The sequence below is a fragment of the Strongylocentrotus purpuratus genome, unplaced genomic scaffold (genome assembly GCF_000002235.5).
Source record: "Strongylocentrotus purpuratus isolate Spur 01 unplaced genomic scaffold, Spur_5.0 spur5_scaffold_10, whole genome shotgun sequence".
In the NCBI taxonomy this organism is placed as follows: Eukaryota; Metazoa; Echinodermata; class Echinoidea; order Camarodonta; family Strongylocentrotidae; genus Strongylocentrotus; species Strongylocentrotus purpuratus.
In genome coordinates, this window is record NW_022145595.1 from 14,219,174 (window position 1) to 14,338,493 (window position 119,320).

General features: G+C 37.8%; 3 protein-coding genes across 3 annotated transcripts; 1 reads left to right on the forward strand and 2 right to left on the reverse strand.

Annotated features, from left to right (window-relative positions):
• Positions 1–30,860: 30,860 nt before the first annotated feature.
• LOC100888054 lies at positions 30,861–48,856 on the reverse strand. The gene is made up of 12 exons (XM_003729401.3): positions 48,658–48,856; positions 46,853–47,075; positions 46,292–46,515; positions 42,930–43,027; positions 41,067–41,200; positions 39,764–39,820; positions 38,787–38,861; positions 37,935–38,054; positions 36,871–37,002; positions 36,120–36,158; positions 35,081–35,172; positions 30,861–32,206 (listed from the first exon to the last, which is right to left on the reverse strand). Exons 1-12 carry the CDS (start codon positions 48,756–48,758, stop codon positions 32,098–32,100), a joined length of 1,404 nt encoding a protein of 467 aa, XP_003729449.3. The 5' UTR covers positions 48,759–48,856; the 3' UTR covers positions 30,861–32,097.
• Positions 48,857–50,756: 1,900 nt separating this feature from the next.
• Positions 50,757–58,083, forward strand: LOC764611 (UPF0561 protein C2orf68). Its single transcript, XM_030979574.1, has 4 exons — positions 50,757–50,917; positions 51,715–51,839; positions 53,890–53,981; positions 55,681–58,083. The coding sequence occupies exons 1-4, from the start codon at positions 50,805–50,807 to the stop codon at positions 55,801–55,803; spliced, it is 453 nt and encodes a 150-aa protein (XP_030835434.1). The 5' UTR covers positions 50,757–50,804; the 3' UTR covers positions 55,804–58,083.
• Positions 58,084–62,230: 4,147 nt separating this feature from the next.
• LOC575905 (ubiquitin-conjugating enzyme E2-17 kDa) lies at positions 62,231–76,873 on the reverse strand. The gene is made up of 6 exons (XM_030979575.1): positions 76,715–76,873; positions 70,782–70,848; positions 68,611–68,642; positions 68,087–68,164; positions 64,190–64,295; positions 62,231–63,017 (listed from the first exon to the last, which is right to left on the reverse strand). Exons 1-6 carry the CDS (start codon positions 76,736–76,738, stop codon positions 62,878–62,880), a joined length of 447 nt encoding a protein of 148 aa, XP_030835435.1. The 5' UTR covers positions 76,739–76,873; the 3' UTR covers positions 62,231–62,877.
• Between the last annotated feature and the right edge of the window lie 42,447 nt (positions 76,874–119,320).

Below are 119,320 nucleotides of genomic sequence, written 5' to 3' on the forward strand. Positions count from 1 at the left end.
TTATAGTGTCGTGTTCGCACGTTTCAACGGGTGAGGCACAAAGCTTTCGAAATTGTCATAGGTTGAAATGTTTAATTCTTTGCAACTCAACACCAACCTTCTCTTTGATAACCCAACATGTACTTCTGTGCAAATACCTTTAACTGATTAACGGGCTGATTTTCACGAATAAGAGCGGTATTTGCAAAATGCCCTCAGGAAATTCTGATATATTACAACATAGCAAACTTTCATAACAATAAATTACTCAACAGAAACTTCCGCCGTATTCAATCGCTAGTCACAGGGAACATTGAGGAATATTATTAATGTCTGGCACGGGGATAGGACAACGTCAACGGTTAAAACTCTTCTCTTTTTTAGCTAATAGAAAAAAAGATTAATGGGATTATTATGTACAGAATTACTGTTTGTCTACAGAATCATTTTAATGACTACCCAAGGGGTCGTTCACATCCGGAGTTAGTAAGTATCTGTCAAGATATGCCTTTGGAGGTTTGTATGTATGTTATACGACTATTTGTATGCTATGTAATGGCATTATTATTACTGTAACCACATTTCGTATCTCATAGAGATCATGTAGCTTTATGGTTATTTTGCCATCAAATCAAGGGAGAGACTACACTCGAATTAGGATTCATCAACAAAAAAATCTTGTGATCTTCTTGTCATATCGAGTTGCTTCAACTTCGAAATTTGAACTAAACGAGAATCATTTAAATAATTTTTCCGGCGTCTGCCTTCAAATTATTCTACCAAATTATCTGTTTTACCTTTGAGAAAATGCAAATGTCGACATTCTAACTCCGGAAACCTGTCTGCTCCACTCGGCATCGACAAAAATTAGAACATCGTCATTTCAATTAACTTTTGTCGTTTTCTATATAGGTGATGGGAAGTGTTTGTGCAGTTATTGTCAAATTACATGCACATCTTCAAATTCTGAGTTTCACAAGCTTTAATAATATAGTTTGAAAGTATAATACTTCCTGAACTCACTGCACAAAACTCTCGTTTTCATATTATAATCATAGCACTTGGCTGAAAATACTACTATAGATTTGGCTATGTTAATTTCTATATAGTAATATGTCGCCGATATAAAGTTTACTTTATTTTTATACAGCCGTTGCGTCATTTCCTGTTTTCTTAACAAAGGGAGTAAATCCATAATGCCCCTATTGATATCGAATGGCAAGGTCGATACTACACACACTGACTGTTTATTTAATATAAGGGATGATTACAAGTTGTTTATTTTACTGCTCAGATGCATTTTTTATATAGGTCGCTATGAAAAAACTACGGCTCCAACCAATTAGCATTAAGAACTAAATTTAGTGCCTTAAAGATTAAACAGAAAAACCGTCAACTCTGACATTTCGTCAGATTCTTAACTAGGATAAAACGGTGTAAGGGCGGCGGTTGACAAATAGGTCGCTTTTGAAATTATTGAAGGAGGGCGATGACAAAATATTAACCTAACATCGATTTGCAAGACATCCAGCTCCCTTCCTTTTAATGGTGAAGTTTGTACTGCTAATTTACCCTTCATAATTACATATTTTTAATTCTTGCTCTAAAATACGAAATTTCAAATGTTTCACTTGGTCGCTACGCCCTCTCGCAAATGAATGACTATAGTGTTTCTGATACTCGAAAAAAAACATCGCTGAATTGTCCGAATAATGATAATAATAGTAATAATAATAATAATAATAATAATAGCATAATAGTCCACTCCAAATTTTATTAAACCGAAACGGAAATTCTTTTTGCCCTATTGATCGTGAGCCCGGCAGCCACTGAGCAGCGCCAGATCGACGTTGCTCTATCCCTTTATTGTTGAACGCCAAACAAGGTAGCAACAACTCGCATCTTTTAACGTCTTTTGGTATGACGCGGCCGGGGTTCGAACCCACGACCTCCCAGTTGTGAGGTGGACGCTCTACTGACTGAGCCAACACTCCGGAATGCTTATATCTACAAAAGAAAGGCAGGGCAATTAGTTTTCCCATCCCCTTAGCAAGATAAAGTAATTATATGACATCAATCATAGACATACATCCATGGGAGATAATTTCTAGTGCTCTACAATACTTTGCAGAGTATCAACTTTCATGAATCTAAATTTGCTCACTAGGTCGCTACGCTCCCTCGCATATGAAAAGAGGTATGAAATCGGGTATGTAATGTGGAAATCCAACCTTTGCCATGACCTGAATATTTGGGGTAGTGCTTTCCCTCTCTGCCTCGGCCTTTAACTTCGCAGTATGGATTATCTTTTAGTGCTCTAAAACAATTTGAAATGACGAATATATTTTTCAACTCGGTCGCTATGCTCTATCGGACAACAAATGAAGAGGATATAACGAAATCAATTTCGCAGTCCTTTTTTTAAGAGCATAGACAAAATGCTCCGTCTGTTTAGATAGAAGCTTTGTTTTATTAAGGCTAATGTATTTCAGGCGCAATTTATTGAACTAGACTGTGATATGCCTTGTGTTTAAACTTACACTTTATCAAAATTTTCAATTTCGCTAAGGCAATTGTTGTTATTTCTAATATCTCTTATTTTCCTTGTTGTGTTCTTCTTCTTTTTCTTTTTCTTTTTCTTTTTCTTTTTCTTTTTCTTTTTCTTTTTCTTTTTCTTTTTCTTCTTCTTCTTCTTCTTCTTCTTCTTCTTCTTCTTCTTCTTCTTCTGCTTCTTCCTTTCATTCTTCGTCCTCTCCGCCTTCTTCTTCTCCTAGTCAATCACGAAACATGTTGTCTCCTCCGTCCTGACGGTGATTTTAAATCAAGGCCCTCACAATGAAGAGCTCACGTGTCACGGCTTGCGAGGCACTTCTCCACCTAGAGCACCCAAATCCGTCTCCATCCTTCTGCGTGGAGTGGCGAAGACTTGGTGATGATGCGGACTGCATCCTTAATCGCATTATTGGTGATTAGATGCTCATCGGCTAAGGGATATCAGGTCATTCCTGGTCGGATTACAGAGGCCGTCCGACTTTAAAGAGACGAAGGAAGATTTGTGGAAGTGAAAAACAAATTTGTGAGCTGTGTCCTTAATTGTCAGTTCAGAAGAATATCCCAGTAAAGCTAAGGCTATATGCATCTATCCTTGTGCAGTGCTAGTGACTTTCAGTATTCAATTTATTATCATTTTGATGATCTCAAAACCTCACAGTAGGCCTACACACCTATTCTTATATGCTGAGTAATCAACCTGTCCTAGATGCTTTAAGACGGTTTCCAATTTAATCGCAAGACCAAAGCTCACTTTTATCTTTGAAGGGACACTAACCAAAACGGCCTAAAAATGAAAAAAAAGACATGTTGTATAATTTTTGATGGACATTCCGAACATGAAAATTATTTTCCTTAGAAATAATCAATAATTCTGGAATCTAGCTTTAAAAATGACGACTCAGAACGCTCGGGAAAAAGCCCAGTTTCGGATATGTATTTCGCAACTGTTTATGACGTCACTGCAGGAGCTTCTCCGGTGAAAAGGAGGGTGATTTAGACATAACATGTCTTTTAAAAGGAAAACTATGATATTAATTGCAAGAGAAGACATTTATCCGAAAAATAATATGCACTTGATAATTCCAGTACGTTTCATTTATGAACTACAATGAGACTGTTAGGTCCTTAGTTGTAGGACAAATCGGACATGCCCGCATTTACGTCAAAAGCGTCATCAAGGCCACGTGAGCGTATTACCTTTTCTTTCGAGGGTCGTAGCCCAGTTAGCGTGAGAACTGTGAAAAATGAATGGTTATTATAATTTTTTGGTCAATACAGAGATTTTCTGAAAAATCAGAGGCTGGAATATTAATAAGTAGAGGTGTATTCATGTTTCAAAAGGCTATGCTAGTTGGGTTAGAGTGGCACTTTAAAGAGTCACTGATGTGCTGCCTTAGGGTTTTCAGAACAAACATTCCCGTGAGTACATGATGTGAATAATCAAATAGCATTCAGACTGGCACTTGACCTTGGTTGTCTAAAGGAGACACTACGGCTTAACATTTACAGGATAGTCACACATAGGTATAAGCTGGGGGAGGAGTATATCCGGGGGTGTTTCAAAAAGATACTGAGTTGAACTTATCTCTAAGTTGGACTAAACAGTTATGGAAAACCGTTAGCATCCTTGAAAATATTTTGTAAAAATAATTTTAAAAGGCATGACATGTTGATTCAAATCATTCATATTTTCTATTATCAAGGAGATTTCATTTTCTTGATGCGGAAGTTATGAAAAGTCTAAAAAAAAAAATCAATTTTCGCTTTTGAATATATTCTATTTTAAGACTACAAATGGCTCTCCATAACGTTTAAGTCCAGAGTTAAGTTTGACTTAGGATCTTTGTAAAACACCCTCGGTCATTCAACTGATTCACACGGATTGAAGGTTCGAGTTCCCAAATTCAACGCAATGCATGTAAAGGTTCATCAGGGCAAGCGATTTCCCAAATGACCTTTCGTTTTGAGAGGGCCTTCGGTCCTGAAAAGCGCTATATAAGAACTAGCTATTATTTGTTATTACACCCTCTGAAATATTAAAGAGAAACTGAGTCTTAACCTAAGCTTCTAGTATTAAAAACGTTCATCAATCCAGTTAGCTACGCGCGAAATGAGTATTCGGTCACCTGCCTCATGGCCCCTGGAAATATTTAAAAGAGATAACGATAGAGGGAGAGAGATGAAAAGGGAGAGAAAGTGGAGACTCAGACTCCGGAGGATAAAGTCCGTCCCGTCAATGCCCACTGGTAATTGAGTATCCGGTCACCAACTTGAATACTTGGCATGTTACAGGTCATTCCTGCATCAGATTTCCATGATGATCATGCTAAACAGAGGGAGACGCTGCCTATGAGGGAGAATTTTTTGGGTCGTCACTTGACTTTTACACCCAGATTTTGTTTAAAGGGAAAGTTGCATTGGTGCACCAAAGAGAAATTTTCGTATAAAATAGGCTTAATAAAACTTAAGACGATGATGAACATTTCTTCAAACTTACTCTTGTTGAATGGCCGTATCTTTGTAGTAATCATTAGGCTCCTTGCGTTTAACATTCCTTGTTTTTTTGCAAACGTCCTTAACCTTTTCGTAATTAGGGCGAAGATTTGTTTTCAAAATCAAAATATTGATTCTGTACTCAGAATAGTGCTTCATAATAATCAACAATACGTCGATTAACTATAAACACACACAAAAACACTGGAACTGTAGACTATAGCAATCGTTAAGGGATATGGACTTGGAAAAATTTCATCCCGAAAAAAAAAATCGATTGACCCAAAAGTTTTGTTTGCTTTCATTAAAGTGGAGCTTCCATTGATCTCTCTCGCGTATTTAAATAATAATAATAAAAATAATAGCCTAATAGTCCACTCCAAATTTTATTAAACCGAAACGGAAATTTCTTTTTGCCCAATTGATCGTGAGCCCGGCAGCCACTGAGCAGCGCCAGATCTTCTTCTTCTTCTTCTTCTTCTTCTTCTTCTTCTTCTTCAGCGTGTTACTAACACGACACCCTGGCACAGTCATAACTGCTCTTTGATCCTGCCATAAACGATACCCGAGGGAATTTCTTCTGAAATCGGAGATTTCACAGCAAATTTGAAGAATCTTCAAATTTGCTGTGAAATCTCCGATTTCAGAAGAAATTCCCTCGGGTATCGTTTATGGCAGGATCAAAGAGCAGTTATGACTGTGCCAGGGTGTCGTGTTAGTAACACGCTGTATCTTGATTCAATAAAATTATCTCATTTCATGACTTTAACATCAACCGGTTAATGACGGAAAATATTATAGCCCAAGAGAATAGAATGTTGAATGATAAAAAGAATTCCTCCCAAAGTGATTATTTTTGGTAGTTGAGGGACTGGGTAGCACAACATAACCAACAAATGCATTACGTGCTTTAACATGAATAGTGTATCTGGGATTCTGTCACGTTTTTGCTATTGCAATTCACTCCTCTTCTACCATGTCAAAGTTATCTTTTTATTTTGTGTTCAAACTCGTGAGACGAATTCACTTTTAGATCATTTTCTTTTTGGTTCAATCGTAGGCGGTTAGCAATAACAGATGGGGTATCATTTGTCAGGCGGATAACAAAACTTTCAAGATTGAAAGAAAAGCTTGCATCTATTATTTGAGTCAGGATGAGAACCAGCTTTGGACCGGCTTTACTCAACAACAACCCCCCCCCCCCCTCCTCCCCCTCCTTGAGCAAAAAAAAAAAGGTAAATTGTGGTTTCCATCTTCGTTATAACTTTTTTTTGCATCTCCCTCCCCCCCCCCCCCCTCCCCTGGATCCGCCACTGCTATACAGTGTAATAGTGTAATTGCATGACCAGAACACAACTTTATCTTCGATACAATGCACGAACCAAAACCAATTCACAAGGGTAAGGACGATTGCATCTTTACTGCCGATGGGACTGCGATCGATCATATTAAAGACGCCTCTACAAGCTTCCCTTTGTGTAGAATAGATGATCATCATTTTGTCTGTTACGTGGGTATCTATCGGTATTTGACACGTAATTGGATAAGTGCGAGATGTAGGGCTAGATTTGCCCTCTTGATCGGCCAACTAGTAAATAATTGATATTTAGAATGGTTAGTGGAGGCACGTGGGCGTGCTAAGGCTATAATAAAATCAGAATCTGTAAAGAGTAGTTAATCGCCTCGGAATGCACTATGCCCCATATAATAGGAAACAGGAGCATAAATCTGTAAAAATCATATAATCGAATAACATGCAAAATGATTTTAAATTTTGGTATCGAGATGTTGGCATGCGCAGCCGAATATAACAGATAATGGATATTTCGACCCCCCCCCCCCCCCTCTCCACACACACACTTTTCATCAATTCCAATTTCGCAGCTGTGTGGGAATGCCCTTTAAACCTCCAAATATCGTAATGGCACATTGCTCCTCCCTAAATATTTCTAAAAATAATCTCGAGATCAGTTTAGATTTCATGTAGTTAAACCATTTTTTTCCTTCAATACTTCGTCTAGAAATTCCATTGCTGGGAATTCATCAACGTAATGCATCAGTAGGCGTAATGAAGAGTAGGTTTGTTATACTTTCGTCGGAATTGATATGTTTTACTGTTTTTGTATGTACACACCCAACAAACCATTAAACAAAACTAATGTCTAAATACATGTACACAATTTTTCAACTCTCCAATGATTTTCAAGCTAAATGAGGGTTTTTTAAGGTAAAGATCCTGCCCCACGAAAGTTGCTTTGACAGCACCATGATGCAAAAGTTAAAGCAGGTATGCTAGGTTTATGAAATCAGTATTAATTTTATAATTCATATCGAAACATAGCCCATCTTATACTTTTATCAACCAAAAGACTCACACCCATGATTTTTTTTATTTTTGCCATTTACTGGTTTTGGGTCAATGTGTCAGAGCCGTCGCCATGGAAATAGATCAATTTGATTTTAGTTTTTTTTAATTCTTGAATAGGATAATAATATATAATAATAATATTTGTAATTTAAAATTTAAAAGCATAACACAAATGTCTTTGGTATTCATATAATTCAAGCCGTATTTTGATAGTTTTAAAAATACTAGTTTTTCAAAGGCAGGTTGCTATGACAACGACATGATAATAATGAAAATTTGAAAGATTTCTGAGCAGATGCCAATAATGCCTATGAAATCCTTGTCCAAAAGGCCAGGATTTAACCTCCCTCATACACAGTGGACAGCCTTTAACGTGATTATGGCCCTTCATGCCCGAGCAACTGAATCATCATCATCATAATCATCATCATCATCATCATTCTTATCCTCAGCATCATCCTCAGCATCATCCTCATCTGCATTTTCAATATATCATCATCCTTATAATTTGTATTTTCAATTACTTATCCATTCTGCTTAATAAATATGTTAATCTATTTCATGAGTTTTATCTGGGGCTGTCATATTTTCAAGCAATCTGCTTACAATGACAGTCATCAAATAATTGTATAATGTTTGATGAAATTTTGTATTTATGACAGTTTATCAATTTGTTTTGAAAATAACAATTGTTAGGTATATTAGTTTATTTATGATTCACTGTAAGCAAATGCTGAGCACTTATATGAATGCAGAAGAAAATCAAATCAACTCACCATCTGTTGAACATATCAAACAGCCCTGCATACAATAATTTGTACCCTGATCTTGCAAGACTGCATCTCTCAGATGCTCATCTGGAGATATGGAAGCAATCGATAAAGACTAAGATTCAGTTTATACCTATCTGCATGTATGCACTAGGATCTAGGACCGGTCAGGGTGTGCATCTTAAAGCCTATCTGTACTAGTTTGGCCAGGAGGGATTAGACCTCCCTACATGGTCACTGACAGGCGGTTATCTCATCAAATCAGTTCTCAATTAATATAAGAAAAAGGGGACCATGGGGGATCAAAGGTTACCGCTTAGGGCATTGTTGGCTGTATAGAGGGCGCAAGTAGCTACAAGTAGTGCGGTTCCGCTTTAAAGATAAGGTTGAGTTCTAGTCATGCGATTGCATTGTGAAAGAAACGTTGTGGAATCGCTTAGAAAAGGTTGATAATCTAGTATATAAGTATTAGTGTGTACTGCAAGGTTTGTAGAATCATCAAAATGATAAGATAAAAAATAAGAGGTCACTTTTTTTTTTTTTTTTTTGGTCTCGAAATTTGAAAATTTGACATTTTGCTCCGTTGGGGGGGGTAAGGTCAGCTTTTTTAGGTCAACCATGGGAATTTTTTTTTTTTTTTTTTTTTTTTTTTTAATAAAAAAATAAAATAAAATAAAAAAAAAAAAATCCAAAAGGGGGGGGGGGGGGGAGGGGGGAGGGGGGGGGGGGGGGTTAGAGAAATTTAGGGGGGGGTTTACACACAAAAAATTACCAAAGGGGGGGTTTAACCCCCCCAAACACCCCCCCCCCCCCCCCCTGTGTACGCGCCTGCTAGGAGTCCACTGGGCCAGCGCCAGTTGGTGCCAGTTTGCGCCAATGCAATTTACTGTGGCGCCTAGTGTCGCCAATAAGGTGCCTAGTGGCGTGTAGTGGCTCAAACTGCCTCCCAACTGGCTCGTGGTGGCCCGTAACGGCACCAAATTTGAATGTGGCGGCAAGAAAATTTTAAAATGTTTGAAATTTTCGTCGCGCCACTTGCATCGAGCAATCAGCGCCAAGTGTCCGCCAAGTGGCACCAAATGGCGCGAACATATCACCCTTTGGCGCAAACAATCCGCCTATTGGAATCCACTGGAATGTAATGGCGCGCCAAGTGGCACCTTGTTTGCGCCACTACGCGCCAAATGTGCAGCTCTTCCATCAAAGTGTGATACTGTCCACGTTCGGCCCTCAACTGTGGGTGCAGCATGGGTTTAAACCACCAGTTGTGCTTCCTTTTCTTTTTAGGAGGCTCTTAATTGTTCTTCAGGATTGGCCAGCATAAGTTGATAGGCAGTGGCCACCTCAGCATCTCTCCTCATCTTCTGATGGAGCAGCATCATCACTCCAACATTATCAAAAGCCTCAGACATATCAAAATTGTAAATATTTAGTAGAGATGTTGTTCATACAGCAGCTGAGGAGGGTCTGAACTAGGTAGCCGATGGCCGGTATTTATATAGTCGGCGGCTAGCGCTAAGCGGCGGCAAGTTTAAACCAATTTGGCGACCTTTGGCACAAACTAATCACCAAGTGGCGCAAAGTAGCCGTCTATTGGCCCGAATGGCGCCAACAGGGTGAATTTTGGAATCAAATGGCCGTGTAATGGCGCGAACTGGCGCAAACTGGCGGAACATTTTGGAGCAAGCCGGGTGGCATTTGGCGCACGCCATATGGCACCCAGTTTATTCCACTTGGCGACACATGCCGAGCGGACATTAATTCGGCGCCAAAGCGAGCCACTACGCGCCAATCACATAATCTTTGGCGAGAACTGGCACCAACTGGCGCTGGCCCAGTGGACTCCTAGCATTACATGGCAGTATATCATTATGTGTCCTTCAGTATGAAGAAGAACCCAGTCGTAAATTTGGAAAGGCTTTAGCAGTTTTGGATATGAAAACCTTGCTGGTTATAAATACCTGGTACAGATACCCTGGTAGTTGGAACATGCCTCATCATTTACGCTAGGCCACGTAATGAATCTGCAGGAATGGATCTGCTTTTAGAGACTAAACATTCTCATATAAATTATCAGATGATTGCACTACTCATGTTTCAATGTACATGTATTGTGACGTGTGATATGACAGATGCCCAAGACCCAAGAAAGGAGACCATGCACCGATTTATATTGGTTACACCGAAGTAAGCAAGCAGGGTTCAATCAGGGAGGTGATAGGAAGAAGTGGAAACTCTTGTAATTTATTCAAACGCATGCGTGAGTTCTAGAGCGTAACAATGGGATGTGTAACATTCCACTTGGCTTTGAAGTTCCATGCTCCGAGCCGCTCTTCCACTGCGGGGAATTTCGGAGGCCAGGCACCAGTTTCACAATGATTACAAAATATTAAATTACCGGCAAAATTTTAGTGTAAATTATAAACTTTATATGGGGATTGTGTTGGGAATAGTGCACCAAACAATTTTTCAAATTTAGTACTCCACCCTTCCTATAATTTGTGTGCCAGAATAAGAAAAATTAGATCCTGACAAAAACTCAATATTTTTAGGATAATGCGCTTAGTTTCGCATGTTTTGATGTCCCGTCATTTAACCCTTATTTACAATCTTCGATAAATCTAAGTTTGCTAATGCGTGTTTTCGCGTGTTTTTTGGTACTTTGCAGTTGGAAATAAAAGGATGAAATTACACAAGTTTGTGTTCGCTTGTTTTACTCATTACACATTCAACAATTAATGGGAAATCATTAAAAGGAACAGCGAACATTTGCTAGGATACCATTTTCTGATGTAGGAATTCTAAATCATGATATTGCATGCGCTCTTTTATTTCACCACCTGGTCAACAGTTGCAGATTAGCGCATAACTTTTTGACGGCTTGGAGCATGGGGTCAAAGGAGGGCGGCTTGGGTCCACTCCTTCCTATCACCTCCCTGTTTCAATCTGCACTAAGCGAGTTCGTAATTAGGATTTGCGCATGGGCAGATAAAGGTCATTCGTACCCGAATTGTAAAACCATTGAGACGAATACTCGGATCGTGCTCATGAAAGTTATGTAATCAGTATTCATTTATGAACCAACAGTACATTTATCTGATACACAGGTGGAAGTATTCTTCTCAAGAGGCAAACAAAAGGTATTCACGAAGCACCTCCATCACTTCGGCAGTGATTATTCTAAAATGCACACGTGGGAAGTATCCATCGTGTCAAAGATCTGTGGATATTTTTGGGTCATGTGGTCCAGAGCTATTTACGAACTCGCTTATTCAATACAGAACAAACAATCCAAAGCCATCTATCATCAATCTTACTAAAGAAACAAAAAAAGCCTTCTTCACTATGAATCTGCCTAAATACATGCAACAACGACAATGAATTTGACATTCCCCAAGGTCATATCAATTACACTAGGTCATGCTCTGTGCCCTCATTTCATCTTTTTTGTAATGGTGCTCGAATGCCTCATTTATGTTTAATACTACATTATCACGCACGACCATGCACTACAATTACGTAACATGCACTGTACACGTGTGCAATCTTTCACGTGGACAACTCATTCAATGATTCATGTCATTCACCTCATTTTAGTTTCATAAACTTCATATTTCATCGAACTATCGAGTTATAACATCGAGTTATAAAGACAATATAACTCATAAACTTTAAGATAACACAATAATTGCTACTTACATCATTAGAATCCAACCTTCTGCTGCGCACATGTTTTGCTTTTCACCGGAATGTGAGAAAAAATGACGATTTTTGGTTGGAGAGTAAATGCAGCTAAGGCCTTTTTTAAAGTGTGCGCAAAGCGGCGTGAACCGGAAACTCTTTCTGCAAGTGCCCGTTCGGATCTTGTATCTCCTAGAAAGGCCTACTCTATAAAAAAAAAATGAGTTCATATGACAACATAGTTACCACAGCCAGCCTAATTTTCTCCACGTGCCGTGTAAGCAATATGGACCATTACTACCCTAACCCAGCCCACTTTCCACGGTGCCTGCGGAAGGCTTGACACATTTATTGGTTAATCAAAAGTGCAAACGATTCAGGTGAGCACTCCATCATACCAATGTATGGGTTTTCTTGTCTCAGGTTGTCAAATAATTATTGTTATTCGACTCGTTAGGAGGATATCATTTTCCTCTTGAGACTAATTTGATATCTCTGACGGAATGCGAAGTCCTTTTAGCAAACTGTAGTGGCTTGATATTACCGACGAAAATGTGGTATCATTGGAAATGTATTCTACTATTTGCAGGTGACAAAGAATTGGGTCGTTTATTATAATGACATTTATCATAAAAAATATTTTTGTAAATTCATCATCAATTTTTTCCAATTTAGAGCGCCATCTAGCGACACCAGTGTTTAGTCGATTTCACGTGATACATTATGGGGAAAAGTCGACAAAATATCAGCTGTGGCATGTGGTGGGGACTGGGGAAGGTTTGAACAGCTTATCTGGTGTACAATATTGCGCTGCTTCCAAAAAGACTTATTGACCCTTCTGACGATGTTTTGGTCATTTAGGCCACTCTGTTGCCCCAAAATGACCATTACGCTCCCTTTCGGTCAGGGGTAATTTTTCCAATTGTTGTTACATGTATCGGCAAAGGAGATTTGATGCAAAAACGTGTCCTGATGCTACAAAAAGTGTTCAAAATTACCCTCATCAACAACACTGTTTATTTCAGTCACTTTCTGGCCAAAATATGACAATCTCTATTGATTTATGTGCAAAATCAGACCAAACTTTTAGTTAGAATCATTTATTGATGGGTAGGTTTTTACTTCCAAACTCAATATTAATTAAAAAGTGCACTGTTATCAAAACAATCAATCTCCTTGAAATTGAGATCGGTGGTAAGTGTTTTGCTGCATTGGTTGATAGATGTCGACCCGCGAGCTGAAAATTAGCCTGTCGCGGCTTGTGGGGGCGCTGTTAATTGTGAATCCACCATATTCTAATAAGAGAGAAAGGGAAAGTTTTTTGTTGCTGTATAACACCCCCCCCCCCCCCCCCCCCCTGTAGACAATAATATTTGATATTATTAGAGTTCGGCAAATCTCTATTTTGTATAGGAGGTTCTTTTGAACAATTTTAAATGAAAACCGTCATGATCTAGTAGTGACGCCCCAAAGGAGTTTAGCACCGAGGTCACTGCTTCTCTTCTTGCAACCAAAAAATTCAATTGTCATTTGGTCCAAAGGTATTTCTTTTTCCAATTGTCATAATCATAGCCCAATAATATTTGGTCTAGCATCATACCGTCCATCAACATTTCGCTCGATGACCAATTAGTCTATAACCATTATATCCAATTACGATTGTGTAACCTATGTAACCTGCTGCTAAAGTGCAAGTGTAACCCGCCGCTAAAGTGTATTACCCTCTGCTGAGCCTGCTTTACAGCTCAATTTTCCAGCACCATTACCAAATGTTTCCAAATCAATCTTCCTCAAGACGCTTTATCATCCACAGATTTACATCTTCCAAGCACCCTCTCGGTCTACTAATAATATCCTCTGTTTTAATCTTTAAATAGGCCTATTAAATGAGGCGATGGTATAATTCAACTTTACATGTTTTTAGTTTAAAGTCTTTGTTTATCAAAAACCCAGAACAATCACTACGAACAATATGTAAACAAAATATCAGGTGGCAATTATAAATGGAGAAGTAAACATGTAAACAAACATAATTAAAATGCTAAAAGACCATGGGAGTGTTTAACAAAGACTAAGATCGACTTTAAGTTGGACTTAAATATGGCAGGCCGTTCATGCCACTGTTTGCTCTCACCATTATGATCTTTAGACAATATTTCCATCGATTAATGAATTATCAAAAATAATAAATTTTGTCCATTTGTGACTATAATTTGTGCGTCCCTTAAGATACAAATGCAAGTGAAATAGTGAGAGCAAGCAGTGGCATGAACGGCCTGCCATATTCAAGTCCAACTTTAAGTCGATCTTAGTCTTTATGAAACCCTCCCATGTCTTCCGATTGTTTATACATCATGTGAACATCAGTTAATGCCTATATCCTCTTCTTTCGAAAGTAAAGATCAAGTCTACTCCTATTCTTCGCTACCACTGCTAATACCACTACCACCACCACCACCACAACTACCACGACCACCACCCCCTCCACCACCACAGTTCAATATCCATTTTTGTATATGTGTCCGCGGCTGCATAAACTGTAATGAAATGTTCTTCTTGTTGTTTTTTTTTCTCTTGTCTTTTTCCCCAAAATCTTCTTCTCATTTTCCACTACTTCTTCTTATTTGTATTTTTTTCTCTTCCCCGTGGAAGACCAGCTTCTTTCCAGCCGTCTGTTTCTCTGAGTTTGTTTATTTCATTGTATATTGTTTAGTTCTTAATGTTGTTGTTTTTGTTGTGTGTTTTTTCTCAGTGTAATGCCATGTGATTCTCTTGCTTATGTAGACATTTATTATGTATAAGGTTGAAAAGGTTGTTATTTTCGTGTTAATGTATATTCTTTTTATATGGCGGAAATGAACAAGTAGTTTTGTCTAATTGGAGTCTGTTTACAATAATACAATAATACACCATACAATACCAGCAAAGTAGTTATTACGTCAGACCTGCTGTAGCTTCATCAGGAAAAGAAAGATAATGTGGAGGTAAAGCATACGAAAGAGTGCAATTTTTTTGAGCATGTGCTGAGCTTGGGGAAGGTACATACCACTGTCTCTCGTCAGCTCACTAATGATTGACAGATGATGTCAGAAGATGAATGAGATCTGGAGCATTTTTCTTTTGGTGGAGCTCAGCAGGTCTGAGAAATTATTTTAAAAATATTTAAAAATCTATGAAATATATGTTTGAATAACAAAATATGAGTTGTATGCAGCCCTGCACATCAACAGGAATCAACTTATACAGTCAAACCTGTCTATAGCGACCACCCAAGGAAAACACAAAAAGTGGTCTTTGTAGACAGTCGGTCTTTGTGACAGGTTCCTTTAGTGCATGTTTCAATGAGAAACCATTTTCAAGGGAAACAAACAAATGTGGTCTTTATAGACAGGTGGTCTTTGTAGAAAGGTGGTCAATAAAGCAGGTTTGACTATATTTAGATTTCACCGACCTTTAAAGTAGTCACCTGAAGAAAATTCATGACAACTGATAATTATTGGGAAATTTTATATGGATGGAAAGATTTCTCTTGAAAAACACAAATGATTTGCTGAAAATCATATAGATATCATGAAAAGGCGTAACATGCAATTTTGCGGCTGACTGTGTCTCGTATGTGACGTCACGAATCTTGACGCTCTACGGAGGACCGCTGAAGGCAGACAAACTGGATCACTCAAAATTAACATTTTTGAGAGAAGATTACTGCGGGCCCCAAAAAATACTTTGAAGAGGGAAGTTGTAATATATGATCAGTAAGGCTTCCCCTTCGCAATAATATGAATTTTACATCAGATCAAAACACTTTTTATTCTTCGGGTGACTACTTTAATCTACGCGAAAAGTTACGATTTAGCAGCTCAACATACGTCACTGTGTATCACAAGTTACGGGCTAGAAATCCCTGCTATAGGATAATAATGTTAGCAAGATATTTCTGCACATCCCACCCATCACGCACAGTTGTGAGGTCATGAAAATAGCATTCCTTGAAATGCTTAGAACTTTGCGGGCGATGAAGCTTGGGAGTAATTCCTAAACTTGTTTGGAAATGAAAACATGGCAAAGGGATGCCGAATCAAAATGTGGGTTATGATATAAAAGAACGGAATATTCCCTTTTTTATAATTTTGTCACGAGAATTAGGGATATGTTATCACCGACGTGCGTACACCCATACCCGCACACGTGCACACACTCACATATGCCCAAATTAACCATTAACATTTATGTATGAAGATCCATCGCTCAGTGCTGTGGGCAAAATGTCCCATTTTTCGCTCCTTTTTAAATCCCTTGTCTGAAAATTAACAAGATCTAAATCTCCGTGTCTTTTTAAGGCATGTTCGATCCCAAGATCTTCAGGAGCTTTGCGGCAAAATCCAATCATGGCATCCTGGACCACCCCCCCCCCCCCCTCCACCCTCGCCCTCTCCCTCTCCCTCTCCCTCAAACAGAAGACGCATATCAACCAAACATCACAGCACCCGAACTGAAGGTAGTAGTGACATTCAGAAGCATATTGATCCTGATCATTCATAGATTCATTTATATTTGGCCACGCTCTCTGACAAATGGCATGATAACATTTGATATGTTTTCGACGGCGCTCTAGTTCACGCGAAGAAACGGTCGACGAAGCTGATAAATGACTTCATTCAGTTCCTGACACCAAGTGTAATAAAGAAAGTATAATCTACCAATGAATAATGGCACGAAGATGAGCATTCCAAATTTATCTTGTTTTACAAATTGGTCATGAAACGTGAATTGGTTCATGGACAGTGATCGACGCTCAGCTTTCAGACGAATTTCATGACTATAATGCAATTGACATTACACATGTAATAACGACCTGCAAATTGAAAGATTTCAGATTTGAAGTCTGTCATAAAATAAAGACGGTTACAAATGACAATCGTAGGTCTCTGTTTGAAATGTAAGGGAAAGCATTATTCAGCAGCACTGAATTTATATGCAGCCTATATCATGACAGATATAAAGAATATCGAGTAACGTTGCTACGAGGGCATAGAGTCTTCTACCCCCCCCCCCTCATTCAAATAGCAAAAAGGGGGAAATGAGATAAAATATAATATGAAAAGGGGAAGAACGAAAGGGGGGAGATGATAAGACTCTTTCTCACCTCCTCACCCTTAATCGGTGGCCTAGTTTGCTCAGTGATTTGCATCTAACTTTATCTAATCTTGCTTTGCTTAAGATTCCGAACTGCCTTTTTCTTCGAGAGGTTTACAAGAGTTTTAAGGGTCAATAGTTTCTTCAGAATGGCTCACGTATTGCACGTTGAGTGCACTCTCGGTACATTATTGGCACCACTTGTCCATGTTTTCGATCGAATAATTTCTCAGTGGGTTGAGACAGTTGTTAACATGTTTATAGATCAAGAGATCACAACCCATTTGTTTTTCTTCTACCACCATATTCGCGGGAGCAGAGCCCCTCGCCCTCTCCCTCGCCCTTTTTTTTGTGAACGTGCGGTATTTCCTTTGCCAATTATATGCTTCTAGCATCTCCGTCACTTTGTCCTACTTGCCTCAAAGCTAGATACGCCGACACAAAAGTCATGGCGATTTCCCTCTTCTCTCTCTCTCTCTCTCTCTCTCTCTCTCTCTCTCTCTCTCTCTCTCTCTCCTTGTCTCCTTCCATTATTTCTCTCTCTCTCCCTCCCTCTATATCTCCCACTTCTTTCTCACACCGAAAATAACCCATCCAAAGCCGTTCGTCCCTGTCAACCCTGCAATGTATCAACTCTAGCTTTCCAACATGATTCCTCACACCCTCTAATGAAGTTTTAAAAATACATTTTTGTTCACATTTTTGTTGTTATTGTCTGTTTGTTTGTTTGTTTGCAGTAAATATTCCCTCATAGTTTCAATCTTTAAAAGGTTGAAATTCCGAAAGGGTTTCTGTAACAAGCTTCGACAAGTAAAAGGGGTTCTGAAGTAGTTTTCCCCCAAATCATTACTTTCTAATTTTAATCGTTTTTCCCAAACTTTTCCTATTTACTTTCACTCTTTTTGTACTGCTTTTATTAAAACCAACTGAATACCAGGGTGAACTAGCCCTCTAAGGAAAGGATGAAGAAATGGTTGTCGGCAAGAAATGCAATATGTCTATATTTAGTAATTGAGGGTTAATGTTCCGAAACCCCCTCCCCCCCCCCCTTCCCATCTAATAAAAATATCTAGCGACGCCCCTGCAAACGATAGGCGAGTACTGTGACACTTTATTAGCAGAGGCAGGTGGAAATCTGTGTCCAAAACCACAAAGGCAAAAAGCAATATAGGCGCCTGAGAGATTATTGAGCGCTTATTTATGGATGTTGGATTGGCCGAGGAATTATCGCGTTCAGTGTAGAGATACATAGAAGTATAGAACCACAATTCGAGATCATATGACTTTACCCAAATATGAAAACGATTATATTTAACGGTTATTATGTCAAAAAATAAATAGAACTCTAAGTCTGGCAAAACAAGATGTTGCACGGTGCTTATGGTTATGCTTAATGGCTTACTTTGTTAAAGAAAAAGTCCATCCTTATGTTGAGTTGAAATAAAGGCGGAAAACGAGAGAGGAAACAGGTTGATTACAGACGGAGGAAAACTCAACAAAACGAGAAAATTATGAGTTTTAAAAATTGTTATCTCTCAAAGACAAATTAGCGACTCTGTGACGTATCTATCAAGGCCCTCTCCCATTTGCTTTCTTCAGCAACACCAACAAACAAATCACAACATTCACATTTTTTAAGTTCGTGATGACGGAAAAAATCAATTTCTTAAATAGGTTTTGTGGAAATTTGTGCAATAATAAATTAAGGCTACGTGTATGATTGACTATATTTTCCTTTTTTATTAGAATTTCACTATATTTCGTTATTTTTGTTATTTTTTAAATATAACTATCGGATATTCCTTTATGATCTGCTACCAGATAACCGTCATTTTTCTCTTTTGTTAAAACCATATTAATAGCAAGTTGAAATTCCCCCTTTAAGATCTGACTCTGTCAAACACAAAGAAAGGTTGTCCTGGATGTAAAGCTCTAAGATTAATCCAGGACCCAATGTTTACAATGAGACAACAATCTTAGTAAGATGTGAAAGAACTCTCTTCATCTTTAACCTAGCCATTTTCTCATTATCACTCCATCCCATTCTCTCGTTCTCTCTCTCTCTCTCTCTTTCTCTCTCTCTCTCTCTCTCTCTCACGTTCTCTTGCCTTCTCTATTTTGTTCTTCTATCTCTCTCTTATGTTCTGTCACATCCTCTCTCTCTCTCTCTCGCACACTCACTCTCTCTCTATCCCTCCCTCCTATATCTGTTTATCTTTCTCTCTCTCCCTCTCTGAGATGTGTCTCTGTCGCCCTCTCTCGCACTCTCTCCCTTTCTATCTCTCTCGTTCTCTCTCTCTCTCTCTCTCTCTCTCTCTCATTTTCTCTCACATACTCACATAATCTTAGTAAGATGTGAAAGAACTCTCTTCCTATATAGCCTAGCCATTTTCTCATTATCACTCCCTTCCCTTCTCTCTCTCTCTCTCTTTCTCTCTCCCTCTCTCTCTCTCTCTCTCTCTTATTTTCTGTCACATCCTCTCTATCTCTCTCTCTTTTTCTCTCTCTATCTCTCTCATTTTCCCTCACAAACTCACATAATCTTAGTAAGATGTGAAAGAACTCTCTTCCTATATAGCCTAGCCATTTTCTCATTATCACTCCCTCCCCCTTCTCTCTCACTCTTTCTCTCCTGCTTTTTTCTCCTCTCTCTCTGTCTCTCTCTCTCTCTCTCTGTCTCTGTCTCTCTCTGTCTGTCTGTCTCTCTCTCTCTGTCTCTCTCTCTCTATGTTTTATTCTTTTATTTCACTCTCTTGCGCCCCCCCCCCCCCCCCCCCCCACCAACACGCAGACTTCCCACCCGTTAATCCCCTATGAACCCAGTGCATAAATGTCTTTTTCAGGCTACGTGCACCTAAATGCCTTCCGATTTCCGCAATAATGCTATCAAAACATAGGCCCAAAGTCACTTATATTATTGAAGAATAGAATATCAGTTGTCACAACACATGCTTTATGTTAGAAGCCTTCTGAACTTAATTGCATACTTCATATTTCAAACTTGCAACGACTATCTATGGGCAACGCATGAAATTGTATCAAGCAATTGGAAATTTGACAATGGAGGTCTAATCATTCCAGCGATAATAGTTTTATATTACTTACAGCGGAAATAAAGTATACTTGTTTAATTAATTGAACATGAGGGATATATAAAGACTATACTGTGTCATATTGAATGTCGTCGGTTTGGATCTATAATGGTGATAGACGTATATCTATTGCGTGACTTGAATAGCAGAAGCACGTGACAAGTGTTTGAATTTAATCAAAACCTCGTGGGGATGATCCCGGGGGAGTAATGGATACAATCCTTAGAGAGGCATGCCAGCTTACAATGGTTACAATCAGGGGTGTTGAATTGCTTCCACCTGAGTTACCGAACCTACCCCTTATGAGGCGTAGCCTTGAGAGGGTCTAACAAGAGTCGTTATTCAATCCGGGGAAGGGGAGGTGGAGGGGGTAAAACCAGACAGAAATAGAAATTCGAACGCAATTCCTTTGATTAATCTGTATTACGTTATTGAACGTTACGCGGAAATGAAATTCAATAAAGCAAAGAAATAAAAATTAGTTTCTGTATACGACATTACTTTATAGGAGGTTGTGTTCTAGTTTGTCTTCGCTTCTACCGTTGTACAATGATTCGTTAAACGTATACAGTTTCTATATTATGAGCAGGCTTAATCTGTATTACATTATTGAACGTAGAAATGAAATTCAATCAAGCAACAACAAAAAATAGTTTCTGTATACGACATTTCTTCAAAGAAGGTGAAGTTCTAGTCTGTATACGCTCCTTCCGTTATACGATGATTCTTTAAACGTATACAGTTTCTATATTATGAACAGACTATGAATGAGTATTACGTTATTGAATGAAGAAATGAAATTTAAGCAACTAAAGAAACAACATTAGTTTCTGTATACAACATTTCTTCAAAGGAGGTTATGTTTTAGTCTGTACGCTCCTTCCGTTATACGATGATTCTTTAAACGTATACAGTTTCTTTATTATGAACAGGCCGTGAATGAGGCAGATGTGGTGCGTGTTGTTTTTTCAGAGGCGATCAACTCGTGTTACAAAAACAGAGAGATCAAATTTTTCCGATTTTCTTGTATTGCCATTGATAACTTTAAGAAACGTTTGAGGCAAAATATGTGGTAGATATTTACGTCATCAAGCCGCATGAACTTTGGTTACAATAAGATGAAAGGTACGTCTGATCAAAGAAACTTTGTATATTTACAGGGCGTATAACCAGGAATTTCTTTTTATTTTACAGGGACCCCTCAACACGCATACTGTTGTACAGTGGGGTTACAATAGAATTTAAAAACTAAAGCAATTGTTTTTGCTCCTTAGTCGTCTCTCTCTCTCTCTCTCTCTCTCTCTCTCTCCCCCCCCCCCCCCCCTCTCGCCCTACTTTATATTGTCGCGGCCATCCCCCCACTCCTATAAAAGTTAATGTTTAATGTCGGCGTCTCAGACATTCCTGCTCCCCCCCCCCCCTTCCTGCACCCCAGTGGATATAACAACATCAAAGCTTTGTATACAAATAGAGAATTGAATAACAGGGAATTCGTACACTGTCTTATATGATTAAAATGTATTAAGTTCATTATTTCATTCTGCAAATCATGGAACACACTTGTTTTCCTCGGCGGATAAAATGAAATAAAATATCAATCATGAAATAATAAGAATTATATTTTTTTATCCCAACAACTGTATTTCCTTATTTACACTGAGGGTATTTACAATAAAATGCACGGTCACTGTGGATAAGTGTCACATTAGTTCACCGCATCTGGGTTATACTTTTCACATCTCTGGCTAAGGTACACAGCGTATAAACGTTATTTATCGTTCACCCTACAATGAACATGCTGAAGATTAATGGAAAATGGCACATGTTTCTTCAACCTTTCATTCATAAACAGATACGAAGACGCGTCTCAAAACGATGTTATTGACCTATTACCAGTCTTGGAAAGGTCACGTACCGCAAGATACCGAAATCCAATAGGTTCTTTTAATCTGTGTCTTATATTGTTCAGATTACACTACGAAATGGCATATAAGCATGTATAAGCAAATGATAAGCACTATATGATCTTTCCAGTGGTAATGGGGGCAGGATGTTTTAACAAATGTTTCTTTTATCGGTTTATAAAGAAAAAAATGATACACAGTCACAGTGTTGATCAGTGGTCAATGGTCATGGATGTTGAAAAAATAGGGGAATGAGGTTACTGTCTCCAATATCAGGGACAGCTCCAGAGTTCTGTAACAAAAAAAGGCAACATTCTGCTTAATATTGACAAGCTAAAAAAAAGAACAAAATAGGTTATTGTCGATTTAATGGACCTGTTGGGTTTAAAATATAAATGGTGTACAGGAAGACAACTAGCTAGAGGGGCTTACTTTATTTTGCGCAGCTATAGCCATCGGGATTTTAAAGGGACATGGGGTGGTTTACCGCCCCCCCCCCCCAGTATGTGTTTTATTTTTCATGTTAGTGGTGGTGGCGGTTATTTTTACCTGACTGCTAAGAAAGCATAAATGCTTGTAAGTAAACAACGGCAGACGACCGACGGCTTTGGGGTCCTTTTAAATGTTTTAAATGTGAAATATCTATTATCTGACGAGATGAAATACTATAGATATCCTGGTGAGAAAAGTTGCAGAAGGCCGAGACCAAATACGGTCGTAATGGTAGATCATGCATTGACAGAGTTAGGGGCACACGCTCCCGACCCCCTCAGCTCCCTTTCGGGCTTTCAAAATCAAGTGGACGGTACACAACCAATAAATGCCCTGTTCGATATTTCGAATTGTTGACCCTACATGCCCCTCAACATAATTTAAGAAAAAAATGAAAAATTCGCTTCGTCGGATAATTTCGGAAAGACCGCCCCTTTAATTAAGATTCCCCGATGTCCATCTTCGCTAAGAGGACCGTCTGCTTCTCTGTGTATGGTTCAATGAATGGACTTCCGGTGTGGCGCCACAGAATCAACACAAATAATAAAAACCTTCTACTGCCTGGGAGACCCTAAACGTTTATGAATGACAACGCCGTAATTAATCAAATCCCTCCAAGTTACTCCCTCACGTTCAGTTATGAAGTTATAACCCCTGACGATGTGTTTGTCCCCTTTTTGTAACATGTGTATTGTTATTGCGATTTTAATTCTAATTTATTTATTCATTGATTTATTTATATATCACTCTTTTTTTTTTACTTCGAACATACGTATTCATGTGCATTAGTGTTACATTTAAATTCGACACATTTTTTTTGTCGATACAGTACATGACACTACAGTAAGCATGCCCCTTGTAAAAAAATGAATTAAAACAAATTGTAACTCAAGAATAAATGGTGAACTGGTTGAATTAGGGCCTTTGTTGAATACTTTTAGATGTAAGCTTTAATATGTCACATTCTCAAGAAAGATTAATCGGGGCAAATTAATCTTTCATAATTATAAATAACTAAAAAAAAGTGGTAATGGTATGACGAATTTAGTTGTTACACGCTTAATGCATAATCAATGTGAATTAGATCAACATTATTATAGGAAGGCTACTACTAAAATGTAAACATAGAGCTTGAAGTGCTAGCAGCCCTCGGTTTAACTAGAATAACAAAATAATGAATGGCAATTGCGCGCAACAAATTAGGTCCTACACGTATTCACCATGCTCTGTAATCAATATTATTATACATATTACTTCCTGCATTTGGAATCCAAGCTTCTCAATCATTTCGACTGAGCATCCTCTTTTTGTCGAGATTTTATATGAAATAGGCCTACTCAATGTGCTAAAGGCAGGATATTTTATTCACATCACTTCCACTACCGTCATGTATTTTCAATTGCGCCATCTTTCGGTGAAAGCGTACATAAAGCAATTTCCGGTTCCTGTACCACTGAATATTCCAGTTCAGTGTACAGTGAACCCAAGCTTCATCAGTTGGTGATGCATTGTGGTACATGGCTGCAAAAGACCTCAGAGCCCAACTTCTTTAACCATATAAAAGGATATAAAACTATTTGAAATTATGCATAAATATATATGATATGAAACTAAGTTACTATCTCGGTAGCCCCCTTTCGTCTGGTAAAGCCAAAGCACAACAGAAAGGGTTTCTAAAACACCAACAATGATTGGGTTCACATCAAAAGTGATCAGATGTCGAGTTTACGACATTATAACGTTTACCCTACATCGGGTTATGCTCTTCATGATTCCCAGGCACTAATCTTTAATTAATAAGGCGCCTATTCAAGTTTCAGATTTCATTTACTTCAAAATTTGCCAAGGAGTTTAATTTGATGCTTCACTTTCCGTCCATTACCCGACGGATTATTTATTCATTTTTTCGTATCTTATTAGCTTCACAATCATTCATTTGCCATGGTAGTTAAAGTACGTCAATTAGTGTATTTGGGGAAATATTCATCACTAAATCTTAAGCTTCATGTTTTATTACTTTAAATGCCTATTGAATGCTCCAAACTAGTTTCGTGATTTCTGAACTTTACAAAATAAAAGATGTTTAATTAAATGTCGGTGTCTGCTAAAGACTCTAGAAGCGGACGCCTAAGTTTGTATCAGAAAATTGAAACTAATGTGGAGGTGAAATATATGAACGGGTAAAATAAATAAAAACTACTTTCTCAATCTTACATTTCGCGTAGTAATTAGGGTAAATTCACGTCGAAGCGCCTGCGTTTCACAATTAGTAAGGGGTAAATAACCTCCTCGCTTAATTTTTAGCTTTTTTTCTAGTCTTGTTTGTATTTTGTTGTTGCTTGTTTGTCTGTAGTTTTTAAATTTACTTTGTTAATGAAAGTGAATTATTATCACTGTATAGCTAAACTTAATCTGTGTTCAAAAAGGAAAATATTACCTTACAATACTGAGATAAAACGATACGAAAATGGTATGTTCATTGTAACAAACTACTTCAATGCTTTGGGCTTATGTATATTTGACAGGTTAAGACTTTTAATTGCTTCTCCGAATTACCAATCTATCCCGCTGTATATTGCATCGATAAATTGGAATTATTTAATTTTAGTCAGAAATTATTGCTTTTGACGATGAAAAACGTATAGTAAACTTAAGCCATTTATTAAGATAGACGTTGTATCTTTCAGCTTGGATTTTCTCTGTCATCAATTACAATAAATCTACCTATTAAAATCCAAAGTGAACCAAAATCCTAATTCATGGAATACAGATTTTTACATTATTCATTTTCGTCTAAATATCGTCTCCCATGAATCATGTTAGAAAAAAAAAGATTTTGATAAAAACGCTCATAATAAAGAAGACGATATTCCCGCAAAGAGCTATATTGGTTGTCTCTTGCAATTTATATTTAATGCATCTCTTTATCATATATTTCCGCAATAGTTTCTTCAACCTGATTAATTTGTTATCTGCCGAGAGCCAGAATGCGTTATCCTTATGTAAAAAATATATATATTTGGTAACTTTGTCTCAGATTCTGATACAAAATCCTGAATTTCGATCATGCTGCAATGATAATTATAAACCTTTAGGTCAGTCAGGAACCCCATGACTTTTACAAGCCGATCATCTATCTGATTATCAAGATATCTATGATTGGAAATCGAAACCAAATTTTGCGTTTTCCTAATGGTTTTCATAACACTACGGTCTATCGGGGAAAACGAGTATGGTAAAAACTGGTCACTCAAAGATTTTTACTTTTTTGAGGCACTTCTTGATTATTTTGAAGCGCAGTTTTTGTTTAGGGCTTCAATATTACACCATATCACAGACACCGATAACACGTATAGGGCCATGCATCTCAGATTTAACATTGTTAAACGATGCCTTGAAAGGAAAAATGAAAAAATTAGCTGATAACCTAATTCAAATTGGTCAGTTAGTTTTTAAAAATCTTGTAACCATCTCCTATTTGATTACTTATCGAGGAAAGCAATCTCTCCAAAGATTGCAGTTTCGTTTCTGGCCATTCTCCCATGGGAGTAGCCATCTTGATTAAAATAGTGATATAAGAGTAGTACGATACCCATTGACCTGTGTATAATGGATATTGTGTTGCTCAGTGACTGGCTATTTTGCAACCTGAGCCATCGATGCAAAACTGTCTACAGCCATCGTATTACCAATGCATGCCAAATACCTGTAGGTTATTTGTTTGAGCAGTCCTACTCGTCACTCTTTTGAGTCTGACCAATAAACGAATGCATCCCAAATGTAGCTTAAAGGTAAAGACCGGTTTTGGGTGCAAAATATCCATTCAATGTTTAAATACTGCCTTCAGAAGTTTAGATGGCAATACTTCAACCTAAATTCGCAAAAAAGCGGAAATATATGCCCAAATGTTCAATGTTGAAGTGCATTCGCGATATCTATTCAGACCGGATCGATAAAATAATTTACCAAATATATCAACTATAGTAGGCGGTTTCCCGGCAAAATTGGTATCCCCACGTATTAGTCAAAACCTATTCTTTCACATGATTGGTAATAAGAGCTTCCATTTCATTTTTTGAGAGGGGGGTGTTTCCAAAACTGGTCTATACCTTTAACAAAAGAGACTGCTCAACATTACTGTTCTAAGCAACAGAATGAAATGTTTTGTCACAATATGTGACGGATACAAATATTCCTTCATCTGAATTACCAAAATGGTCTTAGGGAAACCATTGATATGGCTGCATTTCACAGGTGAGTGTAGTTCAATATAGCTAAAATGCAGGTCAGTATGTATCTCACGAGTTGTACTACTATATACTCTGACATCACTTTTTCAATCATCACAAGGGCTGCTACCATGAATAATATCTAGCAAGTAAATTGCAATCTTTGGTTATATTGTTTTCCTCCATAAATAATCAAATACAAGTAATTTCAAGATTGTTTGCACTGGCTGACAATTTTGAATACGATTGTTGTGTTTCATTGTCCTTTATCAACGCCCTCCAGGTTGTCACCGAATTTGAGCAGGGTCGTAAAGTTACTCTATTGATACCTTAGTATATAAGAGAATACGTAAATGATTCCTGGTGTTCTTGTTTTTATTAACTCCTTTCTTATGTTTAGTACAAAGAGGAGTTTATTTTAACCGCGGTGCGATTAACTCGTCATTATAATTGTAATCGGAGGAGAAACTATGGCTACAGGCTACACCAATAATTGTCAGTATAATTTTATATTCATACTAGTTTCACTATCTTGCTTTCCATAACTTTCTAACTGATTTTTTTTTTCTCGAATTTTAATATAACGGGTCAATACAAATATTTAGTATTAGTGTATCAGGCCATTTGAAAGCCGTTTCATGGTCATGATCGGACAGCGCCTTGTGGAAGGAGGGGTGAGAGGCAGCAGAGAGAAGTGGAGAATGAAAGCGAAAGAATAAGAGAGATTTTAACATTATAAACGTACTATATTCATATTTGCTGAAATGTCGTCGTTATATTTTGCTCTTAGATTGCTCTTTGACACGCTCCTAGTCTCCTATTCCATACAGCTGTCGCTGAATACACGCCTTAGCGGTGCCTCAACACTTCAAAATATAGACGAAGATCTCCCTCAAACCACTCCAACTACTTAGATCAACTAATCTTTGTTTTAAAGCTTAACCTTTTTTGATAAAAACTATTGGGTTTTGTTCATTTAAACTCACTCAAACCGACGAGAACGTCAATCTAATTAAAGGGAAATCCAGCCTTAATACAATGGTTAAGTTCTCTATAAAAAACACTAAAAGTAGAATCATGCGTGCTCATATGTGCTATATCAATATCAATATTTTAGTTTAAATTACTATAAAGATTTTCAAGTTACCATGGTAGCGAGTAATTTCAGGTAATTTGCAACTTTTTGATCCTGTGACCTCAGACCCCTAACTTCTTCTACCAAACATAATTATAATCAGTTCATCCTTGCAAGAAATAATGGGATCATCATGAATTCGTAGTGCACCAAATTAGGCAAGGAAGAAAATTATCGTTAAGCTTTTTGTGTTTTTAAGTTTTTATGTTTTTTAATTGTTTTATTGAAAGTATTAGTATGGTAACCATGAACCAGACCATTCTAATAGATACTCAAGAACAACATTAACTATTGAACTATGGCACCAAAGGTTAGAGCTACATTTTGTATTTTGTTTTCAACAGGCACATGTGACATGTGTAATGATGGTGATGATAATGATAAAGATGTTGATGATGATGATGATGATGATGATGATGATGATGATGATGGTGGTGATGATGATGATGATGATGATGATGATGATGATGATGATGGTGATGATGATGATGATGATGATGATGATGATATGGTGTTTGGGATGGCACAAAAAGCAATTACCCTAATTCTGACAATGGTAGTCAAAGAAGTGATTCTGAAAATGTCTTCAGTGTATCAACCAAATACCTGGTTTAATTTTTAATAAATTTCCATAATGAAATAGTTCAAGTACATATATTTAAAAAAATATTAACAAGCATATATTATGCATCACACAACTCATTATGATTGGCAATAATGCTTCATAAAATTGAGATGTATGAAAGTGAAAAAATATATATATTTTTGTTAACATTTCAGATTTTCACACTTGTTTACAATAGTACAATGATCAAGTACATGTACATGGAATGTACATAGAAGATAACATTAATTGTAAAAGTACATCATTTTCTTCATTAAATCTACTGGTTAAAAGGAAAGTTGGACGTGAAGTTATAGTACTTGAAAAACATAGAAACATATACAAATATGGCACATTTATTATATTTCCAAAAGATTCATATAAAAATAGGATTTTTGTACAAAATCAGGGATGATGAGATACTCACATATGTTTTTGAAATACATTATATTAAAATGTGTTTTTTTATATAATAAAATAAGCAAAGAGAGAGGTTATTTTGAACTTCTACTTAGAATGTTCAAACATTATTTACAAATAATGATATCCATAATTTATAAGTATTTAGTTAGTTTTAGCTTTGAATAAAAACTAACAATATATTTGCATTGCGAGTCTGCGCTTTATAAATGTTTATTATTTTTATATCCCTCAGTAGTTTTCGCAATACTCATATGATAAAGAATTGTTAAAATGAAAAACAAAGATGAAAAGTCAAATAATATGGGTTAACTTGGAGAAATTTTACAAGCAAGTCAATGTCTGCATGTGCAAAGAGGGAATGCTCAAAATCATCTCAAATTTTATTTTGCACACGTTTCAGGCCATTTAAGTATTTTTACCAAAATATTTGTGTTGTGTGCCTGTAGGCCTAATTTTGTCTAAAAACTGTCATTTTGTCATTAAAATGCAAAGGTTAATAGTTCAGGATGGCTTCTCAATAATTGATGAGACCTCCAGACCTAATATAATGTGTTTACCCAAATAAAAAATGCATTTAGAAATAGTTCTTGGTCAAATATGAACATGTGCATATCTTGCAAACGGCACAATGACTCTTCTTCAAATTTGGCACGATAACCGTTCATAGGAACCTTTAATGTATTGAGCTGAGTGATATCATATATACGTTCAGATGTTATGTCTATATCTCCTAAATACATGAAGTCCTAATCAGCTCTCTAAATATCAATGACATCACATCGATGTCGCATTGGTAGAGCATACATGCCAACATTTGAAAATCAGAAATCTGTACAAATTATGCTATTTTTAAAAAAAAGAGGAACAATCCTAACTCTCCTATTCAATACTACGGACAAATTTGTGCAGGAAGAGGAACACCTGCATTAAAATGATAATTATCTTCTCCCAAAAAGAGGAAAGTTCCTCTTTAATCTGAACAGTTGGCATGTATGGTAGAGTATCAAAACGTTGTTCTGACATTATGATTATATCTCTAAAGCGGCAGAGTGAATAAAGTTAAACATTAAACAATTGTAGTCTTAAATACCGGTAGTCATAATCAGCCTTATGAATATGAATGATGGCACATGCATATTGCGTCAGCAGAGCCTGCGTCAAAACATTGTTCCCAGGTTGTATCTATATCTCCAAAACAGCACCGTTGATCATGTTGACACATAGTACAGAGTATTAAACTTATTTTAATGAAATTATATTCAATATTATTATTTATAATCATCATCATAGTCATCATCACTACAATTACTGTTATCATTATCATGTTCATGTTCATCTTCTTCATCGTGATCCTCATTTTCATGAAAGAATTTGTAGACAGAGCTCCTCATACTTCTTCAAAAGTATATTTAAACGCAATTTCATTTAAAATACTAGTGGATTCTTGTATACCGCTTATGCTTATGTCTGTCAGATTTGACACTCCTGGCACTCTACAATTATTACCCAGGCTTTAGCATGGCTGCCATTATAGCCTTCTGGCATTTTTAGGTATTAACCCCTCTGAGGTACTACCTGTTTACTTCACCTGGGTCGAGTGCGGCAAATGTAGATAAATGTCTCCCCAAAGGACATAAGTGTCGCAGTGGGACTTGAGCCACGAACCATGTAATCCAGTCCGCTGACATATCCCCTAGACCACAACACCTCCACATACCCATATTGGGAAAGAATCCAATCTATCTCTCTTTGGTCATAAGCCATTTTCTATGATCTATATATGCTTCAGGGGTTAGTTACTTTTACGTTTCAGCTATGATCAGGGTAATAATGTAGAGGTGTCGTAGTCCAGTGGTTTAAGCACTTGAATTGAAATGCAAAGGTCGAGAGTTTGATCCCCCACAAGGCACTAACTTCCTTTGGCAAGACTAGGATTTACATTCGCCACTCCATACCCAGGAGAAAAATGGGGACCTGCATGGTAGGATGATGAAAGCCTTTGAGTTGGTAATTGCCATATACCCTCACAGTGACCATATGGTAGGAACACGCCCCAGGGAGTGGAGATGGTGCACATTGTGCATGAATGAATCCAATGACCGGGTAATGACATCTGTAAAGCACTTAGACATGGTATTTCATAAAAGCTCTATAAATCCAGATTGTATTAATGTCAAAGCGCCAAGAGTTTCAGCGATATGAGTGCTATATACTTGTAGATGTGCAAGAATCTATTAATATGTTTTTAACTGAGAGTCAAAAGGATGTTAACTAATCTAAGGTGTGAAAATTTGTCTCACTCATAGCAGAAAAAAAATATAAGTATTATATCTACTTGCATGTTTATTTACATGAATAGAATATATGCAGATGTGCTTTATGGCCATAGACAAACATGATATTCAAGTAACAAAGAAATCACTACTCTGATAGTTCAACTAACACTTTGAAATAACCATTGGCTGATACATGGTTAACCACAAGATCCATTAAAACTTTTGGCAATGAAATGGAGTTAAAAAAGAGAAAATTATGCAGCAAAATATAATGATATGCATGCTTGTGTCACGTATTTGTAAATATCAGCATTGTGACCTAAGGATGCCACATTTTTTTGTTCCTGTACAGTGTTGGCCCTTGTCATTCATTGTACACGTTAAACTATTTTCCTATTGCCAAAGCTCTTTTCATTGGCATCTTTTACTGAGACTGTTCACAACGTAGTGTGAGAGCAAGGATGTTCTACAAAGGCACCGTTTGAATATAAAACATTTCTTTCATAGACATAGCATTTCAAGTCAATATATGGGCAAGTCCACAGTATTTTCTCAACTAAGTTATTGACATCATAATCAGGTTTCGGTTCACCTGATGATGCTATCAAGTTTAACAGCTCTACTGTAAAGCTTGAATCTCACCAAATAACTGGGAAAACTGCAATTGCGATTTTCAGTTTTTCTTTCTTTTTAATTATTCTTGATAGCATAAAAGACAACGAAATATTAAATACCTTGGACTTGCCCATACATTGATAAGACAGGCAATAGTTGAACTGTCAGTTAAAGGCAGTCTGTACTAGTTTGGCCAGGAGGGATTAGACCACACAGCGTGGTCACTGACAGGTGGCTATCTCATCAACTTAGCTCTCAATTAACATAACAGCAAGTACTACAATAAGTACAGTGGGTCTTTAACCTCCAGAGAATAGACAAAAATATAGATCACTCTTAACCTGAACTCAAGAGGGCGCTTCTCTCTCAGCAGCTTGTAGGAGGAGGGAGCTCTGCATAGCATCAACCATCCCTGGTGCTTTAGAGATGACTTTAAGGAGGTCTGTGACTCCATCTCTGTAACAATCAATCAATCAATACATCAGCCTATTAATCAATATATAAATCAATCAATTAATAAATATATGTAAATAAATCAATCAATCAATATATATCAATCAATTAATCTATATATCAGTATATCAATCAATGTATATATATATATCAACCAATCAATCAATCAATCATTATATTAATATATCGATCAATCAATCAATCAATTGGTTAATCAATGACTTTCAGTAAAGTTTATGATAGTAAATATGTCATGAGCAAATTTTCGATGGGTTTAAGAAGTTTTGACACTTGAATGAATCCTCTGAACTTCCATCTCTTCAGAGAACCAGTTCAAAATAGATTGTAGCCTTCTTTTCATTTTGTTGATATTCAATATAATACTTGTGGTTTAAACAATTTCTTTACTTCCTGTGAGTGTACAGAGCAAATGTTCAATTAATATTCTATTTAAATAAGATACAGTATATGATGTTATATGATTTGAATAACCAAATCCAATCAGTAAATTGCTCAGAGTCAACATGGCATAATTTTTCAATTTTGTTGTCATAAGAATCATAAATTAGTAAAGAATTTAAGTAGACAGTCAGAACATTACATAAGAAATATAACTTTATATTAAATAAGGGCAATCTTTATCTGATCTGATACAATGACGACGCTGATGGTTATGATGAGGATGGTGGTGATGAAGATAAAGGTGATGATGGAAAGAAAGCTCGGTTGTCAATTATAACCTAAAATGCTGTTCCTAGACTTTGACAATGTTTGTCAGGTTTTCAGGTATTTATGTATGTTTTGGTCGTTTGTTAGCTTTATCTTTCTTTCTTTCTTTTCGATAATCTGACATGCCTTTGTAGCGAATGGCCGTTTCCGTGGCGATCCCGCAAATCTAAAATCTGTAATGTGAAATACACTCGCTAACTGTACACTACTCACGAGTCATGAGTAATCACCCTTCGACAGGGAGATTGTCTATAGTGTCCGAAATCAACGCGTCAACAAAAATAAAAGCAAAATAACTGCAAAACCAGTCAAAATGACTGCAACTAGCTCAGTAAACCCACTGTGATTCGCTCGACGAGTGATTTGGCTTCAACGCTCGACCTAAGCGACGCCAGCGAGACCCCGTTGTCAGCAGACGCGGGGTCAGAGCTGGTTCTTAGTTGCTTTGCTGACATTAAAAACATGCTCTCCGGCAAACTCGATAATGTTCTCAGTGAACTGGGCGCGATTAAAAGCGACCTCGCGCAGACAAAGAAATCTGTTTCTGAGCTGGAAAAAAACATCAACTTTGCCCAGGATAGAATAACCCCTTTAGAGAAAGATGAAATTCCAGTCTTGAAAGAGAAGCTAAAGCAACAGGAAGAGGAGGTAGAGGGAAGACTGATATTATGGAGATACATCATCGTAAGCACAATCTACTTGTCTATGGGATACCTGACAAACAAAGCAGATTACGCTGGGGAACGCCCATCGTTTGCCAAAACCTAAACACGCCAAGCAGCTTGTCGGCCAACCGGAGCCCGGACCCAAGCCCATGATTATTCACCTCTCGTCAATGTTTGATCGCGACCGCCTACACCGCGCCTTTGAATCCCAACCACGCCAAGGGTACAGCAGCGCCGCTTCGGCCTGAGTGCAAAAAGGAACTCGGGATCCCACATACTCTTGTGTCACCATTCGTAGTGACCTACCCCAGAAGCTAAAAACGGAGCTAGGACGTCTTGCAGCGGAAGCGGGAGGAGAGGGTCTCTACGAGGATCAGGCTTGTTGGATCTAAGATCGTTCTTCAAACTCGTACATACTCCATCGGTGGATCGCAAAACTCCGCTTGGGCTACCTGGTCTGAATAACAGTTCACCACCGTACAGTGTACGTTGAAAGTTTACATTCACACACAATTTTATTTACTAATTTTACTGCACTATGCTGAAAGCAACTTGTAAAATGTTTAACATTGAACCTTTTAACTTTTCTTTGTCTGATCGTTTTAAAAAATATTATGAACGCGGAAGTACTGTACTATGCTCAGTATGCTGAGACTGAAAGCAATTTGTAAGAATAAGTAACTTTTTGATGTCCAATGGTGGCAAAAATTTATTTCATAATTACCCAACTAGACGGTCTAACGAGTTTCACCTACCACTCTTTAGAACTTTATTAGCAAAGAAGTCTTTTATGTATGATGGTCCTAGATTTTTTGAGTTTTCTAAGTAAAGGTATTAAAAATAGTACATCCCTAAAATCTTTCAAGAAAAAAATATTTTTGCTCAAATCTTATAGTAATATACAATAATAATCTGATAACAGGTGGTAATCATCTTAAATTTTTAATTTAGGTCTTCATCATCTGCTTGATTAATTTAATATTTATTTGGTCTTATGATCATACCTTCCCAGAATCACCAATATAACTGCCTCTTCTCCGGTCATGATTTACCCTTCTTCCCCCTTTTTTTCCCTGTTCCTTCTTCTTTAATTTGTTTTACTTCTCCTTGTCGTTTTGTGGTTGTTTGTTGTTTTGTAATATTGCCTTGTGTTTTCCAAGTCTTCGTACGCACAATGTGAAACGATTATATTTTTTTCTGGGGGGATCCACAAACTACAAGCACTGCTTTTTAGTGGATTCCCCCCCCCCCCCCCATTTCTTCAAAAATTAAGAATTTCTTGTAATAATATTATTATGTGCAAAGTGTATTTGTATACTTACCAAGAAAAAATGAATTATGTATGAAAAAAATGTAATACCTTTGTTTATCTTTGTTGTTGTTGTTGAGTTGTTGAGTTAATTGGTTTCACATTTCACATACATTTCACAAATGGAAATGAAATAAATATGAATTGAATTGAATTGAATTGAATTGAACTTACGTGAGGAGACAGTTGATAGTAGAATCTGCTGAATGTTGCAGTAGATGAAGAATGATCCTTGTGCCTTGTTGTACTACTTCATCAGCACTTGACTATGAACAGAAGAAGAAAAAAATTAAGAATTTGGGCAATACTAGCTTTCAGACGCAGCACTAGGGTACAATCAACTTCTCGAAAGCTTTCATCCTTGAAGCCTTATTTGAATGAAGTAAGCAACTTGTTTACACTAAACTGCTACAGAAGGGTCTCAGCTAAACACTGTAAAATATCACACTAGAAACCACCAAATGAAATAAATAAATCATCAAATTGAAGGAAAAGATTTGCTCTATTTCATTAACATTACAGTCAGCAGTGCCAGTTATTAGTCAAATCGTGCCAAATTTTATCTGAAAATATTGCAGTATTTTTCATATTTTCTGTCATTATGCAACATCAAAACTCTGTTTTTGATAAATCAAAGTACATGTATATCAAAGCTCGGCTATATCATGGTTTTGAAAACCCGACTCGTTCGTCCGCACTGCATTGAATTTATGTTCAATTCAATGCCATTACTTCTAGCAAGTTTTTCCACTGAGTAAAGTAAACACACAGCTATTTTCCAAATAATGGAGGAAAAAAATAACAATGTCAGTTTTGAAGGAAAATTAGTTTCCAACTACATGTTTAATGAGAGCTTTATCTTCACCCTTCATCACACAGTGTATGTCCATTTATATAGCATGGCTGCAATAGAAATATGCTTTACTGCGCTGAGCTGCCATGATAAGGCCCTAAACCTTTCAAGAAATTGTTTTCCTACCAGGTAACCTGTTTACTTCACCTGGGTGGAGTGTGGCAAACAATAGATTGATGTCTTGCCAAAGGAAATTAGTGCCACAACAGAACCCAGAAAAACAGTATGTGATTCACACCTGTGACATATCTCCTAGGACAATACCACTTTGTAGTGGTAAAGGTATGTAGACGATGCCGAATGAAACCTTGGCACATTTTGTGGCCTTTTCAATTTGAGCCGTATTCATTATATCCTTACCTTTAAACAAATTGTGATAATTACTGGCAATCGTTCCACCTGGAAAATAAACAAGAGAAAGTGATTGATCATGGGGGACAATTTTTTTGAAGATTTTGAAACAAGTTTTACATATTATTCAATAACTATGAATCAAAAGTGTTTTGACTTTATAATACAAAATATTACTAATAAGTATCTATCATGAAATTAAGTTGAACAACAAATGGTCATGTTACATTTCATTTCATTTCATTTATTTATTTAAACACGGAGGCCTACCTCAGCCCACGGACTGTTCTTCTGTAGGGCCGTGCATACATAAATACATACAATATAAAAATAACATATATACAACATAATTCAACATAATGTAACAGTTGATACATCACTGATCTCCATTTACTTTGGCAACATCTGTTCCACCCTTTATCTCTTCAAAGATGTAGTGATACGGTTTGGGTGGGATTACATGTTCATCTTAAAGCCTGTCTGTACTAGTTTGGCCAGAGGGATTAGACCTCTCTGCAAGGTCACTGATAGGTGGTTATCTCATCAAATCAGCTCTCAATTAACATAAGAAAAAGGGGATCATGGGGGACCAACAGGCACTGATTAGGCATTGTTTGCTATATAGAGGGTGTAAGTAGCTATAAGTAGTGCAGAGGGGCTTTAAGTTAAGGTTGGGGGTCAGTTCCATTTAGGGTTAAAGGTGGCAATTAGGCATGTTTGAATATTCAGAATGGTTGAAAAAATGGATACCGGTACTTACAAGTCTGAAAGCATTATGACGATACTTGGCAAAGTTGGCAAGGGCCCTGGCGACATGCATGAGAAGCTCCTTCTGATAGCGAAACTCTGTCAGGAGGGTACATAAGGAGTCAACGCACTCTGATAATGACCCCTAGGAAGAACAAGATGGAGATTTAATGATTAACCCATTGCGTACAGGGACCTGGGTGGTCCCTGTGTTAAGTCTATGGGAATGAGAACATTCAGTAGTCATTGGGTTAAAGAGTAGTCAAAGAGGCAGGGAGTAAAGTCCAAGATTTCATCCTGGGTTAAATCTGAACAAATAACCCATTTTCACCTGAAAGACAAAATAAAATATCTACATTGCTCCGATTCTTTCTCCTGTAGCCATGTTCGCCACAAGACATGCTGCATTACACAAGACTTGCTTGTTCTTTGGCCTTGATCTCAACCCTCTCTGGGTCATAGCAGGATGTAACGTCCCCTTGAGCCTTTAGTAACAACAACGATGCTTCTCATAGAGGTGAATATATCTATATTATTTACCTCTCGTTAGAAATCTAGCCATCTGATTGGTGGAAATTGGAGTTTTGAATTTAGCCATTCCCATAAAGAAACGAGCAATGCCAGTACCGGTTAATAGTTCATGAGTGAGATTCCCGCAAGATTCCAGGTACCGAGAAAATATTTAAATTTTGCTGTGATCCCCATTGGTTTACGTGTTAAAAATTAGTTTGTTCAAGCGTGGATACCATACAGTGCTTTTTGTCTGCGATTCCCAATGATTATAACATTCAGTCATTTTTCCAGCGAAGATTAACAGACAGTGTCTCAGATTTTCTGTGATGTTTTCACCAATCTTTGCTCGAGAAAATGATAAGATAAGAATTTTTGGTACATTTTTGTGTCAATTCGGTATATAAAAGATATATCGACTGCTTTAATATTCGAGGCCTTGCTGTTTTTATAGGCTCAAAGGGACATTGCATCCTACCATGACCCCAAGGCGCGCCTTTCTGAGATCCAGTATTGAAACAGCCAGGCCTCTCATAGCAGTCGATATATCTATACTAGTGTCTTTACCTGGTCTTGTTCTGATGTAGCCAGGTTGGCTACCAGACATGCTGCATTACACAAGACTTGCTTGTTCTTTGGCCTTGATCTCAAAACCCTTGAAAGATTTCTCCCAGATGAAAAGTCCTCCTGTCACATGAACAAAATTTAAAAAGTACATCGTTGGATGGTTGATGAAGCTTTTTTCTTCTTTTCTCTCTTTTCCCATTCATATTTTTCTCATGCTTAATGTTGTTCATATTTCTACTACTCACTTAAGGCCCCACTGCACTTCTTACAACTAATTGTGCCCTCTATACAGCCAACAATGCCTACGCGGTACCTGTTGATCCCCCATGATTCTTACGTTAATTGAGAGCTGATTTGATGAGATAACCACCTGCTAGTGACCTCCCAGGAAGGTCTAATCCCTCCATGCCAAACTAGTGCAGAGGGGCTTTAAATCATTCAAGAAAACTGATTGTGGTGAGCTGAATATAAATACATATATTACATATATCCATAATAAAAAAAAAACTTCTGTACATGGTTATTAGTCAATATTTTCAAGTTACACTGGAAACATCGAATTATCTTTTGTCCAATAACATATTGTATCTCTAATAAAACAGTATTATCAATCAAGCATCACATAGTGCATCAAAAAAAATTGCCTCTGATAAAGAAATGTAAAATTATTCAAAAACATATATGGTGTCAAATTTCAATAGATTATGTAGTGAAATTATAAATATTTTCAATTATTCTGGCCTGAGATTTGGGGTATTACCAGGGGTATCGTACCAGGAAGAACAAATGTACTCAAATGTGTTGTTTTTTTTACTGAGTAATCCAATTTTCTTCTTTACTCTCCATACATACCTGCACTATTCTATGTCTATGCCAGTCTGTTCCCATTGACAGACCTCCTAACGTCTTCAGAGTTATCTCTTGCATCTGAAAGAGGAAATTAAATCGTTTGAAGAATATTTCAACCTTTCTGAATATGTAGTCTAACCTGCACAATTCAGCAACCAGAAGAATGACCTTGGGGCAGGGGGTTTTCAGGTACAGGGCCCCCGTTTCATTAAACTTGTAATCAATAACAAGTTACAATATCTGTAACAAGCTACTGGAATCGTGGCATTTGATTGGCTGATGGCAAATTAGCCATAGAAATTTAGCCTATGTTTTTTATAAGAAGTTTAATGAAACAGGGACCTGATTCATTCCGTGATCTGTATAGGACACAATGCTTAATAACAGAGCAACACAGCTGCCATTATAGAAAGATTCCCTAACTTCACAGGTCTGAGGTGATATTCCTCAACATTCAAGAATGTTGTTATGTCTCCAAGTATGTTGTTATGTCTCCAAGAATGTTGTTACAGTATGTCTCAGGCTTAGTATTCAACAGGTTGATGGAATGAAAAGGAAAATGTTATAGAACTAGCTAAGATTATTACCGCTTATAAATATTATACAGTATGCTTGCGGTTGCACCATGTGAGAGAGGGGGAGGATTGGGGAACCTGAAAAGGATTCTCGGTAATTTTTCATTCTTGAGTGTGTGCAGTCCTGAAAGGACTGTTGGTAGTCTTGAAAAATACTGTTTGTTATCTTTCTTAGCTTATATTTCTAAGGAGAACCATAGCGCAATTTGGGGAGGATATGTGGGTGTATATCTACATCACTGTGCAAGCCGATACTTATTAGCAGCATCTAAATATTGGTTGTCAAAAATTGTCTTTCTAATAGTTTCTCATAGGATGGTTGTCAGAGATATGTTCAGTCATGACCCCATGGCTATTTATCTCTTTGTTTTGCTATTTACATTTATAGAATTCCAGTTTGCTTACCTGTTCATCACTGGATGTGGTGAGGGAAAGAAGATGTGGCAAGGCATTTCTGTCGTTCTACAAAAAAAAAAATCACAAAGTTTCTTTCATCAAAGAGCAAAGCAGATGATTTTTCCTTTAAAATGGTTAGGAAAAATGTTTAAGAATCACTAAGAGCTGCTTAATGTGTGTACCGAGGTGACATGGGACAATTACATGAACTCCAATTAAGCAAATAGTGTCATGTTATGACTGTGCCATGCTTGTTACATTTGAACAGGTATGTAACCCAATTCTTTTCTTTATAGACCAGCTTTAAAACATAAATTATTCATTTTTGTTAATGCTGATAAAAGTCAGCTAGGTTTCCTTGCTTAATATACCATTTCCCAACTGCAAAACGTAGGCGGTTTCCATTTTGTATGATTTCAATACTTGCGTTTTCCAGTTTTTTGGCTTCCTAATCTTTTTTCATGAGATCATCCGTGATATAGTAATTTTCCTTCATAAGCTGATAGGGCAGCATAAAAATGATATATTGCTTATCTAAAAGTGAGAGCATTTTCACAAGCATATGCAGTGACGTTCCAGGCATTGCCCGCCCGTCAAGATGTGCCTTTTCGATGCATGGTGATTTCATACAGAATTTTTGTTGCAGAATTTCTGTGACATTTATTATGAAGTTTTAGTTTCCCTCCTCATCCAACCAAAGTTTCCTAACAATTCCAAATTTATTCTTCCTAGAGAACTTTTCTAGCTTGTTCTCTGTTTCCTCTCTTATCCCGATTCTCACTTCTTGATATTCTATTTCCTTCTCAAGTATAATCCCCTTTTCTTTGATCTGCGTAAGGAGACATTCAAGGCATGCCGTGCATAATCACTGATGCACTCATGAGCATACAGCATAGTACAGCTGGGGGTGTTTCACAAAAATCCAAGTTGAACTTAACTCTAAGTTGGACTTAAATATTATGGAGAGCCATTTGTAGCCTCAAAATGAAATATATTCAAAAGCAAAAAATCAAGTATTTTAGACTTTTCATAAATTCCTCATCAAGAACATGAAATTTCCTTGATAATAGAAAATATGAATGATTTGAATTTCCAACATTTTATGCCTTTTGAAATAAATTTTACATAATATTTTCAAAGATGCTAACAGCTTTCCATAATTTTTAAGTCCAACTTAAGATCTTTGTGACAACCCCCCCCCCCCCCCCTGCATATATCATTTTCCACATGAAATAGTTAATATCTCACTTTATCTCACTCATAAACATTGCATAATAGATTATTGATACATGTAATGCAGATGACTGCTAACCTCAATGATTGCTGCATGGTTCCCTGCATGTTCTGTGATGAGATTCAACGTGCGGACGGCTAGGAGAGCAATAGCCTCAGAAGCTTGCATTCCACAAAGCTTCAATACAGGCTGTAAGGCACCATCAGATAATGCTAGGGTAAAAATAACAGCAGATAACAACAGGAATCTGTCAAATTACTTCAACTTGGTCTCTAAATTAATCATTTATACCACAAATAGAGGATTATGTTATATTTTTATCTTAATTAAGGGTATCTTATTTTATCTTATTTGTTTACGGACCATGATCGTTGTTGAAGTCTACTGATCGACTGACACAAATAGACATTGAAAGTGTAAGCATGTAATATTTCGAACTGAAATTGGTAGTATAAAATTAGAGCATGAATCAGTGTATTAAAGGTAGTATGTCCCATTTGTAGGCCAACAAAATGAAAAGGTTATATTCAAATGGCATTTGAAAGATAATATAATTTAGACCTTCCTCAAAACAGAAGGGCTTGAAAATGTCTTTTTGTAGGAAAATAACAACCGTTAGTTGTCGAATTGAATTTAGCGAGTGCGCTTGTTAATTAATCAAATCGTTTGATTTTCAGACCCTTGTCAGTACCGAACGGTCGTACGTTTTGTGTTGCACAAAGATTCAATCAGCATAATTTTGGCCATTACAAGTAGTGGGTTATTGACGTGGCCAAATGCTCATGTACCTGTTACAGCTCATTTTATGTATGTTATTACCACCAACAACAAAAGGTCAGTCAGTCACTTAATAGTGTCTGACAGTGAAGTGCAGAAGTAAACAGGTTTCCTTGCATAATTTGAATACTAGGACACTGCTAATAAACGTTTACATTTCACAGATAGGACATGTGCGTGACATATTCATGATTCCTGCCAAGTTCTACAGAATTTGATGTTGGCTGCAAAAGGGATAAACTACCTTTAAAGGCATCGTTTAAAAATTTTAATCTGAGATGCAAGGCCCTATGTGTCATCAGTGTCTGTGATATGGTGTAATATTGAAGCCATGAAAAAATTGGGCTTCAAAATGATCATGAAGTGCCTTCAAAAAAGGAAAAATCTTTGAGTGACCGGTTTTACCATATTCGTTTCCCCCAATAGAGTGTAGAGTTATGAAAACCGTTAGGAAAACGCAAAATTTGATTTCGATTTCCAATCATAAATATCTTGATAATTAGACAAGCGATCGGCTTGTAAAAGTCATGGGATTCCTGACTGACCTAAAGGTTTATAATTATCATTGCAGCATGAGCTAAATCCAGGATTTTTTTTCAGAATCTGAGACAAAGTTGATACCTGATCCCTTTAATAGCTTCAAGCACATTACAAAGTTGAAGTTTACCGGTAATTGAGATTGGTGTATTGAAAGTGGTACTTCACTGCTTCTGTTTCACTCAGTTTCTTCTATCTGCAACATTGAATTTTGTTTTCCTGTCCAAAAGGGTATCATATCCTGTAGTTCTCATTTAAGGAAGTCATGTATCAACCTTTCATTTCAAATTTGATAGAATTATTTTGTCTTTTCAGGAATTTACTTGTTAGACTCATCTATTTTACTTCATTTTACAGAGACACAACAACTTCAAATACAGAACTAGCTGAAACCGGTTTAACTTCAAAAGACTGCTCCAAGGGAAGAGAGAAAAACAGTAATATTTTCAAGGAAATGGAGAAATTGATCTTTAGAGGAAGAAGATACTAGAAGCAGGTAGTCATTGAGTTTGTTTGATAGTGCTTACCGTACTGGTACATAAAATGAGTATGAACAGAGGTAATAATAAGGATTTTTATTACTTTTTTTTTACTGAAGTCAAAGCAAATATGTAAATAGGTGTTTACCTTTTGTTTTGAGATGTGGTGATTTGACAAAGATCATAAGGGCACTTATTGCATCAATGATGAGTGTTTCCTGACTTTCATCTGCTGTGGAAAGTATACTGTGGATGTCGAAAGAGAAGGAACACAGTGCGCTTTTAAATTACTGGTCTCCAAATATGCAATGCTCTACCTAATGAATTAGAAGGAAATCTTGAAAAGTGTGATTATATGACCTTCCAATATGGTATGGTGTCAATAAAAACAAATGAGATGCAAGACTGATTTGACATTGGACCTACTAAATATTGGAATAACAGGATGTAGAACAAATAGGCAGAGCTGTCAACCTTGTGCGACCAAATAAAGGAATTCATTAAAATGAAACTTACAACCAAGCGTGACACACTTTTAATGCAGAAATGTCCATTCCTCATGCTGTTTTTCTCCATATTTGGACCAATAGTTTATTTACAGTAGGTATTTTTTTTGTATGTATCATCAGCATTTGATTCTTTATGAGAATATTTTTCTCTTCAAGTTCATTAAACTTTAATTTTCTATTGAATTTGTATTCAAATCAACATTTTAGGGCAGTTATTTGATGTGCGGTATTAATAAAAAATGTAAAAATATAATTTTAAAAAACATACTACCGTAATTTGGAGGAAAAAAAAGAATAATTCCGGGAAAAGGGTAATGGTTGGCAGCTCTGAATAGGGCATAAAAGCTGTTGGGTACACAGGAATAATGGAACAAAGGATCAGAGGGACATACTTGTAGGAATAATACAATGGTTCTGGGTAATAGGAGCTAGAAACCAAGGGGTGGGAACCAATAGACTCAGATTCAGATTCAAATTTTATTGTCCACGTTAAAAAACACAGAAATTTGGCCTCCACTGGCAGGAGATAACAATGAATAACATAAGAATACATAAATGTGCACAAAACAAAAAAATCAATTAGATTTACAAACAGTTGAATACATTCTGACAAAAGTAAAGACCTACGCTCTGGAAGAGGAGATATAGCAGAGTAGGATGAGAAAGTAATGAACGAAGCTGAGCAAGAAAGGACAAGAATGAAGGTGAGGGGAAGAGAGAATAAAAACCGCTTGCATAACACGTTATTATGACTCCAAACATCTGCTTTACTTAAGGTAAAAAGGTAAAAAGGCAGAAAAAGGCAGAAAAAGGCGGCAGAAAAAACTAGATGGAACTTTTGACCGCGCGCAGTCGAAAATAATGCCCGGGGGGGGGGGGGGGGGGGGGGGGGTACTCACGTATATTGGGTATACGGGGATGTGCCGCTCGGAAGGGTGACTTTTTCAGGAAAGATCCTTAGACATGGGTCCCCTTTTCATTAAAAAAATCCTTAGACATGGGTCCCTTTTTTCATTTATTCCTTTCCCCTCTTTTCTCCCTCATTTTCTCCTGGATTTTGGGATTTGCTCCTACATTGAAAATGCCTAAATCTCTCCCATCTCTAAATAAATGGACCCTTCGGTGATTGCATTTCCAGTGTACGAGGTGTACGCACTGACCTCTAAGTCAGTGGGTGTACGTACGTAGCTCGTAAACTCAACTAGATCCCGGGGTACCACATATATCAGGACCCCATGGGCTCTATACCGGGTACTCATATGGCATAATGCGCGCTAGGTATGGTATCCGCCCGTATAGGGGTTGTACCCCGGAAACTTGTAGCGCTTCGCACGCTGAAAGATCGGCAGCTATACCCTGCGTACCCTCTGCCCAGCAGCCGGGCAGCAGCGGGGCTCAAGCAGGTAGCTATATAGCCAATGCTTGAGAGCTCGTGTACGGGTACGTTAACAGGAAAAGTCCTTCAATTAAAACAGATGCTAGAGGTGCTAGCACAGTATTATTATGTTGCATGGTGTTTTCATCTTTATGTGTGTAAACTACTTGTAAACTACATGTAGTATGGTACAGTTTACTAATAAAGAACTTTATCGAGAAACTGCAAAATTATTGGCCATTGTATTATTACACACATACATGTAGGTGCATTACTATCCTGGCTGTGTATTAAAAGCTGTGCTATTAGTTTTGATTCTCAACATTTCAAACACCACTGTGTAAAACTCAACCAATTTCACTAAAAATCGATACTTTAGTGACAATCAATAAGATCTAAATAGCAGTAATATATATTTTTTAACTTTCCGATGTTAGAAAGAATAATTAAAAAATCAAATTGTGAGTCCACTGTCGAACTTGCCGATCAGCCGCATCGGCATGATTGTGTGCATCTCTGTGTTATGAGTGTATTGACTATTCATGTATTTAAATGCTGCATATTAACGCGTAATGCAGTGTTAGAGGTCAATATGCATTAGCGTTGACTCTCCATATGCTTTGCTGGAGTGTATTATTATTACAGCTTAAAAAATGTAATATTTGAAGTTTGAAATCCTTAGACATGGGTCCATTTTTGACAAAAAATCCTTAGACATGGGTACCTATTTCAGCAAAAGGACCCTTGGATGTGGGTATGGGTTCGGAGGTCTCAGCCGCACACCCCCGTCCGACTATAATCTGAGAACCCCCCCCCCCTCCCCAGGAAATGATGCCTCCGTCATAGAGCAATTTTACAAACCAAAACAGAAGAAATTTTTCAAATTCAAGTTCAATTGTAATCCATTAACAGGTTCTCAGAATATCGTGATTACAAGCAATTTCTCATATACATATATGACCCTTTGATCTTTGACCTCATGACCCTAAAATCTACTCAGTTCATTGGCTCTGCAAGATGTCCTGAGTTAAATAGTAATCCATCTGTCAGTTCTTATGAGAATGCGTTCAAAAGCTATTTTTGCATACATAATGAGCCCATGACCTTTGACCTTATGAACCAAGAATCTACTAATTTCATTGGCACTGCAAGATACATAAATGATCTAAGTTTGGCAGGAATCCATCAATCTGTTCTAATGATAATACGATCACAAGCTATTTTTGCATACATAATGAGCCGCATGACATTTGACCTTGACCTCATGACCCCAAAATGTAATCAGTTCATCAGCTCTGCAAGATACATACATGACCAAAGTGTGGCAGGAATCCATCAATCGGTTCTTCAGATAACGCGATCACGAACTGTTTTTGCATACATAATGAGCCCTGTGACCTTTGACCTCATGACCTCAAAATCTAATCAGTTCATCGGCTCTGCAAGATACATACATGACCAAAGTTTGGCAAGAATCCATCAATCGGTTCTTCAGATAACGCGATCACGAGAACGGGACGTACGTACGTACAGACGTACGTACAGACCTACGGACGGACGGACAACCCGAAAACATAATGCTTCCGGCTACTTCGTAACGGAGGCATAAAAAGGCCTAGGACCTACCCACAGATTGCCTTGATAGCACCCGCATCAGCAAGCAAATGTTGCAATGGCTGATGGGTAGACATCGTGTGAATTCCTGAAGCACAGGCCCTCTTGACTGGCTGGGCGTTGACCCTTGACAGATAGATCAAGGTCTGCAGGCCGCCTAGTTCAACGACCTTTCGAAGTCCATTGGGGTCACAGACATTCTCTAAGAGACCTGTCGATGCTTCAATTTGAAATGCCTGGAAAGAAAATGCAGTGCAGAGAAGTGATAAAAGTATAAAGTATTGGTATTTGTTCAAGAAAAACAAACACAAATTGCAATTCTAGTTCATCAAAAGCCTTTAAAAGACTTGCATTTCTACATTCTCTTCTACAAACATTCATTAAACAATACTGCCTTACAAAAAATGAATCAAAAGATACAGCTCACTTTGGTAATTACTTCTTCTTTATTTTTTGAGAGGGGGGGGGGGACACATTTTCAATTTGATGAACAGATGTAAAACAAAATGTGTATGCTAACACTTAGTTAGAAAATTCTTCAACAAAATAATTTATGAACTATCCATAACTCACAGTTGAGCCGGACCGAGCCTTGGTGACTAGTTCAGTCACGGGCAGACAGATATCGCAGACCCTCTCCGGGTCATGGAGGCTGAGCTGAGGGAGGGGGACCTTCTCCTTGCAGCACTTGCTACAGAGGACCCGGCCGCACATCCTGCAGTGGTGCTTGCGTCTTAGCTGGTTGAACTTCTGGTTGCAGGCAATGCATATCAACGCCTCATCATCTGACACCCATCTGAAGTTTCAAAATAAATTTTACATTAATTGTTTTTATATCGCCTTTTGTATACACTATGAACATGACGGACAAAGAAAGAGAACAAAATATACAGTTCCTCAGGTAGACAAGAACAGGTGATATGCATGTGACACCTGTTCTACACATTTTACATAATAGCAGTGAAGGGATGTTCCTTTGTCTACCTGAGGAACTGTATATTTTGTACTCTTTCTTGTCCGTCATGTACAAAAGTACTTTGCTTAATTACTGTAGGTCGACATTAGACTTCATTAAAGTTATCTATCCGTATCTTTTTTTTTACTATTACATATTTTTTTTACAGTTGTATGAATATAAGGCCAAATAAAGAAAACAATGTGTTTCTCGTCCATACTTTTTTTTAAAGGAGGAGGCAGGGCATTTCTATTTTAATACCATTTTGCAATGTTTTGCAATTTTTTTTCTCCAAGGTGGCTGCCATGCTAATTTTAACTGGATGAGCCTATATTCACAGATATTGTGCTATGTGAGTATACTGATGCAATATATGACAAAACAAATGATTTGTATCACTTTAGCAGCTATTTTAATTAAACAAAATTTATATCACAAGATTTTTTTTTTTTTTTTTTTTTTTTTTTTTTTTGGGGGGGGGGGGGGGCAATTTTTTTGCTTGTTTTTTCTTTGTTTTTTTCCTGAAAAGTAAATTCATGTAGGTCTAGTTTAAAAAATGGAGGCGGCGGCCAAAAAGGAGGTGGGCGGGGACCAGCTAGGGGACGAGAAACACTTCATTTTGGTTATTTGGCCTAAATTGGTTTTGATGTAAATGTAGAACAATAAACTTTAAACAAGCACCTAAAAATTCTACCAGTGTCTAAAACATCTTTTAGATTAAATAAATGTTATACTCTGAAAAGCTACATATATTTAATTGAACTCTGAATAAATATTTAACATACCTGTACATTATACATGTGATTTTTATATGTTTTATACTCTGAAAAACAATTGCAAATACATTGCGCCCTGCAAAAATGCCAGAGGTAAACATGACAGATGTAAATTATACTGCCAGAGATAAAAATGCCAGAGGGAAAATTTCAGGTAAAAATGTCATAGGCAAAACATTTTTTTTTAAACACCGCAACAGGCGCAAGTCTTTGCATTTCAGCCGAAACCAACAATGCAAACATTTGTTAGAGGTCAGCATTTTTGTAGTGTAAATCGCACCTTAACTAACTACATTGATTATCATTAGGAACACATAGAGAAAGTAATCAAATTGCTATCACTCCAGCATCAAAATCTCACATTTTAATTTGGGTTAAATTCTTGACCGATTTCAAACTCAAAATGCTTTCTAATTGTATGGGAAGAAAGAAAAGTCCACTAGCTAACTCTGAAGCTAGGGTGCAATTTCTAGTGGTCGATAATTATAAACATTTCGACCTTTAGTTTTTATCTGTTGTGGCTCTTCCTTCCAGTCACTGCCCCCGCCCCTTAACTTCCCTATCTTGTATTAATTTAGCGTCCAAGACACATTTATATCAACGTACGGGACTAAAGATTAAAAATTGAATATGTCGACTCAACTTACTTCGCTTTAGCAAGGCGAAATGGACTTTCTGAATACACATCTGGGCTGCCCTCTGTCTGAGCAGGATAAATCTCGACGCCTTCTAGTTTGATCGTCCCCATTTTCGCTCAAGATTCGTGCAATATATTCCCCTGTTCACGAATGTTCACGAATCACAACTGACGATAGCCTACACCTGTTTGTACACAAACAAATCAATACACAGTAAATGGGATACACCCCCACCAATTAGCGCGCGCTGCACGCTGTGAATTGTAAACCCAGGCCAGAGCAAATTGATTTCAGATAGTCATATCTCATTCTCAGCCATTATTTGTGATGCTCTTTCGGGAAATGAAGTTCAAGTTGAGAAAAAAATGTGTATGATGTCACAGCTCCGGTCACCATAGGCGCCAGAAGAGTGTATGTGTGTGTGGGGGGGGGGGGGGGGCAGGGGGCACTGAGTTCCCCCCCCCCCCGTAAACAATACCCCAAAAAAGCAGTACACGAGTAAAGATGGTTTGTATCGTTTAAACAAAATAACATACAAATAATAAAACCTGAATTAAATCATTATATTTCATTCAAAGAAAAGGAAAGTTAACAGGATTTAAATTTCCTATACATTCCGCATGCCCCTAATAGCGATATGTGCATACCGTAGAAATATTGTGAGATGATGGGAATTAAAGAGTGCGTGTGTTTAAAAAATCTAATTTGATACCAGTGATTTACAAATGTTTCTGAAACGACATGATTTTCCGGTATTTTTTTCTCAGCTTCTCCAATCTAGGCCTACATTATTACAGACATAATTGGTATAATTTATTGTTTGGTTTATATTAAAAATGTTATTTTATATCTTCTTCTATAATGAAATGATAAATGAAGTTATACTGTATCTGTAACATAACAGTCCAATATTGGTCACCATGAGTTCATGATCAAATCTCATATGTTGTTGTTTTATATTTCCTCCTTGAAGGTCTATACAAATTCACAAACAAAACATTGATGCATATATATCGGCATATACTATCCTATTAGGATATAATTGAAACCATATACTGAGATCCAGAGGGGTAGAGCATATGGAGCAATCATATTCTTTGCACTTTTACCAAGGCACGTAGCCACAGGGGGGGGGGGCACGGACGGCACGTGCCCCCCCCTAAAATTTCCAAGATCGGTTGAACTTTTTTAGACCACCTTTTTTTTACCTTGATCGATTACATGTATGTGCCCCCCCCCCCCCCCAACATCGAACTCTGGCTACGTGCCTGCTTTTACCTAATTGACAAGTGCCCCTTTTTCTTTCTAATTAGTTCCCATTCTCATTTTATTAAGTGACCCTTTTCATCGCTGATGAGTGCCCCCTCCACCTCCGGACAAGTGCTCCTTATTATTATACCAGTTCCTTTTTTCATAAGTGCCCTTGATATTTCCTTCTGATAAATACACCTTTTATTTTTAAAGAAGAGCCCCTTCGATCCCTCAGGCTCATATGAATAAATTAAAAAGACGAACATAGTGATAAGATAAATATACGATGATAAATATAAAAAGATTAACAAATTTCAAGATGAATTATTAAAAATATGAATATTAAAAAAACGAGCATATTGAAGAGTTGAATAAATTAAAAGGACAAAATATTGAAAAAGATGAATATATTAAAAAGATGAATAAATCAAAAAGACAAAAAAGGATAAAAAAAATATTTCAAAAATATGAATATTCAAAAGACGAGCATATTGAAGAGTTGAATAAATTAAAAGGACAAAATATTGAAAAAGATGGATAGGTCTAGACTATATTTTAAAAAATGAATAAATCAAAAGAACGAAACAAATTAGTTAGATAAATAAATTGAATAGATGAATATATTGAAAAGATGAATAAATATTTTTTGAAAGTGCTGAAAATAGTGATAGGATGAACAAATAAAATGATGAATATATTAAAAATACGAACATGTTGAAGTGATGAATATATTAGAATACAAACATAATGAGAAGATGAATATATATTTTGAAGGATGAATATGTTTATTCAGAGATGAATAGAAATACAAGAAATAAATGTACTCCTTTTGGCTTGCCATACACGCTCTAGCTCTGCATATCGCATGCACTGATCATCATCTTGAAGACTTTATCATCATCATCATGGAAGACAAGGACTTGGCTCCAGAGCTAGGCGCCAGCGACCACGGTTGTGTTTCTCGCTTAGATCTTACTTCTGGATTCATGAAACATATCATTCGCAACCAACAAAGGAGGTACCAGACAATGTATTTCGATTTTCGTTTGCCCAGTTTGGGGATAACCTCCAGGAAGCTCCGAGGCCGAAGGCGTCGGCGTCGGAGCTTCCTGGAGTTAGGGATAACCCTAGACTACACCCATGTTGATCCGCGCGCTGAGTTGAGGATGAGGCAGAGGCTGACTCTGACTCTGACATGGAAAGTCTCGAGCTCGAGCTCTCTTGTATCTAACTCCAGGGCGGTGTGTTACGAAACTGTCATAAGTACAAGTTCACCGACATCTCATGATCTCATTGAAATGTGTGCATGGTGTGTATTATTAAGTTTAACACGCGTTTCAGTGGGATGTCTGTGAACTTTGTAACTGTCTTATGACTTCATGAAACGCTGCCCAGGGAGCTACCTGGACTCTGGAGCATACTGCATACCATGCCTATTTAACTAACAGTAACAACACATCTCGTCTGAATGAGGGGGGGGGGGGGACGTTCAATCGACCATATAAAAAGTTCATTTGAATTAATGAAAGCAGAAAAATCTGAGAAACTGAATGGATCAATGGTGGAAGTTTGAAATGTAAACGGGACTAATATTTATGAAGATGAATGATTATGATGAGAAAGTTATGTAGATCTACATGTATACAAATATGAGATCACTACATTACATTTCATACATGTGAATGATACAGCTGTGCGGATCTTGGTCAAAGTGGCAAATTAAGTGTCAAGCAAGGGTTATTAATCGGAAGATAAAGGACGAAAACAAAAATTAATGATTCTCTTGTTACCAAAGGATTGTTGTTGTTTTTTCAGGGATGATTATGACAAAGAAGTGAGAGTAATGCAAGAGCAACAGAAAACTACAGCAAAGGAAAACAAGAACCATGCAAGGAAACCCGGACAAAGTATCTACGTTCCACCTGCAAAAGCAAGTAAAGGTAAATACAGTCAAGCCTGCTTTAGTGACCACCTGTCTACAAAGACCACATTTCTTGTCTCCCTTGTGTGGTCTTTATAGACAGGTTCCACTGTACAATACATCCAGCATGCTACATCTTTATTCTGTGAAAAGTATATATTTTTAACAAACCAGCAAATCAAGAAAAGTTTGAAGAAAATGGGACAAATAATAGAAGAATTAATTAATTTATAGTGACATACAAAGCTATGGATAACTATGAAAATCCCTTTCTTGATTTGGAATGTCGGTGATGTAAGTAAATACTAAATAGTAAGGTAATGCCTCACTATTTTATGAATTGATACATCTTTATCATCAGTTTCTCTAAATAAATTTATACCCACAAAATTAATTCCCCAATGCCTTTACCTACAGGTGTAACTTATGTTGATGAAGACATTGTTTCATGCTGGTTCCTTAAAGGGAAAGTCCACCCCAAAATAAGTTTGTTTCGATAGAGGCAGAATAATAAGAAAATCAGGTGAGTGAAAGTTTGAGCAAATTCTGAATGAAAATAAGAAAGTTATGAATTATTGAAGTTGTGATCAATCAAATACAAATTGGCAACTCTGTGACTTATTATACGAGCTCTCCTTCATTTGCTTTGTGCATAATATTCCATAAAATCATGTTTTCTTCGTTATTGATGACGGAATATATATTTGTTCCTTGCAGGGGGAGTATAGAAACATATTTGCAATTATTATATTTAGGGTGCATGTATGGTTGAAATTTTTCTTGAGGAAAAATGAAAATTTTAGATTTTTTTAGTACTGAGCAAATGGAAGTTGAGCTCGCATGATACGTCATAGAGTTGCCAATTTGTGTTTGATTGATCACAACTTCAAAAATCCTAACTTCCTTATTTTTAATCGGAATTTGCTCAAACTTTCACTGACTTGTTTCTCTCATTTTTCTACTCCTATTAAAACTAACTTAATTTCAGGGTGGACTTCCCCTTTAAAAATATATCTTTCATGAATTAACAAAATATGAAAGAAAATGAGAATAGATATAAACATGTAATATATTTATATGGCCATTTAAAAAAATATACATGTTTAGCGTCCCCGCCCGCTTCCTTTTTGGGGGCCGCCTCCTATTTTTTTTTTTTTTTGAATTTTTTTTGATTTTTTTTTTTTTGAATTTTTTTGAATTTTTTTTTTTTGAAAGAAAAAAAAACATGAAAAACACTGCTAAAATGGCTCTATTTCTGATTTTAAAAAAAAAAAAATTGTCGGCGGCCATCTTGAAAAAAAATAGCCTCGACTGTCAGGGAAAATGTACCGAGTGGCCATTTTGAAATAAAAAATAAAAAATAAAAAGGGCCTCCTCCTTCCTATTTTTCAAAAAAACAGGACGCTAAACATGTTGTTTTTTTTATTTGGCCTATTAGTAATTTATAAATATTTTATTAGAAATTACTTTGTCATAATTTTGAAAAAAAGACATTTGTCAATTTTGGTTTAAAGTTTAGTAAGATTAATGTGGACATTGTGGTAAATAGTAATGAAATGAGATCACAAACTCATAATCAATTCCTAGCTCATCTAGTGATTTGCATAGTTTTCTATACTTCAAGTCATTAAAATATCATATCTTGGCCATTTTTTTTTGTGGGGGGGGGGGGGGGGGGTAAGGGAATGATTTTGTTAATCCATTTGTTTATTTTGTTTGTGGAATGTAAATAATAATATTGGAAGCAAGTTATTCCTGGACTGATCTTCCCTTCTAACTATGTATTGTCACGGCACAAATTTGTAGAATGGAACACTCAATCCATTTAATTTAGTGAGCTGAAATTATCCATTTCTCTAACACTTATGCAGAATGGAATCTTAATTACTTGTGAGATATTATAACCACATAATATCATTATCATTGTACTTATTGAAAGAATGTTAAATATGAAACTTGCATGGATTCCACTTCCTAATATATATTTTTAAAAATCTGTATCATGTACTATACTGAAAATATTAGACAATTATTTGATATTGTTGTCATACATGTATTTTATTTTGAAGGTAATGGACGTATCAATGACTATGACAAAAACGTCTTCAAGCTTCAATATGAGGCCCCGGATAGAGAGGTTTCAGAATGGCTAGTCCACAAGGTATGTAGGCTGTAACCTATTTTTCTTCCAGTCTAATTCTATGGAAAAATTGCAAAGCACCAAACTATAGGACAGAGTATTCTAGGGCCTGAATTCACAAAGGAGGTTTAAATTTAACCCATGGTTTAAACCCCTATTTATATAACCCACAGTTGTATGATTTAAAATTAACGCAAATTAAGAGTACCTTGCCTCGTGTGTGTACAATATTGGACCTCTGACTGTGTTGCACTTATTTGGGGCCATTGGATATGTAAATGAAGATTTAAACCATTGGGTAAAATCTAAACCTCCTTTGTGAATTCGTGCCTACCGTAGATCTTTAACCTGGATACCTAGCTTTGCATACCTCCTGTGCCAATCAAGAAATTGATAAAGGAGAGGGGCAGAATCGTCCCAAGACAATACATAAAAACGGGGGTTCAATAAATGTATCTTGGAAGCCCCGTTCTTGTGCGCCATAGTAAGTTTAACTAACTTTTTGCTGGCCCTTGAAGAATAGGCGACACTGGCTTTGAAATTGTATTTGCTCAATACGACATTGCTCTGTCATAACCGACACCTCCATCATTGCAGGTGATGTCTTTCCAGCGCGGTTCATCTGCATCAGTACCCATTTTTTGTGTGGATAGTGTTCAACTTGGATTGGTTGAATGCAGAGACAGGGAGAGATCCTAACATTTACATGTTTTCTTCTTTAAATTGACAATTAATCTTAAAAGTCGCAAGAACTATTAAGTAAAAAGGTGTTGCATGTTGAATTAAAAATTTAGGAAAGGGAACAATATCTAATGCTCTACAATCAGACGCAAGGTTTTGTAGATTTTCTCTAGGTTTTTTGAAAGTATCGAGTAAACTAGACCCAACACTTGGCGATAAGAAGGGTGTATCTCACAAACGTTATACCGATCCTTTGGGAATTAGGGATTGATTATTCTCGTAAGTTTGTGTAACCCAAAGACACAAACACCTGATGGAACAAAGTAAGCCAGTTAGTTGTATAGATTTTATCGACAAAATTTTACTTAATTTTAGATATAGACATACTCATATAGTCAACCTGAAATGCAGTGCCTGACTACTTTCCCATTTGTTCCGACACACAAAGTAACATAATTTTTGTCTTCAAAATATGTGACTTGGGAGAGTCTTCTTCTTCTGCTACTATTCTAGAGGACCTATAATAATAATTGCTATCCATGATAGAGTACCTAGTGTTCCAAGGGAGAATGTACTTTGAAGAAAAAAAAGAAAACCTCTACAGCCGCTTCCTTCATTAGGGTAGGGTCCACATCTGTGAGACCAGATTTTACTCTCCAAGTTGTACCATAATGTAACAATTTCAACCAGTTATTGAAAGTGCTTCCATATCCGATATTGATCAGTATGGTTACTTTAAAAATGTGCAAAATCTGGTGGTTTGAGACAAAAGTGCACAACATTTTGTTTTTTCTACGGTATGCTACCATACTACTACTGTAACTTGAAGCCTAACCTTATCAAACTAAACTGTACCGGTAACTCAGTTCATGAGTTGAAATGCCTCCCCCAAAGTATTGGCAAAAGCCCTAATCCTCGTAGTAAATATTGCAGGAGCAGATTTCGAATAATCATTTTTCAAATTGTGGAAGGTAATCTTACACAAGGTTCGACTGTAGAATGAGCTCTGGTAAGAATCGTTATTGTTCTCTTTTTACAGGGTGATGATCCACATGGCATAGCAGAGCGTTTTGGTAGACAGTGCAGACTCAGCTCACCTCTCATCAAGGCTCTAGGATCTTTCATTGAGGAAGAAATGGACAAGAGAGGACTCCACACATGAAGTCAGGTCAAAGTTGAGGTCACAGGTCAAGATGAGATCAAAGGCTAAGATGATACCTACCAAGTTGGATATATGAAAAAATAGATCAAACTGAATTCTTTTTTTGTGTGTATGTTTGCCATGAAATGCCTCGTTGATTCTAGAATATTGATGCAGTGCATGTCATTTCGTAATCCAGGTGATAGGGCATGGTTTTACAGTGCTGCCATGTGTTCCCGACACGGCACTAATGTCGTTTTGCGAGGCATTAATCTACATTTGCCAGTATATACCCATGGGAAGAAATGGGGACCTGGTAGGATGACGAAAGCCTTTGTGGCAGTAATTGCTACAATGACCATATGATAGGAATACTCCCCAGGGAGTGTAGATCATGGTGCAAAACTGTACATTGTGCGTGACTGGATCCGAAGACAGGGTTATACATGTACATGTACATGTAATATCTGTAAAGTGCTTAGAGATAGCATTTTGTATTAAGCGCTGATATAAATCCAGATTATTATTACCAGAAGTTCAGACTACATGATCAAAAATCTTGCAGTACATTATTTTATGTGTAATGTACATGATCGCATTATTCATGTGGAAAGGCACTCAAGATGAAACAAAAAAGGCCTTGGAGATGTCCAGGAAAATTCTAATAGTGTGTGATGAATTATCAATCGCTTTGGCCACAGACGTTCTTCAGTTCAAGGTGGCCCAAACTGCCCGACCAACACGGATGATTGGACAGATATAGCTGGACCATCCATGGTCATCCGTAGGGTGATCCGTGACTATGTGATTGGGGCTAAGCCACTTCTATACAAAGCCTAAATCATCTGTAACATTGTATGTTTATTATGTTTTCAGGTGTTTTCTGTTGCGCAATTCAAACCAAATTTGGACGAAGTATGTACATGTAGGTGCATGGAAGGATGAACGGATTAGATTTTGGGTGTAAGAGCTTGCAGGTCAACAGTTGGAGTGTCCTAAAGTTGTTAAAACTTAAGAGATAACTTAAAAATATCTCATTATCATGATAACTTGAAAAGCATTGAATCAATTGAAATGAGACGTGGACCAAGTATGTGTGAGCATGCAAGAATTAATTGATAAGCTTTTGGTTTGCATGCAAGAGGTCAAAGGTGAAAGTTCACAGGTCATAAATGTTTTTAAATTCCCAGTAAATGTATAATTACTGTGATAACTAATACCAAATTAGAACCGATGCCTTATGGGGTTTAATACAGATGATGCATTCTTAACGTACATTTTTTCTATGTTCAGCAGAGGTTTTTTTAGCTGCATAGCCACACTCGTCTTGTTACGATGTGTGATTCTGTTTGTAGGCTTTTTTATTTATTTTTTTATTTGATTTTTTTTTTCATTGCTCATCGGCCAGGATGGCATAACATTTGTTAAAATGCATTTTCAAGCATGTTACTTGCTGAATAAATTTGTGCTATTTCTCTCATTTGGTGGCATTCATCCTACAGGGTAAATGGATTTTCATGCTCAAGTGAATGATAGATTGGAGGAATATTGTATTCATCAAAGTTTTGACTATCATAGCTTTGCTATATGTTTGTTTGTGCTTGCAAGTTAGGAATAGATTATCAGGGACAAGTTTGTATAATTTGAATAGTAATCATGTTGCAGAAGATTTTTGTTATGATTAGTGACCAGCTGAAAGCTGCCTTAATATCAGCTATATGTATTTATTTATTTATTAAGTATCAGAACCTTCAGGGTGATTAAATGTTTCATATTACATGGGTTCTTTCGAAATATGAGAGAAATAATGTAAAATACATAGCCCTATAGTTATTTAATATTGTGATAACAATGCTGTTTACATGTACCGGTACCGGTAATTGCTGATTGCAATGCACGAGTAGGAACTCTACTCATGCCCTTATTTTTTTTTAATGCAAACCAAAGTTGGATTTTTGTTCTTGTCAATTGCTCCCCCCCCCCCCCCACCCCCTCCTGACCATATTTGTAGCTAGGTTAAGTTTGTGTGAGCTTGCCTATTATTCTTGGCTTCATATTTAAGAAAATATGATTTACTTTTTATTTTGTTTTGTTTTGTTTTAATTAATATACATTGATGTTCAAATTGCTATTTGAATTATTTCTAACAATCACAGTCATTGACATCTAGGTCTGCTCTCTAAATTGAGAATAAACAAACAATGTCTTCATCTACTTGGTGCATTATGTAAGTAACTTGATGATGCCTTCCAGTAGCTAAATAAAGGTGTGACAGTGTCGCACAATCAAAGATACAGAAAAGCTTTGGATTGATTTAGGAATTGTGTATCATTATTGTTGTGTGTAATTAGTTATTTTCATGTATCAGGCATAAATGTTCATTTCTATTCTGCCCTTTTCCTTCTTTTCTAAGCGCATAGGGACTTTCTTTGTGTTAGTGATATGCGCTATACAAATAACGTTATTATTATTATTATTATTTGCTGGACTTGAGTGTTATTAGCGAGAAGGATTGATGGTGAATGATTGAAAAAACAGGTGCTTCATTTGTGGATGGATGACCGATAACCGGTACATGTTTTTTTTTTAAAGACTAGAAAATTGCTCATACACTGTGGGAACAATTTATCTGTAAAAATGACTGTACTATATATAGGTACTATGAAACTTGTTGACCTTGCTGAAAATCCCGACAATGTCCAAAGGGCACCTTTTGGCTTGTTGATGGTTAATAAAGAGCATCCTGAGAGGTTACCTGTGTTGGTTGGGAAGGTCAATGAATTTCGGAGTACCTATATATATATACAGTAGGCTTGCGGGTGCACCATGTGAGAGAGAGGGAGGATTGAGGAGTCCTGAAAAGGATTCTCAGTAATATTTCTTGAGGGTTTGTAGTCCTGAAGAGGACTGTTGGTCATCTTTCTTAGCTTATAGCTTGTAGTACCTATATAGTACAGTCATTTTAATTCATTGATGGTTGAAATATCTTTAATGAGTGACTGTTTTTTTAAACATAGAACAGGGTCCTATCTTACAAAGAGTTGCAATTGATCCAAATCATATAGCAAGTCCTCTGATCAATCGCAAGTTTAAAGCCACCCATCTCTCACGTACATTGTTGCGATTGATATCAGTCGCAAATAGGTTGCGTTGTTGTTGCGATTAATATCAACTCTTTATAAGACAGGCCCCTGATGTGTCAAGCAAAATCACTATCTGAGCAAAATATGTTTCACACAATACCTCATAGTTATACCTGTTCTAACTTTAATAAAAATCTCTGTCAGCAGCAGACGACATCATATTCACTTCCTTCTACATCAGCTCCTTCCCTTCTCATTTCCATATTACGAAAACAGACTGGATTTAAGTCCTGTCAAACTATCCCCCCCCCCCCCCCCCCCCCCCGCATTTCTTAGAATACATGACAAAGATACTTCAACCATCAATGAATCAATTTTTATATTTACATTTCAATGATACCAAATGCCATCCTTTTTTTCACTACAACCTACAAAGCTCAGGAAAACGAGAGGCGGAGACATGTGTGTGCAAGAGCAATTTAGTAAGATGCCGCAAACTTCTTCTTTTTTTTTAATCTAAAAAAAAAAGTTTTTAAAGAAAGTATATTACTGTACCTGTATGTAAGGCAAGGGGGAGGGGGAGGGGGGCTGCAGTCTCAATGGAATTTTGAGAAATGACCAATACATGTATGGGCAGCCACCCCCTTTAATATGTGCAGGTAGTATTAACAGGGTCTATTTCATATATGATTTTCTATATTTTGATGGTTCAATTACACTTCATTAAAAAAACAGAGAAACATGCGAGAGAAACTGAGAAGCAAATTCACACAAAAATAAACTTATTTGTTGAAATTCAAAATTCAAAAGTAGGAGCAGGAAAACTGACAATTCTATCATGAGTGATGCCACACTACGAAGAAAATGCTCTGTGTAATGACTTAAATTCATAAAAATATAAATGTTCTTGGTTTTTATGACGGAATGTACACAATTTTCAACTAACACAACACAATTACCCCTAAATCATTAATGACTCGCTTCCAAAAACTGAACTTTCTCATTCTATGTCTGAGTCTTCTCTGATTTTCTGCTGTCGTGATGACTAACCTTCTACAAAAAGGTCCTTTTAAAGTATCATAAATCCTTGAGTATATTTCAACTGTAGAAAGTTAGCAATGACATATATTTGTGTACTTTTCTTCCATAGATACCATATACCTGGCTCATTGACAGCAAAATAATTATTGAGAGTAATCACTTTCAAACAAGCATCAAAATCGTATAAAGCATATACCAACACCAATGCACTACACTATGAAACAATACTTGAGGGGCAAACGATTTTCAAGATAAATCTGAACAGATAATTAAATTTTGTTCATATTTTTATTTTTTCGAAAACAAATTAAACAATATTAAACAAAAGTCGTTCATGTTAAAAAGAAAATTAGCAATATTTAAATTCCATTCCTAGTAACCCAGAGCCCGTTTCACAAAGCCTTTTTTCTATGACAAATGACAAAAATCAGTGACGAATCAGCTGATAGCCATTCAGAAGCAAGGATTTCAGTAGCTTTTAACAAAAACTGGCATTTGTCACTGATAACAAGTTTTGTGAAATGCCCCCTGCAGTGGCTGCAGTCTTATAGTTGCCCTTGCTGGGCGTGATTGAGCATTCAAGTTAGAGGATAATTATGATCAAGGGTTTCATCATTTACACCTCTATACACTTTATTCATTCTCTTGAGATCAGATGTTTTTTGTTGCCGACTATTGGCTCTGTGACATGAGAAACGAGCGAAACCCAATCTACAGTGTGCCCCAGAAAAAATGAAAACAGATTTCATGGCAAAATTTTTCTATTGAAATGAATCATTTCCTTAATGAAATATACTGTACATTTATGGAAATTTCTGCTTCTCTACTTTCATTTGATGCACAGCTTATCAATAGTAATGCTGAGGATTCACATCTCAGACTGCCATCTAGCGACTCCAGTCGATTTCATGTGATGCATTATGGGGAAAATTTGACCAAAATATCAGTTGTGGCAATGTTATAAACATTAGATGAGTAGATTTAATCAGAATTATTGATGGGGAATCGTGAATAATAAGCTGTGCTTCAAGTGACAGAAAAGAAACAGAGCTTTTCATCCATGTATACCTCATCAAGGAAATTATTTGTTATGATAGAAAAATTTTGCCATAAAATCAATTTCAATCTTTTATGGGACACACTTTTCAATATACATGTAATTCAAAAAAAGAATAGAAATGACACATAATTTACATTAGTAACTTAGTTCTCACCTTATCACTAAAACCTCCATGTATATATGGAATACTTAAAACGAGAATATGTAACATGCATGTACTTGAAGAAATATAGGAAGGGAGGTTTGCAAACAAATATAAACCATTTGCACTGTTGCATTACTTCTCACACTGTGCTGCCAGTTAAAGGTAATACAAAGTTTTGGTATGGGGTCATGAATGTGGTTCAAATGAACATATTGGACGCATATGCGGTCCTACAATATTCAGTGATCGTTGTCGCGGTTGAAATCGAGTCTAAAGTTATGAAATTGTAAACAATAAACTCTTTATGTTGTATAGCTCCCTCTCAAGGTCAAGATATAAATTAAGCTATAAAACAATGTTTCTTGACTAATATCTACCGATTAGTTGTTCCCGTTCGGAAATTATATACCACAACTACATATTCTGATATTTTCATGGTCGCAGCTACCATTGTACAGCCGTAGGCGCTATATGAAATTTATCAAAATTTACCGGGAGCACCGGTAAATTTGTATATTCAATTTTTCTCGAAAGCAGATGTAGTTAAGAGGCTAAATTTTCTAGTGCTTCTAGTAATACATCCACAGGGGCATCCAAATATATCAAAATTGTAAAGAATCACTATCCACCCAATTTTCAAAATTTCCCAAAACTTTGTATTACCTTTAATGGTTGAGATTTATTCACAGAATATCTTGGACAATCTGATGTTTCTTGGGAGACAGGTAAAATCAACTCATGAAACTTTTACATCTTTAAGAATAGCATTTTCTATCGATACAATGAGAATATCAAAATTTGAAATAATATGGTGACACAGAAACTCAGATGAGATCATCCAGCCTGGAATAGACACATTAGAGAGACTATGGAGGGTGACAGAAGCGAGACTATGTAGGGTGACAGAAGAAATACTTATTGCCCAATGATACTTAACCTGGATCCAATCCACTTCAAGTTTACATGAACTTATAATTTCACATGAATGTCTACGTGTGGATACAAAGCAGCAGTAGAAACACAGCATGGATTACAAAGATTACGGTAGAGAAAAATACTTACAAACAAGGTCATTATTAAAATCTATGGTTCAAATTTTGATACAAACAATTGTTTATATATACACACATACTCCACAGTTCTAATTACTTTTAAAAAAATTACTTTTTACCCTCCCCCTTGTGCCAACTTTTCTCACTTTCAGTACCGAATGGAATGAAGTCTGACATATACTATAACTACAGTGTACTATATCCAGATTTTTTTTTTTTTAATCCAACTCTAATCCATGGTGCTTTATTCCCTTATAATCTGTACTATATCCAGATATTTTTTTTTTTAATCCAACTCTAAATCCATGGTGCTTTGTACCTTTATAATCTGATAAAGCTTACGGTATCTACAATTCTTACAAATATTGGTCGTAATAAGTCACAGTTTGAATGAGAATCATGTCTGCATTTATAATGGTCTAACCGAAAAATTCAAACCATATGATCGGTAAACAACAGAGCACATGTTATAAAGTACATGAGGATTCACTCCGTCTCTTTAATATCTCTTTCATGAAAGCTCTATGATTTTTGTTTACTATTGACAACAGAAAAATCTTGCTCTATGCCGACTGTACAGGTAGACACTGATCTCCAATTGATTAGTCTACTCTGTATGGCATGTAATAAGGAGATGGAGTCAATATCGGGAGGTCACATGAGAGGTCACATGAGAGGTCACATGAGAGGTCACATGAGAGGTCACATGGGAGGTCACATGGCATGTTTGGAAGTATATTTTTTAGCTTCTGCTTCGTACAGTGCTCTGTCCCTCTTGTATAATTGTGCGATTTCAGGTACCAGGGGGTCATCAGGGTTAGGGTCGCATAGCAGCGAGCAGATCGACAGGAGTACTGAAACAGAAAACAAAAAAAATAGATCAAAATTATTCGTTCAAAACTTCATATTCTGTGCTTGCATATATCCAAATGATATAAATACATCTATATTTGCATCTAATAAGAGCATTGATGTCTATACTTTGCATAGTACATGCAGGACCTCTAAATGGAAGGTATCTCCAGTGACAGTTGAACTGTCAACTACAAACCTAAAAGGCAGCGCAATCGTAGGCACCCATCTTCTCTCCTGATAATTGGATTGTGATAGAAACATCAGAAGATGTTAATGTTATATTTCATAAATATTGGTGCATTCCAGAAAACTCTACTGAAGTTTTGAATTGTTCAAATTTCCATGGAGGTGCTACAGGTTCGTGTTGACGTACAACATCCCAGACACTGCCTTAGCACAGTCTTCCTTTTCTCTATTAAATGCTACCCAGAGTGCATCGATGATGTTCTACGGATGTCCAAAGAATATCTGTTGTTGAATATGCATTGCAGCCCGCGCCGGTCGTCATAGGGTGGAATTACGATAACCATAATTCAACCTTTGTAAGACCCTAATATCATCCATATCGATTCCAAGGAATTATTTAATGCCCACAATCGGGATGGAAGCGGATGGGATTTTAATAGAGAAAAGGAAGACTGTGCTGGGCAGTGTCTGGGATATTGTACGTCAACACGTACCCGTAGCACCTCCATGGAAGTTTTGAACAGTTCAAAACTTCAGTAGAGTTTGCTGGAACGCCAGTGGCATCCTTCAAGGTGGCCGGATCTACATTGATAAAATGACGGATGTAGCCGGACCTGCGTGGAACTACCGTTTTCCTTGTTCATTCCTGATGTGATGTGGGACTTTGTGAGTGGGCCTTATGCCTCACTCACACCTTTGCGTATTTGGCTTGCGTATTGCTGCGCAGTTATGGCAAGCCGTTTTAACATTTATTTCTATTTCTTGATATCAAGAATTGAATTCTTGATATGAAGAAATTAATTGCTTTACAACAGAAAATAATTTCTTGATATCAAGAAAAAGGAATAAATGTTAAAACGGCTTGCCATAAATACACAGTGCTCAATACACAAGCCAAATATGCAAAGGTGTGCCTGAGGCATTGTAAAAAGAATCAACAAAAATACATATAGTAACAAAATGGCCCTCAGAAATGCCTAAATACCTTTTGAGATGGTGAGCGCTGGCGACCACTGTGATCTGAGGATGTCTAAGCAGATGCTGCCATTGCTGTTGATATTTGGATGGTAGATTTTTGTGGTGAAAGCAACCTGTATATAAAATGGAAAAAGTAACGTTAGATTAAGACACTGAACACTTTTGAGTGACATCAAAAGGAAAACCTGGTCTGATCTCACAGTCCGTGATATACGAATAATTTCAACATGATTTATGCCCACGTGTAGTGGTTCTTGAGATATTGCGATACCAAGGCTATTGTTTTGTGCGCTTGCTATCTGATTTGTATGTGCTTGAGTGCTGCGTGTGCGGTTTGTGTCTTCGTCATTGGGGGTGTGTTAGTGGGTCCTTGAGTGTGTTTTTTGTTTTTTTGTTTTTTGTGTTTTGCGAAGTTTGCATAATCCCCTTTTTGTATAGTTTTCAGCAATCGGATCTAGTTATAGTTATAGGGTGGAGGGGGTCATTTGATGAATTATTTTTTTTTGAAGGGGAAGGGGCCCACCTCCTGCCCATCACCACGAGAATGTCCACTGCCACTCATCACTTTTTAACTTTTAACATTTACTATTGGTTTGTAACGTACACTTTGCAATTTTGTTCGTATATATCTATTTTCAATGATTTATTTTGTATATCTTTAAATGTAACATATGTGCAATTCAGCATTTGGCTGCTAATCATTTGACGAATAAACTCTTGTTTGAAAATTGAATAAAACATGTACATGTGTTTTCAGAAATTTACCTCTACGACCTTTAACCTACTTTCCCAAAATCTATCAGATCATCGCCAGCTTTGCACTTGAAGCCCATACCTGTAGTAGTTCTTGAGATCTTGTGATGAGTCTAATACCTATAATTTTCATAAATTTACCTCTATGACCTTTGACTTTTGACCTACTTACCCAAAAGTTGAATCATATCGTCTTCCTATATCATCCATTGAGAAGCTCATACCTCTAATAGCCATTGAGATATTGCAATAGCAATAGTAATGCTAAAACCTGCTGTCACTACAGCAGTGTGTAGTGAGGATTGTTACAAGATTTCGTTAAATAAGGTCTAGTATTGAAGACTAGTTAATTCAGTCTGAATTCATAGACTACCAATGTCAATGTATTAGGCCTGTACTGCTCTTATCTAATGTCAACAGAAGCCCCTTGTCTTATATGAGGCCTAAAATAAAAACTTGTTGCATTGCCCTTTGGGTGCCAAAACATGGGTCGGTCGGTCGGAAAAGATTTTTTTTTTTTTTTAAACTTTTTTTTTGTCGCCCTCTTTGGGCCAAAATTTTTCAGTTTTTAATGTTTTGTTGTTATTTCCGCCCTCTTTTGGCTGATATTTCTCAGTTTTTAATGCTTTAAAGCATGTGTTTCAGAGTTATCATTCCATTCATATCTTTTTCACCTCATAATAATCCATGGTTTGGAATGTTTTGTTGAGACAACACTCTGTGCTTTCCTGCTGACGAAGTTGGTTTTCAACTACCTGTACAACTTGCTAGCAATGTGAAGATTGTTTGGAATAATTTGATTTTATGCATTTATATCCTAAGTCAAACAAAATACATATTTTTTTATTCATTAATACAATAAAACAATAAAAACGGTTTTAAAAAAAAACTTTTTTAAAATGCCGACCGTAGATTTTCAGATTTTTAGATTTTTAGATTTTTAAATTTTTTAGATTTTCAGATTTTTAGGTCGGTCGCAAAGGGCAATGCAACAAGTTTTTATTTTAACAGAAGCCCCCTTGTATTATAGTGCTAAATGAAAGTACTTTGCATACAATGTATGTGCATGCATTCTGTGTGTATGCACTTGAGTTGTAGATGTAACGCATATTATGTGTAGAGGCAGTATATCGTCATTGTTCAAGTGAATGTTTCAACAGTAAAGTTGCAAGTTGCAACCGTCTTCAAAGTTTGCTTTCCAGTGATTGTGGAGCATTTTACAGACCCGAATTGGTAAGAACTCACTTAATATAATAGTGGTAGTTAATGTTGAATTGTTTTATGAAGTAATGTAAGCCTAGGAGAGAATATTAGTTATCTTTCTTGTTTGTTATATATAGTTTGGAACTTGGAAGGCAAGGAAGTGCATTGTACTAGATAACTCTCTCTCTCTCTCTTCTCTGCATCGCTATCCACCCCTCTCTGATCTCACCCTTTCTCTCTCTTTCTCTCTCTTTCTCTCTCTCCCCCTCTCTATCCCTTTCTTCAGCTCTCTATGTATGTTTGCTACAGTGTCACTGTGATGGTGATGACTGTATTATAATGTATTTTAAGACAGGTACTTTCTTATCTAGTAGGATATTATTCTTTATACTTGTAGTTGTTTTTGTTGCAGCATATATATGTAAATAGACTGTGTAATTAGTTAATTACATGTACATACATGCAAGTTGACTTATATTTTCATTGTCTAGCCAAGGTTTATAACTTGTTGCTTATGAAACAAAGAGAGAGTTTTGGAGTACATGTAGTCAGTTTATTTTGACATGATATATATGCATGTATTGTTGTAGTGTCTCATAAGTATGAACATTATGTAGTTTGTTTCTCTTTCTGTTGTGTTACAGATTGTTATCTGAAGGTTGGTGACCATGACCAGTGAATAAACGACAGTTCGTGAACTTTAACTGAATCTTCGTACCTCGTCATTTGAATCTTGTGAATAACAACTTTAGGGTGTTCGTGTAATTGTCGAAACTCCTCGGTTTGCTAGTTGTAAACGGAGGCAGCCACACTTGCTCTTTAGATATTTACCTCTATGAAACTACTTTCCCCAAAATCTAATCAGATCATCTTCCTATGGTCATAACACTTTCATCAGGTTTGAACTTGAAACCTATACCTGAAGTGGTTCTTGAGATAATGCGATTGTAACGAAAACGTGGAACAAACTGATGGACGGACAGACAACCCAAAAGCATTATGTCTCTGACACCACCTTTGGTGGACGGAGGCATACAAATAACGATGTATTACAAAAACAATCACAACTTCTTTATTCTTTTATAAATTTATGTGAAGTTTTTAGCAATGCTAGACTATTCTCCAATAAGAAGACTTACAAACTTTTGATGACATTTACTGAGAGGTTGTCATTGAAAATTTTGCTACATTATTTTAAAACACAAAATAAAATACAATAAGGATTTGAGAGCTTTTGAGGCCATTTTCATCATGACAGAGTGGACAAAAGCACCGAATTTGGCATGAACACTCATTACAACCTACTCAGTATAGGAGGAGCCCTCCCAATTTTTCAAAGCTGCTCATTTTAATCGCAAAAAATCAAAAATGGCCTCCACAGTTTTTCAGGCTATATATTAAAATGTATTTACATGTACATGTATGAACATTGGGAGGTTTTGCTCTTAGCATATCGAGGAACACACAGGGAAAAAAATATTTAAACAATTTTGGGGGCTACTTTTCAAGCTTGCTTGCATGAAAATAACACTGAACTCTATGCAAATTTTGGGGGCTCTTTTATGACTTTCGGGGGCTCTTTTTGGCATTTCGGGGGCTCCTTCGCCCCGAGCCCCTGTGTATTTTTTCCCCTGGGAACACATGATTTCAAATTAAACCTTTCCTTCACCACATGCATGCCGCACATACATGTACATGTACTTGTCAATGCAATGTCTAAAGAACAGTGATATGTTATTTCTCTAAATCATTTTTTGGTAACAGACCAAAAGTTGGGGGGAAAAAAGAATGATCAACACTCAAGCCTTTCTAACAAAAAAATAAATGTGTACGAAAATTTTGAGGGTGGATACCATTCAGATTATAAACATTTAAAATATAAACTAATCTACTAAATCTTGGTCATTTAATATTCAAGCTACTGAGCTTGGACTAGTTTTAGACTCACCTTGGGAGGTTTGAAGGGATAATCTGTTGGGAACTGAATCGTGAGGAAAAATACACCATTTTGGTATGGACTGTTTCCCTGTGAGTAAAAAAAATATGACAAAAAATGATCAGTTTAGACAGGGTTAATGCAAGGTCAGAATAATAGTGGGCATTACGCATGCTTACAAACTAGTAAACAAGCTACACAAAAATATTAGACAAAATATGAACAAAATTACTATAAAAATGCTATGCACAGGTACTTGTATTTACCTTTTTTTTTGGAGGGGGGAGACATACTGTAATACATGTGCATAATGCAACATTAACTGTTTTCTTTTTCTTTTCTGCTAAAATAGATAACCTAACCAGATTTCTTTGGAACCAGCAATCACTCAATACCTTCAGAAATTATCTCAAAAACTCACCTCCACTGTTAATAACATACATGTAATTGTAAAACACATTTGAACATGTACACGGAAAATGCACTACATATAGGGCGTACATTGTTAATGATTTTTATTTTATTTTAATACTTACCGGACCCATTATTGTTGCTTGCCAATGATAATCTGTTGGTAAAAAATAAGAAAATGATTCAAGTTCAACATGAATGCACATAAATCTACTCTTGAATTTAGTTTTGATTGGTACCAAATCTCAAGATTATCTATAATCTCATGCAAAGTTTTTTTGCAGCATAACTGACCTAAGGCTTAAGTGACCTTTGACATGACTTTTGCAGAGCTGCCAACCTCCAGCACAGAAAATCAGTAATCACAAGGCTCAAAATCAGTAGTTTGTGGAATAAATTAGTAATTTCCTAGGCGGCGCTATGAATTTAAAAAAAAATGGCATGCCAACACTGCACGGATGCATTTTTGGGCGATTTGCTCACACACATTTGCTTAATTGATTTTCAGGTCATCACAATTAACACATCAGTTTTCCGCCTTTATCAGCCTTTATGAACCATAGAAATCAATGCTCAAACTTGAATTGCAGAATTAATTTGAGGACTTTAGTTGTCCCTCGTCAACAGCCTCAACAGAAAAAATTGACAGGCTTTGTAGGGGTTTTAAAAGGCAACAGCATAGTTGTAGGTTGGATATCGGAGGGTAAAAGATCATCCTGGCGAATCGCACCATTATCTAGCAACAAATTGCAAATTGTTATTCTTATATTTACTAAGGAAACTTAAAGAGAAGGTTGAGTTCTGGGAAGAGGTGAAAAATAATTTGTGTGCGTTATCATTCTTATTATGCAAGTGTGGAAGAACATCAGATGAGACATGTTCCCTGAAAAGCATGGCTCTTCAAATGCCTTCATATTCTAAATATGTCATGTAACATCGTAAAACTTGGGGATAGGATTTTTACGCCACGTGTTTGTGTAGTCCCATATACATCTTTCTGTGTACAGTGTTTGTAACTTTACCAAGACTTGGCCAAATTTCTTATAATTTTGATGATTCCAGAACCTTGCAAGACACACAAATTGTGATATGCTAGATGATCAACCTTTTCTGTTCGATTCCACACCGTTTCTTTCACAATGCAATCCAAGACCAGAACTCAACTTCATCTTTAATATCATTCCTGAGGATATATACCGTACATGTATATGTTTTTTGAGGCTGTTCTGATGAACATTCAAACCAGTGGATTAAGTGATGAATGCGATAAGAGCATAAAATCAAGCTTTTTATTGACACAGGTATGTTGACATGATGACAGTATCCACAACGTCAGGTGAGAGTTGTACTCATTAGGCCTGTCCTCATCAGCTCGAGATTGCCAAATAGCCCGCTATTTCTGATTTGCGAAATAATCCTGAAGTTACAAATCGCGTCTTCATCAGCTCGAGATTCGACCTTGAAACTTGAAGCTTGATATTGCTCAGTTTGCACATAGTGCGAGTCTTCGGGCTGGCGAGGACGCCCTGGACAAATAGCGGGATATTTGCCAAATAGCCCAAGATATCTTGGGATGATTATCTCGACCAAATATCCCGCTAATTGCAACTTCGGGCTGATGAAGACGCAAATTGGCTGGACATAGTTCAAATAGCGGGATATTTGGCAATCTCGAGCTGATGAGGGCAGGTCTATTTGATATAGACAGAGAAAGAAATTTCTGATTGAAAAGAGAAGGAATAAGGATGAGACCCTTAAAGATAATACAAAGTTTTGGGAAATTTTGAAAATTGGGTGGATAGTGATTCTTTACAATTTTGATATATTTGGATGCCCCTGTAGATGTTTTATAGGCAATAAAAAATGTAACACCTAAAACACTTTTGTTTTAGAGAAAAATTGAATATAAAAATTTACCGGTGCTCCCTGTAAATTTTGATTAATTTCAAATAGCGTCTACGGCCGTATAATGTTAGCTGCGACCATGAAATTCTCAGGATATGTAGTTGTGATATATAATTTCCAAACGGTAATAGCTAATCGGTCGATTTTAGTCAAGAAACATTGTTTTATAGATTAAATAATATCTTGACCTTGAGAGGGAGCTATTCAACATAAAGTGTTTATTATTACAATTTCATAACTTTAGAGTCAATTTCGACCGCGACAACGATCACTGAATATTGTAGGATCGTATATGCTTCCAATATGTTCATTTGAACCAAATTCATGACACCATACCAAAAATTTGTATTACCGGTACCTTTAAGGAGGTTTCTTGAGTAAATGTACTTACAATTATCCTCACAAACAGGGCCTGCTGAACATTGTTGTGGGGGATCTCTTTTTATATCCTGGTACTCCTGTGACAGAAGAAGAACAAGGAAATACACCGGTGAAATGACAAACTAAAATCCAGTCATGAATACATGAAAAACATCATAATATATAATAATAATGGTGGCTTGGCTTCTTGTATGTAAAGCGCACCTGGGGAGTGTTTCACAAAGACTATAAAGAGGCTGTTCACATCGGCAAAGATAGTGCGGTCTAGCGCGCGCTATCTCGCGCTATCTCTGCGGTGTGGAAGGTACAACGTCGTTTCGGTCCGCCCAACAGCGAGCCACGGCGAGCCAAAACGGCGTGCCACTGGAGCACCTCTTGGAGGTGGTCCACGAGAGATAGCGTGGTGTAGCACGTGCTAGACCGCGCTATATCTGCCGGGGTCAACCCGAGCTACGATAGCACGCCGGAAGTCAACGTTTTACACGCGGGGAATTTTATACTCATTCTATTTTGGTGCGATCTGAATCTGAATCGGTACAACTCAACACTCCGGTTCGTAATAGCGCGCAAAATCTTTGACCGCTCTGACCTCATGACGTCATGCGTCATGGCAACAGGACCTCTCAACAAAGGTGTGGATCCGACGAATGCCAATGGGCAGACCGTGGGTCGCGCTATGATAGCGCGATCCACGGTCCGTCCACGGTCCCCCCTTGCGGTGTGAACACGCCCTAAGATCGACTTTGAGTTGGACTTAACTATGGCAAGCCATTCATGCCACTTGTTGCTCTCTGTCTCAGCATTGGTCTCTCAATTATGGTCTTTAGATAATATTTTCTCCTCCTAATAATAAATCATCAAAATATGTAAATTTTGTAGATTTGTGCCCATGATTTGCACGTCCCTTGAGAGACCGATGCCAGTAAATAGTGATAGCTAACAGGGGCATGAACGGCCTTGCCATACTGTAGTTACATGTACCAAATCCAACATAAAGTCGGTCTTACTTTAGTCTTTGTGAAACATTTTCTTTTGAACTAAAATATCATAAGTGTGGTTATATTATAAGAGCAGCTCCACAGTAAATTGATGCCTCCCAATAAGTTGAACCAGTAAGAAAAAAATGTAATACTCGAGTATTCGCTTGTAAGCATGGGAGTGTACTCGGGTACCTCATTACACTGTTGTGCACAGCCTTATTTTCCACGCTCCATTACTCTCTTTGAAAAATCTACCCAACCATTGCAGTCGGAAGCTGAACAATTGCCTTTTTCTACAGTATGTCAAGTATTTTTATACCACCTTTACTGTAGTCTTCCATAAGAGAAACTCTTTTGATTTTTTCTGTTTTCCCACTCCAAATAAATTTGAATATAATGCCTTCTATCATCTTCAAAAAGTTTGGAGGGATGGAATCAACCATGATCAAGTGAGTAACTTGGCTAAGTGCTAGACTTTTCAGTACCGTGACTCTTCCAAAAATGGTTAGGTAAGCTTCTTTTTGTCCAGCTATCAAGAATTTTCCTCAATTTAATCAACTTCTGCTCCCAGTCCATCTTTAGAGCTTCATTATTATTAAAATATATGTACAGCGTAGTGACCTAAATATTTTTTAGGCTTGTGAGTCCATTTCAAATCATGTTTCTCTAAATTCCAACTTCTATCAATGGCTCCTAACCATAACATGGCTGTCTAAATTCTAGAACATGCTACTTCGCCAAACTGATTCAGTTCATGTAAAATTCCCTTTAATGAAGTTTCATCCGGAACAAAAAATAATGTATCATCGGCATATCGCAACAACTTTAGTTTAAGGTCATATCCGACCATTACTATTGGTTTAATAATTTTATTTTTTTTTCACCTGTACAGAACAAATTTCAAATAAAATGATTGAAATCACAGAGTGATTACTGAACATGTACATGTATCTCAGGTAAACTACAAATGAAAGGAAACTGAAAACATATTGTACATACATGTACAGGGTAAGGACAAAAGAGCAACTTTCAGTTCAATGAAACAAATTTACTGTACAAAGAATACTCAGAACTTACTCCTCATGTTAAAGGCAGTTTAGTTATGGTATTATACAAATAACTCATGTTTACAAACTGGGCATTGTTCAATACGCACTGCACCACTGCAAGCACGGAAAGTCATAACAATCCGATGATGAATGAGGAAGTACAAAGTTGGTGAAATGCGACACTAATATCTAGTCATGAATACATTAACAAATCATACTCAGAATTTACTCCTCAGCCTCAGGTATTAGGCAGTTTAGTCATGTAACATGTACAATGTACAGTCAAACCTGCTTTAGTGACCACCTGTCTACAACAAGCACATTTTTGGTTTCCCTTGAAAATGGTTTCTCATTTAAACATGTACTAAAGGAACCTGTCTACAAAGACCACCTGTCTAGTGTCTACAAAGACCACTTTTTGTGTTTCCCTTTAATAGGCAGTCGCTGTAGACAGGTTTGACTGTATTATAAATAACTCATGATTACATGACTGTGCATTTGTCAATATGCACTGCATGCAGGTACTATGTACATGTACATGTAAAGTCACAATCAGATAATTAATGAGACTTGTTGAGTTCATTATTTGGCTACCAGTACATGTACCGGTAATTGTATACATGTACATGTATTTTATGGAAAATCATCATACAGTGCAGACAAGTACATGTACTCACCCGAAAAATTATATGTTACACACATGAACTAAAAATGGGACTAATACCAGGAAGTACAGGTGCGCTATTTGACTACCAATTTGAATATGAAACGGCAACAAACTTTGAATTATTTTTCTTTTTTAACATCAATAAATTTACACAATATACACAATATACATGTACAGTAACTACAGTAACTACCGTAAGTTTAACAAAACTTAAAGAGAAGGTTGAGTGATGTGAAGAGGGGGAAAAATAATTTTTGCATGATCCATGGTTAGTGATTACGTATACATGTAGCTAGAGAGAGAGAGAGAGAGAGAGATAGAGATCCACTTACACATGCGTACGTTGCATGCATGCAGTATACTCTGAGATTCTGGATTGTCTTGCGCTGTAAGCTTGATTTTGGATGTCGTTCTAGTTGATTGTACAGTTAGTAGACTGAAATCATTACTCATGAGGAAATCAAGTTATTGGAATATTGGAATACAACTCTAATCTACAGTAATTATTAATAAATTAGATCGAGTTCTTTCCTGCCAACTTTTATATTTATTCAACGTTGGCTCGTAGTAGGCTCGATTTCAGCCTGGATTGCAGCTTGTCTGTGTCAGTGTGTGCGACCAATTCGAGTCTAACGGCTGACGAGTGACTGTGCTTTCGCGCTAAGTTAAAAAGTAATTTTTTACTTTTTCCCGGCAATGACATTCCGTCCGGCCTGTCTAATTATGAACGTAAATTATTGACCATGAAATTAATTTTTCAAGGCTATTGGTCCTAGAGACGGATTAGCGTAGAAGGAATCTCCAACTTTGCCTTGGAGCTCAGTGAAAAAAATACAAGGGGGGGTCAGGGCGAAATACCCCCCGAAATGCCCAAAAGAGCCCCCGAAAATCAGAAAAGAGCCCCCTTAAATTTGCATTGAGTTCAATGCAAAACAAATTTTAGAATGTTATTTTCATGCAGGCAAGGTTGAATAGGTAGCCCCCCAAAAATAAATATTAACTTTTTCCCTGTTGGAGCTAGATATCTCCTATTTTATGACACTTCTGGAGTCAGCAGATGGGTGAGTTGTAATACATGTACTTAGTTAAGAAAATTGCTTTCTTTTAAAACTAGTTAAACTTCTAACAATCATTGAGAAATGTGTAATCAAAATGTTAGATTTTGATATTGATATTGATTTAGTATTAGTATTACTATTAGGGAGGCATATACCAAAATCTAACATTTTAATTATTCATTCCTCAATGTTAGACCTAGTTTTGAAAGAAAGCAATTATCTTAGTCGGTCCTGTGTGCGCGTCATATTCAGAGATACCATGCACAAATGGCGCGACCGAATTCTGGGCAGAAAACTGCTCCTTGTTCTTTCGGAAATATTTTGCTTATCATCATTCTATATTTCAAGTGACGCGCTACCCTACTTAAAAGTACTAGGCTACTGGAGTCTAGCACTGTAGCACTAGCAGTCGATTGCGAATGGTGTTGCGAGATGGATGTTAATTGGATCTCGTAACTTCTCGTTGATTGAGTCGGCAAATGGGTGAGTTACATGTACATGTAATGGCTTAGTTAACAGTAGGGGCGCTGGTCCGAGAATAAGGATCATAAAGTCTTTGTAAACGCGGACCAATGCGTCCTCAAAAACAAGGATCGTCTGCAAAAAAGCAGATGTTCCATATTTTTGATCGGCACATTGGCGATGCAAAAAACGGATTCCAGGATGATTTTCTTGATGCATTTTACATTGACTTTGTACAGAGACCTTCACATTATGAGCAATAAATCCTTGGGAAGACGGACAACCCATAAAAGTAGACGGTCAACTACATGTAGCTCTACGGTTATGTTCCCCTGGGGAATCCAAATTTGGCATTGCCAGCGGGCGGTTCGGTAACCCGAAACCCGCAGAGCCCCGATGAAAAAAAATGTCCGCGAAAATGCAGAGGATCCTTGTTTAAGGGGACGCATTTTATCCGCGTTTATGAGGATATCCTCGTTTATGAGGACGATCCTCATTCTCGGACCAGCGCCCCTACTGCCAAACTGGTTTAGATATTTACTTTCGTTTAAACTTTGTTTTATTATAGGGTAGCACGCCCAGTATTCGGTCCATTCCCATTATTCGGTCAGACAGCCGTTTCAACAGCTTTAACAATTTACAAAATAATTTATGAGCCACGAAACTTGCACAAATCAGGCAGCTGAACAACTTTTCTTAACTCTCAAAATTAAATCAGATTTAGGGCCCCAGAAAGATCTCCAACTTAGCTCAAAATTGGTCAGTGTCGCAAGACTTTCTGCACTTCTGCGTTCTCTTAGCACATGCGCTAACATGCATAGCCATATGTAGAAGTCTATTGCGAAACAACTGCGTGTGCTATCGCAATGAATTTAGTATGTGTGTGAAGAGAATCACTTCCGTGTTCACTCCATCGCAGTGAATTTGCAAATGACGCATTTGCCGATGTGCGAGAGGTATTTATACGATACCCTTGCCATGCGGTATCGCTCGGCCAGTATTCGGTCAACGCATTGACATTCAGTGCTTTATCGCGCAATTGTGTGAAAATAGTGCGCAAATACGCTTCGCTATTTGGCAACGGAGATACCACGCACAAATCGCGTGACCGAATTCTAATCGGCGCGACCGAATTCTGGGCAGAAAAATGCTCCGTCTTCTTTCGGAAGTATTTTGCTTATCATTATTCTATATTTTAAGTGACTATAAAATCCTGTTAGAGGAATAAATTTCTTTTCTTTTGATGGGTAGATTGCCAAATAAAAGAGGAGAGAATTCAAAATATTAGTGATTTCCCCTTAAGTGACCGAATACTGGGCGCTCTACCCTAAGCTGTTATTGTTAAGTAACCGAATACTGGGCACTCTACCCTAAATGAGTATTTAAAATGTTAGATTTGGGTATTGGCCTCCCTACCTGTACTGTACCTGTAGACTCTAGAGGTCAATAGACCTCTACCCATTTTTGCACTTACATGTAGCATCGACTCTCAAAACAAATTACAATCACTCCAGCAAAGCATAGCGAGTCAATCAATGCTAATGTAATGAGTAGACCTAGATCTATAGTAATGGCATGCGTATGAAGTGTCCGAATAGAGTCTAGATTAATTATAGACTAGATAGTTAGAGTCTAGACCAACGAAATAAATAGACTGACTTTTTGGTCTAGCACTAACACAAAGATCTTCAACTGCTCATGATAATGTTCCAATTTCATGGGCTTACCTTGTTTATTCTTTTTAATGCCATGTTGTGCTAGCGTTTTCGACTTTGCTGATGGTGATACCGTACCGATAATGGTGTACTATTTTGGAATCCTAGACAAGGCCGACCCACAGACAGCCCGACCCTGAGAACCCGACCTAATATCCTGGACAACTCGAGCATACTCCAACAGATGGCGCTGCAACAATTTCTGAGGGCAGGGAATTTTAACTCCTTACTGTTCTCGGAAAGAATGAATGCCGATGCGATTCAGTTGTTATTATGTTTTGGCATGTTGGTGATTAGTCAGTTGGTGTCTATTGTTGCCAAAATACTTAACGTCACGTGTTATATCTCTCTTTTTTTCTTTTTTTTTAATGTTTATTTTTTTTTATAAATATTTATCTATCGAAAAATAATATCGTAAGCAAAACATTCATGGGCTTTGTTAGTGTTTCTTAACAGTGCAGATTATTTGTTATATCACATACACACCATACATACGTAGACCTATGTATATAAGATAGTACCTACACAAGCCTCTAGAAAGTCTATATTCAATAATCTATTCTATTCTTGTCCAAAATAAAGTTTTGTTTTAAAGAGTATTTTGTTAAAATACAGCTTCCGATGTTCACTTCTTTATTAAACCATTCATGTTGGGTTTGTTACATTACTCATGTTTATATATTTTATTTATTATTATTATTATTATTATTGTTATAATCGTCATTACTATCATTATCATTATTATTTATCATTGTTGTTGCTTTTTCTTATTTTCCTTTCTTATTACATCATGTTATTATATTTCTAATGTACTGAGTGTAATTTAGCATATTTATAATAGTTTTACTGTTTATTGTTCTCTATACAAGGGAGCATGGGTGTCGATCCCGGGGGGATGGGGGGATATATCCCCCCCCCCCCAATATTTCAGGTGGGGGGGGGTGGCCTGTACAATCATCCCCCCAATAATTCACCATAAAAAATTTAAAAAAAAATGAAGAGAAAAATTAATGATGAGAGTCCGATGAGAGTAGTTAATGGTTATTACTCGCAAGATGACCATCAATATGACCATCAATATACACATTTTGCTATCTCATTTTCATAATACATACATACATCATCATCATCATCATCATCATCTGGTACAGGAAGAAGGCGTTGGCCTGTAATTCCCGGTCACTGCTTCTAGGTTTAGCCTGTTAGATTTATTACTGAGTGTATGCGCATGCACAGGAGTGGAGTCATGGGAGATCAAAACAATACTCCCACCAATGCTTATCTATGTGTCTTTTGAATTTGTCCGTTGTTGCCAAGTAAATAAGACAACCGTATATGAGACAACAATAAATTGAATTCTCGCTCATACGGCTTCATCAGGAATTGATGAATTTATTTGTTCAATCAACAGCATCATAGAAATGCAGTGCGCCAAATGCAAAGACGCAGCATCAAAAGCAACGAGCTAAATGTTAAGCGCGAAGCACAAAAGTAGCAATCTGCAATGCACACCAGACAATCCTGGACAGTGTAAACATAGATGAACTCTGTGATGATTTCGTGATGAGATCGGAGACAAGGAGAAAGATTTTCGGACATTAGTATGACTTATAAAATAGTTCACTAGTTGTTATGTTGTTTCCGTTCACCCTTTTTAAAATTCACGTCATTGTATCTTTATTTTTATTTTTTTCACTCATTTTATTTCCTGATATTTCCTAAAACATTTTTAATTTTTGGAGAAAGATTATTATGTCACAACTTATTTGTGACACAACTTATTTTCAGTGGGGAAACTGAATTCAGACAAGGATTAATATAGAGAACAGTACAACGAATCGTCTTCTTTCTCTAATAATTTAGCGAACAGGGTAAAGCTGTTAAGGGGGGAACTGAATTCAGACGTGGATTAAGGGTAATAATCAAATGAAACGTCAAAGTAAACGATACAACTAATCGTCTTCTTTTGCTAATAATTTAATGAAACGTGAAAGCTTCCGCGCTACGCGCGGAATGGGCGAAAATGAATACAGACAAGGATTAAGAGTAATAATTTATTGAAACATTAAAGCTTAAAGTAGGGGGGAAACCGAATTCATGAAGGACACGATACAACAAATCGTCTTCTTTATCTAATAATGTTGTAAAATGTGAAAGCTTCCGCGCTTCGCGCAGGAATGGGCAAAAATGAATTCAGACAAGGATTAAGAGTCGAGAATGGTACATAGAATCGTCTTCTTTCTTTAATTATCTAATGAAACGTCAGAGCTTCCGCGTTACGCGCGGGGAAGGGGAACTTGATTCAAACATTGATGATTAAGAGTCGAGAATGGTACATCGAATCGTCTTCTTTCTCTAATAATTTAGCGAACTGTAAAGCTGTTAAGGGGGCAACTGAATTCAGACGTGGATTAAGGGTAATAATCAAATGAAACGTCAAAGTAAACGATACAACTAATCGTCTTCTTTTGCTAATAATGTAATGAAACGTGAAGCTTAAAGTAGGGGGAAACCGAATTCATGAAGGACACGATACAACAAATCGTCTTCTTTATCTAATAATGTAATAAAATGTGGAAGCTTCCGCGCTTCGCGCAGGAATGGGCAAAAATGAATTCAGACAAGGATTAAGAGTAATAATTTATTGAAACATTAAAGCTTCCGCGCTTCGCGCGGTAGGGGGGAAACCGAATTCATGAAGGACACGATACAACAAATCGTCTTCTTTCTCTAATAATGTAATAAAATGTGAAAGCTTCCGCGCTTCGCGCAGGAATGGGCAAAAATGAATTCAGACAAGGATTAAGAGTCGAGAATGGTACATAGAATCGTCTTCTTTCTTTAATTATCTAATGAAACGTCAGAGCTTCCGCGCTACGCGCGGGGAAGGGGAACTTGATTCAAACATTGATGATTAAGAGTCGAGAATGGTACATCGAATCGTCTTCTTTCTTTAATAATCTAATGAAACGTCAGAGCTTCCGCGCTACGCGCGGGGAAGGGGAACTTGATTCAAACAAGGATTAAGAGTCGAGAATGGTACATCGAATCGTCTTTCTTTAATAATTTAATGAAACGACAGAGCTTCCGCGCTACGCGCGGGGGAAGGGGAACTTGATTCAAACACAGATTAAGAGTCGAGAATGGTACATCGAATCGTCTTCTTTCTTTAATAATCTAATGAAACGTCAGAGCTACCGCGCTACGCGTGGAGGAAGGGGAATTTGATTCAAACAAGGATTAAGAGTCGAGAACGGTTCAACGAATCGTCTTCTTTCTCTAATAATTTAGTGAAACGTCAAAGCTTCCGCGCTTTGCGCGGGGGGCGGGGGGACTCCCCCTCCCTGCACCCAACCCCCTAGGAACCGCGCTTCGCGTGCTCACTACCGCCCCCCTGAAATTAAATCCTGGCTACGCGCTTGGGAGGGGTACAACTTTCCACACGCTTCTACCACTTTGGTTGCTTTGATCCAGTGCCGAAAATATTTTGGCACCTATCATCCCCCCAACCACGGATACAAATCGACACCCTTGCACCGGGGAGGTATTACTTCCAGATAGGATACCGTTTCGTTCGGTTTCGTTCTGAGAACGAACCGTACATTAAACCATGGACCTACTACAAATGGACTTTCGACGAAGCAGTCCCTTTGATCATGGTGATTAAACAGCTTTTTGTATACTGGACTCACTCTTTTTAAAGTATTATTTCTGTTAAAAACATAGCCCTTTCTATAACATAGTTAGGGCAATATACTAAAAAGTGTTTTACTGTCTCTATTTCATGGCATCTATTACAAAAACAAGTAGCATGAATTCTCAAAGCTTTTTGAAAAAGTATATTACAGAGAAAAAGAAAGAAAGAGAGAGAGAAAAAAAGTGACCTGCCAATGTCACAAATGATGTATCAAAATATGCTCATCTGACCGTAATTAAATACCTAAAACCCCCGAGCTTCCGGTGGCTCTGCCCCCCTGGACCCCACCAAGGGCCCTAATTAGGCGGGGCTTTGGACAGGGGCGTCGCTAGACCTTTTTCAGTGGGGGGTGTAGAGACCACCGATTGCCGACAAAACTAGCCACCAATTACCGAACAAAATTAATGTCCCAATGTCTACAAATTTAACCCTGGCCAGTGGATGCTCATCTGACCGTAATTGAATACCTAAAACCCCTGAGCTTCCGGGGGCTCTGCTCCCGGAATCTCCGCCAATTAGCGCCAATATGCTTATCTGACCGTAATTTAATGCCTAAAAAACCCTGAGCTTCTGGGGGCTCAGCCCCTTGACCCCCTGCCTGGGCTCAGGCCCTGGACCACAAGCCAATAATTTACGCTCTACCTGATCGTTAATACTCCACTTTGCATGTAACGTGTAAGAGTGGTGGTGATGCAGATTTTTCTTCTGCCCCTCCACCCTTCCAAACGTTTTTGCTCATTACGTCACTGTCCCTGGAAGGTGAGCCCCCTGGAATGTTTGCCCCCCGCCCCCCCCCCCCCCCCAATCCCAAACTGCTCTCGGCGCGCCTGTCATCATGTTATATAAAAGAGGACTTAAAACAGTTCTTGAGTATTGGATCCGATAGGAATGCATGGGAATGTGGTTGGGTGGCTCTCGTCGACTGGGTGAGCCGGAAGATGAGCGTGATTGTTAGTCTGTCATTTTCTCTACGCTCTTGAAGAGTGGTCCAATCAAGTTCTTTCAACATACTGCTGACACTTGATGTATTATCAGGGACGGATTTTCGGGAGCACACTAACATGTGGTTATCTCATCAAATCAGCTCTCAATTGGCATAAGAAAAAGGGGACCACGGGAGACCAATGGTCACCGATTAGGCATTATTTGCTGGTCGAGTTGTCCAGGGTATTGGGTCGGGTTTTTTAGGGTCGGGCTGTCTTTGGGTCTTGGGTCGGGTTGTCCGGACCCTATTGCATATGCAATAGGGTCCGGACAACCCGACCCAAGAAATAATACTTTAAAAAGAGTGAGTCCAGTATGGTGGCCCTGAAGGGACATCGCGAATAGACTAAATCGTGAAAAATTGGCGATAAAATTCACGATATCGTCAATTTTATCGTGAATAATTGACGATAAAATTCACGAAATTGACGATATCGTCAATTTCGTCGTGAAAAATTGGCGATAAAATTCACGATATCGTGAACTTTATCGTGAAAAGTTCACAATAAAGTTCACGATTAAATATATATTATATATATATATAATATATATTATATATATATAAAATATATATTATATATATATAAAATATATATTATATATCATATTATATAATGTATATTTTATCGTGAACTTTATTGTGAACTTTTTTCTCCTGGCTGGGGCAGTACTCTGACACGTGACTGAAGAATAGTACAAGTTGCCGATTAAACAGGCGCGTAGCCAGGGGGCGGTGGGGGCGGTCGCCCCCCCCCCCCCCCCCAAAAAAAAAAAAAAAAAAACGCCGACCAAAAAAAAAAAGAGAGAAAAAAAAGAAGAAAGGAAGAGGACGTAGGAAGAAAAAGTATTAAGAGTCGAGAACGGTGCAACGAATCGTCTTCTTTCTCTAACAATTTAATGAAACGTCTAAGCTTCCGCGCTTCGCGCGGGAGGGGAGGGGGAACTGAATTCAGATAAGGATTGAGAGTCGAGAACGGTACAACAAATCGTCTTCTTTCTCTAATAATTTATGAAACGTCAAAGCTTCCGCGGGAGGGGAGAGGGGGGGGGGGACCGAATTCAGACAAGGATTAAGAGTCGATCGAGATTGGTACAACGAATCTTCTTCTTTCTTTAGTAATCTAATAAAACTTCAGAGCTTCCGCGCTACAGCTTCCGCGGAGGAAGGGGAACTTATTACAAAAAAAGGATTAAGAGTCGAGGACGGTACAACGAATCGTCTTCTTTCTCTAATGAAACGTCAAAAGAAACTGAATTTAGACAAGGATTAAGAGTCGAGAATGGTACAACGAATCGGCTTTTTTCTTTAATAATCTAATAAAACTTCAGAGCTTCCGCGCTACGCGCGGAGGCAGTGGAACTTGATTCAAACAAAGATTAAGAGTCGAGAACGGTCCAACGAATCGTCTTTTTTCTCTTATAATTTGATGAAACCTCAAAGCTTTCGCGCTTCGCGCGGGAGGGGGGAAACTCCCCCCTCCCCCCTAGGGAGCGCGCTACGCGCGCTCTGTAAACGTACAATAACGTACAATAATAGTGTTTCAATACACAGAATCCTAACTGCATACATTAGTTGTTGCCACGTTGGACAAACATTATGGCTTAACCTACCTAGCAACACTTAATATATGCAGTTGCATTCTGACTATTGAAATACTACTATTCCTATCAGGTGAATGAAATAATTTGTATTGAGGCACTTCACAAAGACCTATGCATTAAATTTGGTTACATTAAGAAAATGGCCTATTGTTGAGGGTAGAATGAGGAACTGTATATTTTGTCCTCTTTCTTTGTCTGTCATGTAATTCATAGTGTTACTTCCTGCATGCATGTATATCGTCGAGTGCAATCTAAAAGATTCCTAATTGTAGTCAACATGGGAAGTTGAGTACGTTGACACGCATGATCAGTCGGCGTACGTCGTGTTCTCGTCTACTCATTCTAAAAGTCCCTAATAACTATCGGCAACTTGTACTATTCTTCAGTCACGTGTCAGAGTACTGCCCCAGCCAGGAGAAAAAAGTTCACGATAAAGTTCACGATAAAATATACATTATATAATATAATATATAATATATATATAATATATATTTTATATATATATAATATATATTTTATATATATATAATATATATTTTATCGTGAACTTTATTGTGAACTTTTCACGATAAAGTTCACGATATCGTGAATTTTATCGCCAATTTTTCACGACGAAATTGACGATATCGTCAATTTCGTGAATTTTATCGTCAATTATTCACGATAAAATTGACGATATCGTGAATTTTATCGCCAATTTTTCACGATTTAGTCTATTCGCGATGTCCCTTCAGTATGGTGGCCCTGAAGGGACATCGCGAATAGACTAAATCGTGAAAAATTGGCGATAAAATTCACGATATCGTCAATTTTATCGTGAATAATTGACGATAAAATTCACGATATCTATATTACGATAAATATATATTATATATATATATAAAATATATGTTATATATATATAAAATATATATTATATATATATAAAATATATATTATATATATAAAATATATATTATATATATATAAAATATATTATATATATATAAAATATATATTATATATATATTATATATTATATTATATAATGTATATTTTATCGTGAACTTTATCGTGAACTTTTTTCTCCTGGCTGGGGCAGTACTCTGACACGTGACTGAAGAATAGTACAAGTTGCCGATAGTCATTAGGGACTTTTAGAATGAGTAGACGAGAACACGACGTACGCCGACTGATCATGCGTGTCAACGTACTCAACTTCCCATGTTGACTACAATTAGGAATCTTTTAGATTGCACTCGACGATATACATGCATGCAGGAAGTAACACTATGAATTACATGACAGACAAAGAAAGAGGACAAAATATACAGTTCCTCATTCTACCCTCAACAATAGGCCATTTTCTTAATGTAACCAAATTTAATGCATAGGTCTTTGTGAAGTGCCTCAATACAAACTATTTCATTCACCTGATAAGAATAATAGTATTTCATTAGACAGAATCCTAACTGCATACATTAGTTGTTGCCACGTTGGACAAACATTATGGCTTAACCTACCTACCAGGGTTAGTTCCCCCATCTCCTGATTCCGTCGACGAGAAATTAATTTACCGGACCAAGCAGCGGCGTTACACGGCTCTATAATCGTATTGAGACACATTGACATCATGGGGAGCCTGAAATATGAATGAGCAAGGCAAACTGATTACAGAAAGTATGGGAGACCGAGAGGGACATTTAACCTCTTCTTTTTACGCTCTCGTTTCCCCTTCGAACTCTTCCCCCACGAACTCTTCCCCCACCCCTTGCCATTCGACTCGGAAGGGGGAGGGTGCACATTTCATTCGTATTTACGCTACTGGGAGACAGCTTTAAAAATGTTTTCATATTTTTTGTTGTTGTTCATTATGGGGGCAGGGATAGGCAACTGCCACGCCCATGCCTTTCTCAGAAATCGATGCAAAATATAATGTCTTATAACATGACTTGTAATGAATATAACTGTGTTTTGTTTCTTTTCGTTTTCATACAGCGAATTTGATGGGAGGGCCCACGATAAGGACTGGATTACGCACGAAACAGAATTGGGAGACGTCCTGGAATAGCCTTCGAGGAATCGATGTACTATACCGCCGGATACGACAGTCCTTTCAAACTATGGCACCGGCACAATGAGGTCTGGCTTCTCCCAAAAAAGTCAGAAGATTCACCAGATACAAATGCAATTGAGTCTTAAGTATTTATTTTGAAGATGATATTGAAACAATAAGCCTAGAACTTACCGATTCAACACGATGCGTCATTTTCCTAACGTAGAACTGCGTCATTTTTCTAAAACGTAGGATTGCGTCATTTTCCGAACGTAGGCTTGCGTCAGCGACATAATGCCCCATGTTTGATCGACAAAAAAAGGATTGCAGAACAATGCACACGTTGAATGGTATAACTGCTGGCGTATGGGCCAATAGCGTTCAAATGCTTAATCAGCACAAGTAATAACGTAGTCGCCTTGTTTGGCAACGGACTTTGCGCTCAGGCGCGTACGCAGGGGGGGGGGGGGGGGGGGGGGTAAACCCCCCCCCCCCCTTTTTTGTGGATTTTTTTTTTTTATAATAATAAAAAAAAATTAAAAAATTATGCCAATGGCTGACCTAAAAAAAAAGGTGACCTTACCCTTCCCCCCCCCCACCCCTTACGGAGCAAAATGTCAAATTTTCAAATTTCGAGACCAAAAAAAAAGAAAGAAAAAGTGTCCTCTTACCCCCCCCCCCCTCCCCCCCCCCCTCCGTTTATTCAGCGGCGAAATTTTTGGCCCGATTTCAAAATGTTAAACCCCCCGCCCCCCCTTGAAAAAAATCCTGCGTACGCCACTGTTTGCGCTATTGAACATGATGAACATACCCGAAATGCCATAATAATTTTATTAGACAAGGAGCCTTCAACATAAAAAAAATGTGTTTAAAAACAAATCCAAACCATGTGAAGATATTAATTTTAAAGAATTTTCAGGTTTCCTTAACCAAATATTCTTTTTCCAAAATAATTTTTGAATTGATGTGCTGCGATTATTATGCGTACCGTTGTGTTATGTTGCTCACCTTCGCCAAGATCTAGATAATCAAGTTGGCTCTTAAAATTCAGTGTCAAAATTGATATTCTTTATGTAAATCATTTAGGCTCCAAACACGTAGCTGTAAAGACCAAATACATTCATTTACCGGTATCTTTTTTGTTTGTATTTAATGGATATTTTCAGTTGGAATTACGACATCAATGTGCCTTGTAATAAATCTTTTTGTAATTGATATTGTGATGTTAGCCGGTTAGTATTTTATGTTGTGTGTATTTGGTTATTATGAACTTGCTAACATAAAGATGCCAAAAAAGGAATGTTTCTTTGCTGAGCTTCAGCATGATTGGAAAAAACTAATTATATAAAGGTCACCAACAGGGAAAGAAAATAGATGAGCACTTTAGAGACTGATGTCCTTTCTATTGAGAGGTGGCTACTATAGTGCACTGATGAGGCACGAGAAAATGAAAACAAATGGGGAAAGAGGGTTGGGTGTGCGTATGTGAGTGGAGTGAAAGGCTTGAGGGAGAGAAAGAATTAGGAAATCTATAATAAATAGCTGGACCTGAAGGAGTAAGGACAAGAAGGGGATAGAGGGTGGATATATTAAAGACAGAGAGAGAGAGAGAGACAGAGAAGGGGAAGGAAAGAGAGAGAAAGAGAAGGGGGCGAAAGAGAGAGAAAAGTCGGGTGAAAAGGGGGGAAAGACAAGGAAATGGCGCTAAGTGACAGTCACGACGAATAAGGGAAAAACTGTAATCGGGAGATTTGGGGTCATTCCAGAAGGCTTGGGAAACTTTATTGAATAGAGGGGGCCGGGCTGGCCACATAAAATCTCGAGCCGCGGATTCAAAGTTAAACGTTAAAAACAGCCCCTGCGCTACAAAGGTCATCACTCTTTAGTGAAAAGGGCACAACCTTTTGGATGTCTTTTAAATAGAAGCTATAGACTCAACAGTAAAATTTTAAATTAACGGTAGGGCCGCTTCACAACTCTTATTTTGCCCTTCATTTGGATTCAGCTCATACCAACTCGCTTGTGCTTGTATTTGAACTCAATGCATGTTGTTAGTAATCCTGGACAGGGGCGGCGATCCTGGGCCCGATAGGGGGACACGTCCCCTGGAAAATTAGAAATATAGCTAAAAAGGAATATAGCGGAAAGAACCTACATATTGGGCTTAGGGATTTTCTAGAATGCATAATTTCAGCATTCAACATTGCAAAATCTCGCTTGATCGCTACGCCCCGGCCCTCGACCGATAAAACAAAACTATGATATGACGCTCCCGGCCGTAATTTATCCATGGTTGGTGTGATAGATCTTTTTTTTCCCCTTTCAATTTCTGCTAACCTAATTGTGTGCAATTACAATCATGATTGTTTCATTTTCTTTCTCTAATAATTTAAGAAGCGTCAAAGCTTACGCGCTATGCGCGGGCGGGGAAAAACTGAATTCAGACAAGGATTAAGACTAGTCGACAATGGCCCCAAAGAATCGTCTTCTTTCCCTAATAATTTAATGAAACGTCAAAGCTTCCGCGCTTCGCGCGGGAGGGGGGGGGGGAACTCAATTCAGACAAGGATTAAGAGTCGAGAACAGTACAACGAATCGTCTTCTTTCTCTAATAATTTAATGAAACGTCAAAGCTTCCGCGCTTCGCGGGGGGGGGGGGGAACTCAATTCAGACAAGGATAAAGAGTCGAGAACGGTACAACGAATCGTCTTCTTTCTCTAATAATTAATGAAAGGTCAAAGCTTCTGCGCTTTGCGCGGGCGGGAGGAAACTGAATTCAGACAAGGATTAAGAGTCGAGAATGGTACAACGAATCGTCTTCTTTCTCTAATAATTTAATGAAATGTCAAAGCTTTCTCCGCGCTTCGCGCTTAATGGGGGGAGGGGGAGGGGGGGGGGGCAGCGAGCTGCCCGAATACGAATTGATATCTTTTTTCTCGTTTTGGTGATATGAACTTTCAGTATGAACTCATTTGCATACAGTCAATCAGAGCACGCATGGTGTGCGTGCATAGGCATAGGCTTGCAAATGTTTCATTTTAGTTGTAACATCTCTACCTTTAGCAAATTTATTACAGCTTAGACGTTTCCTTAAATCATTAGAGAAAGTAGACGATTCGTTGTACCGTTTACAACTTTTAATCCTGGTCTGAATTCAGTTTCCCCCTTCCTGACTGTATAACTTAAGTGGAGAGTCTTTCTTATTTAACTTCATACCAAATATTAATGTTATAAGGTTCTTTTTATATCTGCTTAAGTTAAAAATAGACTAAATTTTTAAGTTAGAGAGTAAAGTAGACTCTAGGCCTAGACCTCTAAAGTTTTACTTTTATTTTTTCATTAATTTACTATTTAGCTAATTGTAAATTTGATTTAGAGTCTAGAACTCTAGTTACTCTAGATCATCATTTCAAAATTATCAATTTATGTCAGCGACTACTCATTAATCTAGAATCTAGAGGTGAGTAGATCAGGAGCTAGACCAGACTGAAACCTTTCTTGTAATGCGTGCCTGGGGTTTAAGAAACTTCAGGGCTCCAAGCCCAAGGCCAACATCAACATGGCCAAGGGCAAAGGGAGTTATGAAAATTATCATCATGCTCAGCTGAGATGACCTGGGATGTAGCCCCTCCTGATTAACTGTTAGAGAATTCAATGATTTGCCTTTCAAGCAAAGAAGGACATGAATGAACATTTAATTAAAAATTGAAAATTAGATACGGTCCTGCCCTGAAAATGAATAGATGGCACCATCCGAAAAAAGGAATACTTTTGTTTTGAGACTAAAGTAATCATGAGTAGTCTACCTTTTTGGAAACAATGTCCACATGTTAGCTTATTTTCTCTCATTATCTGTACTCTGTGTCTATTATAATAAAGGCAGCACTTTAGTACCCTTGGTCCCTCACCCTATACGCAAATTATTTTAAACAATTGTTCTTGATACCAGCAAATGTTGCCCAACTCCACTTCGTATTTTAAAGAATTTTCCAAGCAAGGACCATACCAGATGATGTACATGTCTCACTACCTACACTTCAGTGGTAATGAAATTATGATGATGTTTTTGCTTTCACTTAGTTTCAGATGCAGTAGATACAGGTAATGGAGGTAATGGAGGTGCGCGCTTGACAGGCGACTCTCTCTACCTCTCTCTCTTACTTTAAGTTACTTGTGTTCTATGTTACTGTTAGCCAATAATTTTGTTAATATATGTATCTGTATATGGCATGGAAGCTGCTAGACAACTGCTGAGTGATATAGATTTGTAATGTTCTCAGAATTTGTATTTTTACCTGTGCTTCACACTTTACAAAAACTGTAGGTGAGTTTTTACATGATGCCATACTGTGTGACCTGAGTATGTTGCTGTACAGTGTAGTTGACTATTCAAAGTCACCTATCCATGTCATTGTTTTCTTTTGATATTCATGAATGAGCTCTAGTATAACAATGGAGATAGTTTATGTCACCTTTGTTCTGATTGCTGCATTGACCAGTACATATGTTGCAAATTGCCATGTAGTGGTAAAGTATAGAAATTGTAGTCTAATGTCACCATCTAAGGTGAAAGTCATTGGATCGTGTATCTTGTATTATTCCAATACTGATGCAACTTTTAGATTACAACTACTTATGTCGGGTGATGTCAGTCCCAATCCTGGACCCGTTACATCTGAGGAGTATAGACAAACACTCCCAGCTGGAAGAACTTTAGTACATAATGTAAATGATAAATCTTACACTAGACTTGATCTTTTGCAATTAAATGCTTTGCCCATTAACCAACAATGGCATTTCCTTCATCCCGATGTTATGAGAAAAATCATTAGCCTAGGAATAAGTCGTAACCCCAAACTCAGAAAGAGAGCCCATAGGTGTAAACGGGGAGGCCGAAAAAAACAACATAAAATCCATGTGCTTGTTTCTCAGTTTGGTCTAAACGACAAAACTTGTGTTAGAGGAATCAATCACAATAACTTAATTGTTATTAATACCAATACCGAAAAGATATATGGGTCTTGTTTAAAGATGTGTTTGTGGAATGCTCACTCTATATGTAACAAGACCTTCCTACTCCATGATTACATTTCTGAACATGATATTGATGTTTATAACTGAGACGTGGCTTAGAGCAGAAGATCCAGTCGTCATCGCCGAATGCTCTCCACCTGGGTACACGTTTATGAATGTTCCAAGGCCGACCGATCATCATGGAGGCATTGCAGTCATTTTCAAGTCTCCACTTCAACTACATCTGAAGGTTTGTGAATCTGTGACTTTCTCCACTTTTGAACTCGCACACGTTGTTAGTAATGCAGGTTCGATTCATTTCCTGGTAGTTTATCGACCCCCACCTTTCTTCACGAAATCGGTTTCGTACTGCAGACTTTCTTCAAGAACTTGATGATCTTACCGCTGAGATATCACGGCTATCTGGACGAGTTCTTCTCCTAGGAGACTTTAACATCCATGTCGATATGCCTTCAAAGTCTGAGGTAGCCCAGTTCCTTTCCATCATAGAATCAGCAAACCTGTCTCAACACGTCCATGATGCTACCCAGCATAACATAACCCAGGTCACACTTTGGACCTTGTCATGACCAGGAATGAGGGTAATCTACAGGGACAATCCTCTACAGACATTAATTCTATCCATGACTGCGTCATAGAGGACATTGTCATACAACCCAACCTTATGTCTGATCATCATTGTATACGCTTTAATTGTACTGAAGTGTCCCAAGCCAGTGATGTGCAAAGTAAAGCAGATTTTTCGGAACTTCAAAGAGATGGACGTCGAAGGCTTCAAAGAAGCTCTGGTTGTTACATCCTAAAATTACAGATCTTGGTGTATGCATCGATAATATGTTAAAATTGACCTCTCATGTAAACCAAGTAGTCCGTAATAGTAATTTTCATCTCCGCAATTTATGGAGGATTTGCAGATTTATTGATTTAAAGACATGTCACCATGCTGTCCGAGCTCTTATTCTTTCTAGATTGGATTACTGCAATAGTCTTTATACTGTTTTATCTGCTAAAGATAGAAGGAAACTTGAAACTGTCCAGAATCGTGCCGCTAGATTAATCTTTGGCCTTGGGTCAAGAACTCATACTTCACCTTTACTTAAGGAGCTCCACTGGTTACCTCTCCACCAACGTGTTCTGTTTAAATTCTGTTTGTATGCTTTTAAAATACTCAATCATCTGGCACCTGAATATTCTAATGACACCCTCCAAATATATACACCAACTCGTAATCTTCGTTCAGCAACCGACACATGTAAACTTAACATTCCCAAATCTAGACTCTCAGCAGCTGAAAAACGCTTTGCAGTAGCTGCATCAAAGACATGGAACAGCATCCCTCTTTCCATAAGGAAAATTACCTGTCTTGCCACCTTCAAAAGATCCCTCAAAACTCACCTTTTCCCCCAATGATCTATGTGATATACTTCCTGTACTGTACTTTCTTGTCCTCTTTACATGTATTTGTATTTGTAAGCGCTATGGTACTTGTTGTTTTTAGCGCTCCTAAATATTCGATATTATTATTATATTATTATACAATTTGCACTTATATGAAGGAAGCACTGGGAAAGTACATCTACTTTTCAAGAATGCCACAGGCCAGAAACAAATCCAGGTGAGAATAGTTTCATGATCTGTTCAAGAAATCACACTTTAGCAGCAAAGTACTAATCACACTCACTGCGTGCATTGGGGTGGTTGTTGTTTGGTAGGGGCAATTGGAAATTCTATTTTGGGGTAATAGGGGCAATTGAAAACTTCTGTCTGGGGTCAGTTATGCCTCGTAATTAATTTGATGTACGAAAGATAATATTGGATTCATTTCCTTACCTCTGCTTGCAAAAAAATGAAAGAAAATAACTTGTAATTATTTCTTTCATTCTACAAAATTAGATTGGATACAGGGACCGACATGCTGGTTAGATGGGTCCTTGATGATTCAATGAACACAGAGCTGGAGTTGTGACTTGGCATCAGGCGCGGATCGATGGGCCGATTCTACCGGCCCACCCCCCCCCCCCCAGCCTCTCATCAAACCGGTAAAAATAGGATAGTAACGTAAATTTTACCTTTAATTTTTTTTTAAAACATGTATATATTGCTCTACACAACAAATCTGCCATATGTGAGAGGAAGAGATAATACGGTACTCGCTAGTATTATACTTTAAACAGATTTTTTTTTTCACCTATAAAATGTACTTATGAAAATAAATGGTCAACATTAAATTTGTTAGTCTTTAGCAAGTGTCTCATTTGAAATAAATATTGCTTCAGACCGTGATTTACGTCATTCAACAAAAATATTGTGACCTGCCAGTGACACAAATGCGGCATCAAAATATGTGTGCTTCTCTGACCGTAATTAAATGCCTAAAATCCCAACACCAAGATCACGCTCCGCTCGCTATGCTCGCTACCCCCTACCTGATCGTAAATAATTAGCCCCCCCCCCCCACTTTGATAAACGTTCCGTGGGGCCCGTGTATATGATATATACACTCAAAACACTGATCTTTATGATGTTTTAACGTGACATAGCTTCTTCTCCTCTTGCACACGAGAAATAAAACAAGGTCATTAAAAGGGATTAAGCGACAAATAATGATTGTGATTCAAATTGATGCAAATATTTGTTTGAATAAGCACTGCTGTTCACCAGAATCTTCTTTGTAAAAACAACTTGTACAAATCTCAGCCATGCTTACTGAGTTGAGACGTTCCATTCAATTTAAAATACGTATTAAAGAATCTCCTAATCTGAGAGTGATCTTACAGAACATTGGCAGAATTGCATGGCTGAGATTTGTAAAAGTTGGTTTTTACAAAGAAGATTCTAGTGAAAAGCATTGCTTTTTCAAAAAAATCTTTGCACAATTTGAATCACAATGATTATTTGTCGCATGATCCTTTTATTAAATAACATTGTTTTCTTTTTTGTTTGCAGGGGAGAAGAAGCTATGTCACGTTCAGAAATCATAGAGATCAGTAGTATTATGCGTATATACATAATTATGAATACAGAAGAAAATGTTGATTATCAGAATGTCATTTTGGAATACCTCTATAAAAATACCCGATCTTACTGTGCCGATACCACATTGTCTTTAGCCCGTATCAGTATTAGTATGAGCCAATATAGAATTATTATTCTTTATTTAGTTCAATATAATGCTTTTCCTCAAAAATAGTTTCGCTATTTATTTAGGGTTGAGACGCTAAGAAATGATTTCAAAACATTACACAAACTCTGAGCCATTGCATAATGATGAAAGTGTGAGTCTCTCCCCCCTCCCCCCCAAAAAAAAAAAATTAAAAAAAATAAAAATAAATAAATAAATAAATAAAATAAAATAGTGATCCTCCTCTCCAGAATCCCCCCGCTTATTCGCCGGCCGGCTGAGTCGGCGCCAAAATTTTCCCCCAAAACTGGACCCCGCCAAAAAAAAAAAAAATATGTGCTCTTACCCCCCCCCCCCCCCCCCCTTCCCCCGCTGATTCGTTCGCCGGCTGACTGATTCGCCGCTAAATATGTTCTCAAGATTTGCTCCCCCCCCCCCCTCTTGCCGCCGGCTGGATCCGCCCCTGCTTGGCATAGAGACCTAAGAGTGATGAGAGCGGTATGGATCGAACTGTTGAAGCAATTCACTGAACACTGTTGAAGCAATTCACCGAACACAGTCAGAGCTACATGTGACTTGGCATGGTGACCCTTAAAGTCTCCTAACGGCTCCGATTGCGATTCTGATGATGACCCATTGTTTATGCTTGTGAGCGAGTCAAAAGGTATCTTCTTTTCTTCTTGATTATTTCCCAATAGTTGAATTTAAGATATTCTTAATTGTTTTTAATGCTTTAAGGGAATGAGTGGTCCTATCGAGGTCAGCAATTGCCAATACTAAGGTGATACCAAATAAAGTATTTAATTTATTAAGAGACTCTCTAAAAGTGGGTACCAAAACTACACAAAATAATTTCGCCCAATCATAATGTACTGTAAAGTTTCCCTTTCATAATTGAAATTTTGATAATGGTTTTCTATTTTGACTTGGACTTTTTTTATTATGATTTTTCTTTCTCTTATTTCCTTTTGCTCTCAAGCAGTCTAGATCAAGAATCTTTCCTGCTTCAACCACTATCGCTTGGATGACATATGTGTGAAGCAACTTGAAGAACTTGTGTTGAAGAGCATGCTTGAGAAACTAGAATCAATTACATTGATCGTTTTGGCAATGCTTCAATGTTTCAATACCTCAATCCCTCTTTTATACTGTTTGATTTTAAACATTTTGAATATCATAAATAAAGCAAACTCCACTCATAATTGTAATTGTGTGTAGTAATCGCAATGAAATGGATTGATTATAAAATCAATGAATTGATTTAAAGGTAATACAAAGTTTAGGTATGAGGTCATGAATTTGGTTTAAATGAACATATTGTAAGCATATGCGATCCTATAATATTCAGTGATCGTTGTCGCGGTTGAAATCGAGTCTAAAGTTATGAAATTGTAAATAATAAACTCTTTTTGTTGTGTAGCTCCCTCCCAAGGTCAAGAAATTAATTGAGATATAAAACGATGTTTCTTGACCAAAATCGACCAATTAACTATTCCCGTTAATAAATCATAAATCACAACTACATATTTTGAGATTTTCATGGTCGCAGCTACCATTGTACGGCCGTAGGCCCTATTTGAAATTTATATAAATTTACCGGGAGCATCGGTAAATTTTAATATTCAATTTTTCTCGAAAGCAGAAGTGTTTTAGGGGTTAATTTTTCCAGTCCTTATAATACATCCACAAAGGCATCCAAATATAAATTGTCAAGAATCACTATCCACCCAATTTTCAAAAATTCCCAAAACTTTGTAATACCTTTAAAGCAAACTGGTAACATTGTCCATGATTTCTGAAACAATTAAGTGAATGGTCGTACAGGTGTCAGTTTTCTGTTACAGTATTGTAATGAACTCCTGCAAACATAAATCTTTAATCTTCAAATGTATAGCTCAGAACAGCTATTTATCAGTTATAGCTACCTCAATCAGTAATGCATTATTAGAGTTTTCGATTCCAGTTCCATGAATCCTCATATCGTATCTCTGTATTGAAGAATTTGTTTATCTATTTTCTTTAAATGTTTGTATTCACAGGGTTGATGCCTTCATTAGAACATGAATTTAAGTAACATTTCCATAATTGGTTTTTCTGTCAAAACACAATGTTTCTAGTTCACATTTAATTTTGTTTTAATTTTGTTTTAACTTTTTTTTTTTTTTTTTTTTTTTTTTACTTCTATAGTCATTCTCATCATAATTGTATTTGGTACTTCAAACTATCCTATAATCATACAATATAATTTTGCTGTTTTGAATTTTATCTTTTTGATGAGAAATTAAATTGTTTAGTCAAATTGAAATTTCCATGTTTATCATACATTGTACAGCTGATAATTGTTTAGTCAGAGATTACGTGTTTGCCTGGGGGAAGACAACCTTTTAGCATTGGTAAACTTTGAAGCGTTTGAGACTGTGTACTAAACTTTATTGAAATACCCTAGAAAGAGATTGTGTAAACTGATTTGGTTCTGATACTCTACTCACAAGATATTAAAATATAAAAACAGTGATGAACAAAATAGTAACGATGATGATTATATTGGTCATTTTCCCCATTGAAAAACTTCATGATTCATGTAGTACATGTATGTCGAGCATTTTGTATGTCACATGTGGCATTTACTCGCTACGTTTGCTGAATAAACATGATAACCAAGGCATGTATAAAGAATTATAAAAAGACATTTTAGCATATTTACAAGTACTGTATAATGCATGAAATAACCTTCGTCTTCCGTGGATGTATACCTGGTGAGTCTTTTCCACAAAACCCTAAATGTACATTTCAAAATGCAATACAGTATTGATGATAATTGATGATGATATGTTTGGTATGAATTATTTAATATTTTTGAATTCATGCTCCATTTGCCACTTGCTGTTCGGGTTCCAAATATTTGAATTAGATCGAAATTCATTTTCCGTGTTTATATTGCAGAGTTGAGTAGTTAACTACAGATTATGGTCAATGATCAATACTGAATCTTTTTCCTTCATTCAAAATTTTTTCTTAACATATTTGCTTTATTTCCTATGTTTAAGACACCGCCATCTTTTGCCACAACCGCGCCATGTGATTACTTGCCGCAGCTTAAGAAACTCCGATCATTTGTCCCTGCCTAGCCTCTTGTCGATGCCCTCGCGCTGTTGGAGTCTCTAAATTCTGACGAGCGAAGCGAGTCAGAGAAACCGAGACTGTTATCAATTATAACTCCCAAACATTTATATGTATATACACATTCCAATTGGCATCTATTTAATTCAATCGACAGCATACTGTTACAGGCGCGGATCCAGGATTTTCCAATAGGGGGGGGGGGGGGGGGGGGGGGGGGGGGGGGGGGGGGGGGGGGGGGGGGGGGGGGGGGGGGGGGGGGGGGGGGGGGGGGGGGGGGGGGGGGGGGGGGGGGGCCGAAATTCGAAATTCGCGCAGACCGTTATATAAACCTACCAATACTGACAAGGTCATATTAGAAGCACTGTACTTTAATAGTGTATTGGTACCTACAAACGGGCACAATTATTTTGGAAAGGGGACATGCTCACGTCACATCTCTTGTCCGATATCAACATTCCCCGTTTTCAAGTTATGCTCGCGCGCAATTTTTTTTGACATTTCCATCAGTGGGGGCTGAAGCCTCTTGCCCCAATATCTATTTCCTGGTTTAATAATTTGGCGAGTGAGCGAAGCGAGTGAGCGGAAATTTGAGCTTATGTATGTTGTGAAAAGTGTTAATTGTCACCAAAATATACGAGATAAGATATAACAAATGCATATTGGTAATTTTTAAATTTTCGGGGAAAGAGAGGCTGCAACACCATCACGCATTAACTGCAGGTGTTTTGAAATCAAATCAGACTCCCCAAAAAATTGTTAACCAAAACGCACGAATCCAGTTTCAAAAATCCAAAAAAATGTCAGCTTCAGAGGGGGGCACATCACCCATCAGACTCCCTCTAAAAGTATTAACCGAATCGCACGAATCTAGGTATAAAAAAAAAAATCAGCTTCAGAGCTAGAGAGGAACCCCCCCCCACACACACACACACACACACCCTGTGCGCGCCAGCGTGAAATTAATGCTGGCGCTAATGCGTAAGCAGGGGCGGAGGAGCTATTTCCAAAGTGGAAAGCACCAAAAAAAAGGGCACCTACAAAGCGAAATCTCAAAGCGAAAATATACATTTTTTTAGACATTGGTATATACCCTTTCATTGTGATCCCATTATCAGGGACGATTTCAATATTTGTTTTTCTTTATATATCATACAAGCTATTGCTTAAGCATCACACTTTCGGCTAAGTGTGATTGTCTGAATATTCATTTGCGAGCGAGCAAAGCGAGCGAGAAAAAATGTAAGATCTGTGAGGTCGTAGAGTAAAAAATTACATCTTATAAAGAGGGGGGGGGGAATCATGATGGGGTTATAAGCATTACGGAAGACTAAAAAAACATTTGTTTTAAAGTGACATATAATTGTATCATCTATAAATGCGAGCGAGCGAGCGAGCTTTAGGGGAAATTACTCTTAGTCGCTTTAAATTTGGTGCAAGACTAATGATGAGCAGGTTATGGGGGCACGTGCCCCCCCCCCCGATGATGAGAGGTTAAGGGGACACATATCGAAAGGGATAAAGACACTTATTAGAAAAGAAAAGGAGCATGTGTCAAGGTAAAAAGAGTAATTATCAAAGGTTCAAACTGGGCACTTCTTACACCTGAAAGGAGGCACTCACCAGAAATGAGATAGGGCACTTATGAGTATGGGAAATGGGCATTTGTCGACGGAAAAGAGGCATCCATCAGAAATTGATTTATCAGAGGTGAAAAGGGGCATTTATGAAAAGGGGATAGGTCCCTATATAGAAAGGAAAAGGGGCACGATTCAAAATTAAAGGGCAGTTAGCAAAGGTGAAAATGGGCACCCATCATAGATGAAAAGAGTACTTATCAGGAGGGGAAGGGGTACTTTTCAAGGTAAAATGAGCATCTCTCAGATTCGAATAGGGGCAATTATCGGAGGTGAAGAGCGCACTGAAGTGAAACGAATTAACTTCATATATATGAAAATGGTCATTTACCAGAGATGAAAAGGGACACTTTTTATTTATGAAGGGCCTCATTTTTCTAAATAGCCCTTATCAGATAGGAAAGGGGGCACATGTGTTGATGAAATGTGCGCTTATCCGAGTTAAAAAGGGGAAGGGGCACTTCTTTACAAAGTAAAAGTGGCCCTTTTGGGGGGGGGGGGTACTTGAAGAGTGGGGCGAACTTTGCCCCCTACCCCTGCCACCCGCCCCATCATCTGAAAATCCAAAATGATGTTGTAGGGGCCGGGCGCGGCTTTATCATGAGTGCTTTTATGTGAACCTCTTTTTTTATAAATATATTATGCTGGATTCTGACCCAGATTGCACACTCTAAAATGATAGTATGATCATCCCCAATACGCTTGTAGTTCACGTATGCACCCCTTCCTCCTAATTCGTCGTTACCGTCACTGCCATTTACGTATGGCCGGTGTGACCGCGTAGAATGTAACCCGCACCGATCGTCCGACTATTAGAGATCGATCGAGAGCGGACGATCGGTGCGGATTTTATCCGCGCAGAATGTCCGTGTCGGACATTCCGTGTGCGCCTCAAATGTCTGACGGACAATCCATGCGGAAGAGGTCTCGCACCAATAGTCCGCCTGCCGCACCGAATGTCCGTACTCTAGTCCACACATATACATAGTCAATATAGTGGAGGCTGTTAGGGCTAAATAGGGGTTGTTTGGTGCAGATTCTTCTAAAAGCACCAAATTTGCCCCAGAGGTAGATTATACCATACTTTTACGATTTCTTCCGGACGCCAAGAAGGGTACCCTCTGGGTATGCCATATTGGGCAAATTCAAAATGGCCGCCATCTGAGTTAAAGGTCAAGCGTAGTTCGGAAAAGCGGTTGTATGATAATAGTTTATATATTTATGGGGTTTTGGGGGTCAGAGAATCTGATTATGATATTCTTTCATCAATTTAAGATCTCCTTGGGGCTGCCATACTGGTCATATTGGTCAAATCCAAAATGGCCGCCATCTGATAGTTACAGGTCAAGTGTAGTTACGAAAGAAAATGGGCTAGTATGATAAAAGTTTATATATTTATGGGGTTTTCGGGGTCAGAGAATCTGATTATGATATTCTTTCATCGATTTGAGATCTCCTCGGGTCATACTGGTAATATTGGTCAAATCCAAAATGGCCGCCATTTGATAGTTCCAGATCAATAGTAGTTCCAAAAGGAAAAGAGCTAAAATGATAAAAAAAATTATATAGTAAGGGGGTTTTCTGGGTCAGAGAATCTGATTATGATGTTGCTTGTATCAATATTGCAGGTCTCCTTGGGGCTGTCATGCTGGCCATATTGGCCAAATAAAAAATGGCCGCCATCCGAGTTAAAGGTAAAGCGTAGTTTCAAAAGGAAAAGGACCAGTATGATAAAAGTTGATGAATTCATGGGGTTTCCGGGGTCGGATAATCTGATTATGATGTTCTTTTATCAATTTTATTTCACCATCCTGTCCTAAGGCTACAATGAAGTCCATTTCCTAGTTGAAGAAGATGAGTGAAGATGCGCCAAATTCACACTTGAGTGGGTTTAAATCTTGGCCTGCGCCCATATGTTTCATCAATATGCAAACTTTCCTCTGTGAAATGCATAATACATTCGTTTTCGAGGATTGGCAAGGAAAAAAGATAAACAGTAAAAACAGACCATGAATAAAGAAATGAACAGCTTGTTCGATTTGTTTTGAAGCATTATATTCAAAGACCCGGACAGCTTTATCTTTATTATCCATATAAATAACGTCTCTAATCACTGTCAGACGGGAGATAATACCAATACGAAATGCATTAAGCAACGTCTAGACATAACGGTCGAATCTCAACTTTAGTTTTCTCATTCTTCTTTACATTTCGAAGCGTTACATGGGATCTTAATCCTTAATCTTAATTTAAGCATGCTTTGAATCTGGTCACGCTTTCGAAAAGTTCGTGGCCTAGCATTTTGCTTCTGTTGATGATCAAATAGAGAAAGCACCCTTTATAGATCAAGGAGAGTTTGAACAAAGCACGAAGTAGGAGCAGTGCAATTTAAATATCAAGGGATGGATTAGAGTTTATTTCTAAAATGAAATGAAAGGGCTATTTTATTTTCATGAGTCCTTTCACTTCATTGAAGAAATAACCTCTCTTTATATCTTAGAGACACTTTCTCTTGAAAGTCAAATAAACTCGAGAGCATCCTAGGGCTCCGCCCTGGAACCCCTGGTAGGGGCTCTTCCAGGCCCCTAAAGCTGTGCCATAGTGTACGGATCCATTAGAAAGCAAAATAAGCCCAATAAATAATTTTTATATATATATATATATATATATATATATATATATATATATGTATGTATGTATGTATGTATGTATATATATATATATATATATATATATATATATATATATATATATAGTTCTCCTATGCAAACTTCCTCTGTGAAATGCATACTAAATTCGTTTTCGAGGGTTGGCAATGAAAATAGATAAACAGTAGAAACAGACCATGAATAAAGAAATAAACAGCTTGTTCGATTTGTTTTGACGCATTATCTTTAAAAACCCGGACAGCTTTATCTTTATTATCCTTAAAAAATAACTTCTATAATCACTCTGAGATGGAATAAAATACCAAAACGAATTGCCATATGCAACGTCTAGACATAAAGGTTGAATCTCAACTTTATTTTTTCTTATTCTTCTTTTAAATTTCGAAGCGTTGCATGGGATCTTAATCCTGTTTTTTTTTTTCTACATACATTAATGCCCCCATTTAAGCATACTTGGAATCTGGTCACGCTTCGAAAAGTTCGTGGCCTAGCCTTTCGCTTCTGTTGATGATCAAATAAAGAAAGCAGTCTTTATAGATCAGGGAGAGTGTGAAAAAGCACACAGTAGGAGTAGTGCAGTTTAAATATCAAAGGATGGATTAGAGTTTATTTCTAAAATGAAATAATAATAATAATAATAATATGACAAATTTATATAGCGCTTGTGACAAAAGTTTCAAAGCGCTGTACATGTACACAAATCAAAATTACTTCAAACAAAATCGATATTACTAATGGAATTAACATTACTCAAATTACCAAGAAAACAAAATACTACCTACATAACAACTAATTATCATTACTTATATTAACAAGAAAATCAAATATTTCTATCATAACTTAACAAATTGACATTACTCAAATTACCAAGAAGATCAAACATTACTAATATTACTAAAGAAATTAACAAAACATGTAAATTCCTTGGAAATTAACACATTATATCAGTAATAGTAATAATTTGAAAAGACATAATGAAGGCATGGTAATATTTATTCGAACTTATTTTAGAGTTATTTGGGTTGCTTTTGGAATAGATGAGTTTTTAGATTCTTTTTGAAAATGTCAATGGTGGGTGAGTCCTGGATATGGGCGGGGAGAATGTTCCAAAGAGTGGGGGCACAGACTGAGAAAGCCCTGTTACCATAGCGGTTGTGGGTGCGAGGACCAAGTGCGAGCTGGGGTCTGGATGATGATCTAAGGTTCATGCCGGTAGTCTGTTTGGGTGAGATCAGTTCAATCAGGTATGATGGTGCGTGTTGATGGATGATGTGGAACGTGAGAAGAAGAATCTTGAATTGGATACGTTGGGGAATTAAGAGCCAATGTAGGGTGCGGATGACTGAGTGATGTGATCGTGCTTTCTGGTGCGAAATGAAACTGAAAGGGCTATTTTATTTTCAAGAGTCCTTTCACTTCATTTAAGAAATAATCACTCTGAAATGGAATTAAAATACCAAAACGAATTGCATTGTGCAACGTCTAGACATAAAGGTGAAATCTCAACTTTATTTTTCTTATTCTTCTTTTAAATTTCGAAGCGTTGCATGGGATATTAATCCTGTTTTTTCTACATACATCAATACCCCCATTTAAGCATACTTATAATCTGGTCACGCTTCGAAAAGTTCGTGGCCTAGCATTTTGCTTCTGTTGATGATCAAATAGAGAAAACACCCTTTATAGAACAGGGAGAGTGTGAACAAAGCACGACGTAGGAGCAGTGCAATTTAAATATCAATTTAAAAACCCAGACAGCTTTATCTTTATTATCCTTAAAAAATAACGTCTATAATCACTCTGAGATGGAATAAAATACCAATACGAATTGCATTATGCAACGTCTAGACACAAAGGTCGAGTCCCTGGGGACTTGGATCACGATAATGCCGATAATACTTTACCGATGACCAGATTTCAAGTAAAGTTTACTATAAAGAACCAATTCCGACATTCAGAAATGATTTTCGGTGACTGATGTGTCAGATGTGATCATTCACAAAGGAAAGGCCAGCACACAAAAACAAATTACATTTCCTCTCTCAGCTCTCTTTATGTTCATGTAATCTTTGTAAAAGTTCGTTCCCGATTTTGGCGCATGCGGAGTGTGCAATTACGAACTCGCTAATGGATAAAAGAACATCATAATCAGATTATCCGACCCCGAAAACCCAATGAATTCATCAACTTTTATCATACTAGCCCATTTCCTTTCATAACTATACTTGACCTGTAACTCAGATGGCGGCCATTTTGGATTTGACCAATATGACGAGTAAGGCAGCCCAAGGAGACCTCAAATCAATGAAAGAACATCAAAATCAGATTCTCTGACCCCCAAAACCCTATAAATATATAAACTATAATCATACAAGCGCTTTTCCTTTTGGAACTACGCTTGACCTTTAACTCAGATAGTGGCCATTTTGGATTTGCCCAAGATGGCAGTCCCAGATAGCGCCCTTCTTGGCGTCCGGCAGAAATCGTAATAGTATGGTATAATCTACCTCTGGGGCAAATTTGGTGCTTTTAGAAGAATCTGCACCAAAATATCCCTAACAGCCCCCACTAATACAAGTATAATTATACTTAATGAATGAAACGACTGGATAACCCATATTCAGCTTTGCCAGCTAGCTAGGGACTACACTACAGGTCTTCCCGGCGCGGGTCCATGGGGGAGGGGGGGGGGCGGGGCGAGAGGGTCTTGACCCCAAACCGCCAACAACAAAAAAGAAGAGATAGAGGGAGAGAGAGTCAGAGAGAGAGAGAAGGTAAAGCGGAGAGTAAGGGAAAGGAAGAAGAGGAAGAAGAAAAGAAAAGGGGGAAAAGAAGGAGATCGGGGGCGAAAGGCCTTTGCCACCCCCTCCCCCCTCCCCTCAGCAAAAGAGAGAGAGAGAGAGAGAGAGAGAGAGAGAGAGAGAGAGAGAGAAAGAGAGAGAAAGAAGGAAGGAAAAATAAAGGAAAGGGAAAGAAGAGACAAGGGAAAGGAAGAAGAAAAGAAAAGGGGAAGAAGGAGATCGGGGAGCCGCCGAAAGGGCTTTGCTTCCCAGGTTGTTGCCCCCCCCCCCCCCAAGCAAAAAGAAAGAGAGAAGGAAGAGAAGGAAAAGAAAAAAGGGAAAAGAGGAGATAAAGGGAAAGAAAGAAAAGAAGGGGATATCAGTTGCAGTTTTCCCGCCAAGAAGTTGGGGATCGGGGGGAGGGCAAATGGCCCTTGTCCCCCCCCCCCCCCCCTACAGCAAACTTAAAAGAGAGAGCAAGGAAGAGAAGGGAAAGGGAAAGAAAAGAAGGTACGGGAGATCAATTGTGATTTTTCCCATCACGCGGTGTGGATCGGGGGCGAAAGGCCTCATATGGAAACGTTTGCTTGTATTTGTCTCATAAAAGAATTTGAGCACGAACTGACTCCCACACGGTGTTGAGTGCTCAGGGGTCACAGGCCACTGGGTTCATCGGGCAGGTAGTTCCATTATGTGAATGGGTAAATTAACTATTACAAAATCAGGGGACACATTACATATTGTACACTAGGGACACACATTGTTTTTTATTGTGCAGACATACTCTTTTATTGACTTACTAAATTGCATGAAACTATAAAACCAAAATGCATTTTGTATTCTAACAATTGGATTACAAAGAATAATAACAGGTGAATGAAATGCATAAACACCACAAACACCTGGGGAGAAGCATTCATAAATTTGAATACATAATATGATAAACGACTCTGATGAAACTATAAAACCAAAATTAAATTTGCGTTCTGGAAATTGGAGTACAAAGAATGATAGCAGGTGAATGAAATGCTTCAACAACAACACAAACACCTGGGAAGCTAGGAAGCATCCATAAATTTTAATAATTTAGTTGATAAACGACTCCGCATGTGGACGTTTGTTGGAGCAGAAAGCAGTGGATTCTTAACAACACGACCCATTTAACAGAATGTCGGAACGTAAATTAAATTTGGCGCGGTTGGAAAATGCATCTTTCTACCCTGCAACTTTAATGGTACGATCCAGTAAATTAAAACAATAAAATGGCTCTTTTTTAAATTACTCATTAAATAAACCCAAAACTTCAGTGATATCAGAAAAAATATGTTATATCTTACTAATAAAAAAAAAAAGATGTATAAACATTGTGAAAGTGTCGCATTTTACGATAAAAGACACCGATTTATCAAAGATCACGTCATTAATGCGCTTGCATCAGGGAATTCAAGTCAAAAGGTCAATTCAGACGCTGATGAGTTGTTGGTCGAGCATTTTTGTTTCCTTTATTCCGACAAATTATACAATCAATCAAAATAAGTTTGATACCAGAAGAAGCTAACGATTAGTATTTTCATTAACCGCTTGCCCCAAGTCTCTTGACCACAGTGAAACGAGTGAGAGCTTGCGAGAGCGGCCAAAGTGTGATTGAAACTCGCTATTTGCTCTTCTCCAACGCAAAAAGAGACGACATTGTGCTGGATATATGTATTTTTTTCCGACAAAAGTACAGAAAATTTGTATATGGTCTTTTTATATTATACTTTATGAAATGTTACCCGAGTGACTTCCGGGCGCCCCAATGCTGGAAAGAAACGCACATTTTAGAAAACTTCACTTTTTCACGGAAAAATGCTTATTTGTTCTATGCCGCAAGTCAGATTGAGCGGATGATACAACGTTTCCATATGCGCCTGCCCTCCCCTGGCAAACAAAGAGAGAGAGAGAGAAGGAAGGAAAAGAAGGGAAAGGAAAGAAGAGAAGAGGAAAGGAAGAAGAAAAGAAAAAGGGGAAAAGAAGGAGATCGGGGGCGGAAGGGCTTTGCCGCCCATGCTGTTGCCTCACCCCCCCCCCGCAAAACAAGAGAGAAGGAAGGAAAGGGTAAGAAACAAAAAGAAAAAGAAAGAAGGGATATCATTATCAGTTGGGAAAGAGGAGAACTAAAATGGAACACAAAAGAGGAAGAAGAAAAGAAAAGGGTGAAAAGAAGCAAAGATCATTTGCGATTAATCCCACCAAATTCGTGTGGATCGGGGGGAGGGGGCGAAAGGCCCCTGCCTCCCTCAGCAAACTTAAATGTGTGAGAGAGAGAGAGAGAGAGAGAGAAGTAAGGGAAGGGAAAGGGGAAAAAAGAGGAAGAAGAAAGGTAGGGAGATCAGTTGCAATTTGTCCCGATTTATACCCCTCCCCCCCCCCCCCCTTAGCAAAGAGAGAGAGAGAAGGAAGGAAAAGAAGGGAAAGGGAAATAAGAGAAAAAGAAGAAGAAAGAAAAAAGCAAAAAGAAGGAGATTGGGGGCCGGAAGGGCCTTGCCGCCCATGCTGTTGTCTCCCCCCCCCCCCCCCGCGCCAAACAAGAGAGAAGGAAGGAAAGGGAAAGAAACAAAAGAGGAAAAGAAAAGAAGGAATATCAGTTGCAATTTTTCTGCAAACAAGATGTGGATCGCGGAGAAAGGCCTTTGTCTCTGCCCCTCCCCTCCCCGACCACCCCACCCCCTCCCCGCCAAAAAAAGAGAGAAAGAAGGGAAAGGGAAAGAGGAGAGCTAAAATGAAACACAAAAGAGGAAGAAGAAAAGAAAAGGGTGAAAAGAAGCAGAGATCAGTTGCGATTAATCCCACCAAAATCGCGTGGATCGGGGGAGGGGGCGAAGGGCCCCTGCCACCCTCAGCAAACTTAAATGAGAGAGAGAGAGAGAGAGAGAGAGAGAGAGAGAGAGAGAGAGAGAGAGAGAAGTAAGGGAAGTGAAAGGGAAAGAGGAGAGAAAGGGACAGAAAACAAAGAGGAAGAAAAGAAAAGTAATTAGGGAAGATCAGTTTGCGATTTTCATTGGTTCTTCTATCATCAATTTGCAATTATCATTGTACAAATGTATTTATATATTCATTTATTCATTCTTGTTTGATAACAAAAATATGAATATAAACTCATAAACTCATAACAGCAACAAAATTAAATGTAGAAGGAAACTATCTTGCTGGGAGCAAGAAGCGGAAAAATTATCATGCATTTGCATGTACATGTCAGTGTATCATTAATATAATTCATATTGTTTAATTACATCTTGTGAAATAGTATGCATTCAAGCTTTGGGGATTTTTTGTTGGTGTATTTGTTTGAAAGAAAGCGTTTGGAGCTTATAATGCACATGTTGCAATTTCAGGTGCAACTTAGTGTTCAAATATGGAACACGCACGGCCAGGCACTAGTGTAGGAAATCTTCAAATGTTAATCAGGTATATGACTAAATTACTTGTCTGTTGCCTTACGAAAAAGTTTATATTTAGTCAGGCCTGAATTGAGTCGCAAAACAATTATTATGTTAAAAGGAAAAAAAACATATGTGATGACATTCGAAATTCCCTAATAACCAATACGATTGGAGAGCGAGTACTCGTTTTTGTTTTTCTTCAAAACTTACTCAACTATAAATAGCTGGCCCGGATACTTGAGCCTCTCACAAAACGCAAGTATAGGCCTGATGTGTCGTCAGTGGCGTCGCTAGTCCTTTTTCAGTGGGGGGGGGGGGGGGGGGGGGATAGAGGTCAACGATTCCCGACAAAACAAGCCACCAATTAAATACCGACAAAATCAAATGTTCCAATATCTACAAATTTAACCCTATAAACCCGGGGCAAAGGCTAAATTGTTATGCGCAAATGGTCATTGTCGTCGACGACATCAATATACAAATTATTTCGTCAACTTAGTAAGCATCATGGCTATATATTTTAATGCAGGCGCGTAGCTAGGATCTTATTTCAGGGATGGGCGGTATTGAGCAAGCGAATCACTTAAAGAGTGCGCAAAGCGCTCCCTAGGTGGGGGAGGGGACGGGTGAAAGGCATCCCGCGCGAAGCGCAGTAGCTTAGACGTTCCATTAAATTATTATGAAAAGAAGACGATTTGTTGTACCGTTCTCGACTCTTAATCCTTGTCTGAATTCAGTTTCCCCATCCCACACGAAGCGCGGAGGCTTAGACGTTTCATTAAAATTATTATAGAAAGAAAACAATTTGTTGTATACCGTTCTCTACTCTTAAGCCTAATTGTCTGAATTCAGTTTCTCCCCCTCTCGAGCGAAGCCCGGGAGCTTCGACGTTTCATAAATTATTAGAAAAAGAAGACGATTCATTGAACCGACTCTAAATCATTGTCTGAAGTTTCAAAATGTTTCTTTGTCCGATAAAAAGTCACAGCTTAAGGGAACAAATTGCTGGCGACCGACATAAAAAATACCACCGACTTCAACCCCACACCCCCCCCCCCCCCTTTAGCGACGCCCCTGAATGTAGAGTGGCCTGAGCGGGTAGGCACAGGGCGTGGTTCTAAACTTACAGAGACACTTCGATGAAGACACCTTTATTTCATGATTGCGTGTGTTGAACTGCCATGGGCTTTACAACTTTAAACCTCCAGGGTTTATTTTGCATATATAGGGATTTACATGATCATTTATATAATAAAAGGAAATAATGAATATTCAAATATCATAGGTAGCAAATAAAGGATGACTAACAGAGGAATGAAAAACAAACAGATAGGAGAGGATGATCAAGCATAATGATGTGCACCAATCTATACATGTGAATTACTAAGTAGCCTGTTCACACTACAGCTCTACAATAACAAAGCATTTGTAGCCTTACTTTTAAGCAGTTGAAGAAATTAATAAAAGTAGGCCTACTTGAAGAAATCGTTGAATTATAAGATATTCAGTTTATTTTATTAAGTATGACAAAACACACATTTAACACCTTTGGAAAAAATAATACCCCAGGAACGTGAAAAACAAAACTTTTATTGTCACACATGCCTATAATCGGACATATTTAAAAACGGAAATGTGGTACTTTGTCTTTGTCTTTAATTTGCACCTGAAAATAAATTCTTTGTTCCTCGTCTATGTCATCGCGGCGAAAATTTCAGACTTTTCTTCTTTTCATGCAGCCTCAGACAAATGTGCCAAAGAAGTTCTGTCTTCTTGTATTCCTAAAAACAAAGTTTGGGCAATAGTTTTCAAGTTCAGTTTATCTTTACGAGATTTCGTGTAATATTAAGCTTTGGTTGAGATTTCTTTGGGTCATTGTACTTATCGGAGAAGTTTTGATCCGTTTCAAGACAGAGAATGTTCTCTCGCAAGTTGCCGTTGTAACCGGGATTGTAAGGTAAATGAGAAGAAGGATGTGCACCTCTGAGAATGATCTCTGATAGATTGGACTGTTGTTGAAAATCTCACAGATTGTTTTAATGTATATTTGATAGGTTTACTCTCATCGTCGCACACGTCTTGGAGGCTTGTTAGCTGCCGAGTTAATGCTACAAAGTCAATATCTCCGGCATACACTTCCCTCAACTCATCAGCACGAACAAAATATTGGGGAGGGGGCTCATGATAACCGAGCCCGGCTATATATATATATATATATATTTTTTTTTTTTTTTTTTTTTTTTTTTTTTGGGGGGGGGGGTGGTTCAATGATATCCGGGCCCCTCAAAAATATCGGGGGGCTCCGTGATGTTATCCGAGCCCCCCACAAATATCGGGGGGCTCCGTGATTTTATCCGAGCCCCACCAAAAATACTTGAGGGGGGGGGGGGCTTATGATATCTGAGCCCCACCAACATATGGGGGGGGGGCTCAATGATATCAGAGTCCCTCCAAAATATTTGGGGGTTTAAATGATATCCGAGATCTACCAAATATATTTTTGGGGTCAATGATAAGCGAGATCCGATGTCTGAGCCCCCCTCTCTCCTCCCTAAATAAATATTTATAAAATGTTTATATTTGAATGGTACGTCTGTAGATTATAGGTATACATGAGTTTCATGCCTAGAATATAATCATTGGGGAGGAGGGGGTTCATGATATCCGAGCCCCGCAATAAGTCTCGGGGGCGGCTCAATGATATCTGAGCCCCACTTAAAATATTGGGGGCTCAATGGTATCTTAGCCCCTAAGGACTCAATGATATCTAAGCCCCACCAAAAGATTGGGGGCTCCATTAATGATATCTATATGCCCCGCCAAAAATATTGGGGGGGGGGGGGGCTCAATGATCTCTGAGCCCCCCCCCCCCAATATTTTTTTTCTGCGCCCCCAATCCCCCCCCCCCGATTCCTAAGCCTAATTACAGTTCAATGAAGTCTATTTTTTAAACTTAAAGGGATTGGGTAACTTTGTTTTAGGTTCTGAATCAAAAAATCCTGGAATGATAGTTAGGGCTAGTTCTGATCGGAAAACGACCCAAATATCGGAGTATGGCAAGCTGCCCCAGGGCCTTTTCCTATATACGGATCAGAGAAAAAATACTTTAAACATTTTGGGGGTTACTTTTATGACTTTCGGGGGCTCTTTTTGGCATTTCGGGGGCTAATTCACCCGAGCCCCCGTGTATTTTTCCTCCTGATACGGATAAGTGAGTGCCCTGATGGGTCTACTTCTAACTCGTGTTTTTAGCCCTTCTTTCTTCACTTTTTCCTTTCCTTTCTTTTTTCTTTCCTTTCATTTCTTATTTTTTCAAAGAGGGGGGGGGGGGCGGGTCCATCGCCCCCCGTATATCCGCGCCTGAGTGACACCCACACAACTAACCTTATTTATTACCGAATAAAAAAATGAAGAAAGAGCCCCTCGACACCATAGGTGTAAGTATTCAGCCAGTTCCTACCCCCCCCCCCCACCAATATAAACTTTAAAAGTGATTATTTTTTTCTAATTTGATACCAGTGATATACAGATGTTGCTGAATACTTTTTATGCGTTTGTTGGAGAATGACATATATCACAATTTACAGTCAGGCAAAAAATGTGCTTATTTACTATTTAGAGGCCGACATGTCAGGTCCCGCGGAACGGCGGGCTTGGGGGTTCAAGCCCCCCCCCCTCCCACCCCCACACTTTTGAAAAAGTATATTAAAGAGAATTAAATAGAAAGAAATAGAAAAGAAAGTATGCTCATGTAACCGTAATTAAATGCCCATACCCCTGAGCTAATTCCGGAGGCTCTGCCCCCTGGACCCCATCTTGGGCCCTAAGGCTGGCCCTGGATGCTAATCTGACCTTAATTGTAATGTCTAAAACCCCTGCGCTTCCGGGGGCTCCGCCCCTTGGACCATCCGCCAATTAGTGACCTGCCAGTGTCATGAATATGGTATTAAAATATGCTCATCTGACCGTAAGTACGAAGCCACGTACAATCGATTACAACAGTAATTGTGGGGCCAATATCACGAGTATGCCTTCATAGAATCAATGTTTTAAAGAAAATATTCACTTCTACTTTCAAAAGGACTGGCCCATTTGCTTAAAAAATTGTAAAGAGTTATTATTATGTAATTTCTAGAAAAAATGCCAACCACATGATTTACAATGAGTCTAAATACATTGATTTGCCAAATTTCTTCCTTTTTATCAAATATACACGTAAAGCAATGTGGGGGGACAGACTGCGCGTATAGCAATCCGCACGGATCGTCCCTCGGACGATCCGTGCGAGCAGAAAACCCGCATATTATGTCCGACGGACAAACGAAACTGGTAGGACAAACGGCGCGGTCACACCGGCCGGCGTATTTTTTATTTACACGCTAGCGAGGGGAATTTCTCGATTAATTCCAATGAAACCGCTTAAAATTCCAATTTACATCCAGGAGAAAGTTTGCTTAACTTTTTCTTGAAACACTTGAACGGTTATGGAAACTGTTTGTGTTTCTAATCTTCAAATATTAATATTATTCTGCATCAAATATAAAACATTGATTTCTACTGTGATATGTAAAGACACGAACTTACGTTAATACATACACATATTTTTTTTGTAACCAAGAAGGTGCACCATGGTAATACATTTAACAAACACATCAACATGTTACCTAGACAACTCATCACCATAGCCATTGTAAAACCATATATTAATGATACATGTAAAATATAGATTGAAGCAATTCTCGTCGATTGGCTGTATCCTGAGTGTGATTTATATAATGGATTTTGAGTAACATTTGCATCTACCTGTAGTTGAAGAAAAGATACAGTGTAACATCAATTAAGTTGGAGTTCAATTAGAAGGAAGTAACGAGGAATATTGAAGCAAGGGAGACTGGGAGATGAGGAAAGCAGGAAGTTAGAAATTGAGAGATTACTCGCGTGATAGCCTTGCATTAATGAATCCTTTATATAATGTTGTCTTGAGAGAAAGTAGACGATTTTTTTTTTTAAATTGGAGATTAGTGCAAGTATTAGATATATTGGAAATAGAATTAATGAGAAAGTTATTTTTTTATCGAGATCAATACATGGGGGGGGGGGGCACCATCAAAATAGGGCACTTTCTGGAATATAAGGTGCACCTACAAAGGGAAACATCAAAATGTAAATCTACCATATTAAGACATTGATAGACGTACGCGTAACGCATGTCACACACAGAAAAATGAGAAGAAAAGAAAGAATAATTTTTTTAAAGAAGATAGAGGAAAAGGAGAGAGACAGAGAGAGGGAGAGAAAGAAAGAAGAACATGAAACTTCACTTTACACTTAGGCCTACATATTATTACATTTCCGACTGAGTTGGCTCGACATGTGCTTAAGTAGTCTGCGGACGAAAGTACAACAATACGAAAACAGAAGTTATATTCTAAAATGAAATGAAAGGGGTTATGTGACTTTCAAGGAGGAAATTACAATTTCTATCGCTCATGACGACTATTTGGAATTTCCTAATTTTTTTTAAAGTTCAAGAACTTCCTGGGGCTCCGCCCCATGCAAGACTCTCGGCAACAGCAAATTATTTACACAATTTCTTGCTGTCTGCTGCCTCGAGATCACTGGAGCGAAGAAAGGTAACATATAGCAAGAATCCCTATTCAGTGAAGGATTTATCCCTTTATTATTAAAGACTCCCGACAAAGGCTCTCCCCCTGCAAAATTGGAGAGAGTTTTATGTAGTTTAAGCTTCTAACAACCACGCCCGTGGACCTTTTATTAGTTACACAAAGGTAAAAGTGTATAGCAAGAATCCCTATTTAGTGAAGGATTCATCCTTTTTATGCAGATGCTTCTTCTACCATTCTTGACCAGAAGTGCGTTTCAAACTCAATGATATGGGCATCATCCCATTGAATGTTGTGTCCAGTGTTACGGGTTTGTTTTGCTACTTGCTGCCTAATCTGAGGGCTCTGTTGTGCTCTTTAAAAAAGATGACACAATAGGGGCGGCGCAATTTAAATATCAAGGAATGTATTAGAGTTTATTTCTAAAATGAAATGAAAGGGCTATTTGACTCTCAATAAAAAACTCTAATCCATCCCTTGAAATTTAAATTGCACTGCCCCCATTCAGTGTGCCATTTTCAAAGAGCACAAAAAGTCTTCAGATTGAAGATTCCATCTCATAAAATCGTCTATAAGAGAGAAAGAGGGTTTATTTCGAGAGAAAAAATGAAATGAAAGGGCTATTTGACAAGAGCCCTTTCATTTCATTTTAGAAATAACCTCTCTTCCTCTCTTATGCTATGGTCACATTACCCAAAAGTAGCCTGCTCGGCGGCCGAGCGGCGAGTTTTTAACCAATTCTGCCCGGCGGCTGCCCGGCCACCGAGCGGGGACCGGCCAGTCACCGCTCGTTGTTAGGGCATCGCTCGGTCGCCGCTGAAGTTTTAGCGCGGAGTTAAAATTTGGGCGGCGCCTGCCCACTTTTCACCCGCCGCCCAAAATACGCTCGGTGCCTGGGCGCCTGGGCACCGAATCAGAGAAAAAATACTTTAAACATTTTGGGGGTTACTTTTATGACTTTCGGGGGCTCTTTTTGGCATTTCGGGGGCTAATTCACCCCGAGCCCCCGTGTATTTTTCCTCCTGATACGGATAAGTGAGTGCCCTGATGGGTCTACTTCTAACTCGTGTTTTTAGCCCTTCTTTCTTCACTTTTTCCTTTCCTTTCTTTTTTCTTTCCTTTCATTTCTTATTTTTTCAAAGAGGGGGGGGGCGGGTCCATCGCCCCCCGTATATCCGCGCCTGAGTGACACCCACACAACTAACCTTATTTATTACCGAATAAAAAAATGAAGAAAGAGCCCCTCGACACCATAGGTGTAAGTATTCAGCCAGTTCCTACCCCCCCCCCCCCACCAATATAAACTTTAAAAGTGATTATTTTTTTCTAATTTGATACCAGTGATATACAGATGTTGCTGAATACTTTTTATGCGTTTGTTGGAGAATGACATATATCACAATTTACAGTCAGGCAAAAAATGTGCTTATTTACTATTTAGAGGCCGACATGTCAGGTCCCGCGGAACGGTTGGCTTGGGGGGTTCAAGCCCCCCCCCCTCCCACCCCCACACTTTTGAAAAAGTATATTAAAGAGAATTAAATAGAAAGAAATAGAAAAGAAAGTATGCTCATGTAACCGTAATTAAATGCCCATACCCCTGAGCTAATTCCGGAGGCTCTGCCCCCTGGACCCCATCTTGGGCCCTAAGGCTGGCCCCTGGATGCTAATCTGACCTTAATTGTAATGTCTAAAACCCCTGCGCTTCCGGGGGCTCCGCCCCTTGGACCATCCGCCAATTAGTGACCTGCCAGTGTCATGAATATGGTATTAAAATATGCTCATCTGACCGTAAGTACGAAGCCACGTACAATCGATTACAACAGTAATTGTGGGGCCAATATCACGAGTATGCCTTCATAGAATCAATGTTTTAAAGAAAATATTCACTTCTACTTTCAAAAGGACTGGCCCATTTGCTTTAAAAAATTGTAAAGAGTTATTATTATGTAATTTCTAGAAAAAATGCCAACCACATGATTTACAATGAGTCTAAATACATTGATTTGCCAAATTTCTTCCTTTTTATCAAATATACACGTAAAGCAATGTGGGGGGACAGACTGCGCGTATAGCAATCCGCACGGATCGTCCCTCGGACGATCCGTGCGAGCAGAAAACCCGCATATTATGTCCGACGGACAAACGAAACTGGTAGGACAAACGGCGCGGTCACACCGGCCGGCGTATTTTTTATTTACACGCTAGCGAGGGGAATTTCTCGATTAATTCCAATGAAACCGCTTAAAATTCCAATTTACATCCAGGAGAAAGTTTGCTTAACTTTTTCTTGAAACACTTGAACGGTTATGGAAACTGTTTGTGTTTCTAATCTTCAAATATTAATATTATTCTGCGTCAAATATAAAACATTGATTTCTACTGTGATATGTAAAGGCACGAACTTACGTTAATACATACACATATTTTTTTTTTTGTAACCAAGAAGGTGCACCATGGTAATACATTTAACAAACACATCAACATGTTACCTAGACAACTCATCACCATAGCCATTGTAAAACCATATATTAATGATACATGTAAAATATAGATTGAAGCAATTCTCGTCGATTGGCTGTATCCTGAGTGTGATTTATATAATGGATTTTGAGTAACATTTGCATCTACCTGTAGTTGAAGAAAAGATACAGTGTATAACATCAATTAAGTTGGAGTTCAATTAGAAGGAAGTAACGAGGAATGTTGAAGCAAGGGAGACTGGGAGATGAGGAAAGCAGGAAGTTAGAAATTGAGAGATTACTCGCGTGATAGCCTTGCATTAATGAATCCTTTATATAATGTTGTCTTGAGAGAAAGTAGACGATTTTTTTTTAAATTGGAGATTAGTGCAAGTATTAGATATATTGGAAATAGAATTAATGAGAAAGTTATTTTTTTATCGAGATCAATACATGGGGGGGGGGGGGGCACCATCAAAATAGGGCACTTTCTGGAATATAAGGTGCACCTACAAAGGGAAACATCAAAATGTAAATCTACCATATTAAGACATTGATAGACGTACGCGTAACGCATGTCACACACAGAAAAATGAGAAGAAAAGAAAGAATAATTTTTTTTAAAGAAGATAGAGGAAAGGAGAGAGACAGAGAGAGGGAGAGAAAGAAAGAAAGAAAGAAAAAAGGAAGAACATGAAACTTCACTTTACACTTAGGCCTACATATTATTACATTTCCGACTGAGTTGGCTCGACATGTGCTTAAGTAGTCTGCGGACGAAAGTACAACAATACGAAAACAGAAGTTATATGAAATTGTTTAAGAGAGAAAGAGAGGTTAAATTCTAAAATGAAATGAAAGGGGTTATGTGACTTTCAAGGAGGAAATTACAATTTCTATCGCTCATGACGACTATTTGGAATTTCCTAATTTTTTTTAAAGTTCAAGAACTTCCTGGGGCTCCGCCCCATGCAAGACTCTCGGCAACAGCAAATTATTTACACAATTTCTTGCTGTCTGCTGCCTCGAGATCACTGGAGCGAAGAAAGAAAGTAACATATAGCAAGAATCCCTATTCAGTGAAGGATTTATCCCTTTATTATTAAAGACTCCCGACAAAGGCTCTCCCCCTGCAAAATTGGAGAGAGTTTTATGTAGTTTAAGCTTCTAACAACCACGCCCGTGGACCTTTTATTAGTTACACAAAGGTAAAAGTGTATAGCAAGAATCCCTATTTAGTGAAGGATTCATCCTTTTTATGCAGATGCTTCTTCTACCATTCTTGACCAGAAGTGCGTTTCAAACTCAATGATATGGGCATCATCCCATTGAATGTTGTGTCCAGTGTTACGGGTTGTTTTGCTACTTGCTGCCTAATCTGAGGGCTCTGTTGTGCTCTTTAAAAAGATGACACAATAGGGGCGGCGCAATTTAAATATCAAGGAATGTATTAGAGTTTATTTCTAAATGAAATGAAAGGGCTATTTGACTCTCAATAAAAACTCTAATCCATCCCTTGAAATTTAAATTGCACTGCCCCCATTCAGTGTGCCATTTTCAAAGAGCACAAAAAGTCTTCAGATTGAAGATTCCATCTCATAAAATCGTCTATAAGAGAGAAAGAGGGTTTATTTCGAGAGAAAAAATGAAATGAAAGGGCTATTTGACAAGAGCCCTTTCATTTCATTTTAGAAATAACCTCTCTTCCTCTCTTATGCTATGGTCACATTACCCAAAAGTAGCCTGCTCGGCGGCCGAGCGGCGAGTTTTTAACCAATTCTGCCCGGCGGCTGCCCGGCCACCGAGCGGCGACCGGCAGGCCACCGAGCGGGGACCGGCCAGTCACCGCTCGTTGTTAGGGCATCGCTCGGTCGCCGCTGAAGTTTTAGCGCGGAGTTAAAATTTGGGCGGCGCCTGCCCACTTTTCACCCGCCGCCCAAAATACGCTCGGTGCCTGGGCGGTCGCCGCCCGGGCACCGAACTAATCGCTGGGCGATGCCTAATTCCAGCAGCGACCGAGCAGGCTACTGATCGGTCGGTCGCTGCTCTAATTTGTGACCATAGCTTTATAGACAATTTTCTCTCTTGAAAGTCAATAACCCTTTCATTTCATTTTAGAAATAACCTCTTTTTTCTCCTAAAGACAATTTCTCTCTTGAAAAGGCTCTGCCAGACCCCTCAAGCTCTGCCATGTTGTATGGATCCATTAGAAAGCAAAATAAGCCCACTCAATAATTGATATAAATTATATTAAAACGTCATAGCCAGGGCTCAAATTAATTTTTTGTCCACGGGGGCTCTTCCCCCCCCCCCAAAAAAAGAGCCCCCGTGAGCCTTCTCACGGGGGCTCTTTTAGTACTGACGGGGGCTCTTTTTTATACAAATATCCATTGAATTGGTACCTATGATACTCCTCAATTATTTGCTATTTCATCATTATCATTCCAATCAGCATTTTCCCTCTTACAAATTTACAAGCTACATAGCTGTTACTGGCCTGTGTATATAATATATACGCATACAACACTGATCTTTATGATGTCTTTAACGTGACATATCTTCTTCTCCCCTTGCAAACGAGAAAGAAAACAAGGTCATTAAAAGGGATTAAGCGACAAATAATGATTGTGATTCAAATTGATGCGAATATTTGTTTGAATAAGCACTGCTATTCACCCGAATCTTCTTTGTAAAAACAACTTTTACAAATCTCAGTCATGCTTACTGAGTTGAGACGTTCCATTCAATGTAAAATACTCATTAAAGAATATACTTCTCCTAATCTGAAAGTGATCTTACAACACAGTGGCAGATTTGCATGGCTGAGATTTGTAAAAGTCGTTTTTACAAAGAAGATTCTGGTGAAAAGCATTGCTTATTCAAAAAAAATCCTTGCATCAATTTGAATCACAATGATTATTTGTCGCATGATCCTTTTATTAAATAACCTTGTTTCTTTTTGTTTGCAGGGGAAAAGAAGCTATGTCACGTTGAGAAATCATAAAGATCAGTTGTATTATGCGTATATACATTATGATACCAGAACAAATGTTGATTATCAGAATGTCATTTTGGAATACCTCTAAACAAATACCACATTGTCTTTAGCCCGTATCAGTTCTTTGGAGGGGCCGGGCGCGGCCTTTTCAGAAGTGTTTCTACACTAACCTTTTCATGCACTCCGGCTTAACATAAACAAGCATGCTAAGATTGTTTTGAAAAGAAGCATAATTTCGACTCAGTTTCGCATAACCTAAAAATAAGAATACGGCCAGTCACCCCTTCCCCCCCCCCCCCCCCTCTCCTCAATGCATCCGCCTTCACGCACCCCTTCCCTTTGTCTTTCCCTTATTCGTCGTTACTGCCATTATCACTAATTTTTAGTGCCATTTCGTTGTCTTTCTTTCTCCCCGGCTCCTCTCTTCTTTTTCTTTCCTCTTTTTTGAACTCTCTCTTTCTTTTCTTTACTTTTTTGTTCTCTTTTCTTTTATCTTCTCCTTTTTCCCCCTTTTTTCCTTCTTTTTCTTTCTCTTTTTTTCCTTCTCAATTTTTTTGCTTCGCCAATAGGGGGGGCCGCGGCCGTTTCGGCCCACCCCTGGATCCGCCACTGATCTATGTTTACACTGTCCAGGATTGTCTGATGTGCATTGCAGATTGCTACTTTTGTGCTTCGCGCTTAACATTTAGCTCGTTGCTTTTGATGCTGCGTCTTTGCATTTGGCGCACTGCATTTCTATGATGCTGTTGATTGAAACAAATTGAATAAATTCATCAATTCCTGATGAAGCCGTATGAGCGAGAATTCAATTTATTGTTGTCTCATATACGGTTGTCTTATTTACTTCGTATGTATGTATGTATTATGAAAATGAGATAGCAAAATGTGTATATTGATGGTCATATTGATGGTCATCTTGCGAGTAATAACCACGTACTAACTACTCTCATCGGACTCTCATCATTGATTTTTCTCTTCATTTTTTTATTTTTTATGGTGAATTATTGGGGGGGGGGATGATTGTACAGGCCATCCCCCCCCCCCACCTGAAATATTGGGGGGGGGATATATCCCCCCCCCCCCCCCCCCCCCCCGGGATCGACACCCATGCTCCCTTGTATAGAGAACAATAAACAGTAAAACATAATACAATATTATAAATATGCTAAATTACACTCAGTACATTAGAAATATAATAACATGATGTAATAAGAAAAGAAATAAGAAAAAGCAACAACAATGATAAATAATAATGATAATGATAGTAATGACGATTATAACAATAATAATAATAATAATAATAAATAAAATATATAAACATGAGTAATGTAACAAACCCAACATGAATGGTTTAATAAAGAAGTGTACATCGAAAGCTGTATTTTAACAAAATACTCTTTAAAACAAAACTTTATTTTGGACAAGAATAGAA

Excerpts from the sequence above, each read along its gene's own strand:
- LOC575905 (XM_030979575.1), bottom strand. The coding sequence starts at position 76,738 with ATGGCATTAAAAAGAATAAACAAG. Across the intron at positions 70,849-76,714 it reads CATTAAAAAGAATAAACAAG|GAGTACCAGGATATAAAAAG; the intron begins GTAAGCCCATGA and ends CTTCTGTCACAG. Across the intron at positions 68,165-68,610 it reads AAGCAACAATAATGGGTCCG|GGAAACAGTCCATACCAAAA; the intron begins GTAAGTATTAAA and ends TTTTACTCACAG.
- LOC764611 (XM_030979574.1), top strand. The coding sequence starts at position 50,805 with ATGGAAGACAAGGACTTGGCTCCAGAGCTAGGCGCCAGCGACCACGGT. Across the intron at positions 50,918-51,714 it reads ATTCGCAACCAACAAAGGAG|GGATGATTATGACAAAGAAG; the intron begins GTACCAGACAAT and ends TTGTTTTTTCAG. Across the intron at positions 51,840-53,889 it reads ACCTGCAAAAGCAAGTAAAG|GTAATGGACGTATCAATGAC; the intron begins GTAAATACAGTC and ends TTTATTTTGAAG.
- LOC100888054 (XM_003729401.3), bottom strand. The coding sequence starts at position 48,758 with ATGGGGACGATCAAACTAGAAGGCGTCGAGATTTATCCTGCTCAGACA. Across the intron at positions 38,862-39,763 it reads CCACATCCAGTGATGAACAG|ATGCAAGAGATAACTCTGAA; the intron begins GTAAGCAAACTG and ends TTCCTCTTTCAG. Across the intron at positions 35,173-36,119 it reads TTATCACAATTTGTTTAAAG|TCAAGTGCTGATGAAGTAGT; the intron begins GTAAGGATATAA and ends TTCTGTTCATAG.